The sequence below is a fragment of the Trachurus japonicus genome, chromosome 6 (genome assembly GCF_045865225.1).
Source record: "Trachurus japonicus isolate A0001 chromosome 6, Traja_1.0".
NCBI classification, from domain to species: Eukaryota; Metazoa; Chordata; class Actinopteri; order Carangiformes; family Carangidae; genus Trachurus; species Trachurus japonicus.
Window position 1 is genome coordinate 25,103,829 of NC_140912.1, and position 143,499 is coordinate 25,247,327.

The following is a 143,499-nucleotide window of genomic DNA, read 5'->3' on the forward strand; positions in this document are numbered from 1 at the left end:
GCTGCTCAGAGCTACGCTATGGAGGCTAATGGGATTTCTTGGTTTTCCTCATCAAATACAATCCAACAACTCCAAAACGCTCTGGTGGACAAGTTGTGACCTGCACATTCACCACGCTATGAGATAATAACAGAACGTTACGAGTTGTTTTAGAGGTAAATGCAGAGACTGCTTGCCGAAAAACTGCCCCTGACGGGAACACACATCAGCGGCTTTGCATGAATTTACCTCTAAAACAACTCTGTCTGGTAACGTTCTGTTATTATCTCATAGCGTGGTGAATGTGCAGGTCACAACTTGTCCACCAAAGCGTTTTGGAGTTGTTGGATTGTGTATTTGATGAGTTTGATGAGGGAAACCAAGAAATCCCATTGGCCTCTGTAGCGTAGCTCTGAGCAGCTTGCGGCTCTGCTTCGCCGTTCTAAAAATAGCTTGCACCGACAATTAAAGGTAACGAACCTACTGCTATGACTATAGGGATTATGGCAATGGGCCAACAATTTGCCAAAGTGTTGACCTATCCCTTTAACACGAACTTCATCTGTAGCCCTCCATAGCAAAAGCCTATGCCCCCGTCTGAACCAGACATGACTTCAAAACATCACGCTGGTATAAAAACACTGCACCGGATTGGACAGATTATTTTTATTGACCAAGTTTAGATATGATGATGGCAACAGTAAACAATTAAGTAAACATAAAGTCCATTTATAAGACAACCTGTACACGAGTTACAAGCTCAGAGAATCAAAGTCTTGGTCCTTCCACATACAACAGCCTGTAATATGATCATCATTGTGATTGTTAAAAATAAGTCCGACTGAATATTTCATGTGAAATGTAGTAAAACGGACAATTCGAGCCATCAGCGCCTCATGATCAGTTACAGCTGTTAGCCGAAAGCAGAAATCTGTTCCCAGAATAAACTCAGATGGATGGCATCTGGTTCTTTTTGTGTTTCACTTTCTGGTTGTACGTTTTCTCATCCATCACTGTATCTGGGAGAGGAGCTGCTCTTTGCGCTCTCCGTTGATGAAGAAGCGGAGTTTCCGTGGCAACAGCCTCACCTCCACAGGCATGGCGTCGTACTCCTCGTTGTCGATGTTGAAGAAGCCGCCGGTGCTCTACGGAGTCAGGACACAGGGGTAATAAGTCGAGACAAAAGCCAATACAAATCAGTTTTATGAAGCAGTGAGTGAGTAATAGAATAAAACTAATAAAATGAATCAGATTCAAATCAATGAAAGTGGTCCGGACCTCTGGCAGCTGCAGTCGGCAAGCGCTGGCCTCCAGTTTAGTGGCGTTTTTAGTGAATATAGTTGAGTCCTCTTCTTTTTTATTCCTGTAATGAACAACATTTACAACCTGTTGCTGAAATCTGCATAAACATGAACCTTTCATAATGTATACTGTCTCAATAGAGTCTTTTGTTTCCAATACTCTTAAAAGTAAAAACAACAACTGACCCGACGGTGATAAACTCGCCCACAGTGAAGTCGTTGGGCTCAGCACAGATCATCAGGGAGTCATTTATGCGCTGCAGGTAGAATATATATATAAAAAAATCAAAGATGTATGGGTTTTAGCAGAATGGAAGTGTTTGTGAGACACAGCAGGAGTGAGGTTTTATAAAAAATTTTTGGACTGACCCTCTCCACAGGGTTTTTGTTGTGCGTCTGGATGAACAGCTCTAAAGTCGACAGCTGCTGCTCCTCCCACACCTCCGGCTCCTCCTCTTTAGGAGGCTCTGAGCAAACACACACACACACAAACCATAAACATCCCTGTCAAAATCTTATCACAGTATCATTGGGATGCAGGTATCTCAGTCTCACACACACCCACCTTCAATGGGCGGGTACCAGTAGTTCTTCAGCCTGCGGATGATGCGTTTCATCAGATTAGGCCTCGGGGGCTTCTGTGGTGGGAGGTCGGGGGGTCGAAGAGTGGGAGGCAAGCTGGACACCGAGACATCTCGGACCTGGGGCCACTCCTGAGAGACATTTTTATATAATGTGTGATTAAAATACATCAGCAGCAGCTACAGAATTATTAACAGTCAGGGACTCACAGGAAAACAGAGGAACACATCTTGATTACGTGTCACCTACTGTGTGTTGTTAATTATAATGAGATATATACTGAAGCTGCTCATGGCAAATATTTAGTTTTGATATGCAATATTTTTTGCTTACTTTAATAAATTAACTTTAATTTCCAAAAGATTCATTCTCAAGTAGCATGTATGAGCAGCTTAAGAAAGTTTGTGGCATTCATCAGTTTGTTTGTACCAAGTGTACAATATCAGACAGTTAATATCTCAACATATTGCCGCCCTCACCTTCAGAGTGCTAAACCAGTGAGCAGCATTTGTCTTCAGTGGCCCCAGGTACCAGTATCTGTGGGGAAATATCATGGTTAATAAGGCTTATGGTATGTGTATGGAGGATTTTATATTCATTGTTTACCCAAGGTTATAGTCTGGATGAAGTTAACTTACTTGCTGATTGTTGCTGCCACATCTCTAAAAGCTCCCCAACGCAGTCCCATCAGAGCAAAGACAGGCTGCTCCTTCTCCCCCTATACACACACACACACACACACACACACACACACACACACACACACACACACACAAAGAAAAGTACATTATGTATTACTTTGACATGAAAACAAAATATATGCAATTTGAGACAAACACTAAATGTATGACTTTGAGGTTTCTTACTTTAATCTGCAGCACATCTAGAGGTACAGTTTCCCCCTTCAGAATTGACAGTGTTGCAGATGTAATGTCTCTAAGAAAGTGTAAAAAAAAAGAGTGCAAGTTATTAAAGGAAATCCATATTGTATATTAACTCAGTGGAAAGACATTCAGGTTGTGTTATGATAGACTTTGAGTAGGATGTTGATGAGGTTACTTACTTGACCTTGTTGTCACTGAGCAGATGAAGACTTGGACTCAGGGAGTTGTGAGAGCCAAGTGGAATGAATCCAATCGGTGTGTTACTGAATCTGTCCTGTAATGTGAGAAAGTAGGGTGAATTCCTCTTTGCATTTTTAATTGTCAACCAAAACATATACATTTATTTTTCTCCATCACGCCTACTTGATCTGGCCTTCGCAGCAACCCTGTGACGACCTCCTGTAAGGTGCCATCCCCTCCAGCTACGATCAGGATGTCTGTCTCTTCCATGAGCTCGATCAGCTTTTTAGCCTGGCCTTCATAGTCCGTCTGTAGAGGAGGGGGCAGTACAGAATTATGCACAATAATAGGAATTTAAAAAAACATACTGCAGCCACTAAAAATATATATTTCCAGGGGTAAAAAGGAAACAATACCTTTACGATTGTGACCTCCACACCAGCCAGGTTTAAAATAGGAGCAGCATTCTTTTCAAACAGGTTGTTGGCTTTGCTGGGGAGGGATTTAGAAACAAAGGTATAATAGGCAATCACAGAAAAACTATTTTTTTTAAACACAAACAAGGCTGTCAATGAAAGGTTTTGAGCATTGGTGTCTTCTTACCCACTACAAGCTGCAGGATTCAAGATCACTGTTGCTTTCCTAAACCGCTCCTGTGGTGCTATCTGTTGACGCCCATATTCCTAGAAGAGATTATTATGATGAATGAAAAACTATAGGCATTTGAGGCTTTGCTTATATGGCTGACAGATTATGAGAAAACATAATAATGTCTTACCCTGGCCGCTAGACAAGCCTCTCTCCGCAGTAGACTGTCGCTAATTTGGTAAAAGACACAAAACATTAGACATGTGATCTATCCAATCCACGTTAATACCTGAAGTTAAGACACTTACCAGTGTTTACCATACAGCCAGTAGCTCCCATACGACACTACACACACAGCAAATGTGGATTTCTTCCAGTGATTCCGCAGCGTCCGAAATACTTTCACAACCCGAGCCATGCTTATAATCTAAAACTCCCCAACACCCTGTGCTTTTAACGCGGTGCTACATTTAAAAGTCACAAATGACAGTTTTTCATCACAGCGGTCACAGACTCACATCAGACAGACGGGGCATGGACATGTTGGTGTAACGTCAAAACAGTACGGGGCAACACAGGGCGGAACCAATGTTGGTGCAACATATGGTCCAATTTACAGATTTAAGCAAATATTTAGATTTATTTATCAACATTTCATAGGATTTGTAATTGAAAAAGATACATTGATAAGTGATTGTCGATAAAAACAATCGGAAGCCCGTTTAAATGACCAATTGAGCTAATTTGCGCTTGCGAACTACAATTCCCATCGGACTACACATTGCTATGACTTGAGGACCCCGCCTGTCTGAATTTACACAATTACAGCAATGTTTAAAATACCTAACTGACTCCATTAACCTGAATACGTGTTCAGTTTTGGGTAATACATTTCTTTTGTTCGGAAAAATATACAAAATTGCGATTAACGAATTGATTATTTTAAATTTGACACTGGCACCGGCGCAGACTCTTCTGTCCAGCTTTCCGAGCAGTGTATCATGGCGGCACAGATGGCGGTAAATTCGGGTATGAACTATATTTCTTTCATTAAATAACTTAATTGTGTGTGATTTCTAGTCGCTGTTAACAGTTGTTGTTTCCACGACAAGCACGTACGTGTTTGGGTTTTAGAGCCAGTTTTACGCCCACGTCTTGTTTTGACCACATGGTGATGGATCCGTCAAGTTCAGTGCAGCTTAGCTTAGCCTAGCCTACGTTAGCCTGCAAGTACGGTAAAACGTTTGGCAAGCTAACATGCATTAAAACAAGCACCGAGTGGGCGAACACGTTGATACTTTTAATCCGTAACTTGTCACAGTAAAGATCAAGCAGCAACCTCCAGGTGTACAGCACCAACCCGTCGTATAGTCTGCAGACAGCCCGGTTTGCTTATACTCTGAAACAAAACTGAAACAAACTGATTTGAAAGAAGTGTCACTATAAGACATGTTTGGCAGCTAGTTACTGCACTTGTCGTGGTTTGTTTTGTTTTGTTTTGTTCTGTTCACCTCTAATTTAATGACAAGCGGCTTCAATTTAGCCTTTGGTTTGTTATAGACCTGTCAGTCGATTACAAGTTAAGTTACTCGTGTTTGTTTGGACCTGATCGGTATTTGCTATACCTTCTTGGGGCTTTATTGACAATAATATGACAACCAATGATTACAAAATGTAACCGAATAAGGAAGTTGAAACTACATAAAGTTACGCCATAGATCAGTCCAATAAATAATTATATTTAAGTCACATGTATTGTCAGATGTTTTCATCACATGGTCATTAAATATTTATGAAAAGCAATAACGTGTGGATGCGTTTAGACCATCTGTGCTATTGTTGGAAACTAAAGGAGGTTCACTTCATGAAATCAGTTTTTTACTATCCCATTATTGTAGATCTAGGATAATAGGCTTTATGCACAGCTCCACTACTTACTGAACTTTAGCCAGCTCCTTCATTTCCTGTCTTACATTATTGGACAAACTGATTAATCCAGGTGTGTCTGTCTGACCATTGTTGTGAGGCCAGACACACCTGGATTAATCAGTTTGTCCAGTAATGTAAGACAGGAAATAAAGGAGCTGGCTTATTTCAGGAAGCAGTGGAGCTGTGCATAAAGCCTATTATATAACAAAATGTAACCGAATAAGGAACTTGAAACTATAAAGTAAATATAAATTAACGGCATAAATCAGTCCAATATGTAATATTATATTGCATCATGCATTGTCAAATGTTTTCAATCACATGGTCATTCAATTTTTATGAAAAGCAATAACGCGTTATTGCATTTAGACTACATCTGTGTTAATTGTTGTAGTAAAGTATATTGCTGGGGGGAAAAAATGCATAGCAGGACAATTGAAACCTGTTTTTATTTCCACCCAGGCGCCAGTCTGTGGGGGCCGCTGAAGGAGCTGTGGGAGACGGTGGACGGGGCTGTGCTGAGAAGACAGCCGGAGAGCGTCCACCTCTTGGATCTGCAGCTGAAGAAACACAAACCACATTTTTTATCGCTCTTTAAAAACCCGGTGAGCTTCTGTGCAAACAACACAACCTCAATATAATTATTATGATTTCAAATTGTGAACGATAAATAACATCTCCAGTGTGATCTACAACTTCCTTAGTGCATTGTTGATAATTCTGTTTATTTGGAATATAAAGTCTTTGTCACTGTAATATAAATAACCTCTGTCATTTCATTATTTTTAGCCAAAGAGTGCAGAGCAGAGAGAGAAGGTGCGTAAAGCCAGCACAGAAGGCATCGCCATCCAGGGTCAACAGGGGTCTCGGCTCCTTCCAGAGCAGCTTCTGACAGAAGCCTTCATCCTCAGTGACTTGTTTGATATCGGAGAGTTGGCAGCTTTGGAGCTTCTCTTGGCAGGTGAAGTGAATTTTTGAAAAAAAAAGCACAACTTTATTGAGGAAATGTAGTAAATGTGCTGATCCTCTGTTACAGTATATTGACATAGAACTGGCTTCAGTTCATTATCATTATTACTTAGTTTTAGGTTTGTCCTGATAAAATCCTTGAGTTGGAGACAAAGCCCTGCATGAATTGCTGTCAAACTGGTGTTGGCATTTAACACTAAGTATCAAACACGTCTTCCTGTAGGTGAGCAGCAGCAGCCGCATTTTCCAGGTCTGACGCGAGGACTTGTAGCTGTGCTTCTCTACTGGGATGGCAAACTTTGTGTGGCCAACTCTCTGCGCACACTCATCCAGTCACGCCATGGAAAGACCTTCACCCTGGATCTGAGGTAATAATGTTACCTAAAGTAGCTTATTCCACAAGTGACTCTAAAAAACCCATGTGGTGAGCATGAATGATCTTTTTTTTTTATCTTTAACTGTCATTGTTGACCTGCGTTGTCATTTGTTTTCTCACTTAGCGGAGAGCTGGTGGCTTTGACGACACGTTTTACAGATGAACTGATGAATCAGGGTTTGACCAAACGCCTCCTAACCTTGGTGTCAGAGATCAGCGTCACACGCGAGTTTGAACGGCTGCAGAAGGAGCGAGGCCTGGGTAACGAGAAGCACAGGAAAGAGGTAGGAGTCAAATCTTTTTTGTGTAAATTTGGAACAGATTTATCTCCTCGTTTGAGAAGAGATGAATATGGACATCATTAACTTCCTCTCTTGTTTCCAGGTTTCTGACCTCATCCGAGAATGCCGCCAGGCCCTGGCTGACAGCCTGTTCTCATGGACCTGCCAGTCGCCCTTGTCTAAAGATGACACGCTGGCTCTCATCGGCCACCTGGAGACAGTGACGGCTCAAGCCGATGGCTCCTTGGACAGTGTGAACTTGGCTCTGGTCATGTCACTGCTCTACTGTCTCGATGTCAGCTTTGTAGAACAGGGGACTGAAGATAGAGAAGGTGAGAACACGTTAAATACACGTTTTCAGTTTCTACTTTCATCATTTAAAGAGGACCTATGCAAGTCCACTCGCTTTTCCGCTCTTTTTCTAACCCAACGAAGCCGGCGAAAAAGCAGTACATGGAGCGGTGAATAATGTTATATAACATATATGATGTTACAACGTGTATATGTGTAGTCTTAACCGTCATAAACAAAAGATTACGGGTTAGGGAACATTTTTGTGTCGCGGTGTGCAGAGCCGAGAGCTGGGACACCGGGCCGGCGGCCAGGTACTACACTGATGTTGCCAGGTTGGTTTTCAGCCATGAGACGCCAGGTGGAAGGCAGAGAGCCTCCGTTGTCACTCGTAACAAGTCACAAGTCATGTAGTTAACTATCACAATTACTCTGAAGCTTTTTAATGAAGGTAAAAATGTAGCATAGCCACGGGAGAAATCCTACTTAGTTCCTCTTTAAATCCACTAATAACTTTACTACTTGTAATTATGTAAAACATTGTTCTCAGTTGAAATGTTTTGCTTTTACAGCCATTGAGGGATTGTGTCTTTGTTCTTTTAGATCTGCTCCAGGCGCTTCCACTGCTGACGGAGAGGCAGTATGTATCTGCAGTGCACAGTCGTCTGATGGACGGCCAGCCGTGGAAGCTTCCAGGCCTGCAGGCGGTGTGTCGACTGGCCTGGGCTCTGTCTCTCAGGGTCCTTTCCCAGCTACCACAAGGGTCTGGTAAGTCCTCTGTTTCTGAGACACACATTAAATGTGGCTTACATGCAGGAATATGAGCTTCTCAAAGACAATTTACCAAGTAAATATGATGGATTTGTTCGTTTGTGTGTGCGTTGTGCAGCTCTGGTCGAGTTCACTGAGGCTGATGAGGCTCTAGCTGACCAGGCTCTGTTGGGTGACGTCTTCCTGTTCATGAAGGAGGGGATGCTGGGATGTGACAGTTTCGGCCAGGAGGAGTTCTACATCCGCCGCCTCCATTCACTCATCACAGACTTCTTGGCGCTCATGCCAATGAAGGTAAGAGATCTCAGAGGTGTGCACCGCCGTAACCTCTCTTGGAGAAGACTGATGTGTGTGTGTGGATATCGTGTGTATTATTGTGTCAGCTGGTGAGAATTTGGCAGGATGTGTTTTTTTAAATTTATTTATTTTGCATCCTGATTAAATGAATGAATTATGCTGTCAATGCAGGTGAAACAGCTTCGTAACCGCGCTGACGAAGACGCCCGCCTGGTGCACATGTCCCTACAGATGGACAGTGAGCTTCCATCATCTTTGCGCAAGGACTTAGACCACCTCATGATCCTCGTCAGTCTTCATTTCTCCACACACGCAGACACACTTAAGCTTACGTCACCATTTACATTTTACAAGGTTTTAACTGATAAATGACTTTGTTTTGTTTTTTTCAGATAGGGGAGTTTTACAGTAAGGACCATTTTGGGCTGGAGCTCGGTCTGGAGTTCTGGTGTCCCACAGAGTCTCTTCAACACACGTCCCTGCAGGGATCCTACCTGGGGATGGCGCTGCAAAGGCCTCCACATAAACAGGCAAGGAACATACGTATATTCTGAAAAAAATCTGATTCTCAAAATGCCAGGAGTTGTTGTTGAGAAAGGAATAAAAAAATAGATTTTGAAAGTTGTTTTTTCAAAATTATGCAGGTGGTTCTGTCCAAGTTTGTGCGTCAGATGGGAGACCTCCTGCCCTCCACCCTTTATATGTCCTATCTGCGTATGCTGAAAGGCCTCGCCAACGGTCCTCAGTGTGCTCATTACTGCTTCAGCTTGCTGAAAACCAACGGAGCCACACACAGTAAGAAAGCAGATTGTTGCTATACCACGAGAAATTATGAATATGTTGTTTTTTTTTTGTCCAGACTGTTGACAGAAATTAAAAACACTAAACATTTGAAGTGCCATGGGGAAGTATTAATGATGGCAGGAACTTTAAAATGCTAATTACTTTATCTTCACATTTAGGGAAAAACCTGTAGTTTTAGTTTGATACATATTCAGATGAACACCAGCTAACGTTATGCACATGTTGCAGGTGACAACATTCAGGGAGTCTCTGGCAGCCCGGTGTCTTGGGAACATTTCTTCCACTCCCTCATGCTCTACCATGAGAACCTGAGACGAGACCTCCCAAATCCAGACGCCGCACACTACCGCCACCCGCCACTGAGGGGCATCACCCAGAGGGAGCTGGAAGGACTCACCTCATTTCTGCAGCTACTTACCACCATCATCACATGGGTATGGAACAACTATCACCCCAAGGATGGACATACTTTATGTGCTCTTATTATATGGATTATTAAGCAATATTAAAGGGATAGTTCAACATTTTGAATGGGATTTCTTGGTTTCCCTCATCAAACTCATCAAATACACAATCCAACAACTCCAAAACGCTCTGGTGGACAAGTTGTGACCTGCACATTCACCACGCTATGAGATAATAACAGAACGTTATGAGACAGAGTTGTTTTAGAGGTAAATTCATCCAAAACCACTGATGTGCGTTTCCGTCAGTGGCAGTTTTTCATCAAACAGTCTCTGCATTTGCCTCGAAAACAACTGTCTTGTAACGTTCTGTTATTATCTCAGCGTGGTGAATGTGCAGGTCACAACTTGTCCACCAGAGCGTTTTGGAGTTGTTGGATTGTGTATTTGATGAGTTTGATGAGGGAAACCAAGAAATCCCATTAGCCACCGACAATTAAAGATAACGAACCTACTCCTAAAACTATAGGGATTATGGGAATATGCCAATTTGCCAACATGTTGAACAATCCCTTTTAAGGTTGATATTAATATGTGACCACTTTGTGTTAAGGAAAATTCAGTAAATTGTGTATCTACCTGTATTTTTTTGTGTGTGATGATTTTTTGTTGTCTTTGTCCCTAGAGCGAAAATGCTCGGCTGGCGTTGTGCGAGCATCCCCAGTGGACCCCAGTCGTGGTGATGCTGGGTTTGCTACAGTGCAGCGTTCCTCCAGTCCTCAAGGCCGAGGTCCTGCTCTGCCTGGCTGCCTTCGGGAAGTCGCCAGAGATCGCTGCTTCACTCTGGCAGTCGCTGGAGTACACACAGGTTAGCCTTTAAAAATGTCTCCAACTACATCATGATTTATCAACTTAATTAAAAGTTAATTATTAAATATATTTGGTATGGTAAAGGTAATGTCCTTTTTCAGTTTTCAGTTTTATGATCTGAACAGATTGATATTATTCTTGTGACAGTCTTGTTGAGTATTTTTCAGCTTCTATAAGTGTTAGAAGTATGTGATCTCTTTCCTTGCCCTTGTCTAAATCACTGTTTTACATGGTTTTGAGTTTTGCAGCTTCTGTTGCTGTTTTGTTGTTGTCGGACCTTTTCTAAAGCTTTGTACGGTAACTTGTTTTTCTGCCACAGATCCTCCAGACTGTTCGAGCCCCAGGACAGAGGCAGGCAGCTGGAATCGAGGTGCGTGTGTGTGAGCATGTGAAACTGGATTCTTCCTTACACAACCCAGTTTGTAACTGTCAGTCTCTTCCTATCAGTTGCAAGACAGGAAAAGAAGACGCTTCATTAGTTGGTAAAAGAGACCAATTAGACCACCCAGGGCTGCCAAGATTATTTTTAATTTGTGTTCAACAAAACAACAATTAACTTATGGCCAGAGGGAGAGACTTGCATCCTGTTATAAAACAAAATAATGCAGAACTTACTTGTCTCACGGGTTTTATGTTGCTGTAAAAATAATCAGTGTGTGTTTTCTCTGAGGGAAAATCATCCGACCTGTCTGTGGAAAAACCTGTAAAGAGATTTACATTCATGGCGACAAGGTTTCTGATTTGCTTTCTGGTCTGGCAGGTGGAGCTGAACGAGATCGAGTCGAGCTGTGAGGAGTACCCTCTGACGCGCGGCTTCTGCCATCTGATCAGCACGCTGGTCGAGAGCAGCATGCCCATTAATCTGGGGGCCGGCCTCCGCGTGCCGGGCTTCCAGCCCTACCTGAACTTCTTGCGCGACTCGGTGTTCCTCCCCTTCCCCACCAGAGCGTATCGGCACCCAGCTGAGAAGGTAAAGTGCTTCTCTCGTCTCTTTACAAGCTGCAGGCATATAGCTGTGTTCTCTTTTCGCCGCACATGCATAATATGTTCATTTGCGTTAAGCCTTGTTTCCCCCTTTGCCGTCTCTTCAGTGGGAGGTCGCCGACTCGGTCCTGGAGGTGTTCCACAAGCTGCTGCGGGACTACGAGCCCCTGCCCTCAGACTTTGTCCAGGAGATGGTGGAGTTGCAGGGCGAGCAGCTCCCGGCCCACAAACCTCCCGGCCACAGCATCATGTTCCATCTGCTCAACGACTCGCCCATGCTGGCGCTCTGCCTCAGCCTGCTGGAGGAGGGCGTTCGCCAGCTGGACACTTATGCACCCTTCCCTGGTGAGAGGACATACGCTGCTGTTGTTAGAGGAAACAGAGATAGCCTGTGTGTGTACGTGTATGTGCGTCTCTGTGTGTGTTTGTTTCTGTTGACATGCTCCATTACTACCGCCCTACAGGTAAGAAGCACCTGGAGTCAGCAGTACTGCACTGCCTGTGCCTGCTGGACCTGGCTCTGCAGAAGGAGGTGGTGTTCATGGATCTCCTCAGGGAGAGCCAGGCCTCCCTGCTGGTTTCCCCCCTGGAGCAGCTCCTCCAAGGTGTCAGTCCGCAAACCAGAAGGGCCGATCACATAGTCAGCATTGCGAGGTAAACAAATCCTGATGACGAGTGCAAACTGTGGTTGTTATTATTGTCGAGTCAGTTCTTGTTCATTATGTCTGTCTTCCCAGTGTGTGTCGATTCTCTAAGGGGTGTGTCAGTGTACATTTAATAAAAATCCCTAAAACGATATACACAATTTTTTATACATATATATTTTTAAACATTGACCCGAATATAAGACGGTATTTTTTTCCAGTCGAAAAAAGTCTGAAAAAGACGGGTCATCTTATATTCGGGGTCTAAATATTTATGTACCTATGCAAATCAGCGGGTGACACCAAACGACGTATAGGACGATGGCGGAGCAACTCTACCGTGTACACATTTAAATGTACACGGTAGGGTCACAGAATTCAAATTATTTAAAAAATGAGAACATTCGAAGGTGGAAACTGACGTTCTCGCACATGTGCTTTCTGCAACGGCGCAAATTAACGTCGTGCGTCGCGATTTCGGGGTAGTAAACATGTTGATAAAACAAACTTTTTTGTTATTGTTGTGCGCGACGGAGAGCTGCAGCTTCAAATTTACGAGCAGAGTCTTTTTTTAATTGCCCGTTTATTCGGCTGGGGCAGTGCGCCTACGTGTTACTACATGCACACCTTCTTTTTTTTAATTGATCGATCCGTCGCACCATTACTTATAGTATTTCGATTTCCCTTTAAGTTTTGTATTGAGTTGGTAAAACTCAAGTGTGTTGCAAATGGTACATAACAGATTTGGTTAGAATGTGGGATGGCTGGTAGGTGTATATAATGAGCTTAAAAAAAAAAACATTAAAAATTCGAACATTTAACATAAGAAGCATTAGCATCAGCCCTAATGAATAGTCAGTCTGAGAATGTGTGTAACTCAAGTGAGGAACATTTTTGTCCCCTGCAGGTATCTGTACCACAGCAGCTCCAACCCAGAGGCTGCTTTCCAAAGTGCCAAGATACTGCGTCGTATCGCCAACTACCCCAACATCCAGATGAGGCTGGTGGGAGACTTCACACACGACCAGGTATGTTATAAATATAGCCACATTCACAGCAGTGCAGTGATGTGATGTGCTGTGCTGTGGTGTGAACTCAAGCACAATCTCTGTCTTTGTCCCTCAGGCAGTGAGTGACAAACTGATGGCAGGCTTTGTGGAGTGTCTAGACAATGAAGAGGCAGAGGAAGGGACAGAGAAAGAAGATGGTGAGAGAGACATTCCTTATCTGTTCATTGTTGTGTGAAAACCTTTTGATGAGCCTTAAAATTGTACCATTCTCTGAATTTCATTTAATTTTTCCCCCTTTGATATTCTAAAAGCGTAAGCTGTGAAGATGATGTCAATCAAACTCAGCTTCCCCATTTGCCTTGAATCTGTTTGTAGACTCGGAGCAACAAAAGAAAGTGGCGAGAATCCGACATGAAACCCAGATCCATATTCTGAACCTGCTCATCACCTCCTTGGATCTGAAGACGCCAAATCTGGCTCTGTACCTCCTGGGCTACGAGGTGAAGAAGCCAGTATCGTCCACCAACCTCCAGGACCCAGGTCAGACCTCACCCTCTGCCATTTTCATTGCTGTGGTGATTTTGCAATATACACTACTCACAAAAAGTTAGGGATGTTTGGCTTTTGGATTAAATTTCAGAATGCACCTAAAATGCACTATGACCTTTACAGGTGAACTTAATTTAACCTTCTTTAAACTTTTGAATGCACATATCCACTTGTTCCATGTTTCAGTACTTATTGAATAACATGCTGTTCTCTAACAAGGTGATTAACCACAAAAATCACCACTAAATGTTCTGGTTCAATGACAATTTGTATACAGTCCTCTTCTCTGTCCCTCTCCTCTCCATGATGTTCAAATGTTGACATCATGAGGCCAAGACAACACTTTGATCAAATTGATCAAGTTATTGAGAGATTGAGATTTTTGTTGTGCTATAGCCACCACTGTTGTAAGCTTTTGTTTGAGATAAAGAAACTATCATTGCATCCTTCCACTTAAAAGGCCTTTTTTCATGATAAAATATTTCTGTAGCATGAACTTTTTAGAGGGATATTCTTGTCAAATATCCCTAACTTTTTGTGAGTAGTGTATGTTTGGGTGTGGGGCGGATGACTTAAGTGTTTCTTTTTGCACTTTCTGTGCTGCAGGTGTGTTGGGATGTCCTCGGAGCTGCCTGCACGCCATCCTGAGTCTGCTGCAGAGAGGCACTGAGAAGAGATCAGGACCTGTACTCACACAACAGGCGCCTCACCTGGCCGAACTCTGCTACCAGGTACGCCTCACAAAGCTCACCGTGACATGAAGAGCAGTCACAGTGGCATTTTAACTCTTAAATAAACAGTTCAGAGGTTGAATATATGTGTAGTTTCAATCTTTTTTTGTTTGATAATTCGATTTTTGTGTCTTTCTGTCATCGTCTCCCTCTCACAGGTGATCTACCAGCTGTGCGCCTGCCCAGACACATCTGGACCCACCATGCGCTATCTGAGGACCAGCCAGGACTTCCTTTTCTCTCATCTGCAGCACCTGCCTTTCATCCTGTCCAGTGAGTACAGAACCTTGCTTGATCGCCTTGGTTTTAAAATATTTAATGACAAAAGCATCCGAGATGTGATGAAGGAAAAATTTGAAACACAGGAGAGGACACAGGAAGTGGGAAAAGAGGAAATGTAGAAACAATTAAATGAAATTATAGGTTGTATTGTGTTCCTGCAAAGAGGAAGCCGTGAATGGAAAAATTGCATCCCAGAGATACAAATATAGAAACAAAAACAAAGGAAGGAATCAACAGCAGCAACGATAGCCCACTTTAACATACATTGAAATGCACTGACAGTAATTGCGGCCTGTTTTAATTGCCTTAACTCTTCTTCACCCACCCCTCAGCAAACCAGATCGCCGCCCTCTCCCAGATGTCTTGGCTCATGAAAACAGCTGCTATCGAGCTCAGAGTGACCTCACTGAACCGCCAGCGTTCACACACACAGCGCCTCGTCAGCCTCCTGCTGGACGACCAGCCACACACTCAGCATACAGGTATGTGGGATGAAATGTCTGTAGGTATTTAAGATTTACTCATACAAAAATAATTATCAGACACTATTTGATTGACGCTCAGAGGTTGAAACTGAACTGTAAAACTTAAAACTACTACTTTCAGCTGATGGGGAGTCGGGCATGGAGGAAGAAACCAGATCTGTCAGCGGTTTTCTGCATTTTGACACCGTTTCTAAAGGTTTGTGGCGCTTTACTGTATAAATTAATAAGCAAACCTTATTAGCATTGCCTGAATTGAAGTTCAAGTTGTTTCTAAGTTGTTTCTATCAGCTTTAATTTAAAGCTCTTTTACCTGAGAATGATTCTGGATTGTTTTTTTTTTTACTGTGACCTTGTTTGTTGCCATCAGTGCGGAGGAAGTTGCTGAGTGTGCTGGACGCCATCGATTTCAGTCAGGACATGCCTGAGCTGCTGCAGCTGGACTTCTTCGAGCGCACCCAGATAGAGCAGGTCATCTCCAACTGTGAGCACGTCAACGAGCAAGGACACACTGTTTGCAATGTGAAGGTGTGTTTCTAGGTTGAGCGTCTTCTCGTCTTTCTAATTCGTGTTGTTTTCTAACATTTTTTTATTTAATACATAGACATAATATCCACATATTGTACATTTTCTTTACAGTTACTTCACAGAGTGCTGGTTGCTGAGGTGAATGCACTTCAAGGGATGGCAGCCATTGGACAGAGACCGCTTTTAATGGAGGTGAGTTAATTTAAACTGCCAGGACTTAATGTGTTTTAACATTAAAGGGATAGTTCAACATTTTGTCCAAAATGCTCTTGTGGACAAGTTGTGACCTGCACATTCACCACGCTATGAGATAATAACAGAACGTTATGAGACAGAGTTGTTTTGGAGGTAAATTCATGCAAAACCGCTGATGCGCGTTCCCGTCAGGGGCAGTTTTTCGGCAAGCAGTCTCTGCATTTACCTCTAAAACAACTCTGTTTTGTAACATCCCGTTATTATCTCATAGCGTGGTGAATGTGCAGGTCACAACTTGTCCACCAGAGCGTTTTGGAGTTGTTGGATTGTGTATTTGATGAGTTTGATGAGGGAAACCAAAAAATCCCATGAGCCTCCGTAGCGTAGCTCTGAGCAGCTCACGGCTCTGCTCTGGCGCTCTAAAAATAGCTTGCACCGACAAATAAAGGTAACGAACCTACTGCTAAACTATAGGGATTATGGCATTGGGCCAATTTGCCAAAATGTTGAACTACCCCTTTAACAACATCATGGGAGCCACCATGCCCATCTGAAATGCTGTGAATTCTTTAATAGTTAAACATGTGGGGCAGAAATGTTTGATTGTCATCTCTGGCTGTTTTCTTCCAGGAGGTGAACTCCATCCTGCAGCAGGTGGTGGAGCGTAACCGTGTCCGTCGGAGTCTGAGCGCAAAGCGACACGCGCTGCAGTCCTGGAGGAGCCTGGTGGAGACGCTGCTGACCGCCTGCCCCGCTGATCTCATACCAGCCGATGACAGACAGCTCATCATCAGAGACCTGCTGCTAGATCTGCACGATAAGGTCAGACACCGAAACTGTTTGGTAGCAGTTCATTAAAAGAGTTGACAAGGCACAGTGGAAATCCCTTGATAGTAACAGTTTTTCAAGGGTGTTGTGGCTTATTAGATTTTGTACTGAATAAATCAAAAAGTGTTTGACTCGCATACCTCATATACAAAGATTGTTATATCAGCTGAACTAAAATGTCGTTCTTTGTTTAGGTTTTATCTGAGGATGCTGCAGGAGAACTGATGCCCATCGTTGCTGGAGCAGTCTTCACTCTGACAGCCCACCTCAGCCAATCCGTGCTGTCTGAGCAGCAGCAGGGGTTGGGATTAGAAGCATCCTCCGGGTTCGCCTCCATCGCCAACTCCGCCCTGCATCTGATCCTTCGCAAGCTGCTGGATTTCATTCTCTGCACTGGTTAGTGATGAAATCTGCCATAAACTCTCATTTCCAGTCATGGGATGTGTCGATAAGATGAATCTTGGTTAGAATAGATTTTATAATATTGTCTTTTTCCACTCTCAGGAGGTGGATACCAGCGTCTGCGTGCTCACCTGTACGGCTCTCTGCTGTACTACCTGCAAATCGCCCAGAAACCTGAAGAACCAGACACTCTGCAGACAGGTACGCTTTTAAATCGCAATCCTATGTATGAATATTAAAGGAGTAGAGTTTCACAGGTAAGCCTCTCGGTGCCATTTATCTAAGATATCTCTTTCTTTCTCTCTCTCCATCCCTCCTCCAGCTGGGAAGGCAATGTGGGAACGACTCACAGCCCCTGAAGATGGTTTCTCCAAACTACAGAGAGAGAACCTCGCTATTATTGAGAGTTACGGCAAATCTCTGATGGAGGTTGTGTGTAGAGACGCCTGCGACGGCCATGAAATTAGCAGGGTAAGATTATATTTATAGAGCACTTTCCAACAAAGGTTAAAAACAGCAAAAAAGCACAAGCAATCACAAAAAATATAAAAACTGTTACAACAAAAAAATACAATAAAATAAAAACAATCAAGACAAACAATTTTAAGAATTATAAACAATAGAGAAAAAATGTGTTTTCAGCTTAGATTTAAAGAATAAAATATGACTAATTTCTCTTTATTCATTCATATATTTATTGCAGACTGATAAAAACAGCAGATGGTCCATTAGAAGGACTGATGGTCCATTAGAAGGAAAGTACAATGCAAAAAAAAAGACACAGATTACTGAAATAATACTATAAAAAGAACAAATGATTTTAAAACCAATATTAAAAAGACAAATAAATCTGATTGACAAGAGCTGTGACACTGTTTACGCAGATCTATCAATCACACCAAAAACAAACACCTGGATGTCTATTTTTATTATAAATGTTTAATTATTATCTCTTGTTATTGTCAGATGCTGGCCCTGGCAGTGCTGGACCGGATCCTGTCAATAGACCGTCAGAACCAGTGGCTGGTTTATATCTGCAACAGCGGCTACCTGCGCTCGCTGGTGGAGAGCCTGAGGCAGGACGACGCCGCCCTGCAGAGTCTGCTCACGCCTCAGCCGCCGCTCCTCAAACCGCTCTACATCTATGAGAGCAAGATGGTGAGGAAATATAAAAGAGAGATGAGCCATGTGTGTGTCTAGATAAACCCTCTGTTTGTGCTACATGATGGAACTTAACTTGTCTGTGTGTTTTCAGGCTCTGCTGACCCGTGTCGCTAAGACGGGCCAGGGAGCCGTGGAGCTGCTGCGCTGCGGACTGGTGGCGCAGCTGATGGAGTGTCAGGTGTTTGACATGGTGCCTGACAGCGATGCACACAGGTAGGTGTCCAGACACTGAAGGAAGCGCCACAATCACCAGCTGACAGAAAAGTCGTGCAGTTTTGATGTAGTAGTGGCTCTGCAGCCTTCCCTCAAAGATTTCAACCCTTTTTTTTTTGAGTAGCTCAGATCAAATCAAATCAAATTAACTTTATTTGTCCCGCAAGGGAAATTTGTCTTGTAGTCCAGGCAAAATAGCGTTTTACGACAGACTAATTGTCACAGAAGGTTTTTCACCATACGTAATTTCTATAAGGTGTCTAGAACAACATACTAAAAGTCCTAAGAAATCCTAGTTGGGGAAATATGTTTAATTTGCATCATTATTTACTGTATAAAGTCTATGGTGCCGACAACAATACACCCCAATGGGACTATTTTTTCCCTTTACTCCTATCACAATGAAACTTTACACAATGAAAGTATCCATGAAATGTAACATTTTTTGTATTACAAGTTTCTTTGAAAATGAATTTGAATATGCAAATGAGCAATACACTAATGGAATATGCCCAAAATACACCCGAATAGGCTTATTTTCTTCCTTTACTCCTACCACAATCACACTTCACACAATAAAAGTATACATGAAAAGTAACATTTCTGTATTTCAAGTTTCTTGGAAAATTAATTTTAAATATGTAAATGAGCTCAACACTAATTGACTTATGGTCAAGAAGCCATAAAGCCACAAGCAGCAACAGGGGCCAAATAACTAACACATTCATGTCCATTCAATAAGTTCACCTATGCACTGAGTGCTGTCACTTCCCACACTTGACTTATGCATACACACATGTCACTTGCCACACTTAAAAGACCTATATTGACCTTAAGAATTAATTGTACAGTCTTGTCTCCAGTTGCTTTCTAAATTATTATTTTTTTATTAGCGAACAAGCCTTACCTAACGACTTTCCTCCCAGTTTGCAGAGAACACTTTAGAAGAAAGTCAGAATTCATCAAAGTTGTTTCAACGACTGTGTGTGATGTTATATTAAATATGCTGTTATGTTCAACAACATATGAGCGGGACTAAGAACTAAGTTATTTGGCCCCTGTTTTTGCTGCTTGTGGCTTTATGGCTTCTTGACCATAAGTATTTTGGGCATATTCCATTAGTGTATTGCTCATTTGCATATTCAAATTCATTTTCCAAGAAACTTGTAATACAAAAAATGTTACTTTTAATGTCTACTTTCATTGTGTAAAGTTTCATTGTGGTAGGAGTAAAGGAAAAAAAGAAGCCTATTCGGGTGTATTTGGGGCATATTTGATTAGTGTAAGGCTCATTTGCATATTCAAATTCATTTTCAAAGAAACTTGTAATACAAAAAATGTTACATTTCATGGATACTTTCATCATGTAAAGTTTCATTGTGATAGGAGTAAAGGAAAAAAATAGCCCCATTGGGGTGTACTGTTGTCGGCACCATAGACTTTATACAGTAAATAATGATGCAAATTAAACATATTTCCCCAACTAGGATTTAGTATGTTGTTCTAGACACCTTATAGAAATTATGTATGGTGAAAAACCTTCTGTGACAATTAGTTCTATTTTTGGGTCCAAAATGAGCTAAATTGCCTGGACTATTGGGCAAGTGGCGTCGTAACAGCTGCTTTGTACATGCAATACATACATACACAATACATACACTACAACAGTAACGAAGGCAAACATATCCAAGAAAAGAGAAAGAAAGTGCAGAGAATGCAAATAGTTTAAAATACTTATAATACTAGTTCAAATAAAAACATACTAAAAACTAAAAGATTTGTCTTTGTTCCCTATTCGTTCTACAGGGTGATGAGGGACCCGTCTGGCTTCATCCCCAGTCCTATGGACCGGTACAGGCAGATCCTCTTACCGACCTTGAGGCTCTTCCAAGTGATCCTGACCTCTACCACCATGAACCACCAGCAGGGAGCAGCGCAGGTCAGCACAGCACACGAGGCTGCTGCTTCTTGAAGACTTGTTTTCTTTCTCTTTTTTTAAATTTGCCCTTCCAAAAAATGAAAATGGTCTGTTTATGTGTTTGTGTAGGTTCTCCAGTGGCTAATAGTCCATGCTGACACCATTCAGTCCCTGCTGCGCTGTCAGGAGCTCAGCATGGGAGCTTTGCAGGAGCTGTCTTTGCTCACTGGCATCATCAGTAAGACGGCTCTGCCAGGTACGAAGATAAGCACTTGCACAACAACTTCCATCCTTTCTGCTTTTATATTCTGTAAACCACATATGCACACAGCAAGTGGTGGTGTTCATGTATTTCTCGGTCTCCCAGGTGCCCTTGAGATGGGTGGGGAGGTGAACAGCGCTGCTCTTATGGAGTTTCAGGGTCACATCAACAGATTCCAGGTTAGACAGTGTGACTTATGTATCCTATAATGCTAATGCGTGTCATTTTTAGTGTATTTATTGCACTGTTTAAATATTTTCTGATCTTTTTTTTAGCGTCAGTGTCTGTCCCTGCTGGGCTGTCTGGTGGGGAGCGAGCGGGAGAGGTTGTTAAAGCAGGCGGAGATCGCTGCTCCCGGAGACTCAGCAGAACGACGAGAGGAGATGGAGGTGGCCATGCAACAGGTTTGACAAAAAAGTGCTTTATACATGGAGTGATATGAGACCTGTGTGTGTGTGTGTGAGGTGTTTTCTCAAAGAACTGACTTGCTTATACAAGGAGGTCAGTTGCACATTATATATTCCAGCTTGTCAAACAGTATAATCGGGCACCGAAGCGAATGTGTGTGTGTGCAGAGTCATATCCATAGTCATGATTATTCATCAGTCCTGGCCTGTCAGTAACCTGAGAGGGTTTTGTCCTCTGTGCCCAGGTGTGTGCTAACATCATGGAGTACTGCCAGACGCTGCTGCTGCAGAGCTCGGCCCAGGCTCAGTTCAGCATCTGCCTCTTCAGCCCGTCGGGCAGCGAGCCAGCTGGCAGGGATGGAGCACGAGCAGGTCAGTGCTACTCTGCCCACATTAACACCCTGTGTCCTCCCCGACAGAGAAAGGTTGGTCGTCTAATGCGATGAGCTCCATCACTTTCTCTTTAACACTGTGGTGGGGAAATGTTTGTTTATCTTTTCTCAAAGGTGTTGCTGATTGTGGTGGTGGTTTGTGCTTTCGTGGTTTCCAGATTATTTTGACTTTTTTCTTTTTTTAAATGGCTTCAAAGTAGGGCTGTCACATCGAACTTCGCTATTCGAACAGAATTTGAATTATTTTCAAAATGAGAACATTCGAATGTGAAAACTGATGTTCAAACGTGTACCTTCCACAACGATGCAAATTAACATAGTGCATCGCAACGATCGGGGTAGTTAACATGTTGATTAAAAAAAATGTAGTTGTTGTGCGCAACGTAGAGCTGCAGCTTCAAATTTACGAGCAGAGTTTTTTTAAATTGCCCGTTTATTTGGCTTGGGCGGTGCGCATACATTCTTTTTTTCTTTTTATCGATCGATACGCGGACCACTTATGTGCCGATCACGGATCAACTGCGAAATAATATTTCGATTTCCCTTCTTGAAATTTTATATTGAGTTGGTAAAACTTAAGTGTGTTGCAAATGTTACAGTTTTGGTATATGGAATGCCCTTTAGTGGATGCGTGACGTAATAATAAGCTGGTATAGGTGTATATAATGAGCTAAGACAAAAAAACACACACATGAAAAATTTGAATATAATTTGAATATTTGACATGAGAAGCATTAGAAATTTGAATCTGATTTGGGGGAAAGATAGACAGCCCTACTTCAAAGTAAACATCTTCAATCATCAATAGTGCTGATAGTACCTCCTCATAAAATATCACAGGAGACACAACAAATAAAATCAGTCTCTGGCATCAGTTAAGGTCGTCTTATTTGTTGATTAGCCTGATGGTCGTTGTGCATCTGATAAATCAGTGTTTACTTTTTAGTTCATTAAGTAAAAGACTAAACTGTGACTCTCTATATTTTCTTTTTACAGATCTGTCATCCACTGTGCCATCGGTGTCTTACTCCCGAGCACCCAGCCTGGGTCTGGTCCTGTACCTGTTGAAAAACAGCGCTGCAGATTTCTTCAGGTTCCACCAGAGTCACAGACAGAGCCTCAGCAAGCTGCAGAGTCTGGATCAGCTGCCTCCCGAGGAGCTCAAGGAGGTAACGACGGCTCTTCTACACAAATTCAATCTGTCTCACAGGCCACCATCCTGCCGTACTACACTCAGAGAAAACAGTTTATGCATGTTAGCGGCTTCAACGCGCTTTTGTCCGTCCCGAGTTCTAAGCACAGACTTCTCTCCTCTGTAGTTGTGCCAGGGGCTGGTGTCCGGCCCGGGAATGGTGGAGAAAATCTCATCAGTCCAGAGGAGCTTGTTGGCAAAGAGACGACTGGTCCAGCTCATCAACAACCGAGCCAAGCTGCTGGCCCTCTGCTCCTGTATCCTTCGGCCCCTCGCAGGCACAGTTGCAATGACAGGACCAACACAGTCTGGCTGAATAAATGCTCCAACTCCTATTCCTGTCGAGCCACCACTAGAATTAAAAATCCACTAACATAGTTCATGAATAAGTTATTGTATGTTTGTCTTCTCCAGTCCAGAGTTCCCTCCTACTGTTAAAACGCCTTGACCTGCGTCTTTCTCAGATGTTATCGAGACATGTTTGTTTGTGTTGTGGCGCCATCTGGAGTACTACCTGTTGCACTGTACCCCCACTGACCCCAAGGACTCCCTGATGCCGGGGGCCGGGCTGTTTAGATCACGCCTCGCAGATGGTAAGGAAAATATTTCACAGAGACTGAACACACTCATATGAGCTGTAGACGCTTCATTTCACTTAAACACAGTTGCAGGAAGCGTTTTAAAAACTAAATTATGAGAATATATTGAAAAATGTTATTACATGCTAGATTTAACAAAGACAGCAGTGTTCAGGTGTACTGCAAATCGCACTGTTTCCATCCGTGCTTTTTAAAAAATTTAAATCTCTTGTTAATCTTCCACAGACTCATTCGGAGGGTTGCAGGCAAGTAGCGGCCGTGGACTCAATTTGTCCCGTGTCACCCAGCAAGACCTAGACCTGGTAAGAGTACATGTTACACACTCATTAATATTTGGAGATGTGCTCTCTCAAATATATTGTCAGCAACTGTTGTAACTCTTGACTTATGTATACAGTATCGCTTCACCTTCATTATTATTAATAATTCCCTCTGTGTTTGTGTCCTGGTTGTGTGCGTGCAGCTGAAGAGCGACATGGCTGCAGGCTTTGGAGAAGCTCTGCAGAGGAAGCTGCTGGATGTCGAGGGCTTGTACAGCCAAGTCCGCTCCCGATACACCTTCATCCAGGCCCTGGTCCGGAGGATCCGCGGTCTGCTCCGACAGCCCAAAAGCTGAGAGAGAGAGAGAGTGGGAGACACACTAACACAGACACTGGCCAAGACACAAATTTCCCTTTTCTTGTTCAATTGAAACCCTCTGCCTACCACTAAAGATGAGCAACAACCAGGAACCTACCATGAACTCAAGACTTTCTGTCAATTTGCGTATTTCAGGCGACATTACTCATTTTTACTGATCCATTTCCTCTTTAGCATCGTACGATGTTAGCGCCATCACAACATGTGATACAATGTGTGTGAGTGTGTGTGTGACCAATCCTAATTAAGTTTGACAAATGACGTGCGAGGATCTGTCTTTGAAGGAGTCAGACACTTATGAAAATTTTACTTGTTGAAGAATTTGATATTCTTTTTTTTTTGTCTATTTTTTTTTTCCTTTTGTGAAAATAAACATTTTCTATATCTGTTAAACACTTGTCTAGTTCATAAAGATCACAGAAAGTCATGTCGGTAATGATTAAGAGGGGATATTGTCTGATGACGCAGTTGGATGAGTCTGCAGTTGCATGATTAGAAAACTCTTTAGGGTCTCACTTCGTCACTCACATCTTCAGAGCGTCAGCCGCTTCTGACAAACGGCGACTACTGACCTATTTTTAGTCTCGTCTGTCTGCAGTGACTCATGGTGAATTATCTACTCATCAGGAGAAGCAAAACAAGGAACCAAAACAAGATGTTTCTTTGTGAAAGTAACATCACAATGACAGTAGTCAAGCTTTAAAAATTCATGTTCCAAACAAACTAGACGCACATAAATCATCATAATGTAATATTGTTTTATTTCTTTGAATGTACACTTTATAGGACTGTAAAGTGCGTAGATTCTCAAACCTTTGGGGGAGGGGATGCAAGGACACATTAAAAATCTGGATATACATTCAGATCTTACCGACAGGGAAGGTTTGTGCTCTGAGTTATTTTACTTGAATACTGAGGAGGAGGAGTAGGAGAGGAGGGGGTTCAGAGTGGTGAGCACCAGCGATGGAGTAGAGAAGGTGGGAGCTCTGCAAATGGGACCATGTGAAAAGACGCAGACGCTCACTGTGGAGAACATAGGCACGTTTCCCTCCCTCCTCCTCCACGCTCCATCACAGTCCATCCAGCGCCGTGACACACACTGGTCACTGTCGCACTGAAGAACCGAGGTGTTTGATAGGTTAGTGGAAAGAAAATGAAACAAAAAAAAAAACATCTCTCAGAAAAATACGATCTACCTACTGCACTTATTCTTAGTGGACAGTCGGGGGAACGAATTTGTGCTACTTTTAACAGATCATGCTCGTCATCTTCTATAAATTACTTTTAAATAATAATTACAGCATTTAAAAACACATTTACATGTCTGGAGCCAGCTTGCTATTATCTGTGATTGTGCTGCATTTGCGTCTTAAGTAGTAAAAACCGTCCGCCACACAAAGATAATGAGGGTCCCCTGCTCATCTCTCTCTCTACATCCCAAGACTGCTGGGTATAGTTCATCCTCAGTTTTTCACATGAAGGACTTTCATCCATCACTTACTAAAGCGGATTAGAATAGATGATTGTAATGTGACATTGCACTGTGAAGGCCATAGGGTTGGGCGACAAAATAATACAATAAAACCAGAGACAATTGTCAGCTTCACTTCCTACAAAAGCATCTGTACTTCTACAGATTTCTCTAATATCTTTGACAGGAATGTCAAAAACGATGGGATTTAACAGTTAGGGAAGTCTAATGCAAGATGCTAATGAGTTGCATTATGGGAATTGTAGGATATATCCTTTAAAGGGTTCAACCTCCTAGAGTTTCCCCATCTTTATCAGCCAATCCCCTGTCAATAAGTAGGACTCTCTTATTGCAGTAATAGATTTACACAGAATCAATGCTGCATCAATGTGGTGAAGTGAGCTGATTGGTCAGGTTTTTAATGAACTACTTGAGCCTAAAACAGACATTCATAGGTAGTTAGTTATTTTAACTATCTACAAGTGGTTTTCTCAGTTGCAGTTCTGCAAATTCGACCACATCACAACGTCTGTACAAAAAGTTCTGCCTCAGCAGTATATGACTCAGAGAATGACTTCATCCTTATTGCCCAACGCTATAGGATTCAAAGTTTGATTAGACAAGTAGGTTTATTTTCACCGAGGGATGAGAGAGGGAGATGAGACCTTCATTAGTCCAACCGCAACCACTAGATCATCTTCTCAAGCAAACAACAGGAGGGCGGGGAAAATACTGTAAATACTTTATATCATTCTTAGATGATTTTCTGTTATAGAAACAAAGTTTGGGACTGATATTCTGTACATTAAAAACACAACAGTTCCTTTTTTTTTTAAAGAAAAAGAAAGAAAAAAAAACATTTGTAGGCTATTGTACATGTTCACAGAGCTGAGATAACAGCACCAGCAAACTTTTGATTCACATCCTGTGCAGAGCCCGATGCAAAGTCCGTTGTAGGTACTGTAGTCCACCGGCTCGAGAGCAGTTGACAGAGTTGGAGCTGTCCTTAATAATAGTGCCTGTGTGAGGGATTGATTAGTCCTGAGGCCCCTCTGCTCTAGTGTTGATTGTACCAGAGATGTCCTTTAGTAATCCAGCACAGCTCTACTGTAGCAGTGAATCCAAAGCTGCGTTTATGAGAGAAACCAGGAGAGCGATGAAGAAAAGGGCAGCTTATCCAGCACTGATTTTTTCCACTTTAGCTTGATTCAGATGTCAATGAGTGAGTGTGCATTTGTATTCTGTTTGTGCAGTCCAACACATCTGCACGTCCTCTGTCCTTCTTGAACAACCCAACAGCATTTTTGCTTGTAAAAAAGTCTGTCCGCTGTTTGCTTGTTTTAAAAAACACACACACACACACACAGAGACATGGCACAGGGCCTTATGAGCTATCAGCACCCGCCTCTTGTGTGTTGTTGTTGTCCATCATGTTTGTGTTGTTGCCGTTGGTCTGCGGGCATTTTGGCACCTCTCCTGTCACCGCCACTCGGATGACTTTGAGCCAGCGCTGCTTCAGCTCCTCGGTCTCAGCAGCAAAGTTGTGGACAGACTTGGACTGGGAGAGACGGAAGCTGGCCGGAGCGTCTGTGGGCCGGGTGCTGTCGTCCACAGTGTAACCCAGCAGGGGGATCGTACACTGGGCCTTCACATCCTGGGGAGGGAGGGAGGGAGGAAGGGGGCGGGATGAAGAGTTATTATTACATTATATGGATGTGGATGCATGGTCAAATCTTTGTTTTGTTTTTTTGTTTTTTGCCATTTTACCTGCGGAGCTCCGTAGAGGTAGAGCACCAGACACTCCTTCTCTGGGATGACGCACCACACCTTCTGCCAGGGTTTGTTCTTCTCACAGTACTGCAGGAAGCCACACATGATGCTGCTGCCTGAGAACTGAGCTGCCTCGATCTGCACCAGGAGGGAAACCACAAGTTAAGTTATAAAATAACGCAACTTCTTTTTTCAGTAACGAGTAATCAAATAAATGACTGTTTCCCCTGTTATAATACTGTTACCGTTACTGACAATAAAATGCGCCGTTACTTGACTCAAGAGGTCCCATCACTAAATAATACACCCGTTAAAGTGTACAGTATATACACTTTTTTTTTCAGTCCATCAACTAGTTGGAAAAAGGCAGTTTATCTGGATTATATGCAACTAACCAACTCACTCAGTCTGCCTGTGTGTTAGGGCGTTAGGGGGGCGAGTCCAAGTAAATTGACATATTTGAGCATTTTATTTAAAAAGTAACGCAATAGTTACTTTTCCTGGCAATTAGTTACTTTTATAATGTAGTAACTCAGATAGTTTTTTGTGGAAAGTAACTAGTAACTATGAAAAAAAAGAGAAAATACCAAGGCACTCATCTTGAATAAAAATATTAAAATGCCTTTATTGCATTAAGGGCCAAACATAGTAAAAAAGATGCTTCGACGCGTTCTGGCTGAGAGCCTTCGTCAGGAACGTGTCAAAGCGTCTTTTTACTATGTTTGGCCCTTAATGCAATAAAAGTCCTTGGTGTTTTCTCTTTTTTTCTACTGACCCAGCCCTACACCAAAGAGCACCATCTTAACAAAAGAAACCCATAGTTCCAGGCAGCACTCCTAGTGTTCAGCTTTAACTATAACTAATTGCTTTTTAAAAGTAACGTGCCCAACACTGTTTATCAGTTAACTCCTCATTTAGGGAATCCTAACACCGTCTGTGTATCAAAGCATTTTTACCTCCAGGATGCCCTTCTTCTTGCCCTCGGTCACCGCCTCTCCGGTCAGGATGGAGTAGCAGTCTTTGCAGACTTTGTTGGTCTTGTTGCCGTCGTATTCTAGTGCCACCTTGTTGTCTGAACATTTCCAGCACACCACCTGAGAGGAGAGAAACGGGAAGAGGAAATCTCCGTCAGCGCTACAGGTATCATCGCAACATGTGTGACGAAGACAGACACACTCAGACTTTGTGAATGTGTAACAAAAAAAACAAAAAAACGACTTGGTTTGTTTCCAGTTACGCTCGTGAGGTTTTTCCCCCACTGCGCCGCTCTCCCTCTCTCATCCACCTACTCTACATGCATTATGCATGGCACGACAACGTCAAGATTACTTACATAGCCGCAGGCTCTGCAGTGGTGTCTCCGCCGTGTCAGGGCATTGAAAGGCTCTTTACACTTCATGCACATTGTCACTTCATTGTCGCGTATCCAACGTGGCGCACGCTTCCCCAGCTCTGCTTTCTATGTTAAAAATAAAAACATGTTCAGTATGACAGCGCAGGAAAGGAGTGGTGACAGGTTTATGTGTCATGTTGCACGACGCTGATGGTTTTGACACTGACCGATACTTCCTCCGCGTCTTTCAGTGCGTTCTTGAATGACTCGTTCTTTTGCTGGAAGATCTCAATGGTATTCTGGAAAGCCTGCAGGGAAATAAAACACACAAAAAACACGACATCAGAGTCATGTGGAACTCATCCTAAGTGACATTCAGTCTTGTATAATTGCACAGTAAAATGATCTGAAATCATTCTGATTGTAGTGTACGTACCTTAATCCAGTCGGCTTTGTCTTGCTCTGAGCTGAGAGGGAAAAAAAACAAAACACAGTCAGAATAAACATTAAAAATTGTTTTCCTGTTCCTCTTATAACCCAGAGTTACACCAACATGGCAATTAACTGGTCAGAGTTTATGTAGAGGTTTACAAGATTGAAAAATGAACCTTGGGTGTGCTAAGTTAGGTGGTCTTCCAAATATAAGTGAAATTATACTGTGCAGGGTCCAAATTACATACAATTACATTCCTCAGTGTGGGAGGGGGCAGCGTCTTTTTGCACCTTTTTACAGGGTTTCGCAATAAAACTGTAGGTTGTTTTTATATTTTTAAATTCATTCATTCATTCAATGTTAAATTCCTCTGTGTGTACTGTATCTACCTGGCCTGTAGCTCTAGTGTCCTCTCCTTCCCCGACACCTGGAAGGTATGAGGGTAGTCCTCGTTGGACGTCTCCAGGACCTTCATGCCGTCGAGGCCGATCCGCGTCCTCACCGTGTACTTGGTCCCTCCCAGGCTAAATTTGGGCACGCAGTACAACAGCATGTTGTTGAACTGGTAGGACAAAAGAAGAACATAGATAGAGAGTGCATGTTAGAGCACGGATCGGTTGCTGCTGCTGTAGTTTAGTTTAGCGCTACTTTCCTCCACAGTGGGCAGTCCTGAGCTCTGCAGGTGACCTGAATCACACCGGTGGGAGAGATTCAGCCTGAAGCTAATAAGAAACAGCCAAAATATAATCACATCATCTGGTAATCCCAGTAATTGAGAGATGTGCTCATGTGCCCTCGGTGCACGCTTACACAGAGGTGGTCCTGGTATGAAATGATTCACTTGTTTCAATTGACTGATGCAGGTGGAGCTTTGTGCTCTCGGTATATTTCCCTGCAGTCCCCTTTGTCAGAGGAGGAAATGTATTTTTTTTTTATGATTTGCTGTTTCTCTCACCAGGAAGAGGTATCTCTCCATGGCCGAGGTGTTCCTGGCTGCCAGCTTCAGGATGTGTCCCTCTTTGATGAACTCGTTAGAGGGGTGAACGATGTCCTCCTCCTCACCCAGCATCTCGTAGATCTCCAGCAGTTTCTTCAGATTCTCCTAAACGAGGACGGGGGACATTTATTTTAGTCAAGTCAAGTGTCGATGTGTTGGTGGAGATGGTAAAGTCTAAGGAAAATAGTGAAAAACATCTACTCACGGATTTCCGAATGGCGCTGTTGGAGTGAGTCGCCGCTGTGCCAATGATTTCTAATGATTCTGAAAAAAAGAAGGATGGGTTACCTAAGTATAGCCTGAATGAAATTAAACTGGGAACTTTCAGGGAGACGTTCAGGGACTAACGTACTTTCTGCATCTCGTCGATCGGGGTCGTCCTGAGGCAGCTTCTTCAGATAGTCTTTCAGCAGCATCTCGTATCGAGGGACTCTCTGCACAGGCTCCAACATGTGATGCTGAAGCGTCAGGAAGCCACAGGCCTCTTGACTCTGTCGCAAAACAACCAAAAATAATTAAAATCTATCTTTTTTTAAAGGTTTTGCAACATATTTTTAAGCTTATTCAACCTCAAAACCTTCCGATACTGACAACACCTAAGCTGTTTTTCTGGAAATGGATTCTGGTACATAGAGTACAGTAAAGTACCTGTATCTCCTGGATGATGGCCTTGAACTGGGGCGAACGGTCAGTCCACTGTTTGAGCAGCTCCATGGCTTTGTCGAAATTCTTCACATACTCTGCGTACATCTTGAGGAAGGGTGTGAGTTTCTGCAGGATGTCTCCGATGCGAGGGGTGGACGACCTGCAAGGAGGGAGAGGAGGCAAGTTGGTTTATACACTGCAAAAACTCAAATATCTCACCAAGAATATTTGTCTTCTTTCTAGTCAAAATGTCATTTCTAGTCAAAACAAATCTCATTATACTTAAAATAAGACTCATCACATAAAACGTAGCTTGTTTTTAGACACTTTTTACTTCTTTCAAGCATATTTTCACTTGAAATAAGTAGAAAAATCTGATAATGGAGCAAGTTTTTCTTTGTTATTGCAAGCACAAAAAACCTGCTTTCACTGGCAGATTTTTCTACTTATTTAAGTGAAAATGAACTAAAAACAAGTAAAGTTTTAGGTGATGAGTCTTATTTTAAGTGGAGAGAGAGATTAGTTTTAACAAGAAATGAGACAAATATTCTTGGAAAGATTTTGAGTTTTTGCAGTGTAGGTCTTAATGTTTTTCTTGAGGTCTGAAAGAAGCTCATAATGAACATAATTGATGCTATCATCATCAGCAACAGCAGTTTATTTATTTATTTATTTTTAGACACATTACCCTACAATTATCACCCATCTCTGGGCTGAGGCTCACCATTCTCCCATGCGTTTCTCCAGATCTGGAAGCAGAAACTGGCTGTGAAAGGCGTGGATGGAGCAGATGTTGGAGAAGATGTTCTTCACCACATCCACAGGGAACGTTCCCTTGATGGCCTCCTCCATTAGCTTTGCACAGAACACCTGACAAGGCACAACACAACATGGAAAGTTGCATTTTGCAATAAAAAAGACATTCATACACATAACGTGGCTTGAGGGTTTCACATCATTGTTTCAATACTGTGGGATATAATCCCTTTACTTATGTTACATGGTCCGAACAGAGAAGTGAAGCACTGAGTTCCTCACCTGGTCCAGCAGGTTGAGTCTTGCTACATAGGCCTTCTCCGTCTGCAAGAGCTCGCTGGCGATCTTAAACAGCTTCTGTTCATTGGTCTCCTGGGGGGAAAAGAAAAAGAGCTCACATTAGTGGATTTTTATACGGGAGCACAGAGGAATCTCAAATAACTTGTGATCATTAATGGATTAGTGAGGTGTGAATGTGATCTCATTCTTACAGCAGCGCGGTCATACAGTTAGCAGGCAGCATAATGACCGTTTCAGTCTAATACTTCTCTAATGATGAGGAATTACTATTGTCAGCTAAAGCTTGAAGAAGAATGGGGCCCACATGTTTTTAGAAAATGGAGCTGAAAGTAATGCAGAAGTGTGGAACAAGCTCATGATTTCGATTCAACTCAGTTTTTATTCCCGTATCACTGTCGTTGCAGATTGTGGCTTCCCGTCCCTCTCCATTGCAAGTTCCTGATTGGTTCAGGTGTCATTTAAAGTCAATAGACACGTTGCATGTTGCAAATCGTGCAAGTTTTGTTTTGATTCAAGTTCAGCACCTCAGCAACTTGTCCACTGTCCGAGGGCAGCAGAGTGATAACGCAGCATGTAACACCGGTGTGTGCGTCTGCATGCGTGTGTCACTAACACTTGGCTGATAGTGGGCCGGCCTGTGGTGTAGCAAGGGGCCCTCAGAACAGGAAATGAAAACATGGAAGAAGGGAAATGACACCAAATTAAACAAAGACACTGCGTCTAACAGAACTCTGTGTGGGGGTCAAGCAGTGTGACAGACAATCAGTAAAGTCTCATAATCCTCCCACAAGCACACAAACATGACAAAGTGTCATGTTTGTTGCGTGTCTGGAGATTTTTACCGTAACAATGGAAACATTTTTTATACAATTCAAAACTGCAAAAAGCAGCCGAGAAAAAAAAAGAAAAGAAAAACAAAAGCAGCATCTTCCTCTCAAATGTTGGCGTGAGCGGCCTGCGAGCAACTGGCCTCGCAAATCTCCACATAATCCATTCGTCAATACATCCAGGACTCTCTGGTGTGTGTCTGAGTGATGAGGCGTGACATGTTTGAGATGAAGAAAAATGCACTTCATCGTGTTGTTCAGATGGACACAGGTCAGCGGAGAATTACATCCCATGGTTTTTATATAAGTAGAACCAATAAAGGGCAGTGGTGTGGTGGCAAGTACATCAGTCAAGTAGTACATTTACTGTGAAGTGCCACTTCACTTTCACTACCCCACTTCAGTCCAGATGGAAATATGCCCAGGTGACCTCAAATATACGTTTGTGCAGCACATTTTTGTTTTAACCTTCTTCTTGTAATTCTTTCAGCATGATCCCTGACATTTATCGAGCCACCCACTAAAGGAGCACCACCCTTAGGTCAGGAACCTGGATACTCCACCCAACTGAATAGAAAAACTTGTTCAAACAAGCTCAACCTTGAAAAGCTGAAACCAAAAAAATCTGCTTAAGCCATGCACTGATGCACTGAGAGATTCTAATATAATAATATTATTGTCCATTTGATATTTTCTGCGCAGAGGAGACAAGTTGTGATGACAACGCTTAGATATTTTCAGTTTTGATGTTGATATTACAAGTCATTTATTAGTAAAGGAACTTCTTGACCTCAATAAGAAAAGGGGACCTGAAACATCCCACAATGTACTGCACAGCTGAGAGAAGCTGCAGACTCAAGAGACATATCCTCTGTAGTTTTATCACTATGAGCGAAACCTTTAACACTGTCTAATACACTTTGACATATTGTGATAGAAATCATCTCTTTCCTAATGATTTGCATCCAGGAGCATTTCCATGTGGTGTTACTGTATTTGTGCTTTCATTTTCTTCTACACTCCCACACATGTATAAAACCCTCTAACCTGGCCGAGTTGAAAGGTTAAAGATGTTGTTTGGTAAGTAAGTAACACAAACAGACGCCGTTCAAATGAGATTTGAGGACAGAGCCACTCAAACCTAATCCAGACTAATTGATCATGTGTCCTGAGTTGACAGCTGGGTTTGTCATGTTGAGAACAGGCAGTGACTCAGAGTCCAAAAAAAAAAAAAAAAGAAAAAGAAAAAAGTTCATCACCAAAGTTAAGGTAAGGTCAACGACACTAATTAAAAAAAGCACATGTTATTTTGACTGAACATTTTACAAACATGACGCCATGCAGGTGACTGACTGTGGCTCTTCCTTTCTCTCATACCACCACTGTCTGGGACTGCGTGGCTGCTTTCAGCACTGAGAGGACAGAGATTGATCAGAACCTGGGATATTTATAATCTGCAGACAACAGCAGGGCCCATGGGCTTCCAACAGGAGACGGGAGAGGAGGAGGGGGAGGGGAGGAGGGGGTTTAAAACATGAACTCAGCTGCTCAAACGTTTGACATATGTTCGTCCCTCACTGGAAATAACCCCTCTTAAACACACCAGCAGCGAGGAACAGCAACACGCTTCTTCCCTTGTAACTCAATCCTCACAATATTAGATTGACCCAGAGCTGAGGCGGTTCACATGATTTAATTGTGCTGACACCTCAGGGCTTAAACAAGTGCTGACGCTTTGTTTATCAGAGACTGCAGAGGCAGAGCAACCTGACGCCTCTGTCAATACATCACAAACACAACAGAACGTGTGAAAAAATAAAAAAATAAAAAATAATAATCCACCACCAGCAGTCCGTACTGTACCTTCTGGTCTGCGCTGCCTTCTTCGTTCCTGTGCTCGCTAGTCTCTGTTGTAGTCTCGCTGTCCTCGTTCTCATTGTGGCTTTCTGTATCAGTCCTGTCCGTCTGTGGAGAAGACGAATGATCCTCATCCTGTTCTGCGCTCCCGTCCCCCATATCTCCATTTACCAGCAGCCCCGCCGCGGTCTCTATCCTCGCACTCTCACTCTCCGACTCCTCTTTGTCCTCCTCCTTCTCCTTCTCCTTGTCCTGCTCCATCTGCGCTAGCACCCCATTCGCCTCCGGTTTGTGCTCATCATCCCTGCGCGGCGTGGTGGCCGGTGGCGTGGAAGAAGCGTGGTGGTTCTCCTGATTCCTGCCGCTCTCCGTCTGCCTCTGGTAGGGGCGGTGGGCCGGGCTGCAGTTGTTCGACTTGCTGATTTGAGGTTTGAGCGGTGAGCTGTCTCTCTTGTTCTCTGTGCTGCTGCAGGAACAGAGGAGGGGGAAAAAAGGGAAGTCGGTCAGCACAGAAAGAGGTAAGTGGATGGCAAACCTTCCCCAGAGGAGAGGAAAGGAGAGTAAGAACAAAAAAAAAGAGAGAGGAGGCTGGTTTAGTAGTCGCTGCTCTAGCTGAGGCGTTGATCAGTGGAGTGTGGGGCAGCGGTGAGAGCTTTTGCATGCGAGTGTGAGAGTTAAAAATAAAGCTGTGGAGATGCACAAACTGCACAAACTTCCCTCTGTCTTGCAGAGAGCTGCTGTAATGCAGAGGAGGAATGGAGGTAAAGTAATGAGGAGGACAGGAGGAGGAGAAGGAGGAGGAGGAGAGGTACAACTCCACTCCCAGGAGATCCACGCTGTCCTACTTCCTACAGCACACACACACACACACACACACACACACTCAAACACACACACAACCTCAAACACACACACACACACACACACACACACACACACACACACACACACACACACACAGAGCCTGTTTTATAAATTGTGCTGTAACATCACTTTCATTCTCTGCTTGAACATGATTGAAATTGAAATGGTAAAAGCAGTCGCTCTGCACAAGACGTTTTGAAATACGGAACAGGGATGGAAACCAAATTAACTCACACACACACACACACACACACACACATTAAAACAAACACACACATACTGTACATTGCAGCACACACACACATGCACGTACAATGTCACCATTCAGCTGCTCTACATCCTCTACCAGCAGTCAGTCCAGCTGTTTCCCTGTAAACGACCCTCCAGACTTCCAGTGCTGCAGCGAGCAGCTCCTGTATCTTCTGTATCGGTATCTAAGCAAAACTTCCTGCACTGAGAATCATCATGCATCAGTTCTAGCAACAACAAAAAAGAAAGAAAGAAAAAAAAAAAAGAAATCCAATTTGTCTGTAATCCAATTCTATCCTCACACACACAAAAAATTAAAAAAAAATTGTAAACGAGCGGGTGATTTTTAGCTTCGGCAACAGTCGCTGTTGCATTGAATGTCACTGTCCGGTTGAAACAGGAAGTAGGTATAAATAGAGGAACAACAACAGGCTGGTGAAACACTCCACAGATGAATCACTTCTGGGCTGTCGGCCACCTGAGGGGCTTAACTCTGAACAAAAGATCGTCTCATCACCTCTCACAGAAAGACTGAATGACACCACAATAAAACTGAGTGGGGGATTTTTCTCATAAGATAAAAAAAAACACACACGTACACTAACATACACCCCACGCACGCACACACACACACACACACAACTTCACTCTGTGGTGTGAAGGTGCATCCGGCAGTTCCTCTTTGCATGTAAAGTGTTCCAGTACATGACTGTTTCAAAACAGGCGGAACTAGACTATAAGGTTTAAGAACAGCCTCGTCTTGTGCCATGTGGCAGTGAGTCTCGGCACCTTTAAGGCAGCCAAGTGCCATGTGAACCAGATTAGTATATTAGTAGGCTAATTCTGTTCTCAGAAGCTGCATAGGGCCTTTCCTTTCTCCTCCTTTCTGCTGCAGGGCCACTAGAGGGCTAATCCCCAACAGTCTTGAATGGCAAAGTTACACCACATCACTCTGATTTAAAAATGTGATGAAAGGTGTGGAGTAAAGCCCGGGATTTTGTAATTCTCTCTTTTCAGAGATCCAAACCAGAGATTTGAGTTTAGAGTACGTGAAGCTGTAGTGGCAGTGCTGCAGTGCTGAATATTTTTGGGCTCTTTACTGTATGAGCAGTCGGGGACAAGGGCACCATTGTTGTGCCTCTAGCCACCATCAACAGGCCTCTTCTCACATATCCGAGGCTGCAGCTACAATCAAAACTTACATAACTTGCAATAAAACAACATCTAAAGCTTTAAAAAAAAACAAAAAAAAAAAACAAGAGGGGAATACATCAGTGAGTCCTGCAGAAATCTCCCTCATATTGGAATTAGACGACTCAACATTAAAGAGTGTGTGTGAAAGTAAAGGCCTACAGAGGATTTAAATCTCCATCTAACCACGAGGCAACAACAACATCAAAGTGTGGACATTTCAGTTAGCTAGAGATCCTACCTTGCTCTCCTGGGCTTCATCTCGCAACACTGAGTCCCGTCCCACAACTGAATGAGTGGCTGTGTTCCCCCTCGCCGGTACAAATCTCCTTTCATCCCCCCCCTCCTTCTCCTCCTCCTCCTCCTCCTCCTCTCCCTCCCTTCACTAACGCTTGGCTTGTGAAGCACGGGATAATCTCTGCTCGTCCCGTCTACAGCTCTTGTCTGAGCTACTATCAATGAGTCAAGGCTGAAGAGTTTAATCGAGGGACTTCTGCTTTTTCCCCCCCCTCCTTGAAATAGCCCCGGTGTAGGAAACATGAGGAAAGAGAACAGTTTTCCGTGGCCGTGATTACAACAGCTAGAGTGGGGTCACTTCATTACAAAAGCTATTAAGTGACGTAGGTGAGGAGTTGTTCAACCAGAACCAAATATACCGCTGCAAAAAAAACTGCAAAGGCAGTCATATAGGCAGAGGGAGTGATAATGCAAAGAGTCAGCAAAAAAAGCATAAGCCACACTGCAAAAACTAAGATACTTTACCAAGAATATTTGTCTTATTTCTAGTCAAAATGTCATTTCTAGTCAAAACAAATCTCATTATACTTAAAAGACTCATCACATAAAAAGTAGCTTGTTTTTAGACACTTTTTACTTCTTTCAAGCATATTTTCACTTAAAATAAGTAGAAAAATCTGATAGTGGAGCAAGTTTTTCTTCCTTATTACAAGCACAAAAAACTTTCTTTCTACTTATTTCAAGTGAAAATTAGTTGGAAACAAGTGAAAGGTGATGAGTCTTATTTTAAGTGGAGAGATTAATTTTGACTAGAAATGAGACATTTTGACAAGAAATAAGACAAATATTCGTGGAAAGATTTTGCTTTTACTGAAGAATATACCAGAGTTGATTAAAAAAAAGTACAGCCCAAGTCAACTCCTCCTTCCTTATAGGATGTCACACACCCACACACAGACACACACACACACACACACACACACACACACACCACCTGAGAGGAAAGAGCAAAGCGCCATCTACCTGTTCTCCTCAAAGCGGCTGATGAGGTCTGAGACTTTAGAGTGTTTGTCCCTGGCTCTCTCCCGGTTCATAGCTCCTCTTCCTCCTCCTCCTCCTCCTCCTCCCTCTTCTTCCATGGCTGGTCTAAAGGGTATTCTCTGGCCGCGACCCAACGGGGATAAGGACTCCGTCACCGGGCTGTGAAGATGCAGTGGCTTTGGAGGCACTGGAGAGGAGACAAGACAGGGATACGGAACTGTAATTCAAAGTCAAACCTAAAGGGGGCAGTATAAGCCATCCCAACAAAATTGATCATTCATTAACAGAATAACAGAGTTTTCCATTAAAACGGCCGCAACTTTAAAAAAAATAAACAAGTTGTCCAGCTTTGGTAGGCAGAGTGAAACCAGTTTCACTTTTCTCTCAAATCATGTGTATGTAATAATCACATTCCTTCTTGTCTTAGTCTGTGGTGTCCAATCTGTGAAGAATGATTAACTCAGCTCAAATAAAAGAGGAACCGGGCTCAGGGTTCACTCATCTCGGCCTCACTTACATAATAATAACTCCTCTCCTGTTTTCACTGCTTCCTGAGCATGTGCACAGCCGTATAGTAAACTGTATGTCCACAGGCACGGCTTAGATTATTGATTATATAATGTAACACAACAGAGTAAGGTGACTGAGACTGAACACTAAGTCTCTACATGTCACTGCTTTCCTGTGTGACTCAGACTGATACACTATCACACTTTGTGTTTTCTGACCACTCCCACTACGCAGTGTTTGGCTATTGATGACTCTCCATGCCGTAATGTACCTTGTGGTTTAGACTGCAGCCAAGGCCTACAGCCAGGGCTTCTTCCATTGACGCCTCCTCCCTTGCTCCTGTCGGTCGTCGCACGGTTGGCCCGATTCAGACACGCCTGCACGCTGGGCGGGTCGCGGGGCTTGCTCGCCGGGCTGCTGCCGAGAGCTGAGTGACACAGGAAAAGAATAAATATCCCCATTACAACAGTGATCAATTTCACAGTCAGTGAAAGCAGAGTGATGATACAACAGTATAGAAATGACAGAAAATGACTGACAGGCAACCAGTCCATTCATTCAACAATTAACAAAAACTCTCTGGCAGGTCCATTGTTACAACTTCCCATACAAAGTACCACAACAGTTCATATTGGGATCTCATTGATACTGCCTCTGTGCTTTTTTTAAATGACTGGTATTTAAATGATAACGCACGACCCGATGGTATCCCTGTATCTGCTTAGAAAATGTTTGATATTTGTTTCATTGTTAGAGTTATGTAGCATTTTCAGTTGTAAATTTCTGCAAAATTCAGCATATGGCAGGCATATGGCCATGCTGCCCGGTATTTATTTATTCATATTCCCGATTAATTATTAATCTTACTTTCAAGGTTACGTGTGAATTCTTTAAAAAAAATCTTTACAACTTTGTTTTGCATTACTGAAATTCACAACAAACCAGACATTTCCAACCCCCCAAGAGCAGGTATGTCCAAAGTCCGGCCCGGGGGCCAATTACGGCCCGTGTTCAAATTCCCACCAGCTCGCAGTCTCTGTCATAAAATCAATAATTTGTGGCCCACCAGCACGTACAAAAAAACACGTACAATAAAAAGCAATTTTATATTTCACCAGAAGACGGCAGCACACCTGTGGCCGCACTCTAGCCGCGCGACCCTTGACCCTTTCCAGCCCATTTCTAAAATATGATATAATACAATATAAAATATGCAATGTTTCAAATGAACCTACATGTTTAAGCCTCCTGAAAGTTTTTTTTTCCCCAGACAGACTTTTTCTTCATTTTATATGGTCTTCAAATATGAAAAGCAGAGTCATTTTGGTAAAAACTTGTTAAGATTTATTTATATTCTATGTGAAGAAATGAAAAGAATGCCATTTGCAATAAAAAAAAAGTATTAAATAGTTCATCTGCATTTAATGTTAATGGTTCAAAGGATGTCAGGCTGAATGGTCGGCCCCAACACATTTTCACCTCACCAAATCCGGCCCTCTTTGCAAAAAGTGTCACATCACATACAGTACAGGGAGAGACACGGTTCCTTAAGTAACTGCTCTCACTGAAAACCACAGGATATTTATACTATAGTGTATTAATTGCTGGAGATTTGCTTATGCTTAACAGCTGCGGTTTAACTGTTAGAGACTGTCAGACAGTTGAGTTGATTATCCAGCCAACGATCCGGTTGATGATCAGCACCAGGGAGGCTCTCTCCTCTCCCAACCAGCTGGCCACAGATGGTACAGCATCAGTGTTTAGATAGAGCAGACAGACTGATCCAAGATCCAATGGAGCGACAGACACAAAATGGCAGTGTTTACAGAATAGCCTTTAGAAATCTACCTCTCTCTGACCTCACATCACATATATGCAATCCCAGTAAGGCAAATACCCATATATGGACCTGGACTCTCATTAGTTTACAAGCCATTAGTCCATTAGTTTCCATTTAGGGTGGTGTGTGTGATTTAACAAGTGGCACTGATGTATAGGTGGGGATGCAGAAATCAATGTAGCTTTGCGCTTGACTAACTTGTATGGACAAACACTGTGTGTAGTGCGACGCAACCTATTCCTGAAGTTGTGAAACAGACTTAACAACAGAGTCTGCTATAAAGGACATGCAGCAATGTCACATTTTTTTTACAGACAGAAGAGTCCTGTCCTCTTTCTGGCCCTCGCTGACGCTAATAGGGAAGGAGAAACTTTCCATCTTGTCCAGCATGAATCATTGAGAAGAGGTCTTCTTCATTTCTTGATAGCCTGTCACTTTTTATCCAAAAATAGCTGCGAGCATCAGCACTTGAGAGCACCATCATTGAGTGAGCTAAATTGTGGAAGTGTAAGATCATTTTTCACTAACTTTTTAGCTTTTCTTTATTCTGTTCAACAAGTGACTCTTCAGCAATTAGCCCTTTCCCAACAGCACTGTATTATTCTCACTAAAAGCATCATCTTTCCCATCACGTAGGAATGCCACTTTACAATAATTGGACCCCTTGTTTTTCTCTAGAATGATCTTTATCTTACCAATCCCGAAACAGAAAGAGAAAAAAAACTTACCACAGAATCATGTAGTCGCTGTTTCTATTTTTTGACTATCTGACCGTAATTAAAGGCATCAGCATGAGCAACTGTCTGACTGGAAACGGTCACACGCTGTTGCTTGGGAGGGCAAGACTTTTTCTAAAACACGCACCCCGAAATTATACCGATCAATTCTGTACGACGGCACCTCAGGAATTTCACTTGATTACCTACTTGGCTTTTTCCCTCACAGCCACATTAAGAGATTACGAGGAAACATCCACAGAGGAGTTAAGAGACCATATCGTACAGCACATATATGGCTCAGAGTGAGGTTCCCTGCATATGGTCTGCACTCCATGTATGGCACTTTTCCTGGAAGATTGCAGGGGGGCGGCCAACCCTCCGCAGCCTGGCTCTGTCTCCACCGTGGGTTGTTATTAACTGTGTCAAACACCACCAGTCCCTCAGCTGTAAACCTCTCATCTCTGCACTGCAAAAACTCAAAATCTTACCAAGAATATTTGTCTTATTTCTAGTCAAAATGTCACTTCTAGTCAAAACAAATCAAATTATACTCAAAATAAGACTTGTCACATTAAAAAGTAGCTTGTTTTTAGACACTTTTTACTTCTTTGAAGTATATTTTCACTTAAAATGAGTAGAAAAATCTGATAGTGGAGCAAGTTTTTCTTCCTTATTACAAGCACAAAAAACTTGCTTTCACTTTTTCTACTTATTTCAAGTGAAAATTTGTTTGAAACTGTGAAAATGATCTAAAAACAAGTTAATTTTTAGTTTATGAGTCTTATTTTAAGTGGAAAGAGATTTTGAGTTTTTGCAGTGTGTGCTGCACTTTCACTCAAACCAGAGCGAGTTCTGCAGGTATTTTAAGTGTTAGTGTTAGATAAGATATGCTAGCAGAGATACAAGTATAGATATGTGGAAGTATATTTGGCTTGGACCTGCATGTACCCGTCCATCCACCAGTCAATTGTGCAGAAAAAAAGTTTTTGAGTTAGTGCTTTTTAAAGCAGCAAACTGTTCTGTTACAGTAAAAACAGCATGAGCTCCACTTCCTCCCCTCTGGCAGGAACTTAAAGCTCCTGGTAACACATTCCTCCTGGCATCTTGTCATTAAAAACTGGCTTGGCACAAGTGACAGACCGCCGTGTACAGTAAATTAAAAGCAGCCATCAGCCACCACCCTGCTGAAACACTTTGACTCTCCTCCTCCATCCGTGACGGGGAGGAAAAGGAGCTCAGACTTGTTGATGTAAACACAACGGGAGCTTCTGATGGTCGAGGATTAGCACGGATGAGCGCGACTCGTGTCAAATACGATGTCATACCATTAGTTGTACATCCTGAGTGATGTTATGACAAGGCTGTTTACTGTACACACACACACACACACAGGTTTGTCGGCTACTGCACAGAAACTGAAACGCTGCTCGCTGCGCCGATCCAGGAAACGAGGAGCTGGTGATGAGTCTAACCGAGACTCGACCTTTTTGCCTCTGTCCTTGTTGCGAGGGATGACGAGACGTGCTGTCATGGCAACCGCTACCCCCGTCGTTACCTTCGGAAGATGCTAAATTTATTCCTCCAGTGAGCGGACCGCGCCTAAAGGCATCATGCCTCCATCTCGATAAATCCCAAAAATAAACTGCAAGGCAGCAAATGAGAAGAAATGCTCTGGTAAAAGGTCAGGCGTCATTCACACTGTAGATAAGACGGACCGCTGCAGGATTCTGGTTTGCTGAGACACCAAGCCACTTCTGCTTTCACTATTACCCCCTGCTCTCATCTATCACCATGAACACCATCTCCCCTGAGTGTGTGAGTGTCAGTAACACAGAGTTGTGTCCCTAAAAGCGTATTCTCCTTCTCAAAGACAACCACAAAGCAGGATCCACCTCCTGTTGTTCACCTGGGCTCATCAGGTTACATTGCATACGTGTTTGTGCCACTATACAGCATTAAAGCCATCACACTCACTCACGCCACCCCATATACCCCCCCGCCCCCCTCCCCCCCATCCACAAGCTCCCATGCAGCTCAACCCGGCAAAGGACTGGACTGAAGGAATGTACCACTCTGGCACAAATAACTCTCCTTGCAACAAAAAAACAAACTGTGTCTGAAAATAGTTAATCATTCCAACAACTAGTGCCGGAAATAGTTTCCTTTGCTTCGGGGAAAAGCAAGGTCTGTTGGTTAAACTCTGAACCCAAGCAAAAACACTAAAACAGCCATTGAAATTTGGTACAATCAAGCCCACTTCAGCTCAGTGTATGATAATAAAGCTCCTCTCTTAACTAGCCATCATCTTCTGGGAGCCCACTTGAAGTATCAGTGGCAAAAAAATTGCATGGCAATCATCTCAGTCCTGTCCAAAGTGGCGGACAGGTTGCCAACACTGAAATCACCACCCTTGAGCAGCCAAAACCAGGCTTTTATGTGAGCTATTTAACAATATATTCAAAAAATAAAAGCAGAAAGCAGTCCTCATGCATGGCTTTGCAGGTGGGCAGGTGCACACTTCTATTAATCTCCACTCAGCTAAAACACTACTAAAGTACACATTCAGCAGGACATTTCTCTACCTCAGTCTTGTGACATCCCAGTCTCCCTGAAGCGTTGTCAGCTGACTGTATAAGACCGTCTAACCTGTATCTTGACGGTGTCTCACGTCACACCGCTCGTCCCGTCTTTCGGCACAAACCCCCTCTGGCAGAGAGTGAGTCGATACTTCAGCGTGGGAGCCGAAAAAACAAAAACACACAAAAGACACACCTGTCTGTGTGCGGTGCAGTGTATCCCCACCCTACCAGCTATGGAGCCACCAAGGCAGAGAGAGGAGTGTCTCTCACACAGCTTCAATACTCAGGCTTTGTCCTCTCGCCTCTCGGGCTCCCACAGGCACCACACACACGGATCACAAGGAATGTCTGAGAGGACTTTCCTTTAACCAATTCTGCTTCTTCATAATAACCGGGCCGGCATATTAATGATCATCTCGGTGGCTTTTGCACAGCTGCACAGCAAAACGTTGGGGGGGGGGGGCATGAGAAAAAGGCGATGAATTTCTTATCAAAGAGCCCCTCATGCTTCCCTCTTTAACAGGCCATAAATCAGCTTGCAACTGTTACACCATGTCTGAAGTACAAAAGGGCAGAAATTATGGAGTGCAGTGACCTGCCTGAGCCCGTTTACATATTGTTGCGGCTTCCAAACACAAACCTTTAAAGCCGCTGAGAGTATGAGGTTGGGTCCTCAGGTACGTAGATTTGTGACGCGCTATAGTAGATTTTGATAAAGATACGCTGAGATCCAACAATGCTTTTGGTGCATTTATTGTAACAAAACAGCACAGAGCTATCACAGCGCAGCAAGGATGGATAAACGTAAAAATGAGACTGGCAGATTAAACAGGAAAAAAGGGTGATTAATGAATGAATGAGTAGCGGTCAACAAAAATTACGGCTACTCCCAACCCTGACTCTCTCTCTCTCTCTCTCTCATCTGTGTCACCGGTGAGTGCCCACCTTTACGCACACACACTTCCGCACGCACACACGCCTACTCCCAGGTGAACCACCCACTCTGCAACACACACACACACACACTCAAACACACCGTGCTGCTCATCTTCAGCCTGTATGTCTCTTACACACCAGCCCCTAATTATTAGGTCTCACATAATAATTCACATTTCAAAACACAATAGGAGACATAATAAATCATCATATCAATTTCAACGATAATGCAAAAATGTCTAATAAATTGCTCAAGTCCATGAAAAAGGTCATTACAACGAATATTCCTTCTTCTGGTCGTCATGACCGATTAGTGCAAAGAAAGTCCATCTGACGTCCGAAAACACAAAGTCCATATAGAGGTCAGCAACGTCCTCATGCTGCCTCCTCCTTCTCCAGCAACAAACACACCTTGGATATGGGTCTGTCCAAGCAACTGGTTCTTGTCTTAATCCGAATTTGACGCACAAATCCCTTGCGATCCGGAAAAGTTTGCAAGACACGTCCCATAACCCAAGAATTACGAGGTGCAGTACTGTCCATAAGCAAAACTAGATCTCCTACGACAAGGTTTCTCTGGACTCCAGTCCATCTCTGTCGTTCCTGTAACAGAGGCAGGTACTCCTTTGTCCAGCGCTTCCAGAACAGATCAGATATGTACTGGACTTGTCTCCATCTTCTTTGTGCGTACAGGTCTGCTGCTTGGAACTCTCCAGGTGGTAATGAAGGCTGGTTTTTTTAGCAGTAACAGATGGTTCGGCGTCAGTGCTTCCAGGTCGTTAGGATCTGTGGAGGCCTTGGTGATGGGCCTGCTGTTAATAATGGCTTCCACTTCGCAAAGAACTGTGTGGAGTCCCTCCTCATCCAAGCGTTGTACTTTGAGAGTGGAGTTCAGGACTTTCCTCACCGATCTAATAAGCCTTTCCCACACTCCTCCATGATGTGATCCAGCAGGGGGGTTGAACGTCCACTTAATGCCCTTTTGGAGTAACACATCATGCACCTGTGCCTGGTTCCACTGCGCAATCGTTGTTTTTAACTCACGTTCTGCACCCACAAAATTTGTCCCATTATCAGAGCGCAGCTCGCGGACCTGTCCTCTTCTGGCTATAAAACGCCTTAGTGCATTTATGAAGGAGTCAGTGTCCAGAGAAGGTGCCACCTCGATGTGAATAGCTCTCAATACAAGACAGGTAAATAGGACACCATACCTCTTCACTGTACTCCTCCTGCTCCTCACTTCGATGGGTCCAAAATAATCAACCCCTACACAAGTGAATGGAGGTTCATCAGGCTTGAGTCGGTCTGTGGGCAAGTCTGCCATCTGCTGGCAAACTGGAGTGGCATTAAGTCTTCTGCAGATGGTGCACTTCGACAGAACTCTCCTAATGGCAGTACTTGCTCCTGTCATCCAGTATTTCTCCCTGAGCTTGGACAACATGTGGTTGCGGCCACTGTGTCCTACCTCTTGATGTATATTTCTCAGCAACAGGGTAGAAATATGAAGGTCTTTTGCCAGAATGATAGGATGCTTAGACTCCAAAGGCAGTGCTGCTTTGCTAAGCCGTCCTCCCACACGCAAGACTCCATCCTCCAGCCTTGGACACAACTTGTACAGGTGACTATTTTTCTTGACATTTTGTCCCTTTTCCAGACATGAGAGCTCCTCAAAAAACTTTCTCTTCTGGCAAAACTGAATTATGGCCAGTTCAGCCTTGTCAATGTCCTCCACTGTAGGAGCACCAAGGACAGCTGCACCTTTAAATGTGCACCTTTCCTGCTCCAACATTCTCTGTTGCTGCATGCTCTCTTCACTCTGATTGGCTATTAGCCTTTTTCTCTTCCTGATACAGGACCACAACCATTCCTTGTATTTCAGCCACCACGCCACAGCTTTCTTCAATCGGATCCACGAGGAATAATGATGGATCAGGTGAGTAGTGGGATCCTCTTCAGCTTGTACAGCATTGACAACAGCAGTTTTCTTCACCTCTGGATCGTCCTGAGGGAGATGACTCACAGGCTCAGGGTTCACAGGCCATTCCGTTTCAGGTTGGCAAAGAAACGGCGGTCCTGTTAACCAGAGTCTGTCCTTCAGAAATGCCTCCACTTTGAGCCCTCTGGATGCTGCGTCTGCTGGATTTGAAGCTGTATCCACGTATCTCCACTGAGCAGGGTGAGATGATTTCAGGATCTCCGAAACACGATTGGCAACAAACACCTTAAATCTGGAGCTTTCGTTGTTAATGTATTTCAGCACAGAAGCACTATCAGTCCAAAACACAGATTCCTGAAGACTCATGTGTAGTTCTTTCTTCCACAGGACATCCATGCGACTGGCCATTGTTGCAGCAATCAGTTCCATTCTTGGAATTGTAACTGTCTTCAGCGGGGCAACACGAGCCTTTCCCATAATGAAAGCACTGTGCATTTGGAGGTGCTCATTCTGTAACAGCAGGTAAGTGACTGTACCATAGCCTTCCTCAGAAGCATCGCAGAAATGGTGTAGTTGCGCAGTAATAACATCTCCAAACTCCAGAGGTTTTAGACATCTGGGCAGCTCAAAGTTGTCCAGTAGGTGGAGCCCTTGCACCCACTTAAGCCACTCTTTGGAGACAGTCTCTGGTATGGGATCATCCCAACCAACTCCTCTTCTGCACAAATCCCTCAAGATCCTTTTTGCTGTCAGAACAAGGGGACTTAACATGCCCAGAGGGTCATAAATGGAGCTTACAGTAGAAAGGATGCCTCTGCGGTTGAGTGGTCTGTCCTTCCATACAATTTTGAATTTAAAGGTGTCTGACTTGATACACCACTCTACACCCAGCACTCTTTCAATGGGCACAAACTCCCGGTCCAGGTCCAACTGCTCCATGCCTTTAGCTCTGCGGGGCTCTGGGATGGTCTTGAGCACTTCAGATCTGTTACTGTGCCACTTGGTCAAACAGAATCCCCCTTTAGCGCACAGAGACATGAGCTCATGACAGAGGGTCAGTGCCTCCTCCTCTGTTGCAACTGCCACCAAACAATCATCCACATAAAAGCAGTGCTGCAGCTTGTCCACTGTCTCCTCCTTATGCTCATGTCCAAAATCCTCTGCACATTTCCTGAGGGCAAAGTTGGCACAGCTAGGGGAGGATGTAGCTCCGAAAAGATGTACCTTCATCCTGTATTCACATGGTGCTTGGTTCAAGTCTCCTTGTGACCACCAGAGGAATCGCAACAGATCAGCATCATCTGGGGGCACTTGCACCTGGTGAAACATAGCTTCTATGTCAGCCATGATGACCACAGGTTCCCTCCTGAACCTGGTCACAACTCCAATCAGTGAGCTGGTTAGATCGGGCCCTTGCAACAGCTCTTCATTCAGAGATTGTCCTTTGTAACTGGCACCACAATCAAACACAACTCGGAGTTTTCCCTTTGTCGGGTGGTAGACACCATGGTGCGGTATGTACCAGACCCTGCCATCACTTCTTTCCAGCTCTGCATCAGGAACCTTTTCAGCATAACCTTTACCAAGTAGATCATTAATAAAGGTGTTATACTCCCTGTAAAACACTGGATCCCTCTGGAGCCTCCTCTTCAGATGGTTTTGACGCTGTTCCACCACTTTCCTATTATTTGGCATGCTGACGTTTGAATTTTTCAAAGGCAGGGCGACCTGGTAATGACCATTGACATGTTTGGCTGACTTTGTGACCATGTCCATGAACCTCAGGTCTTCCCTGGACAGACCCACTTGTTCCTCCACAGCAGATTCTGGAAAGTCCATCTTAAATTGCTGTTGCCACAGTTCATCCAAATTTACAATGGACACACGGTTCACAGTTACTGGCTGCTCACAGTAATTGGCCTTTCCACCGTTTCCTGTCAGTGGTCCATTTACCGTCCAGCCCAGCACCGTCCTTATAGCGTAGGGTCCATTGTGCTCACTGCGGATGACTTCCAGCGGTTCCATGGCTCGTGGAACATTCGTTCCAATCAGCAACTCAATTCCAGCCTCAATCTGTGGTAAGGAGATGTGTTTTAAATATGGCCACCTTGTCAGATCCTTATTTGTGGGTATGTTTGCTTTGTGGACTGGCATTGACAACTGAGTGTACGCTTTTGGCAACTCAATGAAGCTGTCATCTTCAAGTGCTGCCACCTCCAGCTCTGGCACGATGTAGCTACTGACCACCTTCTCCTGCCCCATGGTCCTGAGAAGAATGTTGGCTCTCTTCCCAGACAAATTGAGCTTCTGCTTCAGACTCTCAGTACAGAACACCGCAGTACTTCCCTGGTCCAAAAAGGCGTATGTGAGAATGATTTTATTGCCCTTCTTCGCCTTCACTTGGATCGGCACGATAGGAAGCTTGCAATCCATCTCACCAGCCCCTGTAAGCCCACTGGAAACCAAGGTGTCGTCCACTGTAACCTGGATGCTTCTCTCAGCCGGTTCTGCCGTTGCCACACTATCCTTATGGAGCACAGTTGGATGTCTTAGGCCACACTTCGAGCAGGAAATCTTCCTTTGGCAATTTTTGCTTATGTGTCCTATACACAGGCAGCGAAAACAAGCACCATTTTCCTTCAGGAAGTCAATTTTCTCTTTGTGTGCCATTTTTTCCAACCGCGCACACACATCCAATGTGTGTCCTCCAGTGCAGCAGGGACAGATCTTCTTCGCTGGTGGTTTTATGTATGTAGCTTTATTCACAGGTTGAGCTGTTCTCTCCACACGATTCACTGTGGTAGCGAAGCTGGTTCCTCTGATGCTGGAGCGAGGGGGAGGTTTGTGTTTCATTTGTTTAGTTGTTATAACAGTGTCCTGAATGTTTCCAAACACAGGGTCTGTCAAGATTTTTACCTGTTTTTCAACAAAGTTGGCAATGTCCACAAACCTTGCTCTCCTATTGTACCTTTCCTGCAGGTCACATGCGTCGCACCTCCAGCGGTCTCGGAGTTTGTACGGCAGTTTTTTAATGATTTCCACCATGTTTGTGGGTGTGTCCAGATCATTTAAATACTGCACATCCTCCAAAGCGTTGCAGCATCCACGCAGAAAGAGGCCGTACTCCTGGAGGGCTTTCACATCTTCTGTTTTAATAGTGGGCCATGACAAAGCTCTCTCCATGTATGCTGCTGCCACCTTTTGCTCATTGCCATAGTGCTCTTTCAATAGAGCCTTTGCCTTCACATATCCTCTGCTCGACTCAATGTGCTGACAGCTCCTCACTAGTCCCTTTGCATGCCCTTTGGTGTATTGTTCAAGGAAGTAGAGTCTGTCACAGTTGTTGCTGGTGTTGCGCTCAACTCCATTTTCAAATGCTTTAATAAACGAATGGTATTTGAGTGGGTTACCATCGAAAATGGGAATTTCCCTTTTTGGGAGTGCTGAGAGGCATTGTTGTTGCATCAAGAGTGTTGAAATTTCATTTTGTTTTCTCATTATGTCCAGCACACTGTCGTTTTGTGATGCATCAGTTTGTGTAACATTGGTCACAGGATCTTCAGGAGTGGTTAGATAACGTTGGAGCATGTAAGAAGGACCTGGGAGATGTTTTATGTCAGGTAAGTGAGTGACTTTAGGCTTCACAACTGTCTGTGTGGTTTCAATTGCGTTGGATTTTAGTTTAACTGGCAGTGATGGGACAAATTCCGTAGCATTGATGTTAAGTTGTTGTTTTGAGCATGTCTTTTCATAGTATGAGTTCATCCCATCTGAAACCTTTGACTTTGATTTACTGCCAACACTGCTTTGTGATTTTATAACACTTAGTTTTGCCATTTCCTCAGCGATTTCATTCTCCAGTAAAAGCTGTTCTCTTCTTTTGCGTAGTTTTAACTCCTCTTCATCCAATGCATGTTTTTCCTTTAATGCCTTTTGTTTTGCTGCCAAAATTGCAAGATTTGTTTCCGTTTTTAAGCGAGCAGATGAGCGTGAAGCCAAGGATGAGGAATGATGTGAGCGTGATTTCTTGGTTGCATTTGAGATGCTGTCACAGGGCTGTAGTTCATCCTGGGGATCTTGTTCAGTGGGAACAAGTACTGGAGGGTCAGCAACAGACAAATCCTTGCTTTTTTCGACAGGAATTTGTGCTGCGTGATTGATTTCCTTTGTTGGTTGCTCAGAAGTATTTGTCTGAAGTGGTAATTCATTTGAGTTTTCATGCGGATTTTCCTTTATCCATTTTTCCACTTGTTCCTTGAATGCATCACTGTAATCCATAACGCTAGAAAACCACTCTTTTTGTTTTTTATGTTCATCATCAGGAAGAAGTTGCAATACTTCGTTGTGCAGGTCAGTGGCCTTTTTACACAGTGCATTCAAGTTATTCAGTTGTGAGGGGATTTCAGTTACATTTTCTTTTGATTTCATGTGCGCTTTTATTTGCGGAATAAGCTCTTTGATTTTATTAACGGCACTTTTGCGCTCATGTTGCAACCGTTCGATTTTATTTTCCATAGCTTTGGCCGTCAGTTTGATTTCCCTCTTTTCACGTTCCATGTTTGAACATTCAGCATCAGCGTTTATTTGACTCATTTTCGTTAGATTGTGTTTTTGTATGAAGCAACACAATCACATTTCATTCAAGAGCGTATTCAAATCCATCCATAGACATTGCATTTAAATTCATTGACAGAGCAGATTCGATCCAAGCATTTCAACAAGCAATAGGTCTTTAGACAACATCAGCCGCCACATATGCCACTAAGTCCCGACATCACAATCCAATAAAGCACGGAGAATATGCGCCACCATCAATGCGCCAATGCAACCAGCGTATCCATTTAATACATTGTCCTCATTTGACACAATGCATTCCAATCGAAGCGGATTCCTCAATCCACAAACATTAACAGGTTCAGGCCTACCTGTTCCCAGGTGAATGGATGGCGTGGTGTGGCACTTAGCTGTGGCTCCTTTGTTCTCGGGCTAGTCGGTGCGTGACGACTTGGTTCTTTGATGCGGCTTGATGATTTTCATTAAACGCCTTTTTTGTTGACAAAATGTTGCGGCTTCCAAACACAAACCTTTAAAGCCGCTGAGAGTATGAGGTTGGGTCCTCAGGTACGTAGATTTGTGACGCGCTATAGTAGATTTTGATAAAGATACGCTGAGATCCAACAATGCTTTTGGTGCATTTATTGTAACAAAACAGCACAGAGCTATCACAGCGCAGCAAGGATGGATAAACGTAAAAATGAGACTGGCAGATTAAACAGGAAAAAAGGGTGATTAATGAATGAATGAGTAGCGGTCAACAAAAATTACGGCTACTCCCAACCCTGACTCTCTCTCTCTCTCTCTCTCATCTGTGTCACCGGTGAGTGCCCACCTTTACGCACACACACTTCCGCACGCACACACGCCTACTCCCAGGTGAACCACCCACTCTGCAACACACACACACACACACTCAAACACACCGTGCTGCTCATCTTCAGCCTGTATGTCTCTTACACATATACTGGCTATTTATTATATTAAAGGCTCAGCCAGTGTGAGAGCGTAAACATTGCGACGTTGACACATTGTCATAAATCAACAGATAAAAGAGTGGGTCAACATCAAGAGCGTGCACGCCTGTTTTATCCAGAACCAAACCATGACCATGCGCTCTTCTGTTGCTGCTTGATCTCTAAAGATTAAAACAAGCCTATCATTGACGATCACGTTAATGAATCTATTAAAGTGAAGCGTCACACAGAGAGATGAGAAAGTAGGGAAGAGATAAAGTCTTCTGTGAAGTTTAAAAAAATCCCAGTGGATGAACTCACCCAGAGCTGGAGACAGACAGGAAAGCAGCTGTGCAGCGTATCGTATCCTCAGTGAGCGACCACAGTATATGAGTGAGTGTGTGTGAGAGAAAGGGAGTGTGTGTGTGTGTGTGTGTGTCCCAGAAGAGCGCTGAGTTTAGGCTCCCTGCGATCTTCCCAGGCAGAACCACCACTGAGTGACTCAGCTCCGTGAGGCACAAGGCTCCTCCCTCACTTTCGCTCACACACCCCTCTGATTTAAGTGGCTTTTAAATAGTACAGATCCAAACTGGCACACACACACACACACACACATACATCCGCACACAACTCTGCGGCTTTGAACTGACAGGGTCTGCAGATGGAGAATTTACAAGCTACACACAACAACAGCCCATAACTGGTGAGAACCCAGCTCCTCATTCCTCCACAACTAATATTTGACCATTTCTCTTTTGGCAGAATGAACAGCAGTAAATCAATCAGGCAACGTTAAATTTGGCACGTTAATTACATGCACAGCCCTCGCAGGTAGGCTTACAACATGAGTTACGACCTCTCCAGCTTCCTCTAACTCATTTGTTGTAATAGATCACAAAAGATTGAAACACACGCGGCAGAGCGTTGGTTGGAGTGAAAACAGGAGTGGATGGAGGGCAGACTGTCTGACAGCCACTGCACTTCTCCGTCTGTCTGCCGCTGGCATCAGTTGGTTTGATCAATGATTAACACAAACCACACTAAAGCGGCCCACAGCACCACACACCAGTTCTCTCATCTCCCTGATAGAATCTCAAATGAAGCCCAGAGCAGCCTATGATCTATTATTTTAAACCAACATCTCCTCCTCAGGCTCTTTGCTTGTGCAAATTATTCAAGTCCTACAAATAAGACGACTGAGAAAAACCAGCGGACGAGTTAAAAATAACCTGCATCTGGTGAGTTTAGATCTGTGCTGCTGACATGACATACAGTACATGAAAATGAAACAAAGATCTCAGGAACATGGATGTACCTTTTGCAGAAGTCGGTTCAGTGGACCGCGACTCGACACTTTCTGTGTTCTCGTCCATGGTGTCTGCAGAGCTCAGAGGTGTTTGCTCTTATGTGTATTTGCCGACCTCCAGTGCTTTATAACAACTTTGAACCACGTGGTTACAAAAAAAAACAAAAGCCGCGACCACAGCAGGAAGCCTTAATTTAAGTCATAGCTGCAGTAACTGCTGTTATTTAAGACAAAAGGCTCTTTTAACCTGCTATCTGTGAATATGTCAAGGGTGTGTATGTGTGTTTATGTTGCCTGGGTGCAGCCACACAAACACCTACATCCTCACTCAAGTGTTTTTTCAGCAACATTCATTTTTAGCTCTTTTAATAAACTTCTTTGACCAATAGAAATCCCATCGCCTCTCACTTTCCCTTCTTGACAGGTCTGACTTATAATTTGCTTCATATCTTTCCAAATAATTGAGACAATCATCTTTTTTTTTTTATCAGGGTGAAAGATTAATCTTCCCTTAGTGAAAAAAACAAACTCTAGTCTACTACATGATTGTGCAATCGTGCAAAAACAACAACAACAAAAAGCTGCACTCTCATGCTCCAGTGTCGGTGATAAAACCATGTTGCTGTGACTAGACTGATGTCTCACATGCCTGCAGCTTTGTTGTGAGCAGCGTCTGTTTGGATTCAGACTGGATCGACCCTCCAGAATGCAGCCGGGGACATTTGACCTCAGTAAAGTGAAAAACTTCTTTACACTCGCTGTTTCATGCAGGAAGTGTGTTTGTAGACATCTCGACCAATAATCTGATTTTTAGGTTTCTGCTCTGTTTTTTTTTTTTTGAGGGTGAGTTTTGAAAAAAAAACATCCATGCGGTTAAATTCAAATTTCTCTCCTTATCTTTTTAGCCGCATGAACGCTTCATTTAAAACCGTTCTCTGTTTGATGACAGGACTGACCTCGGGTTATTGAAGTGCATGCAAACACACTGAGTGTTCCCTCTTTCTATTTACATCTACTTTATGCTTCCACGGTGGAGTCTAGTCATTTCTAAGAAAATACATTTTCTGTAAGAGACTCAATTGCCCTGTTGGCACAGTCAAAGTGAGAGAAAATATGTTTAGATGCTGATGGCTTCCTCACATACTACACACGAGTAACACATACACTGTCACACAAAACCCAGAGTCTGACTGTTTCTGGTGCCCTACATCACTCAGTGAGATTAGAGAGTGTAGTTACAGTGCATGTCTGGTTTTAGACCGCTACACGAGGCCTTCATTGTGTCCGTCATGTTGGCACACACACACACTGAAAGCGCGTGTGTGTGTGTGTGTGTAACAGACAGGGTGACAGATAACCATCACCGCCACGCATGGAGGATTAGCTGCTTGTGTTCAACGACCCAGACTTTCTTCAGATTAACCCTGCCTCATTCCCTAATCCAAGGGCCAGAGTGAGATTAGAACCCCAGTCTGCTCTCCACCAGGAGGCACGAGGATAATGGGAGGGTGGGGGGGGGGGGGTCGGAGGTGAAGAGATGGGAGGCGGAAGAGAGAGGGGAAAGGAAGAGCAAACTGGGCACAATTTATTTCAAAGGACAGACATAATAAGATAAAAGGCAAAAAGTGCAAAAAAAAAAGCAAGGATAAAAGAGCGAGAAAGGAAGAAAACTTGAAGCCTCGATGAAAAGAGACAAAACAAAACGAAAAAGAGAGTGTGTGCAATGGCAGAAGCAAAGAGGAGAGAAAATTAGAAAAAGTGAAAAATAGCCTGACGACGGGGGCCAGAGGAAAGTACCCATTCATCACCTTATGCTGCACACACAAGTTTGATATAAAAATAGAGCAGAGAGCAGCAGCCTTCTTCTTCTTCTTCTTCCTCACACCCCTGCATAGCGGTGAGCTGCAGGGAGGCGTGTTCATCATACGGACCTTAGAGAGAGGAAGCAGACTGACTGACTTGCGCTATAGATTTTAGGAAAGTTTACCAAAGATTCAAACTCTTGTTGTGATATAGATTTGAAACGCAAATATGCACAGACGACGAGGTGCTGTGAATCAAAAGGTGGTGACAGACAGACGACGAGTGACAGATCTTCTGCCATCTTCACAGAGGCCTGTGTTCACTTCTTCTCACATCACACATCACAAGATGAGAGTGGACAAGACGAACTGCGTCAAACAGCAGCACGTGCACACATACAGGAAACCACACCACAGACCCCTTAAACAAAGTCTGCATATCTACATACAGTATGTGATCTGTGTGAAGCCACGCGTCTCTTTATTGAGAAGCAGGCGAGCTTTTTTGATGTAGATACAGAGGATTTAAAAAAAGCTGCATGTGAGAGAAAGGGTGGGTGTGGGGGGTGGGTGATGAAGGAAAGGGGGCAGATGGCTGTTAAAGGTGAGTGGTGGGGGTGAAAAGTGTGTTACCTGTGGAGTGTTCGATCTTCACGGCCACGCAGGCCTCTTCATCGCCGTTCTTGGACTGGAAACAGTCGGCTTTGGTTTTCCTCTCTGCAACAGCAACAAAAAAGACACAACATCCACTGTGAGGAGAAGCCGACACAACTTGTTGTAGAGTAGAGCAGAGAGCAGAGAGATATTTTAATACTCGACCCACATGTGAGGCAGCAACTTCAAGCAGTTGCAGTCAACCTCATGTTTAATTTAAGAGGGGCAAAGACTCGTACTGTACGTAGAAACTAAGACAGACGGATAGACGGAGAGAGATGGAGGCAGGAGCAAGAATCTGCATTTCCCCAATAAATGCCGCACAATGTGACGGACGCACATGAAGCTGATGATATGCAAAAGCTGCCGGAGCTGTGGTGGTGGTGGTGGCGGCGGCTGCATTTATCAAGATCAGGGGAATGGTTGTGTTTGTTTTGAGGAATGAAAAGGAATATACCCTCCCCTGGAGATAGATCCCCCTAATTAGACTGTCTGTAATTTGTAGGGCATGGTCTGTAGGGAGAGCTCACACTCTTTCAACACAGACGTTTAATATGCACATAAAAGATTAAAGGGAAAATATCAACGGTCATTAACAGCACAGACGGGCTTTCATGCGCGCACACCCACACACACACTATATATATATAAATATATATACCTCAGACACAGTTAAAACGACTGGTGTGCACACGTACATGCAAACGTGCTCTCTCAGTCTGGTCTAATTTGAAGCATCAAAGCCCACGCGGCGGCTACACGCTGCAGTATCACAGCTGTGCAGCAGCACAAAAGGAAGTTGAGCAAATTAGAGTTGACCCAACTGAATTCAACAATCTTTTCTCTCTGACAATGTGTGACAATGAAGTGACAACAACATGGGCCAATCACAGCAGCTTATTTCATAGTTTTGGGGAGGAAATATCCAGATTGATGAGATTTCAAAACATAACGATTTATTTATGAGGCATAGTCTAACCAGCTAATTATCATCGGATAATCACAGCTGCACATTAGAGTAATACATGTTTTTACTAATCAAGGTTATTTTTGGCTTATTTTAGCTATCATCTAAAATATTTTAGATGTCAATTACACTTACTGTTGAAAATGTGCTGCTATTGGTTCACAGTGAAATTTCAAATTAATTAGGAAGCCTGACAGGAAATGTAATACAACAATGAGGTTTATGGACATTTGCACTTCAGAGTCAAATAACAAAGCCACTGTTGGAGGGACTCCAATTAATCTAGCACCAAATATCTAATGTATTAAGTATTTTACAGTGTTTTTGACCAGATAGCTGCAAAACTAAAAAACGTTCCCCATCAGCCTCAGCTTTGCCTTGTGTTTGGTGTTGGGATAAGCAAATGTTAGCATTGCTAACACAGTAAGATGGTAAACATCCTGTTTATCTTTCAACTGTACAACGTCTTTGCCTTTTATGACAGAATGTGTTTATTTGTGTGGATTTTTCACAATACTCATGAATCAGTCGTGCTGAACAATGTGAGGAAATAGTCCACATAGTCAGGATGGGATGTCAGGACATTAATAATACAAGTCAATACATGTTTATTCATTGAGTTAACCTTTAATTAGACTGTCAACACTTCACATTATTACTCATAACTCACCAAACTAGTGAGTATTCAGCATCGTCAGTGGGTTAGGACAAGACAGGAGCGCCGAGCAGAGAGCGACATAATGGAGTGTGGATAATGCCACGTAAAAGAAAAGTGGACGGACTCAGCGTGGGGTTGAGCAAACAGTCCTGGGGAGGTGTGTGTGTGTGTGTGTGTGTGCATGTGTGTGTGAAGAGGAGGGGTGGGGGGGTCTAATATCCTGGCTCAGGGATTAAAGGAGGGCTTTCTCCACCCACCATCTGGACCTCTCATGACAGGCCTGCCTGCTGTTCACACACACATGCACACAAACACACACACACATACATAAACTTCCTTTAAGTTAGACACAGAGTCTGTTATATAAGTTGCCTTTTCAGAGTATAAATTATAAGCAGCTTATCAGAAGTATTATCTGCATATCAGTCACTTCTCTTTAGAGGAACTCCCCCTACCCCAACCCACCCCAACCCAACCCCCCGCCACCCACTGCAGCAGACTCTCAGTCATCATACAACTATTGTTTCCTGAAGTGGGGGATGTGTTTCTGTGTCAGCACTGAACACACATGCAGATACACTGAAGAGAAAGAACATGTAAAGCTAAGTGGGTTTTTCAGATGGGGAAACCTACAGTGATGTATGATGGGTAAAGTCTACTGACCCCCCCCCCTCCTCTCCAACTTCCTCTTCCTGTTGGGGAACTTCCTGTTTTTCATATTCATACAGATTAATCTGCCGGTCTCTCAACTCGAGGCATAAGAAGAAGAGAAGACTCTCTGACCACAGCTGACAACAGAGAGATTACAAGAAATCACATGCACTGTCCTGGACGCTGGTCATTGGTCCGGTTTTTTGGGGGGAAGTATACAGTGATGTGAGACACAGATCACGAAAAAAGATCAGAATCATGAAAGTGAAACCCAACAGAGCCACATCCCCACCTGTCTGGGAACAGGTGATGAGACGACAAATGCAGAGATCTAAACACGCACAATAAGTGAGGAGACAGATAATGTGAGAGAAATTGAGGAACTGAGAGAGCTGAGTCGATTTCTGTCTGTGTTGCTTGCAGTTTACTGTCAATTACAGTAAAGACAAACTGCAGAGTATTGATGGATTCATCTCATGTCATGTCGTGTTATGTCAGATTTGTATTTAACACAATACTGCCTGCAAAAAAACAAAAAAAAAAACTGAATCCACCTCCTGTTCTCCTTTCAGTGCATCTCGAATTGCATTACACACTCGTTAACGCAGGTGGCAAACTGCAGCAAACGCTCAAATGATGGCAGTCAAGGAAAATAAAAATCTACTTTAGCAGTTACATTGCAATCAGTTGCAGAATAAAACCTTTCATGTAGGACAAAGAGGCACCTCCACCACCGTTTTATTTACAGTATATAAAGCTGGAAATACTCTGGTGGCGATCTGCTTATGCTGAACAGTCAGTTAGCTGTGACATTTATCAGATCCTAACAACCGCATGTGTGTGTGAAAGTGTTTGCAATCACCGTTGTAAACAAACCATTTATCACACAGCTCAATCTCCAAGCTGTTACTGTTCACTTTTACCTGCTCTTTTAACTCTGCGGGAGGAGTCTGACACTCACTCACAGCAGATGGCAGTGGCGGAGTCAGACTCCGAATGAGTTATGACCTGAGTCTGACCCTGAGTCAACACCTGAAGTGAACAGAGTAGCCTCTCCACTGTTACCGCTCAGGTTTTATCTATCAGTCAACACCTCAAGCTGCTTGCTGCTAAAACGTGGTATACTGGGATATACAGGATGCACCAAGACCACATCAGTCAAAAACAAACTAAGAAAATCTAAATCATGCATAGGCTATCCAGTATATCTTACATAAAACCAATGATTTATGATCCCATTTGCAATTATTACCTGACATAGGTCAACATTTACATCTGTAACAGGAACTAGTGGGCAATGCCTGTTAAATTAACTAAAGATGAACATCAAGTATGATAATATGTATCAAATTAAAACTAAAAGCATAAAAATGCCATACAAAATGCAGAGATACAACAACTACAATGCAGACAGAAACTTTTGTTAAGCTTGAGTTAAAGTATTAAAACATTTCTCTATATTTTTTTTCAACCAGAGAAAACAAATCATTGTCTATTTCACCCAAAAGGTGATTTTCTTCAAGTTGCAGTCCTCTTTACAGTCATGTTTACAACCACATATAATCATGTCAGAGAGGCCAAAGACGTAACCATTAGTGTTATTTTCATTTTCTGGATTCCACAAGGCGAAAAAAAAAAACGCCTTACCTTTTATTGTGTCATGAGTAATTATCTACATGGTTACCCTGCAACAGACTTACTGCATGTTTTGAATGTTTTTAAGGTGACTGCACCCACACTGATGGACACGCTTGTCTAGCAGCACCTGTATGTTTGTGTGTGTGTGGGTTTCTGTGATAAAACCAGGGCTTCCTCCCGTGGTTCACCGACAGTGCTGCTCACCTCTAAAAAATCTTCAGTGAAACCAAAACAAAGTGAATTTTCTGGCTGTTCTTCAGCTGCCAGGATGTTTAACCATAAAATAAAGTCATTTCAACAGTACCTTTGAGCCCTCCTCTCCAGTGCTGCTGGTTTCTTCCCATTCTGTTGATCACACGATACGTATCCATCTCAGATCTGCTCTTCAACTCAGATTTAATTAACAGCATATAAGAGTATATACTGTATATAAGAGCATATAAGCTGAGCTGCTCTCCTCAGGACCAACCTTCCCTGTTGTGTGTACACTTCATGTCTGGATTAGGTAATCAACTCTCTCAAGAGTGTGTACCTGCTCTGTCTGTCACTGCACAAACCGGTTCCCTGGAAACCAGGTGAGGGCGGGAATAACAGGGAGGGAGGAGGGAGCAGTTGTCCTTCAGGATGTTGTTTCACGGTCACTTTTAAACATTTCCATAATAATACCTAGCACTCAAGGACAAAGCCACCCCAGGGCGAGAGGAGAGAGAAGAAGAAGAGTAAGGGAGAGAACTGAAACTGAAGGAGGGGGCGGGAAAACACTGTATATTGCTGCTGAGGAAAGGTGAAGGACAGAGTTAGAGAGGAGAGGAGAGGAGAGTGAGAAAGGAGAAGTGAGAAAGATGGAAATTAACCAGCTGTAACAGTTAATATTTAACCACCTGCAGATCTGCCATATAATCTACAGCCCCATTATTAAACACATTTCCTACCAGGGCTTTTGCACCCTAACTGTATTTCCTCACATGGTAACTGTGTTATGCAGATCTGACTGCACAAACCCCCCCAAAAGCCCAATTTTAAAACCAATCTGAATCCTGATATACTGCGACAGAAAACGAATATTACACAGAGAATCTGAAATTTAAAAAGCCCAAATCACAGACTGGAATCTGCTCTTATCATCCCATAATGATGAGAAATAGATGCCATTAAATATATTTTTAAAAAAGGGGATGGTTTCTGCCCATAAGGACACAAGAATGCAAAGTAACCTCATTTGCATGGCTGCCCTAGATTGAGATAACTACCATTCAAATGTTACTCATAAATAATGGAGAGGAGGAGAATGTATTAATATGCCAAGTCACACCCCTTTAATCATAGTGGGGTTCACGCTGGTGATAATGTGTGTGTCTGTCTGGGAGTGTGTGTGTGAGCACATGTCTGAGGTTTTCATGCTTGACACAGAAGAGATTGGCTACTGAATGAGACCAGCTGCGTCTGTCCCCGCTCCCTCTCTCTCCCTCTCTCTCTCCATGTCCTTCCATAATGGACAATTACCAGAGAGTTATGGTTTTCTGCCTCAAACATAATAGAGTGAAAATTAAAAGGCCCTGTAAAGCCCTTTGTGTGGTCAAGGAAACCAGATGAGACCCTTGTCTCCGTCTCATGCAGCAAACATGGACGCATCATGTTATTGACTCTCCGTCTAATAACTCAATTCTGGGATGAGTTCTTGTACAAGCCCCATCAGAGCACATTCATAGTGAGCCAGTGCAGTGTTTGGTCCAATATTCACTCCTTTTTGGCTTTGTTTTGATCTCCACTATGTTTCCCAGCTAGTTGCTAACTTTGCTTATCTGCCATTTGGTCCTGGGAAGAACATTTAGCTCTAAACATTGGGCCTTTTCTGCAGCTGCATGAACTAAAACAGTGGAGTTTAGGCTGTGCAAACATCAAAACAATGAGCTGAAAGATGCAAAAATGCTCTAAAGAGTTGAGAAAGTGCAGAGTTGGGTGATAATTGATTAGTGCAGCTTTACCTTTCAGAGTTCTCTTGTGAAATATGTGCTGTTTTATTTTCAGTGGTGGACTCTGGGCCCTCCTTTGTAAATGCAGCCAAGCTTCTCCAGAAAACCTTTCTTTTCATCTTAAGCTTTTCTCCCTCCACCTTTTGCACGCTCACTTGTCAGTTAACATAAACATGTGCCTCATAAAATGTGTACATCTTGTGCCGACGCTGTCCATCTCCTCATTGGTTCCCCAGCGTCCTCCCTACAGAGCCCCAGCATGTGAAGATAAGCTTTTAGCATGATCTGAACATGCTCTGTGGCCCATGTCTAATGAGGGCACCCCGAGTGGGGCTCACTGCGAACATGAACCTGAACACCCCGACCCACCCACCCCTCCTCCTTAAACATTTCCTGTTACTACTTCAAAGAAGAAACAGAGAGAGAAAGACAGAGAGGAAACCCCCCCCCCCCCCCAATAGCATTAGCTTTTAGTTATTAGCTTAGAGTTTTGAAACAGTTAGCAGTTAATGGTCATGATGTCATGATGTCATGAATGATAATTTGTCTGGAAGGCAATTAGAAAGATGAGCACGGCAAATAAGGTTTCGATATGTTATATTATCATAAATAAGATATAATGCAAAAAATACAATAATTTTATTTCATTTTGTTATTTGCATTTGTTCTCATCTTCCCACACATTTGCTGAGGACCCCTTGGGAACCCCTGGCAGCCGGCCCCCACTTTGAAAACCACTGATCTAGACATAATGTTTAGTTTCATATCTGATCTAAGCAGGTATGAAACCTAAAGGGTTGTTTATTTCTTTTTTAGAAGAGGCCACTAGCATGGTGTAAGAGTGGTGAGAACCCCATAATTGAGATCCAAACAGCAGCGCTGCGATAGTGGACTCCACCATCAGTGGTCACTGAGAAAGGCATCGATTGTTAGAGTTAGAGTATGTGATAACATCAACAGACTCTCTCTTCCTCTTCCTATCTCTCTCAGCCCCCACCCTCTTCCCTTTTTTTTTTGACCATGCGGTTTTCCTTTGCTTCCCCATCACCTCCTTTCTCATGGGCCCCCTTCATCTCCTCCTCCTCCTCCTCCTCCTACTACAACCCCCACCCCAGCCCCAAAGACCCCCATGTCCTGGCCCGGCTATACCTTGGAAAACAGATCACAGCTGCTGGGCAGGAGCTCCCAAATGTGTCAATCAATACCCTGTCCGTTCAATCAGCACGTCTGACTGGGCCTCAGCAGAGCCGTCTGTTCATAAATGAACAACGGCGCTTATTCACAGCGTGCTCTTTTATGATAAGACTGAACCAAATGGATTTGAAATGTCTCGCAAATGAAGCGCAGACATGTGAAAGTGACCTATATGCAGCACAAAAGACCATTACTCCGGAAAACAGAAAAGCAATCAGAACGCGTCTATGAAAAGCAATAAACTACAGTAAACCAGCTGCGCTCTCATATCTGTGTTAAATCAGTGAAGTTGAACCCTGCAGGGCCACATGCCCCCCTGAGGGTATTTCCCCCCACAATGTCGCTATGTTTCCATTCACAGCCCATTTGTGAACTAAATGTTTACAAAAATAACCTTTTAAATTTCCATCATCTTGGCTAAAGTTGATGACTTTGCGGAGTAAAAATATATCCCCGGCTCCAAAAATAACCCTCATGAGAAACATTTACAAACTGATGCAGGGAAGTTGTTGTTACTCATTACATGTCGGTTGCAAAGCACGCCGTCTGACATATGGAAACAGAGGGAATGAGCTCGCTAATATGCGCTTGCAACATTAGGCAAAAAAGACCTTGTCAACAGGAGGAGTGACAGGCAGCACATGACATTTGTGAAATAACTACATGTTGGATAGACAACATTTCAGAGGTTGTTATGCAATGAGAAGCCTATGAATAGTTCAACAGGGACGTGACTGTTGTGCTGTTTACCCTGAAAATAAAGTTTAAACTTCCCGCACATGCTCAAGAGATACACATGGGGTGATAACATAAACCATAAATACTCTCTTGTAGCCTATATATATGCAATCTAATCTAAAAACATTAGCATCTCTTCTTTCTAATGAACTTACTAAGGTCTAGGGACAAACCAAAGAGCAGACCACACTTTGTGGAGTTACGTAAAAAAAAAAATGCCTTGACAAAATCACATTATGTAGAAATGTCCCTTCTATGTGAACATTTTAAATCTTTTCATGTTATTATTAGATTGGGGAAATGCAAAATTCCCCAAGCCAGGCCTACGATCACCACACACATAGATTTGATAGTCCTCACTTTAAAATCCTTATGCAACATTAACAGTGGAGGTTACTGTTAAAAGTTCACACAATAAGGATCAAAGCTTTTTGCTGCTTATTCAAATGCATCCAAACAGGGTTACATTACAAATCTCATATTTCATACACTACATAATTCCTTGTCATACTAACTAACTAACTAACTAACTAACTAACTATACTTAAAGGGATAGTTCGACATTTTGGCAAATTGGACCATTGCCGCGAGCTACGCTACAGAGGCTCATGGAATTTCTTTCCCTCATCAAACTCATCAAATACACAATCCAACAACTCCAAAACGCTCTGGTGGACAAGTTGTGACCTGCACATTCACCACGCTATGAGATAATAACAGAACGTTACCAGACAGAGTTGTTTTAGAGGTAAATTCAGAGACTGCTTGATGAAAAAATGCCCCTGACGGGAATGCGCATCAGCGGTTTTGCATGAATTTACCTCAAAAACAACTCTGTCTTGTAACGTTCTGTTATTATCTCATAGCGTGGTGAATGTGCAGGTCACAACTTGTCCACCAGAGCGTTTTGGAGTTGTTGGATTGTGTATTTGATGAGTTTGATGAGGCAAACCAAGAAACCCCATGAGCCTCCGTAGCGTAGCTTTGAGCAGCTCTGCTCCGCCGTTCTAAAAATAGCTTGCACCGACAATTAAAGGTAACAAACCTACTCCTAAAACTATAGGGATTATGGCAATGGGCCAATTTGCCAAAATGTTGAACTATCCCTTTAAGTAGTGCTACAGTACATTGCAAAAAACAATGCAGTTTCTTTAGTTCCTCATCTTCTTCATGGATCATGGAGGGGATGCAGGTATTTTCTGTTCCATATGGGACATGTTTCACTTTGTTGCAGGAGACAGTTGCGAATGGTGGCTGTTGAAGAAATGTGAAGTGGTAACTGCCGGTTTTGTAAATGTGCTCTACAAGAATGAAAACATACAGACAACAGTGACTAATAAGAAGGAAGAGCTTATAGCGGACAGTCAATTAATTCAGCGGCTCATAGTTTGATTTAAAATACATCTGATGAAGTCTCTTCAATTCACTCTCACATGCCTCATTCTTGATCTCCTATTGATCCCTGCACATTTCGGAAACACTAAGCAGCGGAGATTCATTAATGCTGAACAGATTTGCCTCGATGCATTATGGATGAAGTAAATAGAAGCTGAATATAATGCCAATCAAACAGCGTGGGTAAAGACTTATGTCTCAAACAGCATCATTGTGCTCAGTATGAATGAGCCTTTCTGACTGAAAGGCACTGGAGACCATGTTCTCAGCAACGGAGCTGGAATGCACAAGAAACCCTGCAATCCTAAAAGCGAGCCATGCAGCCGAGTCCGGGGCACTAATGAGGCAGAAAGAGGAAAAGAATTACCCAGATACAAAACTTCCTGTTTCACTCTTCATACTTTGACTAAAATTATTTCCTCTGTTCCTCGTTTCTGTTTATCAAAAAAAAAAAAAAAAAAAAATCTCCAGAAACCGATTTGCGTGCAACATTCTCAAACTCACAGTTTTGCTTTCCTGTAAATTTGCATTCACAGCCCGCAGACATGAACCTAAACCTACACAGCAGCTCTTAATCCGACTCCTCGTCCTCGTGGAATAGTGTCAAACAGCATTAACCACAACACACGGCGAGGACAAAATGACAGGATGATTGGCTGCCACAACACACAGAGTCAGCCAGTGGTGCCTGACTGTGCAGAGCACAGCCATGACACAGCATTTTTTACTTATAGCATTTAGAAGAAAAAAAAAAGAGAAGGAGAAGAGATACATGTACAAAAGGCACCAACCACAGTTGTTACAAAATGCAAGAACAAGCCTTGATGTGAATAAATACGGCTTCTGAGAAGTAGTGTCATTGTTGCTATCCTTGAACACACATTAGTATTCACTGTGATGAGGCTCCTAGCACTCCTTCCTCCTTTCAGCTTCCCTTTAGAAACAGCATGCTCTCCCACATTTTCACTCCTCTTTTTGGTCACGTCACGTACCTGGGCCCCTGCTGCCTTTATCTCAGGTTGAGGAGTGAGATCACATGCTCAGACTAATTATTGTTTTTTAGTTATTTATCATACATGCACACACAAGGTACACAAGAATGACAGGAGAGATAGGAAAGAGAAAGATGATGAGGAAGGGAGGACACCTACAAAACTACATGTGCCTTTGCTCACTGATTCATCACAACATCCACCATCAGTGTCTGCTGCTTATTTGAATATCCTCGGATTAAAACTGTGATTCAGGCACGTCGGAGTCGGAGCAGAACATTTTTGCACCTCGTTCATTAATTCCCTGAAAGCCAAAAAGCTGTTAATGTAACATTTACTCAAGTCTAGTGAGCAATCGCACACTTCAATCTCGACAATGCAACACCAAATCAGCGCTCCATGACAACTCCTACACCGACCACAGGCTCATCTTAAACCCTGCTACTGAATCATTACTCCCTATAACCTCCTGTTGTTTCCAACTGAGCTCTTGGATTTGTTGCAGGGACCTGCTTGAGCCTGCAGGGACTCCATCAGCCGGATCACACATGGTGAATGGTTGAATTTATTGCACAACACAAACAGGGGGATCAGATAACACCATGCAGTGCCACTGTATAGGAAGCCCTTTAAGAGTGTAGGCATCCATACAGAAAATATATATCGCTGCAGATAAACTGCAGAGATAGCTAGCCTGGCCAAATAAATTAGAAAGAGTGCGCAGAGCAGAGAGAAATGGAGTGGGGAGACTGATACCCCACCACCACACATTTTGTCTTTTATGTGCCCAGTCATAAAAAAGTCATTATTGCAACAATTTGTCATAAATAATATTTACAAACTCATTTTTCATTGTTGATGTTAGTAATCAGGATGGAGCGCAGCAAAAATACACACATAGGGAATTACATCTATCATCAAGAGATTGAATTTCAGCTATAATGACAAGGTGACTTGAAATTATAGTTTTGTTTGTACAAAGGTTCACCAATAGCAGACCACAGTATGTACACACATGCAGGCAACCACACACACACACACACACACACACTCAGACTTGCATATTTTCCCACAGCTCACTGTGGACAGCTGAGGCCGATTACGGCAAATCATGGCAAACAGAGTTAACTGAAATAAACAGCAGCAGCCTCTATGTGCACAAGTATGTGTCCATTTGTGTGTGTGTGTGTGTCTGTGTGTGTTGCAGATATAGTGATATCCTATGACAGCCTGCAGCTGAGAGGCTCAGTCAACAACGCCTTAAAGAAAATTAATAGTCCCCTCCAGCCAATACAGCTCCCACTGCCTGGTGAACCCACTGAGCTCACACACACATACACACACACACACATGAACACAACCACACTTACTTACAGAACCCATCAGAAGCACATCCTGTGGTGAGATCTAGGGTTTGCCTTTTGTGATGTGTACTCCTCCCTTTGTTAACCATCACTCTCAGCATGCGACGTGTCTGTGTGTGTGTGTGTGTGTGTGTGTGTGTCTGCGTGTGCGTCTACTCTGTGTACACGTAGAATAGCAAACAGTATTTTAGTGTCTATGTGGTCATGAACCACCCACATTTCGTCTGTCAGCTCTGTCAACCCAACGCCCCACGGCTGCATTGTGCACAGACAGAGGAGAAAACAAGCCGGTGCTGATTGGTAAACCGGTCTACAAAAAGAAAAAAGAAAAAAAAAAAAGACAGAGGCACCAACCTGAGTTCGGTGAAGTGAGTCCAGTGAAGAATTAAAATCCACGCTGCTAGACTGAAGTGAAAAGACCTCTCCTCCTCCTCCTCCTCTCTCTCTGCGCTCTGTCGCTCGCACTGGCAGGTTCAGGCTCGTGTTAAACTGCTGCCTCGCTGCATTGGTTGCATCCTCCCTTCCTTCCCTCTCTCTCGCTCTCTTGCTTTTGCTCTCTCTCACACACACACACACACACACATACACTGGGACGCTCAGTGACAGACCGACTCGCCCTTTCATTCAACCTCCCGTTTTGCCCCCTCTGATGATTTTCTCTTCCTCTTCTTCTTTTTTTCTTCTCAGCCTTTCCTCATTGCTCTGTCTTCCCCTTTTTACGGCGAAGTGAAGATAATCACATTCCAGCGGAGCCGGGGCATATGGTTGGTGGTGGTGGTGGTTGGGGGGGGGGGGAGCGACACTCAGCCCCGCGGAGTAAAGCCCCCTCTGTGTGAGTGTGAGTGAGTGAGTGAGTGTGCGTCTGTGTGTGCTTATGTGTGTCGCATGGACAATCAGTCCCATTGTGTTGGATGAGGGGAGGGCCGGTGAGAGGGGAAGAAGCCAATGGCCGCACTCATCTGCTGCTGTCCCTGCTGCTGCTGCTGCTGCTGCTGCTGGTGGCTACAGCAGATATAGGTGCTGACTGCTGAGTGTGACATGAACCCACCCCAACCCCCCCTTCAGGAGGAGAAAGATGTGGGGGTGGTGGTCCGAAGGCATGGCATGGCATCTGGACAGAGGACTGATGAAGAATTGATCTGTCTATTCAAGAGCCGAGGCCTGAAGTGAAGCTTTATAGGTTATCTGTTGTTATCATTTGTCATCTTCGGTGTCTCTCGGTGGCCGGTGTGTGATGATGTGACCCGAACTTCCTCCTTCCAGGGTTCACACCGAGTAGCATAGTGTAGGTTGGAGGTAGTGGGTTAAAAAAAAAGAAAGAAAAATAAAGGGCCACCCACTCTTTTCCCATGACAACCAAATCAGCCAATACACATCCCTTCAGTAAGAGGAGGTGCATGGATATTGTAAAAAATAATTAAGAAAAGAATTTAAAAAATGGATTAGTTTGAAACAGAAAATGTGAAACACATCTGTTTATGAAAGCCAGAGATGTCCACAGAGATTTTTTAAGGTTTTGATGTTGTATTTCAATATTAATCAAAACAAGTCAAAGTCGGATCTCAGGTCTTTACAGCTCAGCTGCAGTCACAAAAACAAAACTATCAAATCCAATGATGAAATCTGTAGTTAAAGTAAGAGCTGCAGCCGCTGGTGTTTCAAAATAAAACATGCGTAATTTGTTTTTTTACTGACACTTACATCCGTGTGTTGCAGATCTGATCGTTCCTGCATTAGATCTTCCATCTCTTTGAGGTACAGGTTTGACGTCCAGTTGGCTGACCCACTTAGTTTGGATGAAAACTTGTCTGACTAGTGTGATGCACATGCACACAGGCTCCTTCTTATCTGTTGGCTTGGATGGTCACAACTCTGACTCCAGTTGCAGTCTAAAATGCACAGCCTAAAAGTGTCCTCAGGAACTGACAAATATATATATTTTTATCTCGATGACAATGTTTTTTTTGTCCAATGGAGAACCTCTTAAAAATATACCAAAATTGAAATTCATGTGAATACATTTTTAGGAGGTTCTTATGTCAAAAAATACACCCTGTGTGTGATGTACAAATAAATGCAGTAGGTGCGCTGCTATTTGCGTTTTCTTCCTCGCAGTCCACTGTCACAACCGAGTTCATCAGCAGAGTACATCTGACTGCAGAGAGCAGAGATCTCTGTTGTGGTTGGCTGGACCGGCCGAGGCGTTGACACGGTGAGAAAGAGCGCTCAGTTGTTCTCAAGGTGTAAAACCTCTCTGAGGAAATGACCTACAGGCACCGATAAATGTTAAAGTGGCACAGAGACGCGTTGCTCTCAACTTGTGTGTAGAACATGCTTTTGGTTGGTTGAACGCGACGCGCGCACCAACACCTCAGGCACTCGGATGAAAAGAAACTGTCTTCATGTCAACAGGCTTCTTCTCTTTTCTAATTCAGACTGACAGCCATCGCAGTCCGAACTTCCCCTCTATTCTCTGCTCTGCCACTGCAGCCATCTTTCCATCCCTTTCTTTATCTCACACTTTAATCCTTCCTTTTGCAACCTCCTTGTCCTCTCTGACCTCCTTCTCCCTCCTTCATCATTTCATTTCAATATTTGACAGCAGCTGGAAATACAGCGTGGGGCCAGTAATTATGCATATGGTAATCTAATTATTGTTAACTCTTTAGACCCAGTATACCACACATGGATGCTCATTAAAATGAGATCCTTCCTGTACACACAGCCACTCTCTTAATCTCACACATGCCTTGATGCACTCTCTGAGTCTGTGCAGGCCTTAAACAGTAATTAGTGACCGGAAGGCAGAGAGAGCAATAACTACATCCAGACCACACCATTATGTGTGCCGTGCTGCATGCATGTTGTGCACTATGTGTGCGTGTAAACCACAGGAAATCAGGGTGCTACAGAAATAACTGCATGCTCTGTTTCTTCCTGGTCATGCACTGCAGAGCCATTACCACCAACAGGTCAGCGTTGCTGCTCTCGGGTCACACGGCCTGCAGCCGTATACAGCGACAGACACACAGAGGTGAGAGGTCTGTGCTCCAAGTCGAAGGTTTAGTACTCAACCGTTAAAAAACTGTAACTAATAAGCAACAGGAGAGTAAAGGAATGTAAACAAATGTCTTCCTGGATTGAGTGAGACATAAAGTATTACAGTGCTACAAGCTAAATTAATCAGTTTGCCTCCATGGTGAGCATGCTGCACGTCTGCTGTTGTGTTTTAATTAACTAGTGTTGAGCAAGTTACTTGAAAAATGCAATCACGTCTCATTACATATTCATACATTCATCATTTCACTAATTACTCATCTCGTACCAACTGAATTTACAGTCTTGGCAAAGCCACCAGTGACTAAGACGACACAACGTCTAGTGACGACTTTGACTTATGGGGCTAATTTCTTATTTGCTGCAATTAGAGATAACATGCCCAACAGCAGTCACTCTGCATTCAAGCTAAATAGATATTAACCTTGTTTTAAACTGCTGGGAAGTCAGCAAACAGACCTGTAAATTGCCTAAAATAACTAAATTGGGGATTATGAATCCCTTAGTGTTTGCGTATTATGTTACTGTCCATCACTGGTAATGTTACACATACCCAAGTCTGGTCCACATACCTCCACATCATGGGCAGATTCTGGCTCTAGTACAACTAGAGGTTTTTTTCTGCCTGTGCACCAGTATTGGTCCAGATGTGGTGGCCATGCTGTATATGAGCCAGATTTAGGCCAAGCGTATAATAGACCACAAAAAACACATGTGGTACTGTAGCTTTTCTCTTGGTATCTGGGGGAGCAGGGCATAAACACTCTGCATCAAAAAGCGCCTCTGCAACTAGAAACATCTCACATACTCACATTTCCAACAGTGTTATTGCATTTCTGTTACCCATAGTGGACATCAAAAATACTATGGTGCATGTCCTTAAAGGGATAATTCAACATTTTGGCAAATTGGCCCATTGCCATAATCCCTGTAGTCATAGCAGTAGGTTTGTGTCTATATTTGTCATGAGACAGAGTTGTTTTCGAGACAAATGCAGAGACTGCTTGCCGAAAAATTCATCATCAGCGGTTTTGCATGAAATTACCTCGAAAAGAACTCCGTCTCGTAACGTTCTGTTATTATCTCATAGCGTGGTGAATGTGCAGGTCACAACTTGTCCACCAGAGCGTTTTGGAGTTGTTAGATTGTGTATTTGATGAGGGAAACCAAGAAACCCCATTAGCCTCTGTAGCGTAGCTCTGAGCAGCTCGCGGCTCTGCTCCGCCGTTCTAAAAATATCTTGCACCGACGAGTAAAGGTAACAAACCTACTGCTATGACTATAGGGACTATGCTATGACAATGGGCCAATTTGCCAAAAATGTTGAACTATCCCTTTAATGTGGTTTAACACAAAACATCAACTAACAAATGATCTATATTGCTGCAATCAAGCAAGTTATACTACATGCAGTTCCATAATAAAACTGCAGTGACTCAGGATCTAATGAAGCTCTGCAGTAACTGTCCTAACAGTGATGTGAGAGGAACAAGCTCAGTGTTACATCGGCTCTAATCTACTGTCCCCGTCAGCTTTGAACCTAATTGGTGCTAATTTTGTAGGAACCTTGTAACATTAGTGAAACTGTTGCACAGAAGGAGTCAATGACATACGACTCGGTTATGTTCATTTGGCTTTAGGAAAATAATTTGCTGCTGCTGCTGCTATGACAAAAATGTCACCACTGAGGAAATAAATTACAGAATCATATCTGGCATTTTCACCACTGATTGCCAGCGGAGATCTAAGCTCCAGGAAACGTGTACCAGGAAATGGCTCAGAGAGGAACGACAGGCATCTTGTTTGTTGTGAACGTCAAAAAAAAATTGGTATGATAGGACATCAAGCCTCTTCTGAACCAATACGTGCATCGATTATTATCAGAAGACTGGCCTATTGTTTCCATGGCAACACTTTGTGACAGAAGTACTATTGGTTTTCAGACAGTGAGTAATGGGCCTGTTCAGGTATTCATTGTACAATACACACTTTATGAGGTGAGCACGCAGGCATATATACGCAGGCATAACTATACATGAGCATGATTACAACCTGCAAATCCATTTAGGCTGCGTTCATGCATGAAGCGAATGTGCACACACACACACACACACACACACACACACACGGACTACAACAGAATAAGAAAGACTATACAAAACACTTGATTCATGCACTGCCTGCTGGTAGATAAGCCCTTCCTCACTGTTCTGCAACCACTGATCAATCTGCTGCTGCACACTGGGGATGGTAGCTTCAAGAATCCCCTCTGAGTCTCTCAACACACAAAAACGCACACGGCCACACAAAGCTCTGCGTTTGAGTCCATTTAAAATTCAAAAGTAATGAAACACATCATGTAAGACCTTGTTTCTGCCAGGATCAAACTCTCCCTTTCACACTTGGGTGACCTTAAAGCACTAACATGCCCCAACGCACTGACAATCTCACACCTCTGAGAGTGTGGAGGGGAGGCACTGGCTGCAGAGAGGATCGTTTTCCCAGCAGGCTTTGAGCCAGTCTGACTCCAAGGAAAACATTGCTCACAAAGAAGAAAGGAGCTGTTGAAAGTACAGTGCAACTGAAATTACATTTAAGTCTCTAATTTAACTTCATGTTTATCACATCTAAACACGAATCACGGGGGAACCACTTTCGTAATCAACTCTTCAACAATCAGGTAACTGTTGGAAATTCTGCCCCGCGCACACACGCACACACACACGTTTCACATCCTCAATCCACAATGTCAGGAGATTTGTAGATCTGCATAGAATCTATCCTCAGACAATTTACGGTCTTTAATTAGAAATGTTTTGGGTAGTGGCGGCGGGTATTTCCCGGATATGGGCTAATCCTATTATAAGCACTTCCATTGTAATCCTTATCGAATTACTGAAACAATTCAAATTTTTAAAATCACCCTTCAGCAAATTATTAGAAGGACTTTAAATGAAACAGAACAGAACAGTTCAATAAAGTGTGAAGGGTCTCTCTCTCTCTCTCTCTCTCACTGTAGGATTGAGCTTGAGGGAAAACATTCAATGCAAAGCAATTATTCAATTTAGGAGACTGGTCTCTTTTCTCCTCTCTAAGCGTGTGGTATAATTACCACTTTATTTTCCATGGCCTCAACCTATTGCTCTAGTACTGTATTTAGGACCCACTGAACAAGCCATAATGAAACACTGTCCTTTTTTCTTACCTTATAAAGACAATGTGATTCTAAATACTCTACCCACTCTTTCTGAAGCTGTGGCCTGTTCCCCACCTACCCGATGTTTGCCTGTGTTTAGTGTCGCACAGGGAGTGTAATGAAATAGGTTTAAATGCTGCATAAAGCCGAGGAGGCATCCTTGTTTATTAATTTGATCCATTGTTAACATAAAAATGGTTATAAAAGCAGCTTTATGGCTCAAAAGCCAAAGAATGGCCTCTAGTTTGAGGCCTCCTTAACCCTACTGTTCCTTTGGATAACATTTTTCACATACAGACAATATAACAAGGTGGAGATAAAAGAGGAGGACAGAGGTGGTTGTCATCCTGGATGGACTTATTCCTCCCTTCAATGCAAAGAATCAGCATTAATTGAAATGTATTTGAACTGATTAAAACTTTCCAGACTCTATTTTCAGTCTCAGATGTGATGGTGATGTTACACTCTTTTATTTCCTGGACCCCACTCTGAAGCGTGCAACAAAATAATATATGTGCATATATTTTCTTCTGTCCTTATGCCTCACTTCCTTCCTCCCACACAGACACACACACACAATGCCCACCTCACACTTGTGTTTCTACCTCATTGCTGCTGCAGCTGGTGTTTCTCTCCTCATCTCTGCTGCCCTGTCTTTCTATCATCCACCTATACCACTCTGTTAGTGTCATCCATCTCTCTTCTCTACCATCCATCTCTTTCTTCTTTCTTTGGGCCAGGGAGCGGAGCAGAGGGGAGGAGAGAGAGCAGCATGGCTCCAGGCCATTACCCACCACATCTCTATAACCTTAGAACTGTGGGCCTCACACACACACACACATCATTAATTAAACCCACATCACTTAAAATGCATGCACACGGGCATGTTTGCCAGAACTCACACACACAGACATAGCAGGCATACACAGCATTTGAGCCCTTGCTGTTTTCATTGACTCCCTCCTCCAGCCGGTGCATTAGCACATCATGAAGGTCAATGATGAATGATGGGTATTATTATGCGTTTATACGCACACGCACACACACGCACACACACGCACACACAAGAACAAAAGCTACACAACAGCACGACACAACAAACAAGGTACAGAAGCAAATTTTCAGCTCCAACCACAGCAGTGCACATCTGTCATGAGGAGATCTGCCCCTGCAACACAGCAACAACTCATCCTGGATTGATTCCCAAAATCCACCTGGCAAACACACACACACAGACAGAATAAATGCTGTCAATCTGGCCCCTCAAAAAAAAAAAAAAAAATTCCAACTACCTGCTAAAATCAATGTGACTGTGTCAGTCCTGAGCAGCTCTGTGAGATGGATAATGCGCCGGCCAGACAATAGCATTTATCTAGACACCAAATTGATTAAACAATTAGTTTACTGGGAGTGTTTCAAAAACCATCCCAGCATCGAAGACGCTTGGATGCTTTCATTACCCACCTTATCTTTCTCAGGTTTCCTCCTCGCAGTAAACACACATTATAAATCCCACTGTAATCCACCCTGAATTAACAGCAAGGGTTGAGAGGGATCACTGAGAGCGATAAGTTCTTCATTATGATCATGTCTGAGAGAGCAACAGGAACAATGTGTGTACGTGGCGCGTGCGTGAATGAGGGCGAGAGAGGGGAGCATCAGTGCAAAGATGCAGTGTTCAAGTCCAGTATAATTTTAATATTTTGATCATTTGATATCTCTACTATTGATTCTAGGTCAAACGCTCAGTGTATCTGACCTCTGACAGAGTTGAGGTAAAATACCGCGTGCTTAGATTTCTAATCCTCGCAGAATGTACCCACCTCTCTACTCTGCCTGATTGAATTACTATTCTGCATCTGCAGGCTTTGAAAATAAAACACACAGAAAAAAACACATCCTGGCTAACAGGATGGACCGCGTTTCCCTTTACATCGTTTAACACTCCAACAGGGCAATCACATCACAGCAGATTGGATACCCCGCCTCTGACTGATGCCAGGCAAACGTGGGAGGCTTAGATTACATCGACACGCTGATTGAATTATTACCCACCACCCCCAAAAGGTGTAAATAACAACATTTATGACGGCTGAATTTCAATGAGCTTCTCCACTCTCAGTGTCCTGGTATTACCCATGTTGGATCCAAGTCAAACTGGGACATTTGAACAGAACAGAGTCACTGTTAATATCATTAGTAACCTCTGTGCTCTTCCCCCTATGACAAGTTAAAATGATGAATATTAGTATTTTTTACTGGCTGCCTGACACTGGCACCGGCTTCTGCCTAAAAACCAGCTGACAGGATTACTGACATCAAGCCCCCAGGTGGACACAGTCAAGATTACAGGTTCCATGTTAAACCTCAGTTACCTACGTCATTCATTTCCTCAAATATTATGTCAAAGCCATGGATTGCTGACAAATTTAAAAGCCACAGGGAACCTTTTTTTTCTTCTTATTCTTCTATTACATTGCATTAGTGATAGTTGAAACTAAGTGAGGCTTGTTTGTCAGGAAGAACCAGATAAATACTTTAGAGCGGCGTATGGATTATACTGTAAGGTGGTGTGAATCAAGAATGTGGACAGCTTAAAAAATGTTTTGGGTGTATGTACTGGGTGAGCAGGTTTCATTGGAATGAGCACCCCGTCGCCGTCACACATACACTGTACAATCACAGCTCAAAACCTAAGACGTCAGGGGAAAATTGTGATCAGTCAGCTTTGTCAGAAATGAAAAAAAAAAGAAAAAAAGGCTGTGGCAAAGAGCACTTGTTCTTCAACTGCTGCTGTTTGAGGCACCGCAGTAACATAGAGTTAGCTGAATCTTTACTTGGATGTGTATGGGTACGCAATGTTGTCAGGGTTCAGGCATGCCAGGAGGAAGGATGATCAAACAAGAGAGAGAGAGAGAGAGGCTTCAGGGGGAAAAAATAACAACAGAGAAAAAAAAACAGATGATGCAAGAGAGAAAGAAAGAAGAACGTGTCTTCCAGGAAGCAACTACTGACAGATGAGTGACAACCACAACACTCACTCACCCGGTGGAAACAAACCACCACGATGCTAAATTTAGCTCATCATCACCATCTTCACCTGATGTGCTAGTTTCCCTTCAGACTCACACAGGCATGCACACACACCAGTGTTATCTAGTTTAGAGGACACAGCGCTGTAAATCTGAATCATAGCCCCTAATTCAGAGCCCCAGGGATCAAATAAGGAAGTAACACAGAAAATAATAGGTAATAACAGGTCGCGACTGGTCAGGCCTCTGAAGACCACGGTATTCATTACACAATACAATGCAAAAATGGCGGATGGAACAAATGTGTGGTACTACAATTGGTGCCAAAAATAAATTAAAAAAACATGTTCTGAGAGTGGTGTGAAAGGATCTCAATCTTTTTATACACTCTTGATATTTCCTGTGAAATGTATCTCGTCATGTAACACTGGACAGCTGACACTGATGACTGCAGGACACCTGGACTTCAGAGAGACAAAAACCACAAGACAGACGACCCCCGGTGCCACCACGGACACAATACATCTATTACCCCCTCCTTCATCAGTTAATTATGACTAATTGAAAGCCAATTGTCCCTTTTGTATAGTAGCCAAGAAGTAAATGGGTTCCTGCTTCACAGGACTGTTACATGTACAATAACTCTTTGTGTGATTTCAGAAACATGACATTACAGTTCATATCTTGATATTATCGTCATTTGAAGGCTGAACATTCCTACTAAACGTCATTTTGTAACAAAGCACCAAGAATCATTGTTGTATTGGAAACTGCTCTGATTAATCCGATATATACAAAATACTTTGGTACGGCTCCACAAGACATCTGACATGCACAGAGTGGAAGGTTTTGCCATTGAAAAATAAACTTGTCGGTGCTCCCTGGTGGACAAACTAAGTACTCGTCGTGACACTGTTTCAGCACTTCTTTACTTTTTCAACAACATTTCAACACTGCAATTTCTTGTTATTTATCAGCCGACATGTAGTCTACACCCCTGACATCAATATTTCTTTCTCCTTTTTCAATTTCAACATTTCAGTGGAGCTAATAATGACCAATTATTAGTATAACTGTGATTGTGATCTTCTATTTTGTCAGTATGACCTTATTTCTTCTATTAACCCCCCCCATTACCCTCCATCATCCATCAATGTCGATCCTGTGATTAACTGTAAGACGTAAAACACCATCAAACCTTTCCCAACCTGTTTGGATAAACGATTCGAAGGCTCCAGTCTGGAAAGACAGACACCTAATACAAACATATGAGTGAACACGCACTGATATCAACATGTTGTGTTACCACTGCCCCGCAGTGACACCCTCTCCCAAGTTAAAACAATGAGCGTGGTGAAAGGACCTGGGCCCGCTGGTGTTCCCAGCCTTTTCCTTCCTGCCAATAAGAATGAAAGCAGAATGCCTCGCACTGTTTCCTCCCCCTCAGCTATTAAATAAGGGTGACTCACCCCTGCCCGTCACCCCTCAGAAAGGTGCACCAACCATAGAGGGGTTTGCAATGCAATGTAAAAACACACACACACAAACACACACATGATGTACAACGGCCTACCACCACGCCGCATAAAGACACACACAACTCAATTGCAGTTGGGTAATGGGCCACTGGGGATGTTGCCAAAAGGCCAGAGTGGTTGGAAGAGGGTCTTAAGAGGGGGGAAATGGTTCCCAGGGCTCTAAGAACAAAACTGTCTTTTTTTCCAGCATGCTAGTGGATTTAAATGGTCCCTCACACTCGCAGCAGGCTGGTCCACATGGAGGCCAGGGCTGCAGCTCAGCAACTCAACACAAACACTCAGAGTTAGTTCACTGTATATGACAAAAAAAAAAAAAAAAAACTGCAGCAAATGCATTTAACAAAACGTTCATTCATGGTTAAGCACCGACCGCTGACAGGACGTACTGAAAGTAAGATGTATACTGCAGAGAGGAGAAACGCTTTTAACATAATTTGCTCTCGTTCTGTGCAGCCCCGTGGCATTTCCACAGACCACATGCAACAGCAGGGAACAGCAAAAAACATCAGCAGAGTGAAAAATAAATGGCCAATGTGGGAGAGCAGCCAGATGATGATGATAACATTAGAAAATGGACGCTACAGATTAGCCGAAAATCCAGTCAAACTAGGATAACAGAGCAGCAGGGATGGAGCAAGTACGTAGGGGAATGTAGGGATGAGTCACCACCACTGATGTTTATGAAAGGATGGGCAGAGAAAAAAAGCCCCAACATTTGTTCTCATATTAAAACTTTTTTTTTTAAAACATTTAAATGAACATTTGACTGAAAAATAAAATAAAATATTGAGTCTCTGAATCTTACCATAACAGCAGAGCAGACACATCTTTGAGTTTTTACCTTTCCGGCTCCAAAACCAGTATTTACGTCGTCGTTTCATGGTCAGTCCAGTGTCTTATATTTTGAAAAAGAAAAAAAAAAAGGAAAAAAAAGAGCAACAAAAACAAAAACAAAAAAAGGGAAATGCCAACCCAATATCTCCTCGTAACATATACACTCAACTACTGACAGTGTTCATCCTCGCTGTCGTCCAGACTGTTAAGGATCAACCTACCAGAGGCAACATGTCTCACACGGGACCTCCGGCAGCCAGCAGCCAGCCAGTCCATGCTGGGTCCGAAGCCGGCGGGGCAGAGCGTGGAGAGAGAAACCGATGTATATGCAAAGCTGAGGTACAAAGAAGAAGAACTAACAACTTGAGCTAAAGTTTCACTTTCACCATGCAAACAGTGGCTTTAAATACACCTCTGTTTAGAGCTTTCTCCCCTTCCTTCCTCCACCTCTGCCTGCGAACAAAAGGTAAATGAGGACCCCCCCCCTCTCTCTCTTTCTCCTCCTGACAGGACGCTGTGCTGTACTATATGCTCTGCTGCACAAGAGGAGACAGACAGACACAACACTGAGGAGAAAGACGAGTCATGCAAGCATCAACACCTCCACGTCTTCTTGTAAAAAGGGATGTCCACAATTTCGCAAAAGGTGAGAGGAGAAAAAAAAAGAAGAAAAGGTTGGTTTACGCAATTCCTCCACCACATCTTCCTCTCTGTGAAGTTCCCTCTAGATTGAGCTTCTAAGGTAATTATGAGCACAGTATCTTTCTGAGAACAACCTCACAGGGCTAACAATGCCAGTCAGGAGGGGGGAAACGACACACGCTGCAAGTCAGGAAGCCCCTAGCTAGTGCATGGAAAGAAAAACATTGTTTCCTGCCTAAAAAAAACTCCTGAAGACATTTAGGCTGCTATTTACAGGTCATATAGGGATTCAGACTGACAGTATTTATGATTTCCCTGATTTAGCGACACAAACCCAGCTGATAAGGTTTGGAGGGTAATATACAAATACATTTTAAGTCAATTAAAGATCCCATTAGTGAACAATATGGCCTTGTTTGACACAAAAACAAACACAGAGACACAAACACATGGTTACCAGCTTGTGAAGTCAGGACTCGACCCAATTTGTGGTCCAGAGAAATTTTACAAATTTCTATACAAACAGTCTAAAAGTGGCTCATTGTTTGCTTCCTCTCTCTACTCCATTGTTTTTCCTTCAGCCATCTGCGAGAAATGTCCCCCCGTCTTCCCAGAATCATGATAATAGTGTGTGTATGTGCTTGTCTGTGCATGTTTGTGTGTGTATGTGTTTGAGTGACAGAGAGAGAGAGTCTAAATAAAGTGGTTTTAAGAGCCAAAGCATAATAATCCACTTTCACATGGGAGGAGAGGAACTCATGGTTTTGTATAGGCAGTTTGACAACATGAGAAACATGGTGATTATTTTCCTAATTGATATGGGAGCAGCTGCACAGTATCATGCCAGTCAGTAATGTAAGAGGATGGATGCTTTGCTGTAGAGGAGTATACTTGACTGTGTGTGTGTGCGACTGTGCGCCCTCGTCCAGCTGCAAGTCGGTGTGTGTGACATTTCTAAAGAGTTTAGCTCCACCTACTGGCCCATTTGAAAACTACAACCCAGATCCCTAATATCATATTGGTGCTTTTGGGGGTGGTGAGACTAGTATGAGCATGTGTGTGTTCAGCTGCTGCCGAGCAATATTACAAAAGCACACACATGTATCAGCCATTTCCGGCTAAAGTGCTGCCCACACCCACTGTGTCCTCTGACTGAGCACAACAGTAACTTCCCCCACACCTTCACCAGCCTCAGCCACGTCCAATCTGAGACTGCTCAGCCAGACACTGAGTAAACTCAAGGGAGAGATAAGGAAATGATGTAAGTCTGTGTTCCTCAGTGCAGTAAGAAATTATGTATTAACAAAAATCAATAGCCCCTCGTGTGTGCGGTGCTAAATTGTTTTTGTAAGACATTAGGATTGTGGACTTTCAGACGAAAATGTGCTATGCGAGTGTAAACAATACAGCCAGTTGTAGCAATAATTAATCTAACCTTTGAACACAATGATTATATAAAACACGGAAGCTAAGAAGTAATAAAATACAACCGCTGGAGAGATCACTAAACTAGGAACTTTACTTGACGCATATTGATGGATGAGATTTTGTAATGAGATGGATTTCCAGTCCTCTGTGAAGCACTGTGAATGAAATAAACATGCCTTGTCTAATCACATTCTCATCAACAGAACCTACAGAGTCTAATCAATACAAAAAATAAATTAGTGCAAAATTTGCATTCCTTAGCGACAATTAAAGACTAAATACACATACATAAATCCTACAACTGAATTTAATTAATTAATTAATTCATATTAATTATGCCTTACAGAGTTGAACATGTAAATGTTATAGGAGCATTTACAGAATAGGAAACCTGGTAAATGTAAAGTCCAATAATCACTCATTTCTTTTAGCTAAGGTTTGGTTGCCACCAACTCCTCAGGAAAGTATCTAGCTGAAAACATCTTCAGCTGTTCAGTGGCATCATTTGTTTTTCACTTTGAGAAAAGCACAAAAAACAAAAGTTTATAGAAAAATGAGAACTGAATTTCTCAGCAGACTACATCAGACTATAACTTTCACCACAAAAACAGAGGGAAAAGAAAATTCCTTTCTGTTGACCTTTTCAATTTGAATACCAAACACACATGAGGCACACTGCCTCTCCATACCAGAAGCAATGATTTATGGGTAGTTTACTCTCATGTGGTGCAGGAATACACAGCATATAAAAAGAAAATCATCTTTAAGTCATCATGAACTGGGCTGTACAAGGGATTCACTATTGCCTGAAGTGAGTTCAAGCCAGCTAGAGGAACAAGGAGAAGGTTCAGTTCAGGCTGAATGAGCATCAGTGTAGCAAAACAATAGCAGCAACAGTCGGCTAGCAGGCCACACAGTTCCTGATTCATGCAGTCCCACTGCTGCTGTCTTCACACAGAAAACAAACAGCCCCTTTGTTGGAGACTGATACAGCTGTCCTCACCAGCTCAGACTGTCATGCCCCCTCCGAAAGCTAGCTGGACTTAACAACACTAAATCATTTTCATTCGACATCTGAGATATGAGAAAATAAGATCACTTGGCCCTGGGTGTTTTGTGTTAAAGCAATAACTGAGATCCTTTCCAGAGTACAGCAAATTGTTTCTGCTTAGTGCAAACCTGTAAACGCTCCCTCACATTAAAACTGTCACAACATGTCATCATATGTGTGTAACCATATGCTGTCATGCAAGAGGATACAGGACTGGATAAGAGTAGTATATATGACAGATTTACATTTAAAAAAAACATGATGTCCTTATGAAAGGTCATCAGACTAATGCAGACGTGGCCATTTGTCTAGGAAGATGGGAGCAAAACAGACATAAAAGATGACAAAGCATTTTCCTCAGTAATGGATTTCATGTATCCAATTTTATACCAATTCATTGACCTATAAGTATGAAGTAGGAATGACAGAGCATCATTATAAGTCTGATACTGTCTCGCTTCTGTGGTCCAAGAAATGCAAGATCAGCCAGGCGTAATAAAAAAACAAACACTGGATCATTAAGAGTCATGTTGAACCAAGTCAAATGGAAGGAATTACTATTTAACAGTGAAGTTATACTTATTAGTCTTGTTTGGCAATTTCAGTTTTTGGAATCAACCACGGGTCAAGTACAGGTTAGATTTAGTTTTACAGAAAATGCCCGCCTGCATATGTTTGTAATGGCTCACTAATGAAACAGTGAGACTAGAGAGGAGAGGGGAATTAAGGACAAAGAGAAATGTTAATCTAAGAAAGAATCTGCAATACTATCGTATATTGCGAAAACATGCATGATGACTCACAATGACAGATAAAACTCAGGATATCCTTGTCCTTACCTCACTTCCTGACTCATATACCTGCAGAGGTGTGATGGGGGCTGTGAGCTGACAGACATTAAGGGTGGCACCATTAACCATAGAGCAAAGTTCATATCAAACTGCAAGTAGAGCACAGTGATCTTTAGTGGCATGTTTGCACACGCATTCAAGATAAGAATAAGTCAAACTGGTGCCTCCTGTCTCAAGGGGCTCAGACAGACAGACTTATGTATCTGGATCCTTGTTTTGTGAAAAAACATTGACAGACTGATTGACTAAAAACCTGGGCAAACTTTCAGTTACAGCTGTTCAGGCTGCAGCTCTGAAAAGATCCATCTGGAAGCGTCAATAGGAGACAGATCCCAAGACTGTCTGATCATCACATTTCAAATCTCAAAAACAACATGCAAGGGTTGATGTTCAGGAACCGTTCTCTCATGGGAGATGAGAGTTGCATCCTGATCAGATCTTGGACTTCCTTTAAAGAAATATTTTGTGGACTGAGGGGGAAAAATGTGTGCCCTCCAGCATCTAGATGGTTACACAACAGGCTGGGGCTTGTCTCTGAACCCTTCATACCTGCTGAGCAGCCACTAAGTCGGCAGTGGTGTGTAAACAAGGTGTGTAGGTGTATTACAGTCTGGCCTTTCCATGCTTTCACAACCAAATTGCCAGATTGATAATAAATACAAGACAGACAGATAGCAGATAACAAATCATGATACTGAGTCATATCTCCAGCTCATGCATTGACAGCCTGCAATAATCCATCATCAAAGTCTTGCTCTCAGGTAAAACTTCACGAAGAAGTTATGGAAATGCAAAATACACAGTAGATAAGTGGTAATGAAGTGTGGGATTTAACAACACAAATCTTGTAGTGGGCCTGGGATGGGATAGTTACGTTTCCACTATGGAAATAGTTTTCCAGCATTCCTTACAAACTCACCTTGGTCTTCTTCTTCCTCTGGCTCCTCTGTTTCCAGACTTCGTGGTTTCCTGCGAAAAGCGACTCTGTTAAATCCGTCCATTCTTCTCTGAGGCTCTGGCCGCTCCAGCATCGAGACACTTCAGTGCGACGCATTCAAAATTACCAAAACACAACTTTTAAAGTTCAAATGAATAAAGTCCACTCCTGTCCACAATCTCTGCACCGCTTCCTGCTGCGCGGCGGCAGCCCATGTGCGCCTAACCGAGAAAAAAAAAAGAAAAGTGCCTGTGCAGGTAAATAAGTAACGTCAAAGTGGCGTTGACTCGAGACACACCGGACTCAGGTAAACAGCTGTGTGCATGTACGATAACAACAGCTGGGTCCAGTCGCTGCATCCACTTGTTCCCCTGCAATATGTCACCGAATTGAGGGGGGGGGGGTGTTTCGCTCACCACGCCCTTCTCCCTCCCCCCGGTACACACAGTGGTGCAGACCTCCTGTTATGTGAGTGAAGGCATTCAAGCGTAAAAAGAAGCGGAGGAAATTTGCCTCTGAAATGTAGTGGAATAGAAATGGAAAGTATAAAATGTTCAACTTTGTAGTACATTAAAATTACTTATATGTATATGAATATAATATATATTATAATAGGCCTATTTTCCATGTATGTAGCCTACAGTCAGTGCATGTACATATTCTGCATATTGAGACAAAAGTATGTCCCAATAATGCAAAAGTAAAAATGATATTATCATTTGAGATTGAGATAGACTGTTTAATAGGAGCATGCAGCTGAAAAAAAAAACATTGATGTGATTTCTAAGAGACTGAAGTTAGTTTTAATACAAATATTCAGTCACTCAGATAATTGTTATTTTCACTTGCTTCTATGGTGACAGAGCTATAGCTTTCAAACACTGATGAAACTAATTTTTGTAGGTAAGGCGCAATACCAACACACACAAAAAAAGGTAAGAAAGTGTGTGCTGCCTTTAAAACTGTGTGATAGAGAATCAGACACACAAACAAAGTCACATACAAATCCAAGGACAGATCTTTAATTTACTTGTGAAACCAATTAAACACAGTTTTAAATGGAGGAGAAACCGTAAAACCCACTGTAGTACAGCATACAGCTATCATTCTTTTTAAACCACAGGCTGGTTGTTTTGTTTTTTTTCATTTCTCTCACTGGATTAGTCTCTCTCCATCCACTGCTATATTGTGCAAACAAAACCAAGAGAGTTAGCTCACCAATGAGCCTGCATGGGGTTCAGAGGCTTCTTTTTTTTGGACCACAAATAATTTTTCATCACTCTGTAGTTGCAAAAGTCAAACAATCTACACTGTTAACAAAGACAAATCCAACAAATGTAACAGTCACAGAGAGAACAAAAAGAGTCCACTCATACTCTGCAGTTGTAAGGAAGAAATGCTTTTATCTGTCGAGACAACACGATACTGGCTATGTATGTTTTTTAGTCTATCCTTTTCATATCCATGTGGCAGAAGTTATGTGTTCAGTGCAGTGAGGACAACACTAACGTTAAAGACATTATTATGAGGGCGTAACCATAGAGAGAGGGGACTTCAATTATGCAACATAGGTCACAAAATACATCCATCTCAGTCAGACTTAGCCCACTTCTTCTGGGATCAAAGCAGTGTTTCAAAAAGAAACAACGTCTCGACTGTGTCACTGTAACCATGTCCCCTACTATACTGTTTTAAGAAAGCTGGGGACACTCTTGCTGTCTTATATTCTTCTTATCAGCCTGCTGGTTAGTTCATTGTGACAGAACTGGTTGAAATACCAGGTGTAAGTCTCATCCAGATCCGTCTACGACCGGTGCTACTGTATTGCTATAATGCATACTGCATAATTGTGCTTGGACAGTACTGCATACTGTTTGGACGAAGCATATGGAGACAGCTCAACAAGGAGATGCTACGATGACAAACAAGGTTGTAACATCAATTTGATTGACGTTTCTATCATGGTATATTATGAGAAACTAAAGGTGATACGCTTTCTGACAAATACGGAGAAAGAAGCTCATGGAGAATACTTTGTGGTGATGAAGGTAACTCAACAAGGAGGCACACCTTTTGGGGGGAACCCTCAGTTCATAGCTAATGTTAAAAAGAAAGAGGTCAGATCACTCCATGGTCACCTACACCTGTGCAATTCAAAAGGCAAAAACTCAGGCCAACAGCCCTAGTCCTGATCTCACACTTCCTCTCACCTATTACCTCAGGTCTCTACAGAGATCTGAGCTACATAACAGACAGAACCACGTCACCAGAGTCTGCTGTAAAAATAAATAAAAATTAAAAGGAGGTATAAAATAGTCTTTATGCACATGATTTGCAAAACAAAAGTTGTATAAAAAACACAGGCATTCCAAGAAAGACTAGTGGCGTTAGAAAGGTAGTTGAAATCCACCCATCACCACCACAAGAAACAATTTCCTTGTAATAAAACGCTTACCTTCATTAGTCTGTTCGCAATGTCAAACCCAATGTCCTCTCACACCCCTATGTAAAAATGGCATATACGGTATAGTTGTTGATTATTATACTGACAAAATCTAACGTCTTAAATGTATAGTAAGGTTAGGCAAGTTTTCAACCTGCTCACTAGACCAGTAAGAAGATCTGCAATGAGGAAAATCTGTTTGTTTTTTTGGTTGCATTGGCTTTCCTTTGTTTAAGTGAACAGATTTGGCCATGTACAGTTAGTAAATGTGCCAAGTTGATCACTGAAGTCTTCACCACACGCAGTAAAACACGTCTTTTGATTTCCATTCTGTAAAATGACCAACAAACACAGAAATAACACATTCCAGAAATAAATATCTCAGAAACTTGTCAACAAATCAATATGTAAATAAATAGTTAATAAATTATAAATAAATACAGGTGGGAATAAAGGGGATAGATTCCCTTGATTTGTCACTCTGGCATTTGCGCCTCAGTCCAGTCTTTTTTTCCAGGACAGGATGTCACTTCCAGACAAGAAGAAGAGAGCGCCCTGCTCTTCTTTTCTTCTGCGACCGAGGTAACCGAAAGGCCTGCCGGGGGGGCCGGGGCCACGTAGCACTGGGGGGTTGGAGGGGCGTGGGGGTCACAGAGTCCACTAAGCACCAGGTTGGACTGTGGGGTTAGGGGGGGATAAAGCCCCTATCCAGAGTGTCTCTGTCTATGCATGACTCCTATACCAGACCCAGGCTGCAGGGCCCGGGCCGGAGCAGCTATAGGTTAGGTACCGGGGGGATGTGGCTGTTGGACCAGACAGTTACGAGGGTCGCAGGGGGAGAGAAGGCTTCTGCTGTGGGACAGGACTGCATGGTGATCCTGGAGGTCTTCCACAAACTTAGGACTGTAAGAATACAGAGACACAGGATAAAGGAATGAATAAGGCTTTGTGAAAACGTAGATGTTCAGGGCTGTAAAAGAGGAAAAACAGTGATTAGAAGAATGAGGTTACACCAAATAAATAATAAAAAAGCAACATATGACAAAGGCCAAAAAGACTGGTGTGATTTGCTCAAAGGAAACATTTGACATTTTGGGAAAATATATAATTTACTTTAAAAAATAGTTTTATATCAGAAGATTGGTCATGCTCATGTCTGTAGCTACTGTATAATATACTTCTAGTTAGCTTAGCTTAGCACAAAGTCTGGAAACAGGAGGAAACAGCTAGCCAATGAAGCTGTTTTACAATTTGGGGAATTTAAGAATAAGTATTAACATATCTCCCAAAATGTCAAAGTGTATCTTTAAAACCACTCCAGATACACGGGAGGGGCTGCTCATACTTGAGGACAAAGTATTTGGTGGGAACATGTACAGAACAAAACAGGGTTAGAGAGAAAGACTAACCAGCACAAAACTTGGACCAAACACGGTCTCAGATCTGTCAGCAGTTTCCTAGTTGCCTTGTATGAATGTGTCTCAATTGTGATAAAATAAATATGGACAATATGTTTTTCACCCTGTTGGTAAACTCAAAACATTTGCCGAATGTTAGCTTACTAGCTTCATACATGTATACTTAATTTAAATTACAAATGAATTATTTTATTTTTATTCTATTTTATTTTATTTTATTTAAGGAATGTTTATCTATCTTTGTTACTTCTAACCCTTATATTATGTATATAACATTTTAGGAGCTTTGTACCAAAAGAATTTCCCTCCAGAGATCAATAAAGTATAAGACAGCCTGTGAAATGCACGTGCAGTTAATGATGCAAAATAGCGACTGGCTAACCTGCGTATGACACTTTCATTAGTACTGATTCTCCTGTGAACATGAATGGAGAGTCATCATCAAAAGTGAAATTTCTGAATTCAAAAATGTACCTAGGTAAAATCACCAAAATATCCTTCATATGGACTATTCAAAATATCCATCATGCACAATGCCCCCATTCAGAATTGGTGCACTTTCATGTTGTAGCTGGTAAAAAATAGAAGATTGATCCATAATAGTACATGATTATTTGGTGATTATATGTTGTACATCTGTACTTACTTGAGTAAATGTATACTTTCCACCATGGGAGATAGAAAATAAGTAAACAGCATTTATACAAAACTACCATGCAAAACTACACATGCAAAGTGAAAAAATTCCTCACCCAGTGTGTTTATTGATGTGTGATAGGCTACAACTACAATTTTGTGGCCACAGATAGATAGATAGATAGATAGATAGATAGATAGATAGATAGATAGATAGATAGATAGATAGATAGATAGATAGATAGATAGATAGATAGATAGATAGATAGATGTTGGTGATCCTACTACTACCAGGCTCTACAGCTTGTTACCTGCGGGCTAAGGAGGTTCTCCCTCGCCTTAGTTGTGGGGAGAGTGACGGTACTGAGGCAGCAGGCTGCTGACAATCTACAAGAAACTGATAAATTAGACAGATATACAGAGTGGTGACACTCAGGGTTAGACAATAGGGACAATAGGGACACAGGGAGGGCAAGACAGGGGAAGGCCTTGTCAGGGACGAAGGCACTGGCTGGTTGGCCACTACAGTAGCTCTGGTTGTCATAAATGTAGCAGTAACAGTCTGATCCTCATCCGCATACACTTGTTCTTATGTCACAGCTAAATCATAGAGGTATTTGTGGCTTTACATTGGGATTTTTTCCTTTTTTGCTTGGTTAGGCTTCTCTTGAACAAGGATTACATAATTTCTGTATGAGGAAAAAAACAAGAAGAGACATCTAGTTAAAAGATCCCACAGGAAATACTTAAGGCCAGACTGAGAATAACCTGACTTGCTTCTACAACATATAACCTGTGTGAATGGAGCTACTAATGAAGTAATAATGTAAACTAGTCTCATCCAAGCACACTGACGGGATCAGTATCTGTACAGCTACACAATCACACACAAAGCATCCTAAGAGTCAGAAACACATAAACATTTACGCACACATGTAAATCCAATACTGTATTGATCTGCAAAGCACACGAGGAGAAGGACAAACACTACTGTTGAACAATCCAATCCTGCTCAACTCCACAACACCTTCTACTTTCAATTATATCTCTAAACTTCACACAAGTCCACCTACTTAGAGAGCACATGTATGATGTCTTGTTTTGTCAAGAATGAAATGTGCTTTTACTAATGATGTATATGATTATCTTGAGTCCAGCAGCGTTTTCAGTGGAAATACTGTATGTTCAGACACTGCCACATGGTGGAAAGACTTGGTAACAATGCAAGAGCAGTTTTAATCATCAGTGTGGGTATAGAGGGGATTTAGTCTGCCCACATTGGATTTTCTTTTTTTTATACCAAATGCAAGGTAGGAGGAGATGTGAACAGAAGAACAATCAAAGAGGAGGCTGAGGTACAGAGAGGAGGTCTGACTGGTTTTTTATATTCTATTTAACAAGACATTAATCATGTAACACACTCTAAGCCTGATAGATGCTTTTTAATAGAACTTTACATGTGACAGCATAAGGCATGCAAAATAAACTGGAAATAACCTTTTTTTACAACACATTATATCTTAAATAAAGTATCATATTCTTAATGCAATGGGTTAATAAACATTTAAATTGAAATATTATAACATGTAATTTACCGAGTCTGCCACAAGGAGGTGCTATGAGACATTATATGTTAACAGAGATGCTGCATTTTTTTTTTTTTCCCTTTATCACACTGAGACACTTCCCAGTATAGGAAAGTGATGCATCACGTAATGTGTTATGCTAGCTGGTATAACAATATCAAATTCATAAGGGTGTTCATTATTAAATTCTATGCTGAGCCACTGTCAGTCAACCTTTGCAGCAGCAAAATGTTGTAAAAATGTTTTGAGGATGGACATTGCCACGGTCACGGGCTCCTTCCTCCTGAGTGTTGCTGCATGTTCAAACCACAGACATGTGAAACCAGTTTTTTCCTCCTCTCTGTATCCCACCTACTTCCAAGGCTTCTGGGTGCTGTGTGCGCAGCTGATACTGGTGCACAGTCAGATGATGATGAATCATCGCTTTCGACGAAGGTGAGGAGATATTGAGGCGGGGCTGCTGCTGCTGTTTGGCTCGTGTGAAGGGGACAAAATGTGGTCTATGCTGTGTCGTAAGTAAACGAGCCGTTGGAACTCTAAGCTGATCCACTCGGGCTCTATCATGATGGGCTGGCTGTCCAGAGACAACGTGGAGTAACTGAAGTCAGTCAAAGCTGAAGCTGAGGTCTGGATTGTTTCAGAGAGTGTGTCAGGAATCCACGGAGACATGGACGGACAGGTGGTTATTTCTACAGAGGGGAGGCTACTACCGAGGGTCAGGGTGGAGGGTGGGGTGGTGGTGGTGATGATGGAGTGGCTGTGGAGCCTGTTAGGGCTGGGTGGAGCCGTGTAGGCGCCTCTGCGACTTACTTTGGGCGGGCTGCTTCTTATCTTGGGCACTTTAGCGCCACGGCCGCGGTGGGTCTGCTCGTGGTCAAACTCCAGATCCTCCAGGCGCTGGGTCAAGGCCAGTTTCTGCTGGATAGCCATACGGAGGAGGGAGTTCAAAGTCTTTTTCTCATCCTCTGCTGCCGCCAACTGCCTCTGCATCTCATCCAGCTGGGTCACGTACTCATCACACCTAGGAAGAGAGGAGGCGTAAGAGAAAATGTATTCACGTTTACAGAGAAGTCAGATCTTTAGTTGCACAGTTGAGATCTGGTATTCTTCCTCTGGCCATTGAGGTTGGTCGATTTAAGAATCGAGGAGAATAGAATATGTGAAATGTGTGAGTTAGATGAAGTAGAAAGTGAGTCTCATTTCCTTTTATATTGTACGTATGACGATTTGAGAGAGGTACTATTTCATGAAATCTGTGGACAAAACCCTGAAATATTTTGGTGCTCTGATGAGCAGAAGTTGGAGTGGTTGTTTAATTGCAGTGTGTTTAAAACTGCTAGTTTTATTTCTCAAGCCTGGAAAAGAAGACAGGAAAATTAGTTAAATTAATTTTTGATGATTTCTCTTGAACCTTGGCATTGTTTTCCTTTTCTTTTTTCTTTTTTTTCAGATAATGGTTTTGAACCCCTGTTTGTTTTCTTATTTCTTTGATGTGCTCTGGACCCGGTTTGTTTTCTTGGTGTCTTATAAGCCCATGCGGGCTGGGCATACAGAAGTATGCATGACACAATAATAAAAGTGATTCATTTCAAGTTATATTTCTGCATCTTGCCAGATTTTCCTCTCACCTTGTGGCGAACATGGCCCTGAGAGATGAGAATGTGGCAGCATCTTCTTTCAGAGCTTTGAGCTCGTTCCTCAGCTTCATCATGGTCTCCGTCACCATCGCCTTTTCATTCTCGTACTTGCTCTTCAAATTTGCCAGCGCGACCTCTGCTGTCTGTAAAAGAAGTCATTTAAATTCAACTGAATTGAAATCACACGTCACGTCTTTTTCATCATGCATCAAGAGCAAAGGATAAAACCCTTCACCTGTTTGTTGGCCTTGAGCACCAGCCTGAGCGTGGCTATCTGCTCTCTCTTGGTGCTGAGCAGGGACTTGAGCTTGAGGATTTCCTCCATGCACGACTCCTTGTCCTTGTCGAGCATCGGCGCCAGCTCCCTGGCCGCGGCCCTCTGCCTGGACAGCTGCAGCGAGCGGTCCACGGCTCTCTGCAGGTGTTTGATCTGGTCTCTGATGATGGCGTTCAGGTTGTAGATATTCATGGGCTCCTTCCGCAGATCCCCACCCGCCTCCGAGGGGAGCGGGGACGGGCAAGGAGAGATGCTGATGACCGGGGAGCCGGTGGCGTTGCGGGTGGGGCTGCTGTGGCAGGACGAAGAGTCCCCGGTGTTGTTGGTTGTTGTCTCGTTGTTGTGATGGGCGTCTTTGGATGGGGAGTCCATGGGGCTGCGCGGGGACTCGGAGGAGCAGGAGGAGGAGGAGCAGGCCGCTTGTGCCGCAGCGAGGCGTCGGGCCAGACGGGGCGAGAGCAGAGCCCGGGGGTCGTCCGAGCCTTTCAGGCTGCCGCTGCGCGTCACCCGGCTCTGGCGGTAGTAGTCCAGCATGACGCGGTTGGGGGTCTCGTTGTTGCACAGACAGACGTGGTGATAGAGCTGGGCCAGTTCCTCGCTGAAGGTGACCAGCTCGTCCTGCGCAGCGTTCAGCATGCCCTGGCTCTCCGAGGCCGTGCTCGAGGCCACTCGGAGCTCCGCCTCCAGGCCCACCACCCTCTCCCTGCTCTCACGACAGTTGCGCTCCAAATGAGTTACCTGAAATTATTTGGACAGTTGGGAAATGTGAGGTCAATACGCTCCATAAAATATACATTAGGGGTGGGAGAAAAAATCGATTCACATAAGTATCGCAATATTTTTTTGGACGATTTTTAAATCGATTTTTTTTTTTCTTCAAAAATCATTTTTAAAAAAATATTGTGCAATGTGCATTTGTTCGCCTTTTTTTTTTTTTTACATACAGAGAGTCCAGGTTTTGAAAAGGGTTTAAGTTCACTTTATAATGGAGTATGTTAATTTATAGGCTCCTATAGTATTTGTGCAGATAAATGTTAAAATAAAGCAGTTTACCTCAGTCTATATCTCATTTTTTAGTTTTTTTTAGTTTTAGAAGCCTGTTTTAGAAGCCTTTTTTCTATACTCTTTTATTTTTGCCTCTTTTATGCTGTCCAGGCTTTTGAAAAGAAAGTAGACTTACATGTGATGTGTATTTTTTGGGGAAATGTGGTTCTGTAGACAATCATAATCATTCAATTGTTTCACTGGTGTTAAAAATTCAGACAAAAAATTCGAGAAAATCGTATCGTACAATCGCAATTTAAATCGAATCGGCATCCAAAAAATTGTAGAAGAATCGAATCGGGAGAAAAGCATATCGTCCCAGGCAGCCCTAATACACATATATATAAATCCACAGTACGTTTCCAACAACAAACCTGGTCATTCAGTGTCTGAACTCTGTCGTCACTGTGGTTGTCTCCCTGCCCCTCCACAGCCTGGTTGTACTTCTCCTTCAGGGCCTTGAGTTCTGCCTTCAGGTCGATCACCTCCGTCACCGCCACCTTGTACTTACACTCCAGGATCTCAAACCCGTGGATATCCGGATCGTGGTGACCGTTGGCCGGGGGCGAACCGGAGCCACCGTCGGGCTTCTCGCTCTCCTGAGGGTCGTCGAGCTCCTTGTCTCCATTGAGCCGTTTCATGGCGTTGACGCGCTCCGTGAGGCGGTGGACGCGCTCGTTCTGCTCGGTCAGGGCGCCCTGCGTGTGCTGCAGCTGGGTCTGTGACTCCTGGAGGTTCATGAGCAACGCTGACTTCTCCCGCTCCACCTGTAGGACGGGAGGAAGACAGTGAAGGTAAGAAAATGACATCAAGAACAACACGAGCCTTTACTTTTTTATTATTTACACATTACATCATTATGTGTTTTGTTATTCCTTCATTTACCTATATTGATATGTTAAATACAAAAGATCCTACAAATGTTTCCTAATAAAAGCTTTAGCAGCACTCAGTAATATGATCTGCCTCATATAGAGGTTAAATACAAAGACAATGTACTAGTATTAAACAAACACAGGTTAATCATGGACTCCATTATAACCGTTGACTGACTGTGTAATGATATATTGTAACTTCACTGTTTAATTGCTTTTTGGTGAAAGGAGTGAGCTGACTGAGCATCCCCAGTTTCCAAAGGGTGACACTTTACTGATCCACCGTCACTTCACACTGTTGTTGATAGCGAGAAAGACAAAACAGATTTTGCAAAAATCCTGCAAGCAATTAGAAGTCAACATCTTCCCCAGAATAATCAAGTGGAAAGTGTAAATTGATTAGGGAGTAATTGTGTTTACTGAGACAGGCACACTGCTAATATAGCAGCCACTAATCTAATTGTCTATCTCCCAATGGGGGCTCAGCTTGGAGAGAATTGTAAAGTAATGACTAAATTAGATTTCAGCATGAATCTGATTTATCTATGGTTTCTATATCATTTAACATACCCTCCTGTACGGTGTGTCTGATTATGAATGCTGATGCACTCACGTGAGTCAGTGCATGAGCGAGAGTAAAAGAGAAAACAGTTCTTACACTACGTTACATAACCGGTATATTTATAGTCTTAGTTTATACGGATGAAGTTTATTGTAGAGAAAGCTTAGAAGTAATTGTAGTATAAATGTGAGTGTGCAGTGGACAAAAAACTTCTATGACATTCTCTCTCTCCGTTGGGCTCTCTATTTCTGTCCCCGTCTCTACACAGAAAGCAGAAGTCGTCAGTTTCTGTCCTCGTCTTGCAGCTGGATCTGCTCCTCCCGCTTATCGGACTCTAATCACCCTGACAGAGCTCCCTATGGCACACGCATATGTACACGCAGCAACTCTGCTGGACTCCATGTTCAGTGCTTTGGCTTGGGTGTAGGGTCTTAGTTTTTTGGTTTGTTTTTTAGACAATAGGAAGTTATTGTTACCTTATTAACAGTTTTGGTGTGTAGTTCTCTGACCGTTGCACATTTAAAAGCCAATAAAATGCACTTACACAAATGCACATGTACAGATATTGCTGTTATATCTTAATAGGTGAGTGGGGTCACGGGCAAAAGACATTACTATTATGGATTTCAGTGGAAAGTGTACTCTGTGCTATATCTCATACTAAGCCTGTCGTGTTGTTTTTCCTGTGCGTCTCTTGTTCACCAGATGTCATCACCTTGTCATTTCCTTGCTGCCACCACCAGCACACTGAACTGCTCTAGAGCAATCAACACTTATAAATGCACTGTGGGAAAGTGAATCAGAATAGACAAAAGGTCTGAACTCTTTTTTTATGGGTGATCTAATTCATAGTCTTGGTTAATTTACTTTAAAGGTGTGCTTTAAAGGGGAACTATGTAAGTCTGGTCACTTTTCCTCTGTTTTGGTAACCCTCCTCCCGGCCATGTGCATTTCTTTTTAATGATGGTCAGAAAGCATGAGGCGGTGGATAACATTATTTTTACGCGTTATGATGTGTATATTTGTGAAGTCTTATCTGTCATAAACAAGACATTACGGGTTACGGGGTGCGTTTGTGTTGCGATGCTGCTGAGACGAGAGCTGAGACACCGGGTCGGAGGTGCTGATCTTTCGAGGTTGGTTTTCAGCCAAGAGACGCTAGGTGGAAGGCAGAGAGCCTCTATTCTCCCTCATAACAAGTTACAAGTCATTTATTTAACCATCACAATTACTCTGAAGCTGTTTAATTAAGTAAAATTTTTGCATATTTAAGGTAATAAAATCTTGCATAGTTCCTCTTTAAGTCATTTTCCTCTGACCCACCTGTAGCAGCTGCTGTTTGAGCTTCTGCATCTCTGACAGGTTGAGCTCACTGAACAGGTCTGGCACAGATTGCAGGGCTTCTCCTTTCCGACCCGGGCGAAACTCCCCGTTCATCTTGCCTGTATGGACGTGACCGTTGCGCCGGTTGCTGTCCTCATTGTTGCCGTTGGGAGTTGGGATGGCGGTGCCATTGGTGCCGTTGGTTCCAATAGTTTCCTCTGGGAATTTGAGGCCCTCAACGCCAGTGACGGTGAGCGCCAGATGGGCCCCTGCTCCGTACACGCTGTCACTCAGGCTGATGTGGTGGGCCAGCTCCTTTCTCAGGTTGTTCTTCTGCTCACGCTCGCTCTTCAGGGCATCCAGGGCTTCTTCTAACTGACCCTCAGAGATTTCCTTTAGACGTAAAGCGTCTTCAAGCTGGCTGTTGAGGAGAACGGTCTCCTCTTCCAGCACTTTAATTTCATGTTTTAGTCCCTCATATTCCACCTGAGGGAAGAGAGGAAAGGAAAGGAGTAGAAAACATTTAATGTAATTATTTGTGCAGATTCTAAAACATTTTATTTTGAATCATACAAAAAATAGGAATAAAACTGTGCTTCGGATTATCTATCATTTTACATTTACTGTAACTAAAATGATACCTACATAGGTGGAAAATCAAAAATGCTATTATGCAGTTACATTTTCAAATGTATATAATCTTTTAAACATAAGGGCCTAGTCCTTTCTGGGCTTCCATAGAGAATAATGCTTTCATACAATACTTCATCTTAAAAAACAAATAAAAGAATCAATAGTAATCTGGATCTGGTTACAACGTAGGTACTGTAAAGGACATTTTTTAATAGAGTTCACAAACCAGTGGTTTTCTATGATGTAGCCCTTAGACCAGCAGGACTACATCACACTGGTGATTTTATGATGATGTATAGTCTTAATCTACTCCAGCACAGAGGGGGCATTAGAAATTGGGGCCACAAACAATACATACAGTGTTTGACTTTGTAATTGGATGAGGGATAATGTAACCCCTTACAGCAAATAAAGGGTGATGACCATCTAGAGAATAGGCCTACTGTTAAGTCCAGTGCATCCCAGAATGAGAACAGACACTAAAACATAAAGGCGACCTCACTGTTTTGGAAGCGATACTGGAAAACAGTGTGAGTCATCTCTCTTGGTTTGTTTTCCATCGTTAAAAGTGATGACAAATCTGTATGAGACAGTTTTGTGGTGTAATTGAGAAGTGACTAAAGATTAAATCAGGGAGTGAAATGTTCACTTAAATTGCTGGGTGTTATTCATACTGACCTGGCTCTGCTTGAGTGTAGAGACCAGTTTCTGCAGCGTGATATTCTCCTCCTCCAGCTCTGTGTAATCCTGAAGAAGTCTGGTCTCCCTGAACTTGTACTCCTTGATCTCCTCCCTCATCCTGCTCCTCTGTAGCTCCAGCATGTCATTGCTCTGGAGTCCCGGAAAGAACAAATGGAAAGAGAGAAGCAAGGGGGGAGAGAGAGAGAGAGATGGGTACAATGAAAAGAAAGGAGTGAGGAAAGTGAGAAAAAGATGAGAAAAAACAGAATTTAGTGCTTTGTCATAACCCAATTGGTACCACTCCTCTCTTGAAAGCATGAGAATGAAAAACTTTTCCAAAACAATGCCATTGATGTAAATGTAATGCATCAGCAGCCACACACTCCCAGAAAGATCATCATTTTCAGTCATCTGCTGTGCACCGACAGAAACATGAGCATATGCTGGACCAGAGGAAGTGTCGATGGGAGAAATGCACAGACCACAGAAGTCATAAATCTACATACAGAAGGCGGCAGCACTGGGAATAAACGTAAGACTCAGCAATATCATCTAAGCTCACATAATCCTTAATGTTACCTGAAGGAAATGTTGCTATATTAGCTCTTAGAGTCTACTTATCAATCATGGTGGTAGGGCTATTGTTAATCCCTATGTTTTTACACACTAAATGACTACAGTACAATGCTGCAACCACTAAGGAGACAGCTCATATGAAGTGTAGGATGAAAGTCTGGGTGTGCTTCCCTCACTGCAGAGCTCCCTGCAGCTCCCTGTGTACATATGGCAGAAGTGCTGACCCAGAGACAGAGTCAGGAGTCAGTACAGTCAGGAGGTAGAGACACATACGGCCTCCAGAATCTCTATATTTCTCTGTGTGTTTAGCGGTGGATGGCAATTTTTATAACTGGCAAATGGACTGAGACTAAAGACCATTATGATTCACTGAATCGTTTGATTTGTACCGTGGCTGACAGCGGCTCCTATACTCGTGAAGCAAATGGAGGCAAAACTGCAAAGTCCATAGAAGGACAGCAGGGCGGCTTCGTCGGCTGCACTGGAAAACACTTCTATACTGATCCAGGAGGAGAACACAGAAATCATAGGAAAATGCGAAATCATACAATAGGTAAGAAAGTCAGTATGTTGATCAATTACATATTCACTCTAATGTGGGGGGAATTAACACTGAGCTGTGTGTAAAGTGCACAGGATTAGAGGCCAATTATCAGTCAGTGAGGCTCCATAGAAGCGTAGCTGATCAGGGGCTAACAGCGGCCGGGGTCAGGGACAGTGCGGCATACAACGCTGGCACCGGGCCGACCATGGGCCAGAGCCGGGCAAACACACCCCCTGACCTGGAGGCCACAGCACTGTGACCGTGGCAGATTCATGATACATTGGCAGAAGTCCAGCCATGATGTATTTATTCATCATTACCAGCACTGTAGCTGTGCTGATGTGGAATTAAAAGACAATGTTACCATAATTTGTGACAAGATCCTGGATAAATGAATAATACAGTAAGGTGGTCACATAAATATGTCAGCTAATGTTCTGACATGTGTCTGCTGACAAACAGCAAAAAAGTTCAACTTTCCATCAAAGTTTTCTTGATAAATCTGCATATGCTAATAGAGTTTCTGAGGGGTTGTTTGGAACTTGCAAAAATCTTTTGATTAGACATGATTTGTGGTGAGTGAAGCCCCCAGTGTGGTTGCAACACCTGCTTCTCACGATGCAAAAGGCGACTCCTCCTCATTAACAGGCATCCTACATGCAAATGAGGCTTTCAAAGACGGGCAGAAGGCATTTGATGAACACATCATCAAAGAGCCGTGATCATGATGCACACAGGTGACAGGTGCGCCATGAATATGTTGACCAGGCTTTTCAACCAATTAGTTGCCAGATTTAAAATATATATTGACTCTTAGGGGTTCAGACTATAACACAGCAACAATTGAACCCCACAACTCTCCCTGGTGAATTTAGTGAATGGGGAGTGTGTGTCCTGTGAGTGTAGTGTTGGTTGTGTGATGAGAGCAGCCCGGCTCACTCTGTCCCTACACATGTGCCGAGCTCAGGGCATTTCACTTATTCCCCAGCTTAGCACCGGATTTGCCCCCCACAATGGGGTCGTGGCCGCGGTGTCTGACCCCGGCTCGAACTTCTGCACTGTCCGACACAGTGGCTGCAGACGTGTAGTGTATGCATGCATAAACACATGCTTGCCTTGCACGTCTGCACATGTAAACTGTTTTCTCTGGCTGAGGTTTGACCCTGTCCTGTCTGACATAGTGACCTTTGCCCTTTATCAGACATACACATGGATCTCATGAAGATGCATGAACTGCAAATAAGACTACACATTATGTTCTTCATAAAGTTAATACAACTATCCACTAAGCTGAAGTTTTTTCTTTATTTTTGTGGTACAAAAGACCTTGAGTGACCAAACTTTTCAAAAATAAATTACATTGTCTTAAAAAATCACCAAATCTCTATCTAAAACATTGAACATATCACATAATAAAAGTAGATGTCAGTTGCTGCATTTGTACAATACGATGCATATTCAAAAATATTTTTAAAATAAATAGACGAATAATGAAACTATCCGATTTTGGAAACTCACCTCTCGCAGATCCTGCACGAGCGCGTTGAGTCTCTCATTTTCTGCCTGGGCGTTGGACGCCACAGAGCGGCTGAGTGTCACCTCCGTCTGCAGCTCCAACACACGGCCTGTGTAGTAGGCCTCCTTAGAGGCCGACTCCTGCAGCAGCGACTCCTCATTGCTCTCCCCATCCTCCGCCACCTTACGCTGGTTGGTGTAGGCCTGGCCGAATGCCTGAGGAGGAAGAAAAGGAGGCATGGTTAGAAGAATAAAAACAACCACCAAGTTTGCATCTGTTGGAGTGTGGAGTAAGCCGAGTACATCTTTCACTGTTGACCACTAGGTGTACTCCTGCTGTTCTTTTTACCACCCCACAGCACCAGCAGCACCATTAGACACAGAGGCTGTCCCTTAAGGATACCTGCTTTGTGTGTATGGGATGGTGTTTCAGTGTGATCAATAGACACACTGTTCCCATTTTCCTGACACAGGTTTTCACGGCACTGAGCGCTGACTTGTCATGATAAAGGACCCGAGGTCTGATTGAGAAAATCAAAGCAGGCGTCAACAGCAAAACAGGCCTTCAGCACCGGCCCCTCTGTACTAAACTACATGAACAAATGCACTAACTCAGTTGGCTACAATATTTCTTGCAGTTAAATATAATGCATATTAAATGAAGATGCGGTGGTGACTCGTGCACCATCTTCCCGACAAGTTTGACTGAACACACACACAAATTCCTTAGTTGTAACTGCTCCTCAACATCCATGCTTCTGCAGCCTCAGTGGTTCAATAAATAGCCCTACTATGAGCCATCTTTCATTTTCTTAGCAGATCAGCAGAGGAAAAAAAAAGAAAAGGGATTGGGTGCCCGAGGTGGCCTCTGTGAGAGAAAATCGATCAATACTGCCTTGTCTGGAAAACATTTTATGGATTAAAATTGCCACATGAAACTGTAAACAGCACAGCATGTGGAGCTTTTTACAGCCTTCAGGAGGCAGTTCCTGGACAGGGTTACTTGACCAAATCGACCATGCAGCCTAAATCATAAGGGAACTGTATATTTTGGAGTAGATGTATTAATAATTCACACTGCAGTCTTCCCATTCCCACTCCACCATGATAACAACGTTTTCTCTGTTTGGGATGAATCATTTATAAGTTATAAACATCTGTTATTTGCGGAAGACAAGAGCCTCACTAGATCAGTCATCTTCCATTTTTCTATTTACTGTTGATTCATGAGCTAACAGGTTAAGTAAGCAGCGTGCAGAGAGCTGTTAGATAGATAGGGGGGATTTATGACAGTCAGAAATCGACTTTAGTGCAGAACTTGAAGTGTACAGCTCTGGCACAGAGAGGGCTGTTTGTCATGTGGTCGTTTAGCCACCGTGGAACTATGTTATAAGGTCAAACCGATGCGTTGAAGACTAAATAAACTGGTGCGTGCGTGTGAATGAGATGAGGCGATTCACCATCTGAGAGATTTCAACGACACCTAATTAGCTTTATTGACCATCTCCGTCTGTCTGCCACATCTCACTCGCTGCTTCAATATACTCATCACCTGCTGCGACGCCAAGTGCATGTAAAACAACACATCCAGTCACTGTCAACACCATCTTTTCATAAGGTTTTCATAACGTCTATAATCTATAGAAATTAATGCCCACACTTGCCATTCTGTCAACATGAACTCTCCATTAATAAACATGCTGTAAGCCAAGTCAATGAAGACCTATTCACTCATAAAGGTGCTGATTCTCCCTGTTGGCATAGACTGATCCTGATTCAACCGACTCCTTTGTTTTCCCTTTGAATGACAAATGTAACAGTTTGCATATGAATAAGAGTCCAGCAAAACCTCTGTAAATACACAGAACATTTAGCCGCTCAACCACAAAAACCAACCTCAAGGACTCTCCTTTGTAATGACATGAAAGCACTCATGACATGAAAAAAAAGAATAGGCTAAGAGTATCATAATTTTTTTCTCACTTTCTCCCTCTGTATCTCCCCACTATTACTCCCTCTCTTTCACACTCTGTCTGAGGGGGAGGCACATTGTGATTGTGGGGGCCGATTAAGAGGGAGGGCCCCTGGAACAAAACAGCTGATTAATTCTGAGCACAGTGTGCGTGAATGAGCTCAAATTTTCACTTCAGATAAAGGACTGTGGAGGTCTGAACAGACCCCTACAGCAGCAGAGCAGCTGAGCCCCGCAGGAGGTGCTGGCGAATGTCTGTCCACACGGGGCGACCGCTGCTGGATTTCTGGTGTCAGGAGGTCAAGGAAGAGAGAGCAGAGAGTGAACAGAGCATCTGTGCTGCTTTCACCAGCACTGTACTGTATGTGCCGTGACTAGGCGGCTATTTAAAAGACAGACAAGGCTGTTGGTACTCGAGGAAAATCTGTCACATTTGGCAGAATATGCAAAACTTCTGTTACAGTCACTGTTTTTTTGGTTTTTATCTTTAACTCTTGTTCACTCTCTTGTCTATATGTATTAAGTATGAAGCTGGCAAGTTGCTTAGCTGCTTAGCATAAAGACTGGAAATGTGAAAACAAATGAGTTTATTTCTCAAAATGACACACAAAATAAAAAAAAATACTAATAAAAGAAACCTAAACTAAAAAGCTTTCACTAGAAACTATAACAAATGAAAAAAAGAGGAGTTAATGACAGCTTTACACACATCTTGTCCATTGATAACCCAGCCCTATTGATAAACATGCCAGCCGTCTCCTCTGGGGGTCAGAGGCGGAGAGGCTGCCCTATAGTTGCGGGCAGTGATGCAGCAGTTACTCAGCCACGGAGAATCGGTGGCTCTCGGATGCGTAACGAGAGGCAGATGCTTTTGTAACCACCCTCCTTCACGGGCTGAGCCATGCCCGCTCCTCCAAGTCCGCTCTCTCCATCTGCTTCCCTCTTCAGGGAAATCACAGTGAGTGACACTGATGGCTGAACCTCGACGTTTGCACATAAAGGAGCACAGCGCGCTCTGGCCCATGTTGCTCATGCACTGTATAGCTTCTGGTGGGCTAAAAATAACACTGTGGCAGCTCTGTATTTTTCTGGCTAATTACTTGAATAGCACTGACAGTGCTGCATGCTATTATCATTACAGTGATGGATCTGCAGTGCTCCACTGTCGGTGTCCTATATGGCTGGCACATATAACATAGTTATCCAGGCTAGATAACATGTGAATAAACAATGTGGAGGATTAAAATTTAATAGCATTTCCTGAGGATGATATTAATATGGGGCCACTGATTGGCAGTCTGTTTGGTTTGGTGTACTGAAAACCCCATAATGCATTCAACCTTGAGGCTCCTCAGCCTTCTGTGCCTCAGTGGATAAAGTCCAGACAATAGGGTCCCCTTCTATAGATATTCATCCCTGGGGCCATGGGAAGAGGAGCAGACAAACCAACCGCTGCACCAGCCTGTGTGTATGTGTTACCCTGAAATCCTTCCCTGTCTGTTGCAGTCCATAATGAGGGCCCATGGGTCTGCAATCTTGTATGTGCACGCGCGTGTATGTACAGTGAAAGTGTATTTTTACACCCAGGAGGGAGAGAAAGAGTGAACTCTCTGCAACAGTAATTAATCTAAACCCAAACTTTCATTATAACGGTGAGGTACGAGGTCTCCCCACCAGCAAAAACAGGTTTATTTATAGACAGCAACACACAGCTATACAGTAGAGATGTGATTAAAATTTCAAGGTCAGAGAGCAAAGCTCAGAATCAAATTCATCTAGATGCTGGAATTAAATTTCAAATACTGTAGAAATATTGACACAGTCAAGAGTAACAACCCTCAACCACTTTCCATGTGTCCTTATGTATTCATGATTTATTCGTGTCCTTATGTATTTGAGTTCTAATTTATGTGGATCTTAATTAGACGGTCTGGATAATCTAATATTTTAATTGTGGCTGTGACACTTAATTAATTGTTAATCACTGCACAGTCACAAGTGAATTAATGTATAATATGACAAGGAGAACATCAAGTAAGGTCGAGGTTTTAAGTGATACCGTGATAGATGGGGTTTGAATAAATTGCAATTCGCTGCAGTAATCCATCTATATTTCATGAACGTACAAGATGAGTAAAGCACCATTTTTTTATTGCTGGATTTGAAAAATGAAAGAAAAAAATGAGAAGAAAAAAAAAGCTCTGAATCTTGATCATGAAGTGATTTAAATATTAACCAAAAAGACAACTTGCTCAGGCCAAATCTCTGCTACAGCCATGTTTTGATGAGTTATGTTGTAGCAGAAATCACAGTATTAGTCATCCCATAAGAAGCAAAAAGTCTTATGGCTGAAACACATACATACAGACACACACACATGGACACACACACACACACACACACACACAGGCCAGATGGTCAACCCAGCCAACCACATCAGGGATTTCAGTACCATGGAGAGAGACATGCAGGACTGCTGCTGCTGCTGCCGATGTGAAGCCATGCAGCTGTCAGCGTCATGAAGGGAGCCCTGTTTCTGTCCCTGTCTGTGTGTGTGTCTGGGAGAAAGTGTGTCTACCTTGTTGTTCACTTGCTTGATGATCAGTTGTAAAGCATGTCACAGCAATTGTCATGACTGTTTGAGGCCAAGCCGAATAATCCGAAGCATACTGTGTCTCTTCCATCAGCAAAAAATAACAGCATCAAGTACGACAGAAAAGCTGGGGACATAAGTCAGAGGGCAGCGTGAGATGTGTAAACCTCCAGTCACAACAGGACAACACACGCACAAACACACGTCAGCCAGCAAACAAGATTTGTCCCTGACTCACTGACTGTTTTTGACAAGCATGCTGTCTACTCTGACTGCACTCTGGGGAGGTAAACGAAACACAGCCCAGCAGGATGAGAGGAAAAGTTGAGTTTCTAATTCACTCTCTCTCTCTGTGATCTCTCATGTACAAATTCAAATGAATCAGATGATGCAGTTTCTGTAGTTAGGTTTGGGAATAAACTTTTTATCACTTTGAAAACTCTCAATGTAGAATGTGCTATGTCTATTCCTCTAATTTAATGTAGTACTGTAATAGAAATCTTCTACACTTTGTAATGTTGCCTTCAAGGGGCTATGTTTTATGAACAGATTTAATGTATGTCCTAAATTCAGTATTGCATGCCCATAAAGTTTGGAGACAAAGGACGAAAAATGTCCAAATCTTTGACCTAACACTGCATTTCCCATAATGCCACACAACAGTGCCTCTCATTAGACCATCCCTGCCTCCTAAATGGCCACTTTTTCCAAATTCAGACATTATACAGCTGTTTCACAGGTTGAGTACAACTCTTAAAGACAAGTGAATTGAACTTAATGTGTAAAATCGATGGCGCTCCCTGTTAAAGGAAAAGGTTAGACTTCCTCGAACACCGACTGAGGTTAAAGGAAAACACTCCTAAAGTTACCCTGTTAAGTATTTAAAAGCCATATACCCACGACAAGCCGTTTAAAGTGTGTTTATAAGAGACATTACTCTGGCTTATTTTGCCCTTTAACAAGGACACTGAAATGTCCCCATGTGCTTCTCAGCCGCAGGGAAAAGTGCCAAGTCAAGAGATCTGTCATCTATAAAAACACACAATCACATTTCCACAAGCACGGGGAAGCTGGGTAATCACAGCCCAGCAAAAATGGAGGTCAATCACGCTAATACAATTAAAAAAAAACAAAACAAAAAACAGAAGACTAACAGAAATTGCTACATTTAAAAAAAAAATTCAGTAACACAAACTTTGCATGCATATAAAATCAATTTGTGTGTGTGTTCATGTACTTTAAGCCTCCCCAGGAGTCCTCTGTTGAATCTGTAGGGATGCTTACCATTTTAATATTGTAATGCTGAGAGGCCAGGCATGCTCCGCTGCACCATTTAAATCCTTTACTTTAATTCCTCCGCTGATAGGAAGCTCTTGTGTTCATGAATTACTGTCTACAGTCTGCAGACACTGAGCCGGTGTGATATAAATGTTTTATAGATTCTAAGAAAGGTGGATGTGTATTGCCGTGCTTTCTGTTCTTCCCTACCTAAATGTTATTCAGTGCACGCATAAGCTTATTATCCCACTGATAATAATAAGCTATAATGCTGACACACAGGGAAAAAAAAATCAACAATACCAGATAGCAGCATCAAAAACGCCTTAATGAGCTTTGTAGTGGAAAATCCATGGCAGTTTACAAGGCATCCAAAACAGTGTCACATCTGTCGCTTTCTCCCCGACACATTGTGTACAGTACATGCTGCTGAGAGGTCTGCCAGGGGACAGGCCATGTTTTGTTAAAAAGATGGGTCTTGTTAAAATGATTCGATTTGGCTCAAGTCTGCTCATGATAAGAAAGATGCTTGGACTCTCTCCCAGAATGCCTATCACTAATGTGTGCTCAGTCTACGCCTGGCTGAATTGACATCGAATTGGGAGACAGAGCGGCAGCTGGGCATAAGATTTGTTTGCTGAATCCCAAATGGCTCTTTATTTCCTCTCTTTTCTCTTCAAATCCATCCTTACATTCCTCTTCTCTCTCTCTTTCCAGACAGGAAAAAAAACCCATTAGAGCTCTCACAAAATTGCACAAGCTCTACTAGCTGAAACTGTGTCATATGTAGCTTTCTCTCTGCTTGGTAATGTAGCCTCAAGGAGATCATGAGCAAGTCGACCACAAAAACACATGGGCTGCCCCCCCAGGCCGTTTCTGCACAAAAATATATATACATTCAAAAATACACATTGGCTACAGGCACCCTCCAACATGCACTCCACTGGTATTCATCCCAGACTACTGCCTTTCATTTGAATACAAGAGCTGTCAGGCTGCAGCGGGAAATAAAAACGTTTTAAGAGTAATGATGACGAGAGGAGGCTTTAATTCAGAGTGGATTCAACACAGACACAAAGAGGGAAGGAAGAAATATGTGCTTATGTTTTAATCTGCAACTAACTAATCTGTATTTTTTTAAATTACAGTTGAATCTAAATCTAAGCTAAATTAAAATATCAAAATAGCACTTTCCCAGAGGTAGCATATCTAAATATTGTGTTTTTGCATTTTTTGCTGGTAACCAGGTAGGTATATTGTTGCTCAACTATTTTAGTAGATCAACTATCTCACTATTCTACCTATCCCACTCATTTACACATGCTTTATATTCTACAAAAAAAGTTCTGCAGAATTGCTACCAACAGCAACCACTTTGAACCCTCTGCCCCTCTCTTCAAACAGCTCAATATCTTACCAGTTTTTAATATAAACATATATCAAACGTGTACTTTCATTTATAAAATTGTTTATATGCCTGTATTATTCTCCATGCCATGCCCCCATTTTTCTGACTAATAGTGATGTTCATAAATATAATACTAGACATGCCAAAGATTTACACCTTCCTATGTTTCGTACCAAGCTTTGTCAATTTTCTGTTAGATATAAAGGGGCCCAGCTTTGGAACAGCCATATTCAAATTGTATTTCAATCCACCTCCCTGCAGAATTTCAAACAAAGGCTCCGGTCATATCTGATGAACCAAACTCATACCTGGCTGCAATTGTCTGTTCTTCTTCCACTATAGGGACTTTCTGAGCACAAGTGCACACGCATGCACGCACACACACACATACACACTCACATTAATTTAGCTATGTTCTATATTGTGATTTTTGAATTACTTTTTTTCTCTGATTTTATACTTTTAATGTTTTGTTTGTTTTGTTTATTGTTGTGGTCTCTTATTTTTTGTTTTTATGAGGTGAGATTTCTCTTATAAACCCATCTGGGTTTCTTTAATCTCACCTGCACAACTGGTTTGCTGTTTTTATGCTGTTTTTCTTTCTTGTTTCAAACCTATGAGTAAAGAGAGTACTGTTTTATATGCACTGAGGGGAAAAGGCAGCTTCTGCCTGTACTTCCTTACCAATGATGTCAGTCATGTCTCCTCAGTGTTGCAGCCTTTCTGAGCTAACTCAAGTGCAATGCAGCCAAATACGGTTTCAAAGAGACACTGCATCCTTGTGCATCTGAAGGTGCATATGTGTGTGTGTGCAGGTGTGTATTTGTGTAAGTGCGTCAACCTGAGTGTCCAAGACAAATCCTCCTAGCCCTCAGGGTACAGCCTGACGAAAGCAGTGATTCACAGAGGCTCAGAGGTCCATGAAAACTGAATAAACAAGGCTTTATCTCAATTCTCAACATCTTTTGCTTCGCACTTAACAGCATGAACGACCTATTTTATTACATTTCTAAACATGAATCTTTCCCTTTCTTTCCTTGCTCCTATAGTTTCTAATACTTTTTTACACTCTTGTCCAGAAGCTTTCATCATAATCCTCCTAAATGACAACAGACCATTTTCATTTTAATCCCTAACTAAGTGCAGAGTCTCCTCAGTCATTACACTTCTCCAGGAACTTGCCTTGGGTCAAGAAAAATTAGAGCACTAATGTAGGGAGAGTGGAGATTGATCTGCTCTGTCTCCTCTTCCCTACACACACCACCTCCATCCCTCTCTCCTCCCCATAGTCCCTTATTCCTTTCTTTAGACTAAGTGGTGGTGGAAATATAATGAGTAATGAGGATGGCACAGAGAAATAAAAAAAAAAGACGGAGGTGTTTAAAAGCTCACCGTCAGATCGGTATTCTGCATCGGTGCCAGAAGACGCAGGGAGGGAGAGACAGAGCGATAGGAGACAGAACAAACTAGATAAGATTGTCTCCTCTCTCTCTGCAGTGGGTCTCTACCGATAAAGAGGAGCTCAGTGGAGCCAGACAAACACAGGCCTATACAATGGAAAGGCGAGCCTGCCCTGCACAGCACGTGGGGCCTCTGGGTGACTCAGTGGTTTTTGTGCGGCCCAAGGAGAGCGTCCATGCCAAGCCCGCAGACCTGTGGGAATTCTTCTACAGTAACAAAAAAAAAATCTGGGCACGCTGCCGTTGAAACAGCCCACAGATGTTGTTGGTGGTGTTTGATTGGGCAACATGTAACATTTTGGTTCTGTTGTTGTTGCATCACATATTTCATTTGTCTTCCTCTTCACTTTTCATCCATCAAAACAAACCGAGGCAGCTCCTACAGGCAAGATTTTATTTTATTCACGGATCAGGACATTAAGGAGCTAAAAAGTTCTGCTCGATAACTGTGTGTTTATGCCAGCAGCACTGTGAGGCGTATGTGTACTGTGGTGTTCTGAGATTCATACACGCCTACAACAAAAACGTGCGTTGGTCTCTAATTCTCAGGCCTCTTACCTTCAGCGTTATTATGAAGCATCTAGTATAAAAGCTTATACAGCTACAACAATGGACCTTGCTCTTAGCTCTTTCAGTATCATGACCTAACCTGACACCAGCTCTCTGGTGATGGAGGATGGGGTCAATTAAACGGCTTAACTAGGGGAAGATTTAATACCTGTCTGAGCCTATACATCCCCTACCCCGGTAAAAGTGACAAAGACAGATCCTCTGGCCCTGAATCTGTGTCACGCATGCCCGATATGAGTGCATGTTTCGGCGTGAACGTGCTCATGCATGCCAGTGTATATGTGCACTGACAAGGGAGAGGCTTGTCCTTGTTCTACATCGTTGCTGGATATAATAGCCTCTGGTCATCTAGATAGGAGGCTTTTCTTCTCTCTGGGTGCGGAGAGGATGATCACGAAAGAAGCTGAAATGAAATCGCTCCGTCTAGACACAACCAAAGCAGAATTACTGCTGCCAATACTGCTTTCAAGTAAAAAAAAAACCCCAAAAAAACCTCTAAATCACGTGAACAATGTTAATACAGATAATAAACCCACATCTCTTCACACAATGCAGGCCTTTGGGTTGCAAATACAAAAGTTTTCCTTGTGAGAGGACGGACTGCGTTTTTTGCTACGCTTTCAGAGTTTGCAGCACACACAGCTAAAGTAGACGACTAATCAATACAGCAGCCTGCAGGCAGGGGAGTCCTGTTCCCTCTTCCTTCTTACCCACTACTGTATTTCACTGCAGCAAAAAGGAGCTTTCTGAAAAACATAATCCAGGCAGGCCTGAAGGGTCTCTGCAGAGAGAACAGCCTCATTAAAGTCATTTTCTCCCTCGTGAGAGGATCATGAGATTTAAAAAAATTCCGGGCAAAACAAAAGAATAAGGGTCAGACTGAATTAAGTGAAAAAAATAATGATTTTTATTGATACAGTATGTGTTGATATGATCTATGTTATTCTCTGTACAGTGACCAGTAGCCACTTCCTCTCTAGCCCCCGTCATCTCCCTTAAGTCAACGCAAGCGTGAAATGCTGAAACAACAAAGAGGAGCAACTGATTGGAGTCACTCACCAGCAGCAGCAACAACCACTCTATCCTGCCGCCCCTCCCTCTCTGGTCTCAATCACAACATCCGCACCCAAAGGCCCCACCTCTCCTGCTACACACATACGGACAGAGCAGAGAGGGGGAAACAAAAAAGAAAAGACACACACATACACACACGCAGGAAGAGTGTGACTCAATTGCAAAGACAAATGACCTTCCCTTCAGGTCCTGACAAAACACACACTCACCCCCCCCCCCCATGTTCAAACACCAGAGGCCAAAACAGAGGGACAGACAGGTCCTTATCTCTATGCTCAACCTCATCCCTGAGCCTGTTGCCGGGGTCACAGGTCAACGCCACCAACCTGCAGCGTTCACGACAAAGCAGAAAAACCTCCTCCCTGAAAAAAAACAAAAAAACATCCCACTCACTACACAGCTGAATGGTGAATAATAATGTGTTACCGGCTGCCTTTAGAAAACCACAATCACTGAGTGAGTGATACATTTATTAAGTGCTGAAACAGATTCGGCCGACTGACTGACTACCGTCCAGCAGACACCGCAAAGTGCCAAAACACAATTCCCTTTGTACAGTAAGTCACTCATTCAACACCTGTTATCTGCTATGAAACATGTCCGATATGTTTCACCAACAGGCACTGCACATGTTTCCACAAACCCACGCTACACTTTACACACAATAGAGCGCTGCTTAGCTCAGACATGATACATTTCCATCACACAGAGCTAGAAATCGATGCATAATTCCCACTTCACTCCAGGGGGGTGTGGTGTGTGGTGTGTGTGTGGGGGGTATGAGAGTGAGAGAGTGTGGGGGAGAGCCATGGGAGATGAGGAGGGGGATGGTGGACTGATGGTGTAGAGAAAAAGTGAAAGAAAGAAGGGAACAGCATCATCTCATGAGGTATTGATTCATCCCCTCCATCCATGTTTACTGCCCTCCTATATGGAGCCATGTAAAAGAGGAGCAGAGAGGAGGAGGAGGGGGGAAGGGAGGGGACAGGAACCTGTAATGCACCCTTTCTCCCCAGTGAGGACAGATAGATTTACAACCACTGCTGCTTTCTTGTCTGATCGTTGCCCCCAGAATTTGAGAAATGGCCCAGTCAAGCACGCCAGGATGTATATGGAAAAATAGTTAACAGGTTAATAAATATTCAAGTTTTGGCGTTTTTTTTCCATTAAGGGTCTCTTTTTTTCTTCAAATTCAGGAACCATCTGGTATAAACAGATGTGCAGAGCAGGTTTGAATGTCCTGCTTAGCTTTAACACGTAATGTCAAGCTGCTGCTTCAGAGCCTTGTCCGCCACATTTCCCCTGATAACAGTTGGTGTGGGAGAAATGTTCAAACACCTCTGGAAATATCACTCTCTCTAATACTTCTAACATTCAGGCTGCGTGTTCTGGTCCTGTCTGTGCAGGACACAGAGGATTTGTGGATCAGCGTGACTTTGCGCAGGTCATTCACCGGGCTTTATACTGTAATTCATTCTGAAGGAGACGGAGACAAGCAACAGCTTCACACCCTCATCAGGAGTCCCTGATGATCGGGGCCGTCGCATGATATTAACTTGATGCAGATACACACAGAGATAATGGGGTGACAGGTAATCAATCATTATAGTATGTTCTCATATGTTGCTTGCTGCTGTTTGTTTATCTGACAGGTATCCCTTGAGAATAATGCGCAATAACAACTCACTTTGCCACGATAGAAAAAAAAAACTATGTTATTTGGCTTTCCAAAGGCTATAAAAATGTTAAGTTTTAATAAATATTTTTGAATTATTTATTATATTTAAATTATGCTCTTTGTTATTGTTGATACCGTTTTAAAATAAGCTGTTGTCCTGTCCAAAACAGCACTTTTGAAGAAGGAAAAACATTTTCTTATTAGCTTTCTTACTGAGGGTTAGATGATCAGATACACCACTCACATCTGTATATTAAATCTGAAGCTTTAGCAGGTGTTTAACTTATCTTAACTTGACATACTGGACAAAACAACTCACACAAAAACACAGTCTTTTATCCAGAGCACAGTCTGTTTGTGTTCTTTCTATAAGAACAGAGACTTCGTGACAAAGATATTTAACTCCGAGAGATGATGACTCATGACTGAATCTTCCTCTCTCCCTTTAAAAAAAATGTTTTTCAAGTTACCATGTGAAACATTTGATGCAGATTTGATTTGGCATTTTCCTCAGCCTACAGCCTTGAGAACAGAACTGACCTGTGAACTGCCAGTTCTCAACATATCACAAATGTCAATTCTTCCACAGATTTGTCATTCAAAAGAGCTCATCAACAATATCTAAAAAAGATGAGTTATGACAATAAAAAAATGACCAATTCTTCACACCTCTTTAGACTTATATTTTGCACAGATGTTAAAAGGCCAGAGTATTTTTATGATTAGATAAAAAGTCAAAGGGTTTCATTCAAATGAAGGGAATAATCCTATCTGGACTATTATAACTGCAAGGTTGCTCTGTGAGTGCACTGGCTCTACAGACAGATTTCGAGTCTCAACAGTGCAATGAAAACACTCTTAGCCATATGAATGCACTGCTCTTCCTACTCTGCAGTGATGGCATCCTCCTCCTCCGGCCGCTTAGTGTGTCCTATCTGAGGTTGATCTGCCCGGAGACAGCACTAACAAGCCAGAACCACGGGGAAATGGTGTCTCCGTCACTGCTTAGGCAGCTATCCAGAGACTTACGGCAAACACACACACACACACAAGCACACACACTGGGCGATACAAGACATGAGAGAGTGATTGGGCCGGGAGGCAGAGAGAAGGACAGGGAGAGGGAGGCTGAGTGAAAGTGCCGGCAGAAGGGAAAATACACGGGAGGGGACAGGATGCTACAAAGCAAGAAAACACTTTGTCCGTTGCCAAAATCCACTCTTAGCTTTCTATTTCTGTTCGGACCCTGCTGACAACGTATATAAATGCTGCTTTTTCTGAGGAACGTAGTGCACAGATAATAAGAGAATAAAGAGCATGAGTTAACTTAAAAAATGTCTAAGAACAGCTTCTTATGAGTGGTAAAAATATGTTGCCATTTTAAACAACAACCAAAGAAACCGATAACGTTTTGTTTTTAATTAGTTGATTATTTGATTAGTCAGTTAACATAACAATTTTCAGTGACTTTTGTTAATCACGAGGATCACTTTTTATTGATTAATTGATAATGAAAACAATAGATAATTTCCTTCCAAAGTGCTCAAGACTTTTCCTAAGAGAACACTGTTTTGTCGTCATCTCCTTCTGTTATCTATCTCACATATACAGTACATGCAAATCACTGCCAGATAGAGACACACAAATGCCAAGTTTGCTACAGCAAGACCAAATTAGCCCAGCTGAGGCATGAGTGCGTGGAGTCTGTGGGTGGTAGTGAATGTGTGTGTTGATGACGAAGAGTGTAGGACGAGCAGTGCTGCAGCAGCGAGTTGTTCTCCACCAGCTGGGACCTGGATCGAGGGCAGAGCATGTAGGACATACTGTATGTGTTACCGCACAACATATGTAAACACAGCAGGAACACACATGCAAATCTGGCCACTTTACTTACTAGACTATACTCTATGGGACATCTACAGTGATGACAAGCCAATAGTAAATACAAGCTTGAGGCATGAACCTGTTATTTTTGACAATCAATGATAAATGTGAGAGGTTTTCTGTGCATAACTATATAGGTAACATAATGTCTTGTGTCAGCATACTGAACATATACTGGCAGAATGAAAAAGAGGCTACAATCTATTCTCAAATAAAAGGAAAATGATGTGGGAGTATGTAATGGATTTGTGGTTTTTCATAAGAATAACCAACAGACATGAGACGGGCCACTCGATCCCAGAAGCAATCCCAATTTCCATTTGCCGTTTCCCCTGCCCTTTTATAATGCACCTCTCCCGAGCGCAGGCGGAGCAGATATGATGTTATTGTAGTGGCAGGTCTGCACTCCGCCATGTGGACTCATATTTTATAGGAGTGTGCGACAGGCAGACAGACAGACAGGGACCAGGAGGTGTTTTTCTGTGGAAGTAATATCACCTCCGGAAAATGTTCCCTCCATAGGACGAGTGCAAAAAAAAAAAAAAAGAGAGAGAGAAAGACAAATGGGCAGGCAGACAGGTGGGGAAACAAAGAACAAAGGCCAAGTTTACCACACAATCCACTATCTTCCCTCTCCCACTCTGACATCTTTATATCTCTGCTTCTTTCTCTTTTCTGTCTTGTCATGCCATTCCCTCCATCATCTGCCACATCGCCCATCATCCAATAATCCATAAGTGTGAGATATCAGCAGGACAGTGCTGTGCTGCCGCTGGTGTCAGGCTGTCTCTTCATCTTAACTTCCTGCTGTGAGCTGCACAAAGATCACTCAGATTCTGCATGCACGTCAAAACAAAATCTTCAACAAGTCAAGCACTGGGAGGCAAAGGGAGAGCAGGAGAGGAAAAGCTGGGGAGATGTAAATGTATAATGTGACATGGTGAGTGCTACAGTAGCTCGAGCATGTGATGTCATTATTTTTTTATGTGGACCTACAGTAAATATACTGAGTCAACGGAGCAAGAAACATCCACTGATGGAGTCCATTTTAGTCTGACAACCTTTTTATGGTTTTTTTTCTATTTTTGGAGGACACTGTATTACCTCTTTTTGTTTGAAAATGATACAGTAAAGACTTAAGAGACCTATGATAATAATTTCTCTGTTTTGTCACAATTTGCATGCTTTTTGCACAACATTGTTTTCATGCAAATGTCATGTTGAATATGTAATGTGGAGGAAACCCATCTTCGTTTGCTGTGTCTGTTGTTCATTAAGTTCATGCAGGTCTCATGTGTAACTGGTTTAGGAAGAATGAAATGAAGAATATATGAAGACAGGTTTTTGGCTGCATCTTGCAGGTGGCTGAATAAAGAATAGAGCCAGGTAACAGCCTTGATAAAGAGTCACTATATGCTTGTCTGTTACAACATCCTAAAGCCAAATGTAGGTGAAGATGTGCACATTTGTTTGTTAGAAAAATCACATCCAAAAGTCTTCAATACTCAATTTACTACAATGCCAGAAATAAATCAACAAATCCTTACATCCGAGAACCCGAAACTAACAAGTAGTTGGCATTTCAATCCATTTATAAATGTATCCCTGCAGCTCTAATATGCTTTAAGGATTTTCTTGTGACTTTTAGACCTAAGTGAGTGGTGTGTGCACTATTAGAGATGACACTGTACTGTATAAATAGCGACGAGGTCTTCTGAGGTGGCAGCACAGTGCAAACATCCCCATCTCTTTGACACACACATACAAGAAAAGAAAGAAAAAACCCACAGCCGCCTTTAGCTCCTCCTTCTCGGCCCCTTTGGCTCTGACGTCTCTATAAGCGACCTTGAGCTGTGAAGCTCTGTCAGCATCCACCTCTTGTTGCTATATGCATGTGTGCATTAATGAGTGAATGTATAAACACCAAGTCATTATTCAGCCTGGGTCCCACAGCACTGCTTGCCTTTGAAGCTTGTGTGACTTTTTTTTTAAGTTGAAACACCCAAACATTTTATTGTTTAATTCATCCTTTTGGATTATGAAGATATATGAGTGGGTCATACTGTATCTTTATGTCCTTGTATCCTTGCAGGATCTTTATGGAAACCCTTATGCTGACATTTAGATCAATGGGGCAACTGTAGTGAACAAGTCTGAAGATCCAATTACTGTGAGCTTCTTGAGAAAAAAAGAAAAGAAAAAGATCTTGGCAAAACTTCAAAAACCTCAGTCCCAAAACAGTTACTGTACCTCCTGGAAGTAATAACTGGCACCATGCACACACACTGGGAAGGAGTTGAAACAATGAAACACAGCGGTGTGGGTGGAGCAGGGTGTTACTGTGTGCTTGCAGAATCCTGAGCTTGCAATTATGATATTATGATGTTCGCTTCTGCTCTGTATAGCTTCACTGCACAGAAACAACATGAATTATTCAGTTTTTTTCTTTTCTTTTTTTCTTTATAAGTCTAACTTATTCATACTGGATGAAACATACACCACCACAAATATAGACATTGTTATGCAACCTCCATCTGAAGGATTTTCAATTAGATTACATAAAAGACTATTGCTCATCCTGTTAAAGACCCTGGAGACCACCCAACGACCCCTGCTGCTCCTCAAACTGGCCCTGCTGCTGCTCCGGATCGCACACACCAGTCTACAGCTTTACCCGCTGAAAGCATGGTAACACAACAAGAAACACATCAGTCATAGTGGGTGGACACCCGCTGGGCTGGTGCAGCTGATCACACACACACACACACACACACACACACACACACACACACACACACACACACACACACACACACACACACACACACACACACACACACACACACACACACACACCTGACTGCAGTGCCTCAGCAGCAACAACACAACCCGGTGCATCAGGCAGTCTATAGGCTACCTACCTCCTGTAATTGCTCCAACTCCTTCCTGAGAGTCTCTTGCTCGGTCTCCAGCTCGGCATACTTCTGCTTCAGCGCCTGGTTCTCCTCCAGCACCACCAGCCCGCACTCCGCAGCCCGGATCTTCTCCCGGTTCGCCTCGGCCAGCTCCGCGGTGAGCCGCTCCACCTCGGCCCGGTACTGATCCACCGATTCCCCGCATCCTACACCGGCGGCCATCGCCCCTCTCTATCTATCTCTCTCTGCACCTCTGTCTGTCTGTCTGTCTGTCAGTCTGCGGTTCCCCCTCCACTGTCTCTCTCCACCACCGATATGGACAGAGCCAGAGCAGAGAGAGGCAGGCGGGCGGAGGCTGAGAGACACTGAATATCCCACCCCCCCCCCTCCTCTCCTCTCCTCTCCTCTCCTAAGAGCCGGTGCAGGCAACACAAATATTTAATGATATGACATTTAATGAGAGTTTAAATTAGCCTCAGCAGAATTTCCCGCAGCAGACAATCACTGATCAATAGCATCGCAACGGACATAGCACTGTGAAATGAAGCCTTGCGAGTTAGAAGTAGGTCAGTGCTGTTTGTATGACACTCAGCAAAAATACAGAGCTTCATTTCTGCTTAATCATGGGAGCAAGAGCGCCACCTGCCCGCCACTTACAGGTATCTATCTATCTATCTATCTATCTATCTATCTATCTATCTATCTATCTATCTATCTATCTATCTATCTATCTATCTATCTATCTATCTATCTATCTATCTATCTATCTATCTATCTATCTATCTATCTCTGTTTGTTTACTGCCCTATAAAAATACTGTTCATGATTTCCATTCAAGTGAAATTGCAATGCAGCCTTCATTATGGCTGTTAGGAACATGAGTGAGTCACGCCAATTACAGATATCAGTATCACATCACTTCTCAGAAATTGGATATGATATTACAGTAACTTGCATGTCTGGGTTTTTTTTCTTTTATCCCAGCAATTTCTGATCTTTCAAAATAAAGTTTATGAACTGAACTCTTTGATGCTCCAAACAACACAGCTTTAATTCTCCATATATGTTTATCAGCTCTTCGAAATCTCTTCAAACCTTTGTAAATCTAACAGATTTTATTGACTTTATTTGGAGGCTTTTTAAAACCAAACATACATTTCCATATGCATATATGCAATCCAATGCAAAACAATATGATAGATCTGAGACCCATGTTACAGTAAACATTATAGGCAACACAAAATGAGACTTAAAGGAATAGTTCACCAAAAAATAGAGTAGTTTTTTTTATTCCTCAAAGTGCATCTGGAGACCTGGGAGGGCGGTTCATAGTCCAACCAAATCCTTATATGAGAGTCAATAGCGCCCGACACAAAAAGTCCATAAAACTACACAAAAACCTTGTAATCTTCCTCCACACTGCTCGTCCGCTGCAATCCAAGTGTCCTGAAGGGATATAGTCCAGAGTTTAATTGAAACAAAGTCATTTAGTCATTTTTACAGCCTATACAGTCCTGTATTGAATTTGCCTGGGGCACGCTCTCATGTTCATGCGATGCGTGATTGCACGCGGACGTGACCGGACTTGCCTAAATGACGTTGTTTCAGGTAAACTCTCTTCAGGTTACTTGGATTGCCGCATACGAGCAGTATGGAAGAATATTAGAGGGTTTTTGTGTAGTTTTAATGAATGTTTTTGTGTCGGGCCCTATTACTCTCATATAAAGACTACGAACCGGCCTCCCAGGTCTCCAGATGCACTTTGAGGAATAAAAAACTACTCCGGAGTCAGCATGAGGGTGAGTCACTAATGACATAATTTCATTTTTTGGTGAACTATTCCTTTAAGATATAGTATTCATCATTACTGAGCACTAGAGACACAGACATTACAGGAATCACACAGTATGTGTGTATGGATTGACTGATTGATTGATTGATTTAGACTTAGACTCCCGAATAAGTAAGCTGCCATTCACAACAATCAATGTAATGGACAAGAATTTCTCAGTTATCACAGAGCTGTAAGTGGCAATTTGTAATCACCTACTTTATGATAACAATACGCTTGATTTTTATTGTGCTGCCCTCTTTGACCCCTCCTCTGCAGCCAGGAGGACAGTTTATCTTGTGGCATACACACATGCAATAAAGGGCAACATAACCGGGGTGAAAAGTTTAGCTGCGCTCAGAGGCTTGTCAAATGTAATCAGTAATGGCACTGTCTAGTTAGTTATGGTACAGATAGTGAAGGCGTTGCTGTGTTATCATTCTTATAATTAGTAATTATATGAAAAATGGCCTATGTAACACTTCTGGGAAAGAAAGAGATGCGATGAGTTCATGTCACTGTTGCAGCCTTCTCTCAGAACAATATCACACATACCTCACAGGAAGCAGGTTTCAGGGTAAATGGAGGATATAGGTATATTATTACAGGGAAGGTTATGAGATACATTTACAGGAGCCTTATCTGTAAATAATAAATAAAGATGAATTGAGACATTAATGTACATATCGCCCCCCTTTTTTTCCACAATTATGCAGATGGTTGGCCCACTGACATCAAGTGTCTCAGAGTCAGTAGGGTGTTTGGGCAGCTGCTTGGCACTGAGTCTACAGCTCTCTGGACTCTACTAGAGGGATGAAATCCCTTCTTTCAAAAGTTTATTCATTTGTTATTTTGATGATGATGGTGGTGGAAAGTACTTTATAATGTGCCAAGTCCAAAATCCCCCATACAGTAGGTGTTCACCTGGGTTGAGCTGTGTGGAGGCAATGACATGAATCACATCATTTTTATACTCATCCAACCATTCAGTGACTCCCCCACCCGCCGGATTATGAGGACATTATTATCCCGTTTCGCCACTCATTGTCTGGTTTTTCCATTAATACACCATTCATATCTCAACAACCCCCAATATAAAACAATACCAGTAATAGTAATTTTCCCTTTGATCCTATTTGTCAAGTTCTAAATTTCCCAGCTGACCTGCCAATAACCTCCTATTTACAAGCCCAAATTAAGATAAGGAGAGGTTGTCAGAAAGTCAAACAGATGAATGCTTTATGGTTGGCCTGTATATCTTATCTCTGACAAGGAAGTGTGGTGTCATGAAAAAACTCGAACAGGCTTCTGCACAATAACACAGCGCACACTCACTCACACACACAACTCTTTACCAAGAAGCATGTCGCAGTATAACGAGTGCCCTCAAACCTTGATCTGTACAAATAGTGTTCATCAGTACAGACTTATCACAAGGGCTTTTTATTACAAAGACACCCAGCTGAATGCTTTCAGTAGCCATGTAGGACATCAACACTGAAAGCAAATTTCATTATTAAACAACAAAACGGCACAATTACTAATATGAAAACTTTATTCCAAGTTGGATAGTACAATATATACAATGCATTTTGACAACTGAAGCGATATATTCAAATGAACAGTTATCAAAGTTTACACATCACAATCTAGGTTTTGTTGTTTGGTGTGTTACCAGAAACTCAATATGATCTTTGTACCAAATAAAATCAAAGAAACAGAACAGTGTCATCATTTTAGGGGTACTGAGGGTGCTATCTCTCTGTCCGCAGTGGATCAAAATAAAGAGTCCTGTAATCTGGGGAATGCGTGTTGGTCAGCACAGTCGGTGTTGATGTTGTTCTGAGGAACAGCCTCGACTGAAGAGGTTTAGGTAAGCAGCATGGCAGCCAGCACACAGCCTGCAGTGGGGGCTTCTGTTAAAAACAGACAGAGAGAGAGAGAGAGAGAGTATGTGCATATTAATGAGAAATACCCATGAGACACATCAGAGGAATCCCTGCGTCACCCTGTCATTGTTTCCCACTCGTGTCTGGTCAAGTGATTTCACAGGAGCGTCACACTTTGAAGTATTAAATTATATATTTCATGGACTTTACAGAATGACCAGTCACGTTTTGTTACCTCATAGTAATGCAGCTCATGACCGGCCGTCTGTATGGGCTGTCTGGACATCAGCTCAAGGTCCCTCAGTGTTTCTGTCTTCCTCCATTTGGCCCTGCGGTTCTGAAACCAAATCTGAAGCACAAATAACACGTAATGAGGATAAGATATACTCTTTCTTTCTTTTTTTATATCAGGGTACAGAAAGATCTTGTTTTGTATCACATTCTACTGAGAGATGATTAAACTACACATTGAAGTTAATGGCGATAGTTAAAAATTCACCTAATTTGGATCAATACAGCATTCCAAGTACTAATAGGTTTTGACTTGCTGTGAGTGGGACATCCCAAATTGTGAAGGCGACACATATCATTATCAATCATTAACACTGATTGACATGTAATTTTAAATTGAGCAAGAGTACACTGGAAAAGTACATTTATATTTTTAGTCTTAGAAATAACCTGACAGTCCTACAACAGTTTGGATCTGATTTTATTTACTGTATAACCACGATAGAAAACAAAAAAATAGGTTCGTTTTTTTCTAGTCACAGTTTCATCATGTTGCGTGTCATTAGTCATCTTGAAGGTAATGCGTTATGTTAACAACAGGCCGAACACCATTACCACTTTTCCACTGATTACATTTTTGTATTATCTGTTGACTATTTTCTATGTATTCACTGCATGAGTCTTGTTTGTTAGAACGAAATATATAAAAAGAAATCTAGAAATGTCAAAAGTAAAATACAATAAAATTACAAAAGTTACAAAATAAAACAAATGTTTTATCCGTGTACGTGTCTAAAGAAAATTAATAAAGTTTAATTTGCTTAATATTTGAATTGTACCTCAATACTGCCACAGTATTTGTTGAGTATTGTAGTGAAACGAACTACCAGTAAGTGTACGATTGCATATTACCGTCATGGTCTTTGGTAAAACCACACATATACAGACTCATAGAAAAAGTCACTCGTTCATATAAATGCTGGCAAATCTAACAAATTCACTTAATCCACTGGTTAATTATCTATAATATTAAATGAGTTGTATGTATCCTACCTGTATGCGGCCCTCAGTCAGGTGCAGGTGGCAGGCCAGCTGTTCTCTGGTGTTGATGTCGGGGTAGTGAGTCTGCTGGAAGACTTTCTCCAGCTCCTGCACCTGGAACGGCGTGAATGTGACTCTTGTTTGCCTCTTTTTTCTCTGACCTGTACACAAACGACAGTCGCTGTCATCGTCCTCACCATCAGCATCATCCCCACACCTACAGTATCTAAACATGCAGCTCAGGATCACAGTCGGACAAATTTGTCAAGTATAATACTCACTCATGCAGTCTGCGATGACCTTTGGAAACTCTTCTTGTAGTCTAGTCTGTGGTGTTTCTATTGATAGAGAAACATTTTCAATGTTAAATTGAATATAAATTGAATATAACAACCCCTTAGAGTTAATAAAAAGGGTTAAAAAAAAAGACACATACCTGTACATGATTGTTGATTAGATTCCCTGGTGTTCTCCTTGATCACAGACCAGTTACGGTGAACTCTTCTCTCTTTCCTGACACATATGGGCCTCCGCAGTATCTCCTCAATGGAATGTGATAATTTCTTACACGGCTGAGTTTCCCTCTCTTGATCCACGCAGGAGTCTCCTCTGTTCCACATTTCCACTAATGCATCCCCCGCCATCAGCACCTTTGTCATCAGATGTCTCGCTGGCACTCAGAAGCCCCTCTCCTTTAAACGTTTCTCCAGCAAAGGAAATACAACTCTTGTGCTCTGACTTCTCCTCCTGTCTGACCTCTAACGTTGCACTGTACTATCTGAGAGGTGAGGACCTGCTTTTCTCCCTCTCCTGTCAGCCTGGTTTTGACCTGCATCACATGGTCATCATTAGGGAGGAGCAACTGGCAGTATATGACAGCATACCTCTAGGAAAAACCTAGTAATAAACATCCATTCATCTCCAAGTTTTTTTTTTCTTTCTCGGTACCTGCTCATTGTAAATGACCTTATGCGCTTGATCTTTTTTATCTCCCCTTATCAGACCTTAATGTGCACCCACACACACATACACACATATGCATTATAGAGTTGTATTTGCTCTGTGACAAACAAAAGAACAAATTCTTGCATTTTTGAGGCCAGACTCAAACACAGTCTCTGTGGTTTTGTTGCTTGATTGACAGGCTAGACAACATTTAACCATGGAACGTACTTAAATTGTTGCTCGTCTCTCTTATCACCCGATTTATTGGAAGTCTAATCTTTATCACCTTGGCCTCAGAATACCCTCTCACACTCCAGTTAACCTTTCAGAGACCCTGGGAACACAGGCTGTTAGCGACTCCTTGTGGCCTTCAGGAGAGGATACCTGATGTCCTCAGTTTGTCTCCATCTAGTGGTTCATGTTAACTGTGACCCTGAGGTTGAAAATCAGGCTGGTACAGTAAGGACTCCTGCAGAGAAACAGAAAGTCGACATGCAAGTCGTCCTTGTGCAGAATAAGCAGACCATGTAAAGAATAACATGGTGCATCTACATCAGTGTCACATGCACATTCATCAAGTTATTAGTTGCAAGTCTACAATCAAATACCAGATTTTTATTGCCGCTCCAAATGCTGTGGTCATCTTTCATACTAAAATTCAAAATTGATTCAGCAGCAAAGAATTTTGAAATATGGATATATAAATTAAAATCATGTATTCTAGCAAATATCACAGCTAATGCACATTTGAGTCATGATTTATCATAATTATATTGTTTTTGATGACCCACTTGAGGCTTGTGTGGTCTGTGGGTAATGGAGGATGGGAAAACCTTTGATCAAAGACAACTAAAATATATACTAAATTCAAAGGGAAGCTCATTGCTCTTAAATGGACCCCCTCGAAAATGAGATGGCACATCTCAAGGGGCTATCCTGTAAAATAAAGTCAAGTCAAATGATTTCCTGCATAGTGTCATGGAGAAACACTCTTTGAATAAACTCAAAGCTGCACTCTTTAAGGTCACGGGATGCAGTAAGACACTGGATCAGGGCAAATCTCTTGACTCAGTTTTTTTCTTTTTTTTATCAGTGTTGTTACAGTCCTGCAGGTTGCCTCTCCTCAGGACTTCCCAGCATGCAGTGAAGATAATGACTTCATTGTTTTCTTTTTCTTTTTTGTGCACTGTTCAGCTCGTCTCATTTTGTTTATTTTCACTGATACTGTATTATTTTTATTGCCTAATTAGACCCGGTCATTTACACTGAGGTCATTGGTATGGCAACATGATAAACTGATGTTATAAGATTTTTTTTTTCATCAAAACAAAATAAGTTACAACATACAGTACGTACATCTAAGAATGTGACATAAGTATCTTGATATATTTAATGCATCATTACCAAAATATTGGCCTTTGTGTATGGTGTAATAATGTTTCAATGCTGACCTTGTTTCACCCTGATTTCTCCATTACTCTTGTGCTTGTTTACATTTCTCTTCCACATTATACTCGCTATTCTCGTGACTTTATTTCTACATGTACATTGTAACACAAGACAGTTCCCCGGTCCATACAGTGATTGGTTGCACACTGTAAGGCACACAGTGTCTGTGACTCAATGCGATCATGTGCGTTTGAGTTACAGACTGACGCAGAGCCTGATGTAAATGACATGACCAACAAGGGACACAAAATTGGCTTCGCTCTGCTGATTGGACACACATTCACAGAGATGAGTCATGAAAAAGTAAACAAAGCTTTGATTAGCCAGCTTTAATTTGTCAAGGACAACAATGGCTTAGCTGGTAATTACTGAAAGTGCACCCATTTCGAAGATAAAATACATGTTGTATGTTGTGTTGTGTAAACCAATTGCTAACATTAATATTTTCATACATAACATTCATAATATGAGTCTGTCTTAATTCAGCTTTCATAAATATAATCTAAAAGAATCCTGGCTTCAATCCCAGGCTGTCAATACCTGACATGTGATTGACCCTTCTATACTTCACACAGTCACATGCACACAGAACAGATAACCTCATGATGTGCCAGCAGTCCGCTTCTCAGTGCTTTGCAGGTCTCATGTGAGCTCAGTTTCCTTTAACTATTCTATTTATTGCATTTGTCAAGCTCCCATTGCTACTACTGTATCTGAACAGTCCACAGGAAAAGGTTTTCTCTTAGACTTTATATTCTTTTGTTTTTTAATTTCTTTCTGCACAACAATTCCACATTGATCTGCTGGTTTTCTGCCAGGTTTTGGCAGTATCTATTTTGGTTTAGTTGGAAAGTTGGTCAGTCTGAAATTACTATTTGATCGGTTGCCATAAAATCTGTTACAGACATCACGATCCTGATAATAACACCCACTGACTTGATGTCCTGACTTAACCCCTGTCACCACCATGAGGTTGACATACGCTACCCATAAGAAGTTAGGGATATATGGCTTTCGGGTAAAATCTCAGAATGCACCTAAAATGCACTATAACCTTTACAGGTGAACTTAATTTGACCGTCTCTAAACTTTTGAATGCACGTGTCCAACTGTTCAATCAACCGATCCATCATCAGTACCTGGCCATGTCGAGGTTTCAGACGATGGGATGTTGTCAGAGGGAAGTGTCCACTATGTTTCGAGTGTTACAGAGTGTCATCGGCAGGTTGAACAGAGACACAAAGAGACTGGAAGAGAAGTGAACTGAGAAGTGGACGTCCTTTGACCACAAGAGAACTTATTGACACATTGATATGTTTTATTGTGGATTACCCACCTTTGTTGTTAGCTTTTGTTTCAAAAAATTGTTTCAGATGAGGAAATTACCATTCCATACAGTACTTCAGTGTCCTATAATATCACTGTAGTGCATGTGGTTTTGTGTTGGGTTTTGGTTTAAGCCTTTACAACTATTAAAGTGATCACCATGAAATTTTACAGACAATTCTCCTGCAGGATAAATTGTAATAACTATCCAGTGATTTTTACTTTGTTTTATCTGCATCTGCTGTACTTTAATGCCAAAGAACAAATCTTAGCATGCTTAAATGCCAAACTAAGATGGTGAACAACATTCAACCTGCTAAACATTAGCATGTTTGTACCAACAATTTGGGGTAAGTTACTGTAGCATGTTGATGTTAGCATGTCACTCGGCAAGACTTGGAGTCTTATTTTAAAGGTAAAATGTAGTTTACTGTGCAAAGACTGGCAATTGCTGGAAGATAATGAGATTCATCATGAAATGTGAATCACACAATAATGAGACATTTCTTGTAACTCCAGAGATTTTAAAAGAAGTGGAGTATAATGTGTGCAAGCATTGGCTAAACTGCAGAGGCATTAGTTACACAAACTTTTGTTGTTTTTCAGATGTGAAATGGTAATTCAAAAAAAGGCAGTTGAGGTTCGTGTGTTGCTTTTGCTTATAGTTTTGCTCTTGAAAGCCTGTTTTGTGTTTGTCTCACTCCTGGTGTCGTGCAGCTGCCTGCTTTGTGACCTGGATCTTGACTCTGGAGCAAGAAGAGATACAGATTAACAATCCTGTGACAGTTGATGTGAAAGTACACCCAGATACGGATGCCAGCAGTGTGTGTGACTCTGAACTTCCTCTGCAGCGATAGGAATGCCGTTTGGCTGCTGTTAATTAAGTAGATGTGGCCTGCTATCATACTCTTTAGACAAATAATCTAATTTAATCTAATATCATAGAGCTTTACGGTAAATCAGGAAATCAAGTTAACATTTAGGCCTACCCATCATCAATAACAGCTCGGTACCACGTGATAGTCTGGCAACATGTGATCCTTATGAAAGCTTCCCCTCGCAAAGAAAACATTTAGTGTTAAAATTAGGAGGAAAGTAGACAAGACATAACTGAGATGCACCAGAGACGGGATTATTATCTGTTGTGTATCTGTTGTGGCTGAAACAACAGGCCAGAGCAAACGGTAAGTAGCCTATTGCCTTAAACTATAGGATCTATTCCCTCAGTTGACCTTTGTATACCATATACCAATGACTCATATGTTTTATAATGTTTTTACGGCCTCTGAAAAAAAGATGTGTGTTTGAGAGAGATGGAGACGGAGAGAGAAAGAGTTGTCTGAATGTATATCTCCTGTCTGCCAGATGCTGGTTGGTCAGCTGCTGTTACTGTTGTAATTGGGTTCACATGAGCTGCTGAGTAACAAGCACAGAAATCTCTTGTCTCAATTTCGCTCCTTCCTACCATGCCGCCCCCTCCACCCGCCTCCCAGCTCTCTCTCTCTCTCTGCCTTCTCGATCGGACACCCTTGTCTCGTGTCCCCGCCCCTTCAACTCATGTTTTTTCACTTTTCTGTTTTGGTTTTTCAGGCTCACAAGTCCAATCACCTGAGCCTAAACTGAAGCTGTAGCATGGCTCCAGAAAAGGAAAGTAATGGTCTTGACAATTACGCATTCGCAGTGAGTATAACTTTTGTTTTTATAACTTTATACTGTTGTGTGAAGCTGTTTACAATAATCATAATATCTGAACTACTGACCACTGGCTGGACATTGTGGAATAAATTTGATCAATGGAACAAATGACCTGCTGTAAGATGGACAAAATGGCACCTTTTTGTCCACCTACATTTGACAGAGTAGTGTTTACCCCCCTTGTATTTTTGTACCTATTTTATGAAGAAAAAAAAAGAAGTTTAATTAAAAAAAAACCTGAACTACAGAACTTTCACTACTCAGATAAATATCCCCAATTCAGTAATTTACTTTTAAATATTTAGAAAGTGAACATATTCCGATTGAACATTAAAATTCTGTGTAGCCTCTTCAGCTTTATCTCTCCTCTGATCACTGATCACTTTGACTTTGGCTGACTGGTGCTATCAGTTAATAATTGACTCCAAATAGCATACCTAAGTATCATCACGGATGCATATGAATGTAGTCGTTACATTCCAGCTCCTCTGTGACTTATTCTAGTAATCATTAACTTTTAATACTGATTAGAAATGTGTATCACTAGTATTGGAAATGAGTTCTTGATCCGTCTGTGGCCTTTTTGATCAAATTACTCTGTAAATTCTTTGATGCGATAAAAGAAAATGAATATCTTGTGCATTTCCTTTTACAGCTGCTATATAAGCATGTGAGCTACAAGGGAATAAATCACATTCCCTCACAATGAACTGTTCAGAAAGCAAAGTGTGTCAGCGTCCCAAAGTGGATGAAGGAGTGTTTGTTAGGCATTCTGTTGTTGTTGTTGTTGTTGTTTTCTGTTTTGAGAGTGTCATATCACTCAATTATAGATTGCGACAAATCAAAACAAAGATCTGCAGCATTCCTTCATTTCACATGTATACTTATTTGACTGCTGTGTGTCTTTCTGTCTGATTCATTCAAGCTTGAAGCACGTTTCTGTAATCTACCTGAGACAAAAAAAGGAGAGGAGGGGGACTCGTTCACGGATGGAGACAACAACAAGCTTGCATATTGCGTAACGGATGTTCCTCCTTGGTACCTATGCATCATTCTTGGCATCCAGGTATGGTTTTCATAATGAGTTACTAATCATTTCCTGATAAAAGAGTCAATGTAGCAAAGTCCCTGCTATTACATAACAATACGAATATGACCACAGTGTCACATGAGAACCTCAGTTTTAACGCTTCCTTCATGGTTGGTTAGACTTGGGTTTTATTCATTTACTGTAGGCCTGATTGTGAAATTTGCTTCAGATACAGTTGAGAGGGGAGAGTCAGTGTGAGCTTGTTTTATGTGTTTGGCCTGTGTGTGTTTAGATGATGTTACCTTCATGCTAGTAGTTCCCAAAGTCTGTGTCATATTATATTTTCCAAATGTATATCAACCACAAAATAAATGTATCTCATCATATTTTTCCTGTCTTTGCTCTCCCAGCACTGTTTGACTGCATTTGGAGGTATCATCGCCATCCCGTTAATCTTGTCTCAGGGTTTGTGCCTGCAACATGACGCCCTCACACAAAGTCACCTCATCAGCACCATCTTCTTCGTCTCCGGCGTGTGCACTCTGTTGCAAGTTACCCTCGGCATCAGGTAAGAAATAAAACGGTTAGTTGTTGATAATGAGGAGGTTGATTCATAGACGACGCTGTTTTTTTTAAAAATTCTAATTGTTTAATTAGAGATAGTCAGTGATTTCTTTACATTGATTCACTGGACACGCTTTTGTCATGTTGCGTTGGTTCCTGCTTCAACACTTCAGTACAGCAGAGTTTATTAAAGTGGAATCAAGTACTGCACCCTCTTAATTAACCAGCTGAACAGAACAACCTTTCAGATTTCCTCCTTAATCTCTTTTGAACTGAGCGGCTTGCCAAAGTCAGTGTACGGCCCTCTGTGCAAACAATAGAATATTTCACTGTGTTGAAAGGAGCAGCCTCTATTTAAGGGATTATCTGAGAGTTAAAGTATCAAATAGCTTAATTTCAAGCATACATGCATGACAATGCTCAACATTATGCTTTCAATCATGCATGAAGGGTATCGAGAGTCATGACAATGGCTTCAATACAGTATACCTTCAGCTAGGTCCAGATATGTAGAAAATACGATATGATACTGTACGATGCAATACGATATGATACGATACGATACAATTGGAGTTTATCACGAGCATCACCCCTTGCACAGTGTTACTATAAGCCCTCCTTGTCAGCAGTGGCATTACCTACACACAGGAGAATCCACATGATGTAACTGCTGATTTGGTTTTGAAGAACAATAAACTGAAATCATGTTTTGGAGCTATGAACTTGTACTAAGCTCATACTGACTCAGCCTGGCTGCACATTGGTGTCAGAGTAGGATTAGTGAAAGAATTTCCATCTTATTATGTTAGGGAATCTAGTTCTTGCTAAATCCACATTCCCTTGGCTTAGCACCACTGATGCTTTCTTGTCTCTCTCCAAATACCAGGAGGTCAGCTGTAAGGAAAACAACCGCTATGTGTAATGATACTGTCATTTGGGTAAACTAAAAGGAAAACAACACTAATTTCATGTGTTCTTTAGGATAACATTGTAAAGAAAACATTATAAACAAAATATATCTTCTAGCTTCTAGCGATCCAGCTGTGCATGTTGCACCGTCTAGACAGTAATGTTAATTGCTAATGGGATGACCAGTGTAATGGGAATTATTAAACGAGAACTCACTTAACCTCTTACAGTTGCAGTAGCAGTTTGTCTAATCAGAGTCACTCTGTACCGTCACGTGATTTACATCTCATCTTGTGCATAGAAGATTAGGCCCTATTCACAAATGGCTATAGTCAGTCAGTCTAATTGTACAAGTCACCTTAAACTATCTTTAACAATATCTGATATCTGAGGATCATGTATCACCACGTCCTCCTATCCTGATGTCATATCTGTCTGGCTCCTTCATGCAAATTGCGTTTTCTCCTGATGTATCGTTGTCATCTTTACTTCTAGGCTACCCATCCTCCAAGGTGGCACATTCACATTGTTGGCCCCCTCAATGGCGATGCTGTCCATGCCAGAGTGGACATGCCCTGCTTGGACCCAAAATGCAAGCATGGTCAACACCACCTCGCCAGAATACATAGAAGTTTGGCAGAGCCGGATGAGAGCAGTACGTAAACCATCTGATCTGTTTTAACCACAACATAAAGCATCTTGCACTAAACGTTATTGTCAACACCCAGATTAAGATCATTTCTCTGTAGCCCTGAGGAAAGCCCCTTTTCTGGCAGTGGGCTAACCCATCCTCTCTGTACAGAGAGCTTTACTGTTTTGGTTTTACTCCCTGCAACTTTGATATTTTTGGTTCAGTGTCACAGCTTTTCTCAACTTTGTTTCTAGGCAATTCTTCTCAGTGAAACAGCAACTGTTTGTCTGTTTACTTGCCGAAAGTACTGTAAGATGAAACACATAGACTCACCAACAAAACAACAGCTGCTCTGTGTGAACTGGAAACTCACGTGATTTACTCACCACGTGTGTCTATCTCTGTGTCTTTTTGGCCTCTCTTGCCATGACCAAATAAGCTTTGACCATTCCCAGTTATCCTTTGCCTGATGTATTTAGTCTCTATGTTTCCCTCACTCTGTCAGTTCATCTGCTCTGTTCCCTAACATGCAAATTTTGCTGGCTTATTTAGCCACTGAGGTCTGAGGAAGTTATGTTTTCACCCAGTTTTGGTTGTTAGGATTATGCGATGCAGTACCAGCGCAATTTGCACTATACTTTAGAGGACGAGGATACCAGTTCCATCATGGTGCTGAGCTAGGTCCAGACAATCAGGATCTGACAGTTATGTGGGATTGTTTGGCATTTTTTGAGGTACTATACTGTAAGACAGATGTAAGATAGCTTACTGTACAGGCTGGGCTAGGCAGCTACCAACTTACATTAGGGGTGGCAGCCATCCCTGTAATACGGGATATTTTCGTATTGAAAAATAAAATGCACTGAGTAGGGTAAGCACAGGACACTCACCCTACTCTAATGATATGCTATGTTTTCACATGCCTGGTGTGACATTGGAATTAGTTAGACACAGTGGAGAAGTATTAAATCAGAATGACAGGAAGGTTGTCTGTTACTGTCACCCACAGTCATTGTTGCCCTGGTTGAAGAAAAAAAAAAATAAAAAAAATAATACATAGTCTATGAAAAAAGTGGTGATGAAAAGTCCCAGAATGCACCGGTCCCGGGTATAATTTTCTGCCATTTTTTCGATTGTGTCAGTCACTTGAGTTTTCTTCTAGTTACCTGTTAATAACATAAAGATGGTGCCATACAATTGGCCTGTAGTGCTGTAGGCCATGTCTGCTTTGATAGCCTTCCCAGTGATTGTGTATTTGATGAAAGTAGTTAGTATAACATTTGCATTTAATGTAGCATATTGAAAGTTTCATCAAGGAGATGTGAGGTACTGCTGGGCCTATGCCTTTTTGCTTGTGGAGAGGATATCAGCCTTGATGTGAGGGTGTCGTGTTATGGAAATAATGTTGCTTGTAAATTAAATTAGCATTTCGAATTAGCATTTGTGTCAGTGCCCATGCCTGTGCTGAGACAAACACTCAATCTTACCAGATCTTTCATCTGAACAAAAGTAGACAGTGTTCAGTTGCTGGTAATAATTTAAATGCAAATTACACGTTTGAATCTTTGCCTCAGTGTGCTACAACATTAGCAAGACAGAGCTTCTGTTGTTGTAGCTGAATATGTGGTTATTGTTGATGACCAAAAAATAGATTTTTCTGTATCAGTGGTGGTTGCAGCTCAGAAAAACCCAGAACGTCCACAATAATAAGAGTGGGAATGTGCATTAAGTCAATGTACCATCTTAATTCTGGAAAATAAGATAGGCACACCTCATTGCCCCTTCAATGCACTTTAGATGCAAGTGGATGGGGTAAATAAAACATGAAAGTAAATGAGCAGACCTACGCAACACACACCCCACAACATTGTGGTACTCTGAACCATGAGTCATTACTACACACAACTGTAAAGTTTAATGACTATAACTTGTGTGGTTGTGATTTCATCATGTAGGCCTAGTGATTATGTAATGAAGGTACTCAGTCCTCATCACCTCCCTTTTGGGCACTGTTTTTAAAGATGACAAAAAAATAACATAAAATAACATAAAATGAATAATCCTGAAAAAAAGTTATTCACTTGCCTTTCTGGCTCTCTGTAAAATGCCTTTGTGGTTTGTTCATCAGCCTTTTCTGTTGTATCTGTGTCCAGCTCCAGGGGTCCATCATGGTGGGCTCGCTTTTCCAGGTGTTTGTTGGTTTCTCCGGCCTCATCGGCCTCTTCATGCGCTTCATTGGTCCTCTCACCATTGCTCCCACCATCTCTCTCATTGGACTGTCCCTGTTTGACTCAGCTGGGACGAGTGCTGGCAACCACTGGGGCATTTCTTCCATGTGGGTAACATGCCTTTTTACAGACTGAGATCATTGTGCAGCAGAGCACAAAAAGTGGTAGTGTACTTCAACTGCTGAGATTATATTACTTTATAAAATTTAAGGTAACTTAATTTTTCTTCAGACTTTATTATTATGTTACGACTACACACAAGCCTTGTCGGTTTTACACTGCAATTAAAACAGTTCTTAAACAGAGGGCATGCCAGTTTTATGCATCTTTTTCTCAATCAAACATGTTTTATAGGTCATGTTAAATCTGCTTCCTCCTATGCCTAGAGTACAGCCAAGGTTTTAAAAATACTAATAGACTTAAAATCTGTGTAAAGCTCTACTCTCTTGGCAGGGCAGGAAAGCCTATTAAACGTTCTTGCCAAAGAACCTGAGTTGCTCGATAGTCACTCCTACTTACTTACAACAAATTTAATATTCCTCCCTCTCACACAGGACCACAGCATTGATCACCCTGTTCTCACAGTACCTCCGTCACATACCCGTGCCTTTTCCTAAATACAACAAGGACAAAAAGCTGCACACTTCCCGTGTCTACGTCTTTCAGATTCTGCCTGTATGTATCAGACAACATACAAGATTTATGAAACCAATTATGCATTTTTACTTTAAATAAGATAATGAAAGTGATGTTTTTCTTTCTATGTATCCTCAGGTTCTGCTTGGAATAACATTATCTTGGCTCATCTGTTATATATTGACAATCTACAACGTACTACCTGCTGACCCAGACCAGTATGGTTATCTGGCTCGAACTGATCTGAAGGGAGATGTTATGGGCCAAGCTCCCTGGGTCACTTTCCCATACCCAGGTAAGACCCTGCAAGACTGTTACCCCTAAAATGACCTGTCAGTGAACAAATAAAAAGGCAATATTAAGCTATAAACATACTATGAAAATACTCTGTTCCCTTGTGTTTAAACTCAGGTCAGTGGGGGTTACCGACTGTGAGCCTGGCCGGAGTGGTTGGCATCCTAGCTGGTGTGATTTCCTCCATGATAGAGTCTGTAGGGGACTACCATGCTTGCGCCAGGCTGTCTGGGGCTCCACCTCCCCCTAAACATGCCATCAACAGAGGCATTGGTATTGAGGGAATAGGCTGTCTGCTGGCTGGAGCCTGGGGTACGGGCAATGGTACCACCTCATACAGCGAAAACGTTGGAGCTCTTGGTATCACAAAGGTGAGATGAGTCTCCTTGCCAGCTGATTTCTCTTTCTTTCTTTCCATATTTTTCAACTGATATATTGAGATATTTTTTAAGAGATGGTATATCTTGCCTTCTTGCAGGTTGGGAGTCGCATGGTGATACTAGCCAGTGGAGTGTTGATGGTTGTCATGGGTGTGTTTGGTAAAGTGGGCGCTATATTCACCACTATCCCAACCCCTGTGATAGGAGGGATGTTCATGGTCATGTTTGGTGTCATCTCTGCAGCAGGAGTTTCTAATCTGCAGGTACACACAACAAAATATAAAACATTTCATGATCTTAAGATAAATAAATAAATAAAAATGCATATTTTATGAAAATAGTATTGAGGTTCTCTTCGTGTTGTTTTTTCCCCCCCAGTATGCAGATATGAACTCGTCACGAAACATCTTTATTTTTGGCTTCTCCATGTTCTCTGGTCTGGTCATTCCCAACTGGATTTTAAAGAACCCCAAAGCCATTGCTACAGGTGCATGGATTAAGTTTATATATCTTATATTTTTTATAGGATTTTTTTTATAGGAAGCAGAATAATGTTACTTGATTAGTGGAGTAAAAAGGTTTAACTGTTTGCTTTGTATTGTGTTCAGGTGTGGTAGAACTTGACCAAATGCTGCAGGTTCTTCTGACAACCAGTATGTTTGTTGGAGGCTTCTTTGGCTTCATACTGGACAACACCATTCCAGGTATCCTTCTTCTTTGTTTGTATTGTATTATAAGTGTATTTACATCATATCTATATTTATGTTTTAGGGGTTTTGAAAATCTATCTCCTCTCATTGTCCTATACTATAATAATTTAAATATCAGTGATGGGGCCAAATCCCGTAAATTACCAGGCAAAGATCAAGTTACACTTTAATTGTGTTGGTGGTCATCTTCTGGTCAAGTGATGGAGGGTCAGGTGGCCATGGTTAATTGTTTTGTATTGGTTTGATTAAGGAGATACTATAATGGACCATTGAAATGAGGGCAGTGTTTAAAATGGTGTTAGACCATCACCACTTACATCTCAACATTGGACCAAAAAATGTCAAATATGAGACAAATTAGTTTTTGTGTTTTGTAAAGCAACTTCTGCCATTTTCAAGTAGCAGTGCTAAAAGAAGCACACATGTCTTTTACTCACATACTACTGAAAGTGCCACAGTGTAGAAACAGGTCTTTCATTCAACATTTTTACAGTAAAAGTACTAAATGTACAAACTCATTAAGATTGAACATTATATTACTAGATTAAAATAATTTGTGCCCTAATGTGTACATCGCTTTTGCACAGTTGATTAACACATCACTGTGTTAATACAGTTGTGTTAAACTAGAAGGTAAATAAGATGTAAAAGATAATCAAGTACGTGACATATTAATTCTACTTGAGTGGAAATACTCACCACTGGGAAGTACTGTAGTCTGAAATGCAACTAAGCAAAAAAATATCTAATGGAAATCCAACTTTTGCTGTAAAACAGTTTTGAAATGAATAGTCTGCATATTTCAGACTGAAAACTGCATAGATCAGTCCCGAGCTTTATGAAGAACAAATAAGCAAGTCAGAAAACAACTTGAAAATTGTCAGTGATTTTATTCAGGAAGCTGCTGTACTAACATGGTTTGACACATTTAACACGCATACAACAGGATCAAAGCATGAGCGAGGCATCCTGGCCTGGAACAAGGCTCACGAGGACGACTCCAGCAACACACTGGAGAGCGGAGAGGTCTATAACCTTCCCTTCGGCATCAGCTCTTCCTTGTCTTCCTCCTCCTGGATCCGGTACATACCATTCTGCCCTCCCGGTGAGCCCGATTCTCTGGATGGAAGTGGAGCAGATACTAATTCCCTGGAGCCTAAGCAGTCACTGGAACACCCAGAGCCTTCACAGATCATTGTCGGAGTCGCTCTGTGAGTTGTACACTCTCTCCAGTGTGCCATTTTGGGGATTGGCAGAAACAATACCATCAAAGGCAGCTCAGTTTGGACCTTGTGTTTTCTGTTAAAGACCTTGTACTGTAACAACATGGTGCAAAGGATTTTCACATGACACTTTTGGAGCGACATTTTGCAGATGACATCCCATATAATCATATATGGACCTCCTAATTTTCATAGGCTTTTTGTAAACTGTTGATCAACGAAAGCTGACAATTTATACACTGATCAGCCACAACACTGAAACAGCATCGCTGCGTGTGTGTTTGAGACATTTTTTCTGTGCAGCAATTTGTATTCACAAAACATTGTTGAGTATAAACAGTGATTTTTTGTTTGTTTGTTTAACCTTGATCTTTTCTTAGTTCTTTCCATTCTAATCAGTCTTAGAGTGTGATCACACCCAGGTGCTAAAGAACAACCACTGAAAAGACATGTGAATGTAAGTAATGATGTTCAATACCACATTCAACCCAGAACCAATGCATACTTCCATGTATATAAAGTACCTCATGTTTGAATCAACCCTTGCTGACAGTCAGTGTTTTTTTAATTTTTTTTTAAAATATGCACTACACCGAAGTGCAGCAACATTTTCTAACAGGACTCCTCTCTCAGGCTACTTATTCATAGACGTTGTCATCATACATTACATGATATTTCTTCAAAGCACAAACCAGGACTACCCACTTATTTCAATGGAATTTTTTCCCTATTTGCATTATACGCTATTAAACTCTTCCAGTACATGTGTCCATTCACTAGTTTGTCCCAATCAGATCCTGCTTGACGGCTTTGTAGAGGCTGACAAAAGACTCTGCCCAAACATCTCGTTGGTGTTCGGTCGTGGCATTGACCATCTGATGGGTGATGTAGACCAAAGTCAGCAAAGTGCGCTCGAAATCATCCTGATGCAGGTGACCGACACAATTTGAAAGGCCAGAGATTAGCGTGATAATGTCCGTTAACCTTTGAGGAATGACCTCCTCGCAGATGACTTCCAGGTTTTGTGTCCTGCGAAGGGAGGCCAGCTCTGCGTCTTTTATGGAAAACTCTCCATTGGCATCAAAGTGTACACCAGTCAGTAGGATCTATTTGGTAAAACAGAAAGAGGAAGTTGGTATCGGTGATAATTTCTTTTTTATTTTTACTTTACTACTCTTATTTTTTTTGCAAAATATTTGTGTGTATTGATGCATGGTTGTCTCACCTCAAATAGTAGATGGACATCATCGAAGGAGTTGTGGAAGGAGAGGTTCCCTGCGTTTGGTACCCCTCTTTTCACTCTGCTTGCAGCTGGGAACAAGGCTTGAAAGAAAGAGACACAGACTGAGGGTTTACTGCCTTGTGATTTATTCCAGTTAACCCAAAAAGCCTCTTGAAGTTGGATTATCTGTGTCATGCAAATAACAAATTTAAAATTGTTGGGCTCCTTAAAATGTAGATTTTATTTGGGTGCTGACGTTGTGCCACATATGACACCCATTTATCCCACACTAATGCATAGGCTACAGCAGTTAATTTATGATATACACGCTGTGAGCTTCAAACCCAGCGATCTCTGACCTATACAGTTGACTTCTATCTGCAGGCGATGAGACATGACCTCGAACTTCAAAGGCTGCAGAGGAATCAAAGGTGGAGTAACACGCAGCTCCAGATGATTTCAACATGCACTGAGTGGTTTAACATTTCAGCCTCATTTTCATAGCATTCCTCAAAGCCACAATGTGGACCAGGGTGTTAGCTGCAACTGATCTCGTGCAGTCAAAGAAAGCTCACAACAAAGGCCCTACTTTGTACTGGAGCTTGAGGAAGCATAACTGTTATGCATTTGCATAGATGTTCATTGAATGCAAGTCAAAGACTAATTAAAAGACTAATGATTGCACAGAAACTTTGTGTGGGCTCGTAACGTGCAAATGACATCAAGAATCGGTTGATTGCATTCTTTTCTAAATAAATAAAATGGTGAAATTTACATTACGGATTAGTATGTTTTCATATTGTATAATATTACTGTAGATTTGGGAACATAGCTAATGTTTAGAAATGTAATGGTTTCCAAAGTTCCTTCAGGACATCAAGGGGAGCAATAATGTCTTTATCAAATGTCAGGAGTGGTCAACACTTTTGCACTAAACCACCTGGGGGGAACTAGAGGTAAAGGATCATTAATCAGAGTGATCCTCTGGGAAACATGAAGATCCACTCAGTGATGGAGTCTAGTCATTCCTAGAGCCATGCTGCCAGCATGTCAAAAATGTAACTACAGATAGCAAGAAATTCAGGCCAGACGTAGATGTAAAGCTCTGTTTCCACTCACTGTCCATAATGTCTGACATTCTGTCCTGGCTGCTTTTATAAATGGGAGTAAGACGTGCATGCAGTTTGCAAAAGAAGAACAGATGAAGGGAAAGCAGGAGGACATCACACAGATATGGATGCAGACAGACAGAACCTCCCCTGTCATACAGACACTGAGACAATGATGGACTAACGGATTCCAGCGCTGCCTGGAAATGCACTTTGATGTCTGATGTCGTCAAATAAAGCTGCAGCATTATACTCAATCACATTCAACCTGAGCAGTTTTGTCTGACATCTCAGAAGTAGTCGTGTGTGTAGTAATAGTGTCTGTTTTATTTAATGTAGTGTATCTTTCAACCATCAACAGTCACAAACAATCTCATTTAAAAGAGAAAGATAAAGATAGTGAGTGAGTATGGACGCACACTTATGAAAATAATTTAAATGAATGTCTGAGTCACAGTCAAGAAATTCTGACTGCAAGTTTGCTCCCTTCTATCAACCTGTTTATACCAGACTCAACAAGTCTAAGAAGATGATGATACTTTAATGGACTTCTGCATGATCAAATCATCTATGCAAGTTGGCCATAATGTCTCCATTAATCTAAATTTGTCAAAGTTGGTTTAACTTTTTCAGTGAATCACTGTGAATACCTTCAACTATTTTGTCTGTAAAAATCAAATCATGCTGATCAGATACTTATCAATATCTGACCAACATCATTTTGCCTACCCTCCAGTTGTGTTCATAACTGCGCCTTTTGTTTGTTTTGTTATATTTAGCAAATAGGAAACAGCCTTGCAGCCAGGCTGTGATCACGCAGTATTTACTTCTACCGATGGCCCACGTTCTGCTGATGTCAGTGGTATTTCCAGAGGATAAATGCCAATGATGATGATGTTGAGCTTTCTGTGCTTAGATCACATGATGCTTTTCTAACTATGCCTGGCCCACTTCACTTGCTCAGCAGCTCCAGCTGGAACGCAAACACATTCAGAGATCACGCAAACATTGCACCAATAAACTGCACACTTAATATGTTTAGCAGCTGAACTTTGTATCAAACACACAACAGAGGCCAAATATGTACTTCTAATGAATCCAGCTTTTTATGATGAAGTGTTCCTAAGTGCTGCTTTCATGTCATGACTTGGAACTTCCTGTTAGTGGAGCGTGCCCGTAACCCAGACCAGAAAATTTTAACCATCGCAGTCATGGTGCCACAGTTTATCACTGCAGTTTAAGTTCTGTTTCTGTGTTTCAGTGTCATCTTGAGTGAATGATGGGGACCAGAACAAAGGAATCAGACAAAAGGAAATACATGAGAAAGGCTGGTCTGAATACCTCAGCTCAGCAGTGTGTTTTTTATTCATTCTTCATTCATTTTTTCCCCTCCCAGGTCAGTTTTTGGAGCCGTGCCAATGTTTCCTCATGAGAAACATGTGCAGTTGACATCTGAACCTGAAGCTACATTAAAATAAAAGTGAAATATGCTGTGATTTGTTTTTATATTTTTGGTATTGTGCTCTGCTCCGTTCAAGCTACATGATGCTATTGCACTTGATATTGTTTTGAAGGGTGTTACTCCCTCAAACTGTGTTAATGGTGCAGGAATTCGTCTGCACTGCCTATTAACAACAAACAAAAAAAGATAAGTATGTATTCATGTCCAATATACACAATGATTCATTCTACTGGCAAAGCTATGTTTGCACAATATATTTTTTAATCTGTTTTCAGAGAAAACACCAATGTTTGGAAAGAAACTGAAAGATGAGGGTGACTCTCCCCCTGGTCCAATAGGAACACGTAATGCTCAGCCAAGATTAATTGAATCACTGTTCTCTAAAACACTTGGATTTGGAATCTGGATCAAATTTGTATTTATTGAAAGATCTAACAGCCTACAAACAATTGTCAACATTTTTCTGTGGCCCAGACACATAAAAACCCCAGACAACAATTAACCCACCATTGTACTAAGTCACCATCAACTATTGCCACTAAATATTGTCTTTGCTCTGTGAAAAGAAAATTAACCACATACAGAAAATGAACTTGTTGCCATTCAGAATTTAAATAAAAGTCTTACCTTTGCTCTGACATTGGGCAACACCTGTTCTGATGCAGCAGTAGAAAAGACCAACAACGACCATCCTCCAGGGCAGCATGGTGGCCAGGTCACTCGTGCAATGTGTCAAGTGTCTGGACAGTGGCTGGACTGACGTCTGCTCAAGCTCTCCAACTAATCTTTCACTACCTGTTAGCATCCACTGTGCCCCTCCTTTGCATTTCTGCCTGTCTCCTTACTGTGCATCTGCAGCCTTGCAAAACATCACAACGCACGTCCTCTTCATCATTTATGTTCTCTGACTGCGTCTGTCCTCAGCACTGTCTTCTTTCTCTCTTCCTCCCCCTCCCATCCACATCTGATCTTGCTCTCCCTCCCTCCCTCTCTCTCTCTCTCTCTCTCTCCCTCTGCCCCTCAAACAACCCACTGAAAGGCTTTTCATTTTTTCAGCTGGTTGTCATCAGGTTTTCATTTTCACAACACAGTCCTCTGCATGTTCCTTTTACTACCTTTATATGTTAATGACATCCCATTCGTCCTGTTATCATTGGCATCATATTCATCACGTTTTTGTTTTTTTTCCCCATTCCTTATTGTTTGTCTGAATACTTAAAAGGATATTCCGGCATAAATGTAACCCATGGTCCAACACACTGTGACACCGAGTTAGACCCCCCTGAAGTCTGCTGACCGCTAGCTTCTTTAGTTGTAGCAACTTTAGCAAGTCTATTTTCTCCACGAGCAAACGATCAAAAAGCCACTCATAGCTACAAATAATGCTCAGAACAGCACCAAACTTCATCAACAGTACAAACAGGGTCCCAGCATACGACTTCTGTTAGCTTTGCATGGTTTCTATTGAAAAGAGACTAAAACAACTCACCCACTCTCTTCCAGTTATAGGTTATGCAGCAACTTTCCGCGTCCAGCAAATCGTCCAGGCACTGACAAAACACGTCCGAGTCCGACTGGCAACAATCTCAGCGGCCATTGGCAGGCAGTGACCACTGACCACTTGATTCCCCCAGCACCGGATTCCACCGGCATCTCTCCCTCTTTCACTTTTCTCCTCCATTTCCTTCAGCTCTATGGTCTTCGGTAAACTCCGTCTCAAACTGATAGGAGCGCCCATCAAAAAGAAACCAGTCGTCGTAGTTCTCAAACTGCATACACTCAGCCTTGTTGTCCCTTCTGTGAAGTCTGCTCATGGATGTATTATAGATCAGCTTCACCATGGCTTCACTTTGTTACAGGCAGTCTCTTCCGGCAACAAACGTGATCTTGCGTGTGACGTCACGTCTAATCTCGCGCTTGTTTACGTGATTTTCTCCCGCAAATATCTAAAGTTAGAAATGCCCAATTCCGTTCATGTCCCTGTGAACACTCGATAATAACTTTTATAAACTGATAGACAAGATACATAGGAACATTTGCTGCATTGCATGGAGTAATAATAATCACACATTTTCATCCTCGAGCTGCGGGACTCTACTTCACTCGGTGCTTGTAACCATGGCAGTAACAAGCAAACGTCACAGAAGGGACAACCATAGACAACAACCAACACGGCCGAGTTTATGGAGTTTGAGAACAACGACGACTGGTTTTATTTAGATGGGCGCCCCTATCAGTTTGAGACCGAGTTCACCGAAGGCCAGCTGAAGGAAATTGAGGAGAAAGAGAAAAGAGGGAGAGATACCGGCCTGCAAATGGCCGCTGAAACTGAATCTGCTGCTAGTCGGACTGTTTTGTCAGTGCCTGGACGCGGAAAGTTGCTGCATAACAACTGGAGGAGAGTGGGTGAGTTGTTTTCGTCTCTTTTCAATAGAAACCAGGCAAAGCTAACAGATGTTTGATGCCTCGTATTATGTGCTGGGACCCTGTTTGTACTGTTGATGGCGTTTGGTGCTGTTCTGAGCATTATTTGTGGCAATGATTGGCTTTTTGATTGTGGTTTGCGCTTGGAGAAAATAGACTTGCTAAAATTGCTACAATACAACTAGAGAAGCTAGACTTTATCTCTCCAGGGGGTGTCACGGTGCGTTGGACCATGGGTTAAATTTATGCCGGAAAATCCCTTTAATAACGTTATGTGTACGTGCATTTTAAGCCTCTAATCCACTAGCCTGACTCTCGCCAGACCCTTGTAGTTCCGCAAAGCTACGCTGAGCTCCTGAGCGTAGCGCCTCTGGCGTAGCTTTGCGGAACTACAAGGGTCTGGCGAGAGCCAGGCTACTAATCCACTACTACTGATTTGAATGCTTCTCATCAGTTTATCCAATTGTATTCATTTTGAACATGAATGGTTATTTACCATAGTTACAACCACCAAACCCTGTATGTTACTCTTGGCCTTAGTTTAGCTATTTCTTTGTTGTTTACACTGTGTTCAGGCTTGCTAGCAGCTTTGTCAAGTGAAACATTTTCTGCCTGCTGAACATGTTTATTGTCGCTGACGTTAAAAACAATCTTGTTGTACAGGCCCTGATTTGTCTTGGCTTCTTTTAGTAGATTGAAGAATTGAAAATGAGGGAGAACATGTTTATTCTTCCTATGGGAACTGTGTTTATTTACCTCTGAGGTCAAAGTTAGTTCTGTTTTTACCAGCAGCATGCTCCCTCAGCGGGTTGGAGCATGTGCGATGGTGCCAGGATGACCACAGGTAACAGCTCGGTCGGTGTTCTCCGGGAGGACAACTATGGAAACTTAACACTTCCATGAACATGAAACCCAGCTAAGTTATTGTGTCTAATTACACAAAGCATGCACTCCAAGCACTGGAAAAAAAAAACATATGCAGAAACCACAAAGAAAAACTTTGTTCATTGCCTGGCAATCTTCACCTTCTCCACAAGCCAGAGGAACAGTAACCAGAAGTGCAACCATATAAAATAAGTTTTATTCGTTTTAACACTATTTTAACAACAGTTTATTCCATTTGGGTATATAAACTGAAGCTGACATGTGAGCATAGCACATGGTTAGGTTTTTTGAGATGTTGTTTCCTTGCATCTGTCTCTCGCCCTGAGGATGTGTTTCTGTGGCAGTCGGAGTCGGAGCGATGTGGCAGTTGTGCTGCTGCTGCTGCTGCAGAGGAATGCACAGGCACAGACTGTTGCTACAGCTGGCAAGAGAGCTGTGGCCGCAAATAATTTACTCTCTGAAAATGGTGCATTTCGTTTGTGACTCAGAGGTTGTTGGAGCTCTGTGTTGTCTTTTTGACACTGGGTGATGACCTGGTTAGGAATAAACAGACAATCACTGAGTTTTGATGTGTCTAATGTCGCATTTGAACTCGTTCCTAAACAAAAGCAAGTTGGCAGTGCTGAAGGGAGTAGAAATTTAAGACAGGAGGACAGGACATGCCTGCGGACTGACTGTTACACAACAGAAAAAAGACAGTGTCCACAGATTTTTGACTTTTATATCCTGCTGCAGTGTTGCACTCACTGACTCTGCTTATCACTCTGTGGCACAATATGTGCATCGTGCGACATTCACAGTGAATCCACATTGTCTTTTATATCTTCCAGATGAAGTGTGCAAAGTGATCAATCCAGTTACAATGAAAACAATCCAGCACAAGCAAGAAAACAGTGTCTTATTTCAACCTTTTTATTTTGATATTGTATTCTAATTATTCTGACATCCATGTGCTATGTTGGCTACTGACATCAGCA

At 42.4% G+C, this 143,499-nt stretch overlaps 7 protein-coding genes across 23 annotated transcripts; 2 read left to right on the forward strand and 5 right to left on the reverse strand.

Annotated features, from left to right (window-relative positions):
- Positions 1–987: 987 nt before the first annotated feature.
- Positions 988–4,064, reverse strand: agk (acylglycerol kinase). Its single transcript, XM_085779983.1, has 14 exons — positions 3,823–4,064; positions 3,705–3,744; positions 3,530–3,609; positions 3,343–3,418; positions 3,110–3,235; positions 2,926–3,020; positions 2,729–2,798; positions 2,501–2,580; positions 2,342–2,399; positions 1,846–1,993; positions 1,650–1,747; positions 1,467–1,537; positions 1,258–1,342; positions 988–1,124 (listed from the first exon to the last, which is right to left on the reverse strand). Exons 1-14 carry the CDS (start codon positions 3,930–3,932, stop codon positions 990–992), a joined length of 1,272 nt encoding a protein of 423 aa, XP_085636109.1. The 5' UTR covers positions 3,933–4,064; the 3' UTR covers positions 988–989.
- Positions 4,065–4,498: 434 nt separating this feature from the next.
- Positions 4,499–25,296, forward strand: nup205 (nucleoporin 205). Of its 2 annotated transcripts, none has more exons than XM_085779963.1 (42): positions 4,499–4,543; positions 5,906–6,048; positions 6,233–6,404; positions 6,636–6,780; positions 6,913–7,072; positions 7,173–7,401; positions 7,964–8,128; positions 8,250–8,425; positions 8,600–8,716; positions 8,821–8,958; positions 9,073–9,223; positions 9,461–9,666; positions 10,322–10,504; positions 10,826–10,876; positions 11,267–11,476; positions 11,598–11,835; positions 11,955–12,144; positions 13,042–13,162; positions 13,260–13,341; positions 13,520–13,684; positions 14,300–14,424; positions 14,583–14,697; positions 15,039–15,188; positions 15,313–15,387; positions 15,559–15,716; positions 15,828–15,908; positions 16,542–16,733; positions 16,934–17,135; positions 17,244–17,342; positions 17,464–17,612; positions 18,108–18,299; positions 18,397–18,518; positions 20,325–20,457; positions 20,566–20,692; positions 20,804–20,877; positions 20,974–21,102; positions 21,351–21,477; positions 22,494–22,666; positions 22,817–22,946; positions 23,154–23,282; positions 23,514–23,590; positions 23,752–25,296. In XM_085779963.1, the coding sequence occupies exons 1-42, from the start codon at positions 4,516–4,518 to the stop codon at positions 23,902–23,904; spliced, it is 5,982 nt and encodes a 1,993-aa protein (XP_085636089.1). In that variant the 5' UTR covers positions 4,499–4,515; the 3' UTR covers positions 23,905–25,296. The 2 variants fall into 2 exon arrangements, with proteins under 2 accessions (XP_085636089.1, XP_085636090.1); XM_085779964.1 differs by having other exon boundaries at positions 6,233–6,409; positions 6,641–6,780; positions 23,752–24,320.
- fgd4a (FYVE, RhoGEF and PH domain containing 4a) lies at positions 24,672–79,366 on the reverse strand. 11 transcript variants are annotated; one of them, XM_085779981.1, is made up of 19 exons: positions 79,139–79,208; positions 78,889–78,978; positions 55,670–55,753; positions 38,680–38,835; positions 37,881–38,085; positions 34,323–34,782; positions 31,615–31,704; positions 31,301–31,446; positions 30,580–30,736; positions 30,284–30,422; positions 30,137–30,195; positions 29,890–30,036; positions 29,324–29,496; positions 28,938–28,968; positions 28,729–28,809; positions 28,502–28,627; positions 28,125–28,262; positions 27,166–27,306; positions 24,674–27,052 (listed from the first exon to the last, which is right to left on the reverse strand). In XM_085779981.1, the coding sequence occupies exons 1-19, from the start codon at positions 79,191–79,193 to the stop codon at positions 26,783–26,785; spliced, it is 2,748 nt and encodes a 915-aa protein (XP_085636107.1). In that variant the 5' UTR covers positions 79,194–79,208; the 3' UTR covers positions 24,674–26,782. The 11 variants fall into 11 exon arrangements, with proteins under 11 accessions (XP_085636099.1, XP_085636098.1, XP_085636097.1 ...); XM_085779973.1 differs by lacking the exon at positions 78,889–78,978 and having other exon boundaries at positions 24,672–27,052; positions 79,139–79,366; XM_085779972.1 differs by having other exon boundaries at positions 24,672–27,052; positions 34,323–34,779; positions 78,889–79,142.
- A 5,613-nt stretch (positions 79,367–84,979) lies between these two features.
- Positions 84,980–117,047, reverse strand: bicd1a (bicaudal D homolog 1a). 6 transcript variants are annotated; one of them, XM_085779966.1, is made up of 11 exons: positions 116,415–116,670; positions 99,580–99,792; positions 96,939–97,091; positions 95,628–96,113; positions 93,242–93,634; positions 91,782–92,561; positions 91,538–91,689; positions 90,720–90,930; positions 88,635–88,720; positions 88,070–88,102; positions 87,033–87,172 (listed from the first exon to the last, which is right to left on the reverse strand). In XM_085779966.1, the coding sequence occupies exons 1-11, from the start codon at positions 116,628–116,630 to the stop codon at positions 87,052–87,054; spliced, it is 2,844 nt and encodes a 947-aa protein (XP_085636092.1). In that variant the 5' UTR covers positions 116,631–116,670; the 3' UTR covers positions 87,033–87,051. The 6 variants fall into 6 exon arrangements, 5 of the variants coding, with proteins under 5 accessions (XP_085636094.1, XP_085636093.1, XP_085636095.1 ...); XR_015036018.1 differs by having other exon boundaries at positions 87,097–87,172; positions 88,635–88,710; XM_085779968.1 differs by lacking the exon at positions 88,070–88,102 and having other exon boundaries at positions 84,980–87,172; positions 88,635–88,710; positions 116,415–117,047.
- Positions 117,048–119,882: 2,835 nt separating this feature from the next.
- Positions 119,883–122,188, reverse strand: LOC146986254 (uncharacterized). The gene is made up of 5 exons (XM_085780610.1): positions 121,837–122,188; positions 121,682–121,738; positions 121,413–121,561; positions 120,364–120,477; positions 119,883–120,155 (listed from the first exon to the last, which is right to left on the reverse strand). Exons 1-5 carry the CDS (start codon positions 122,057–122,059, stop codon positions 119,994–119,996), a joined length of 705 nt encoding a protein of 234 aa, XP_085636736.1. The 5' UTR covers positions 122,060–122,188; the 3' UTR covers positions 119,883–119,993.
- A 4,471-nt stretch (positions 122,189–126,659) lies between these two features.
- Positions 126,660–135,770, forward strand: slc23a4 (solute carrier family 23 member 4). The gene is made up of 12 exons (XM_085779982.1): positions 126,660–126,800; positions 127,741–127,881; positions 128,256–128,413; positions 129,814–129,973; positions 132,103–132,284; positions 132,732–132,852; positions 132,952–133,108; positions 133,225–133,478; positions 133,586–133,750; positions 133,866–133,974; positions 134,096–134,191; positions 135,144–135,770. Exons 1-12 carry the CDS (start codon positions 126,753–126,755, stop codon positions 135,410–135,412), a joined length of 1,860 nt encoding a protein of 619 aa, XP_085636108.1. The 5' UTR covers positions 126,660–126,752; the 3' UTR covers positions 135,413–135,770.
- Positions 135,771–136,000: 230 nt separating this feature from the next.
- On the reverse strand, positions 136,001–140,141 carry LOC146986256 (protein FAM180A-like). The gene is made up of 3 exons (XM_085779985.1): positions 139,841–140,141; positions 136,646–136,743; positions 136,001–136,526 (listed from the first exon to the last, which is right to left on the reverse strand). The coding sequence occupies exons 1-3, from the start codon at positions 140,016–140,018 to the stop codon at positions 136,197–136,199; spliced, it is 606 nt and encodes a 201-aa protein (XP_085636111.1). The 5' UTR covers positions 140,019–140,141; the 3' UTR covers positions 136,001–136,196.
- Between the last annotated feature and the right edge of the window lie 3,358 nt (positions 140,142–143,499).

Bases quoted from the DNA above. Each gene is read 5' to 3' on its own strand.
- agk (XM_085779983.1), bottom strand. From the start codon at position 3,932: ATGGCTCGGGTTGTGAAAGTATTTCGGACGCTGCGGAATCACTGGAAG. The intron at 3,610-3,704 runs GTAAGACATTAT...AATCTCTTCTAG, and splicing joins AGGCTTGTCTAGCGGCCAGG to GAATATGGGCGTCAACAGAT. The intron at 1,125-1,257 runs GTCCGGACCACT...CTGACTCCGTAG, and splicing joins GCCGACTGCAGCTGCCAGAG to AGCACCGGCGGCTTCTTCAA.
- nup205 (XM_085779963.1), top strand. From the start codon at position 4,516: ATGGCGGCACAGATGGCGGTAAATTCGG. The intron at 11,836-11,954 runs GTGAGAGGACAT...ACCGCCCTACAG, and splicing joins CACTTATGCACCCTTCCCTG to GTAAGAAGCACCTGGAGTCA. The intron at 18,300-18,396 runs GTGAGGAAATAT...GTGTGTTTTCAG, and splicing joins ACATCTATGAGAGCAAGATG to GCTCTGCTGACCCGTGTCGC.
- fgd4a (XM_085779981.1), bottom strand. From the start codon at position 79,193: ATGGACTGGCTGGCTGCTGGCTGCCGGAGGTCCCGTGTGAGACATGTT. The intron at 31,705-34,322 runs GTACAGTACGGA...TTTTCCCCCCAG, and splicing joins AAGGCAGCGCAGACCAGAAG to GAGACCAATGAACAGAAGCT. The intron at 30,737-31,300 runs GTGAGCCTCAGC...CCCTCCTTGCAG, and splicing joins GAGAAACGCATGGGAGAATG to GTCGTCCACCCCTCGCATCG.
- bicd1a (XM_085779965.1), bottom strand. From the start codon at position 116,630: ATGGCCGCCGGTGTAGGATGCGGGGAATCGGTGGATCAGTACCGGGCC. The intron at 96,114-96,938 runs GTCAGTATGAAT...CTCTTCCCTCAG, and splicing joins CTACACTCAAGCAGAGCCAG to GTGGAATATGAGGGACTAAA. The intron at 91,690-91,781 runs GTGAAGGGTTTT...CTTCTTTTACAG, and splicing joins TGCTCAAGGCCAACAAACAG to ACAGCAGAGGTCGCGCTGGC.
- LOC146986254 (XM_085780610.1), bottom strand. From the start codon at position 122,059: ATGACAAAGGTGCTGATGGCGGGGGATGCATTAGTGGAAATGTGGAAC. The intron at 121,739-121,836 runs GTATGTGTCTTT...CTCTATCAATAG, and splicing joins TAATCAACAATCATGTACAG to AAACACCACAGACTAGACTA. The intron at 120,156-120,363 runs GTAACAAAACGT...TGTTTTTAACAG, and splicing joins ATGAGCTGCATTACTATGAG to AAGCCCCCACTGCAGGCTGT.
- slc23a4 (XM_085779982.1), top strand. From the start codon at position 126,753: ATGGCTCCAGAAAAGGAAAGTAATGGTCTTGACAATTACGCATTCGCA. The intron at 129,974-132,102 runs GTACGTAAACCA...ATCTGTGTCCAG, and splicing joins GGCAGAGCCGGATGAGAGCA to CTCCAGGGGTCCATCATGGT. The intron at 134,192-135,143 runs GTATCCTTCTTC...CGCATACAACAG, and splicing joins ACTGGACAACACCATTCCAG to GATCAAAGCATGAGCGAGGC.
- LOC146986256 (XM_085779985.1), bottom strand. From the start codon at position 140,018: ATGCTAACAGGTAGTGAAAGATTAGTTGGAGAGCTTGAGCAGACGTCA. The intron at 136,744-139,840 runs GTAAGACTTTTA...CTTTCTTTCAAG, and splicing joins TGCCCAATGTCAGAGCAAAG to CCTTGTTCCCAGCTGCAAGC. The intron at 136,527-136,645 runs GTGAGACAACCA...TTTACCAAATAG, and splicing joins ATGTCCATCTACTATTTGAG to ATCCTACTGACTGGTGTACA.